Source organism: Gordionus sp. m RMFG-2023, chromosome 2, assembly GCF_954871325.1.
Source record: "Gordionus sp. m RMFG-2023 chromosome 2, tfGorSpeb1-WG-v2, whole genome shotgun sequence".
NCBI classification, from domain to species: Eukaryota; Metazoa; Nematomorpha; class Gordioida; order Chordodea; family Parachordodidae; genus Gordionus; species Gordionus sp. m RMFG-2023.
The window spans coordinates 49,332,407-49,473,870 of NC_088776.1; the positions used below are offsets into that span (position 1 = coordinate 49,332,407).

General features: G+C 26.5%; 6 protein-coding genes and 2 long non-coding RNA genes across 8 annotated transcripts in view; 4 read left to right on the forward strand and 4 right to left on the reverse strand.

Annotated features, from left to right (window-relative positions):
• Positions 1-1,340, forward strand: part of LOC135924413 (serpin B10-like) — a 2,372-nt gene extending 1,032 nt beyond the window's left edge. The window contains exons 2-3 of the mRNA XM_065459470.1: positions 1-152; positions 1,103-1,340. The exon at positions 1-152 is cut by the window's left edge and continues 196 nt beyond it. Of these exons, the coding sequence (XP_065315542.1) occupies positions 1-152; positions 1,103-1,340 (390 nt within the window). The remainder of the gene's footprint in view (positions 153-1,102) is intronic.
• A 1,808-nt stretch (positions 1,341-3,148) lies between these two features.
• LOC135924414 (uncharacterized) lies at positions 3,149-7,175 on the forward strand. Its single transcript, XM_065459471.1, has 2 exons — positions 3,149-3,715; positions 5,286-7,175. The coding sequence occupies exons 1-2, from the start codon at positions 3,149-3,151 to the stop codon at positions 7,173-7,175; spliced, it is 2,457 nt and encodes an 818-aa protein (XP_065315543.1).
• A 14,006-nt stretch (positions 7,176-21,181) lies between these two features.
• LOC135924415 (uncharacterized) lies at positions 21,182-25,282 on the forward strand. Its single transcript, XM_065459472.1, has 4 exons — positions 21,182-21,368; positions 21,452-21,658; positions 21,800-23,257; positions 25,080-25,282. The coding sequence occupies exons 1-4, from the start codon at positions 21,182-21,184 to the stop codon at positions 25,280-25,282; spliced, it is 2,055 nt and encodes a 684-aa protein (XP_065315544.1).
• Positions 25,283-38,513: 13,231 nt separating this feature from the next.
• LOC135925474 (ATPase MORC2-like) lies at positions 38,514-78,854 on the reverse strand. The gene is made up of 23 exons (XM_065460807.1): positions 78,748-78,854; positions 78,646-78,699; positions 78,572-78,606; positions 78,455-78,523; positions 78,311-78,413; positions 77,811-77,922; positions 77,047-77,121; positions 73,754-74,237; positions 69,879-69,915; positions 69,279-69,327; positions 61,976-62,061; positions 61,741-61,880; positions 56,268-56,426; positions 55,528-55,558; positions 55,110-55,207; positions 54,354-54,471; positions 50,362-50,545; positions 43,881-44,093; positions 43,679-43,813; positions 43,330-43,451; positions 39,798-39,930; positions 39,192-39,329; positions 38,514-39,047 (listed from the first exon to the last, which is right to left on the reverse strand). The coding sequence occupies exons 1-23, from the start codon at positions 78,810-78,812 to the stop codon at positions 38,964-38,966; spliced, it is 2,724 nt and encodes a 907-aa protein (XP_065316879.1). The 5' UTR covers positions 78,813-78,854; the 3' UTR covers positions 38,514-38,963.
• Positions 78,855-80,231: 1,377 nt separating this feature from the next.
• On the forward strand, positions 80,232-81,147 carry LOC135924655 (proteasome subunit beta type-2-like). Its single transcript, XM_065459744.1, has 6 exons — positions 80,232-80,368; positions 80,411-80,533; positions 80,578-80,645; positions 80,689-80,857; positions 80,901-80,950; positions 80,994-81,147. The coding sequence occupies exons 1-6, from the start codon at positions 80,278-80,280 to the stop codon at positions 81,117-81,119; spliced, it is 627 nt and encodes a 208-aa protein (XP_065315816.1). The 5' UTR covers positions 80,232-80,277; the 3' UTR covers positions 81,120-81,147.
• Positions 81,148-94,695: 13,548 nt separating this feature from the next.
• Positions 94,696-97,973, reverse strand: LOC135925035 (bifunctional heparan sulfate N-deacetylase/N-sulfotransferase 2-like). Its single transcript, XM_065460173.1, has 5 exons — positions 97,812-97,973; positions 97,368-97,559; positions 95,105-95,214; positions 94,890-95,018; positions 94,696-94,847 (listed from the first exon to the last, which is right to left on the reverse strand). The coding sequence occupies exons 1-5, from the start codon at positions 97,935-97,937 to the stop codon at positions 94,772-94,774; spliced, it is 633 nt and encodes a 210-aa protein (XP_065316245.1). The 5' UTR covers positions 97,938-97,973; the 3' UTR covers positions 94,696-94,771.
• Positions 97,974-108,388: 10,415 nt separating this feature from the next.
• On the reverse strand, positions 108,389-110,350 carry LOC135925523 (uncharacterized). Its single transcript, XR_010571661.1, has 3 exons — positions 110,267-110,350; positions 108,594-108,690; positions 108,389-108,499 (listed from the first exon to the last, which is right to left on the reverse strand). It is a non-coding gene; the product is annotated as an uncharacterized LOC135925523 (long non-coding RNA).
• Positions 110,351-110,688: 338 nt separating this feature from the next.
• Positions 110,689-113,428, reverse strand: LOC135925167 (uncharacterized). The gene is made up of 3 exons (XR_010571560.1): positions 113,382-113,428; positions 112,959-113,071; positions 110,689-110,853 (listed from the first exon to the last, which is right to left on the reverse strand). It is a non-coding gene; the product is annotated as an uncharacterized LOC135925167 (long non-coding RNA).
• Positions 113,429-141,464: the final 28,036 nt, after the last annotated feature.

The window sequence follows — 141,464 nt, forward strand, 5'->3', positions numbered from 1 at the left end:
GAAGAGACTATTAGATCTAAACAATATAATTTTCTCGGTCAATTGGATAATGGATATAAAGTTTCCTCAACATTTTACATGCCATATGTCAGTGAAGAGTTTGCTGTCGATCTGTTGGATATTTTAGAAGACAAACTTAGTTGTTGGATAGAGTAACACTTATATATTTATAACATATTTTTGTAAAATTAATACTCACGTAAACCTAAAAAATTAAGTTATATGTATACTATAAGGGTGGGTATCTTTAGCTATGCGTAAAGAGCTCTAATTTTTTTTTTTAAAGTCAGCCAGAATTTCGCAATGCCATAGAACCATATATTTTATTTAAATCACCACCCATTTTGAAAAATAAACTAGCCGTGGTTCTTTTAATACATGTAGGGAGACAGGGGATGGTGTTATCCAGGGGCAGGTAATTTCTTCTCAAATAATTTTAAACATAATAAATTTTGATATTTGAAATTTAAACCACGAATGTATTTTAATAAGATACTTCAAGGTTCTAAAAAAATTTCGCGGAAATATCCTCATAAAAAGTTTTAAATGCAAATTTGAATTTTAACACTTCAAAAGTAACTTTTTCATTTTTCACATTTTTATATAAATATTTTTATTAATGCTACTCAGACTAAATATCAATTCTATATGATAAAGTAAACTCAATTTTTCTTATGTAAAAACATATTGACAATATTTTTGGTAATATCTTGAAATTAAATTTTAATTAATTGTGAAGACCTGTGGAGGTTTTGGCGGGGCACGTATTAGTCATGGGCATTAGAAGCCACTAGTTAGAAAAAACTAATATAATTCTTTCTTTAATCAATCTTATATAATTTTTATATTATGCAAATGCAATATTTATTTAGGTTTTGTTTAACAATTAACATTAAATTATTTTCTATTTTTAATCATAAAAAATATTTTTTAAATTTTAAAGGTTTAGCCCTCCCTTTATAAAAAAAGGCTAGAACACCCCCCCCCCCCCCCCCCCCCCCCTTCTCCATATTGTCTCTAAGATAAACACATAACCAACCTATTAAGAAGGATCGATAACCATTAAATATATTTACTTATATATATATATATGATTAATTAGTAAAGGGATCGACAATATAGTTCAGGGTGTACATCTTCCCGTTGCTAAAATAAGACATAAAGTTAAGTTAGAGATCGCGGCTAAAGGAATAGAGGGAGCTGCCGTAACTGGATCTGAATTAGGAATTAGGATGGCACCTAACAAGAATGAAATTGTTGTAAACAGGCCTTTCCTATATTTTATTATTCACGCAGATGGTCCTATATTATTTAAGGGTCGATACGTTGGTCCTTCTTGAATAGTAAATTAAAAATAGCATCTTTTTAAAAATATTTATAATATATATATATATATATATATATATATACAATGATTGTTATACTAAATACAACGGTATAGATAATAGGCTATAATATAAGATCTATGACTACAATTACATGGATTTATTATAGGTTATATGTAATCATAAATTGAGATTTAATTATTTATATCTATGTTTTAACTCAGTTAATTAGAAATGGGTGATATGTATATTTTAATAAAATTATGGTTAATAAAATTATTTATTTCATTTTTATTATTTTATATAATATCTATTCCTAATATTTGGGGGGAAATTTCGGGGGGAGGGCTTCGCTGGCTATTTGGGTGCGAAAACCCTATTTTCAGAATTCTAATTTGCTCTTAAATAATCGCATGTCCTAGAAACTATAAGAAAAGCTCTTTCCTTTAAGTGGATTGGCATTAATTAGGTTAATATGCTTTTTCATTTCTTTATTAATTTGATCACATGTTCGTTCATTTATTGTCATCATATTTTGATAATATATACTGTTTAAAATTAGATATGCAATAAAAAAATTTTTTTTAAATCAATATATTTTCGTACGATTTATGTTATAATGTTTTTTTAAAGTACAAATTACTCGAATTGAATTCAAATTGTAAATTCACTTTTGATTTGTTTTCGTTTTTTAATATGCCCAATATAGAATTGTTTTAAAAAGCACAATTCGGGTCGATTTTTAAAAACGACCCTATTAAGATTTTAGCCAAAATAATATTATGCAAGCCTGGAGGTTTTGTTAATAGATAGCAGAAAGGTTGAACCTTTCATTTTATATAATTTGGTATTCTTTTTTTATGTGAAAAACAATGAGCGGACTGTAAAAGCATTAATTGTTTTGTAAAGAACTAAGAAAAATTTAGAGTTACTTTTTTAAAAGTTTACAAAAGTGTATAATATGTATTAATATAATGATATAAATTTAAATATAGTTACTAATTAGCAATCGATAATTTTATGGATTGGATTTACATTCCTAATTATTAATTTAATACTTGACTGATAAAAAATTGAAAAAAGAGGTTATAAAAAGGTAAAAAAAATAAGGAAAAGAAGATATAAATTTTGTCGAAGAGAGTTCGATGTGAAAACATTTCAACTTATAAAGTAACGTATACCAATTTATTTGTCACAAAAAAAATAATAAAACGGTTACTAATGGCGTTCACTTTTCTACATTATTTTATTATATATAGCAATCGCAGTGCAGTATATCAGTAGTATAATATAGTACATACCTATAAAATATAAATATAGGTTGAAAGGTGAAATTTGTTTAACTTTTTTTTTTGGTTCCAAGAATTAATCATTATTATTAATGGGGGTTTTAAAAAGAGGAGTTACCGTTTATTTTATTATAAAAATAGTTTTATTTTAAAAAATAAGAAACAATAATTATTATGATACTTTCGCTTCGTTATTCTTATAGAGTTTATTATTTTATATAAGAAGATGAGAAAAATTTTAACATAAATTTTGTAAATCAATATTAGTTGATCTAGAAAATAAATTTTATTATTATATTGTATTTATATTCATTTAAAAATAGATACTTTCTGAGATTTTATCAGAAAAAGAAATTAATTTACTTAGTTTTTCAGGTAAATTAAATAAATTATATAATCAAATGTTGGAGGAAACATTTCGAATGTCTCAATAAAGTAAAATTATTAAATATAAAAACAGTAAAAAAATACAATTATAAACGGTAAAAAAAATTTATAAAACTTTCTCAAAAATCTTGAATATTGAAATTGGAAATGAAACCGGGAAAACATTACCAATACAATAAGCAAATCATTCCTCTTATAGTGGTATGCACAGTGATCAGCGTAATATCGAAAGAAATTTGGCTCTATTTTATGATGGACATTCAGAGTGACTATAGACTTTCGGTGACCACCAAATCAAGATTGAGAAAAAATGGCGAAAATTTGCAAACTCTAAATTGGTCAAATGCTCTTGAAAAAAACAAATCCGATGACAAGGTAAAAGATATTTTTAATAAATACCTTTACGACAGAATTTCAAGGAATGGATCAACAGAGAAAGACGTTGAGAAAGAATTCATATCATTTGACGAATTCGAAAGCCGAGAAAAGGATTTAGATCTTTTCAAAAAATACGTTAAAAGTATTAGCGAAGACGAGTTCCATTCATCTATGAAATTCAAGAAATGGGGGCATTGTATACTACCCATTCTGGAACCGTTCCATCCTAGTATAAACTCCAAAATAAGGAAATACCGGGGAAATTTCCAATACCCATGTAAAACGATCAAAACTCAATTAGTTCGGTTGGATGATGGAATATTAAGGGTAAAGAAAGTTTAATATTATGCGAATTTCTTTTAAATGTTCCATAAATTGTATAGTGTTAATTTGCTTTTTTTTAGATTTTTTCTAAATGGTTATAAATCTAATTCTATCTCATGTTATATATTTTAAAACTCATTCTAATTTTTAAAATTTCTTTATCCACCTTAATTTTTATAGTGCTGTATGTGGCTTTAAAGGAACGCGTTACTTATTACCTTGTGAAAAAAAGAAACGCGTTTCTCGTTATTCAAAGAATTGACGCGTTACTTGATACTCAAAAATACTAAATATTATATAAAAATTTCCTTTTTTATTAATTGTTTTCCCCATGGATAATAATTGTAAAATTATACAAAAATGATTTCATATAAGATAAGATGATTGTAATAATTTTTTATTTACTTATACTGGTTTTCAAAATTTTTATGAGTTAAACAAGAGCGCTTAGTGCTCAACACACGCTCAACTGGCCCAGAGGATGGGGGTTGTATTATATTTAATAAATAAAAATTATTGAGGTATTTAAAATATTTGCATAATGATCTTTATTTTCAAAAAAACTTATTAGATCATCATCACAAATATCTTCAATCCGATCCTAATTAATTTTTTAAAATCTTTATCAAAATTTAATATGGTATGTGTTGAAATATTTGAATCAGAACACAATCTACACTTACAAAGTGTAGATCAGACGTATATCAGGGGTGGGGGTGCAAATTTGCCTGTTCTTGTGCATTTTAAGCTAATAAAATTTCTCCTGCACATTCCCCAAACCCTCTCTTCCAAAAATGCAATATATCACTATAGTGAAGAATTCGAAGGAAAAATTAGTAAAAGTTAATAACTTTTTAAAATAACGATTATAATTCAAAATTTTTAGAAAATATAAGTGATAACCCAAAGTTTTATTAAAATATAATATTGCCAAAGGTCTACAATTAGTGGATCCTAAAGACCTCCAATAAAATTTATAGGAGGAAAACCCTGCCTATGATTGTTTACCCCCTTCCCCCATAGGAAAATCTTAGATAGCCTATGGTGCAAACCTAGTGCCCTTAACTTTTTTTAATGGAGTAAAAATAATTCATACTGGGGCCAGTGCAGAGTTAAATCATATTCAATTTAAAAAACTAATGAGTATTATTATATTTTTTATAAAATAAATTATTTAGAGAATATAATTCAAGATACCGTTTGTTCAATATGTTAGATTGACATTCTTAACCAATTCAATAACAAATATAGAATAATGAAAATAAATTAAAGAACTTTGGCGTTTTATCTGAATAAAAAACTGAGCTTAAATTATTTATAAAAAATATAAAATAAAATATTTTTTAAGAAAAAAATTTAGAATAATGAGTGCCGCTTTGCGTTAAACTTAAAAAAGAAACGCGTGATTACCTTTTTAAATAAGTAACAAATAGCATTCCTATTCCTCTACGTTAACGCACTAATTTTTTATGATTACCAAATTTTCCTCCTATTTTTTTCTGCTTAAAATAATCACATTTGACTGGAACATTATGTATATATTTATCAGGTGATCTAATATTTATTATCATTCATAAAATAGGTAGATTACCAAGCCATAATCAGCAACTCATTATCTTCCGAAGATTTCATTCGATGCTTTTACAGGCCCATTTTACGAGATGAACATAATAAAGACCCTGATAATCATGTATATCTAGGTAGACCTGTTTTAATAGGCAACAAGGTCATGATAGGGGAGGAAGAAGAATTTCTGTATGTCTATTGTAATGATCTTAACGGAGAAATGTTGCACGAAGATATATTATCCCAAATAGTTTACAAACCTATGCCCATAGGAAATATATTGTCCAAGAATACTCAATATTTTCCAAAAATTTCTTTTAGGAAAAATTTGCATGGTGCTAAGAATGTAAGTATGAAATTAATGGATGAACCAATTAAACTTGAAACGAAAGAGCCAACTCCAACTTTGCTTTTGCCCGAGATGAACGTATTGATGTTAGGAATAGATTCTGTTTCCCGGATAAATTATCATCGGCAAATGATAATGACAGAAGAATTCATCGGGAAAAATTTTGCCTCTGTAGAATTTGAAGTCCACCACAAAGTTGGAGAGAACACTTTACCCAATTTGATAGTCCTATTGATGGGTCAGTATTTCGAAAAAATAGCCTGTGGGATTAATCAAGCTAATGAATGCATACCTTCAGAAATTAATATAACATTTGATGAGAGACGAGAGCTTGTGTGGAAATATTTCCAACAGAAGGGTTATTATACCCTTTTTGGAGAGGACACAGCCCAACAAGCCCTTTTCAGGAGGTTCAACAGGATGGGTTTTACAAGTGTACCCGTTGATTACTATTACAGGCCTATGTCTTTGCATATAAGAAGATGGCAATTAATTAATGACGATAGTTTCTGTGCTTATGGAGATATGGAACCTGTCAACTTGATTTTATGGGTTAAAGAGTTCTGCAACAAAATGTACCAGTGGGGAAAACCTTACTTTGCATTCACGTTTACTAATAAGATCACTCACATGGAGACTCCCAATCTAGGTTTCTTGGATAGGCCTTATTTGGACTTATTAACTAACTTGTCCAATGGCCAGGTATTAAATAATACAGCTGTTTTCTTGTTCTCAGACCATGGGAGCAGATTCGATCCCTTCAGGAAGACTTTTCATGGCTCTTTTGAGGAAAGGCTACCAATCCTCAAAATTTTGATGCCACGATGGTTCCCACTAAAATACTCTCACCTATGGGATATCCTGAAAACAAACGCTCAAATTTTGACATCCCATTTTGATCTCTATAGAACACTGATACATTTATCAAATCCAAGTTTGTATGACCAAAAGAATCAAATAACAGAAGGTGGAGGAGGAAAAAAAGAAGAATTTATAGGACAAAGCTTATTCATTCCTTTGAGTGTAGGAAGACGCTGTCAAGATGCTGGTATATCTATCCATCATTGTGCTTGTAACATTAACAAGATCTTATCTCCTAAGAATCCTAGGATCAAAAAACTTGGAAGGGCTATTGCCCATTATGTGAATAAAAAGTTAGTTGGCTACAGTGATTTGTGCATTAAATGGACCTTTAAAAAAGTGCAAGCGGCTAAAATGTCGCTGAAATCTAGTTCCGATCTAGACATTACCATAGAAGAAAACCTTATGGGAAATGAAGGAAACATAACGCAGCGGATGTATCCCGTGGAGGTGGAAGCTTTAGATATAGATGAGTTATCATCGACGGAAGGTTCGAACTCCGGTACTTATATACTCTCAGTGATATTAAACCCTAACGGGGCCTTGTTTGAAGGTACTCTCTCTATCGATGATGGAGTTATAAAATTAATTGATGACGTGACTCGAATTAACGTGTATGGTACTCAATCTTGGTGCATAAAAAATTATGATATTCAACCTTATTGCTTCTGCAAATATCCAAAACCTAACAAATAATATCCTCTATCTCCCTTTCTCGCTCACAGGTTCTGATCATTAATAGGTTTTTATGAGTATTTATCATTTTTTATATATTATGCATCGTTTGGCATAAAATTGCTCAAAAACAAAATAAAAGAATCGCGATTAAAAAAGAAAAACTAATATATATTCCAAAACTTGGTAAATAAAAATTGCAATAATTCGTTGATACAATTCAATTCATCTATATGTTCTACTACCCTTTCAAATTTATTACAAATTTTTAAAATGTGTTATAATTTTATTAAGGCTACATCTTCTCAATCATATCAAAATTTTTATTCGCAGAAAAATAATGAAAACTGTTGTAGTTTTGTTTTATATTTATATATAATGATATATATGAAATGTCAATCAAAAGTGATCTTTTGAGGGAGTTGGGTTGTTGTTAAGATCAGATGGTCTTTTGTTCAAGAGTTTATACGTAATATATGTTTATATTATGAGTATGATTGTAAGATTAATATAATTAATGGGAATAGAGTTAATTTTTATGATACATATATTTGTTTGTATATTTTAGAGTATGTGTTAGTGTTAGATGTTTAAAAAAAACAATCTTTTTTTCGAAAAATTGAGAACTCAATAATCATAAATTTTGCCAAAATGCATTTTTTTGGGGATGAATGTTATTTGTAATTTTAGACGACAAAAGAAAAACTCGTTTAAAAATTATTCGTAATTTGGTGAATTATAAATATAAAAACAAAATTATCGTTTTTTAATAAAACAATAACTTATGCGTTGAGAGTGAAGGGTCGATTGACTGTTCTCTTCCCTTCGGATCACCTTTTTCTGAATCTTTAAGGGTAGAGAATGGTAGTTTGCCAACACGGATCAGGGGTAAGTTAATGTACCATGTTTAAAAAAAGGGTTTGATAAAATTTGATCGTTAACCAAACTGTAAATATAATCAACAAGCTTCTATAGGATTGAAGCGAGAAAACAATTCAGGAGGTATATACCCATATGCTATTCTTTAGCCATTATTTTAAAGGTATTATTGAGATTGGATAAAAACTATTAGGCTGTGTTATAGTCAGGCGCGTACGCAGGAATTTGGTCTGGGGGGGGATAATAAATTTTTTTGAGAAATATTATTGTTTTTTAAAAATATCAAGCATAAATTTATTAGGACTAATAACTATTCCTAATAAACAATTTTAAATTAATGTGAATTCCCAAAATAGAAATTTGAATTTTTTGAGCCTTTACACAAAAAGTGTCTTAGGAATAATTGTATTTTGTATGTTATATATTTACAATGTAAAATCCAATCTTCGTTGGAATTGAGCTAATTTTTCAATTATCTTATCGTTGCTTGTCGTCAAATGCCTATGAATAAAAAATCTAAACCTTTCAATCTACTTTCACATGTTGTACTTCTTGGTATGTTTTTCAGAGACCTGCAGGCCCGGCCCCTGGGCCGGACAGTATTTTAATTTTTTTAAATATACCCGGGCCGGGCCCGAAATTTTTGTAAAAAAACACCTAAGCCGGGCTGTATTTTTAAAACAGCCTATATTTGAAATCGTTATTATTAGCTATAAAAATCAAAAATAAATATAATTTATTTTTAAAAATCGGCCGGGCCTGAAAATTTTATTTTAAAAAAAGCCGGGCCGAGCGTGTAAATTAAAAAAAAAAGCCGAGCGGCCTAAAAAATTTTTTTAAAAAAAGCGTAAAAAATCTTTAAAAAAAATCCGGGCCGTGCCCTGCAAATGGTACTTCTGCAGGCCTCTGTTATTCTTCTTAAAAAAGAGAGTGTTCTCTCATTGGTTTACTAATGGGAAGAGTTTATAAACCCTTTTAATACATTGGGAATTTAATCTAAAATGTGTTTGAAATAATGCAGAGCATTCATAGCATTTTTGGGACTATATCAACTATAGTTAATCTTATAAACATAGTTATTCAGCTAGTAAGGCATCATAAGATACTTTAACATCTTCATAATAAAAATCTAACAAATATTTTTTTTTCTATCACCATCTGAAAAAGGTTGGGAAGGCTTTTGTGGAAGTAATATTTGCAGATGTAAGTGCTGCATGATATATTAAAAATTCATTTATTTGGGTTATAAATGTATCTGCATCTAAGATATACTCTTCTACTGATCCTATATTAATGTTTTAACGATGAGCCTGCCTTGCTACAAGTCGAGGGAGACAAATATTAAACACGTATAGCTCTGCTTTTGACTCAACAATAAAATATGAAATTCTTCATCAACATTAACCCTAATTTCCTTGAGTTCTGATAAAATGCTCTCCGCTATTCTCATCTTCTTAATCAAATCAATGTCATGTTTTTGAAAAGTAATACTTAAAATAGTTGTATAATTAAATAATACATTCTAATGAGAAATAAAATTTGGAATAAGCATTGAATCCAATAATTTTCTTGCTTCTGAGGATATATTTCTTTCAGGCCATTGTAATATTTCAGTAATAGTAAATAATTTGCTCTTCTAACTCCTTAATAGCTGTTAGTGCTTGATGGAAGAGGCTCTATCTCGTTGGACTAGGTTGCAATTTCTTTTTCCCTGTTGGACCAGAAGTTTCAGAAATAATTATTATTTGACTAGAAATTTGAAAATGGTAGATAAATATTACGCCACTAAAAATTTAAAATAATAAATAAATATTACGCCGGAAAACTTGAAATCGAAATTAATTGATAAAATAACTTATGAATGTGATAACAAATGTAATAATATATATTTAATATGAGATACGAATAAATATTAACAAATGTAATAATATATATTTAATATGAGATACGAATAAATATTAACAAATATAAATTAATATAAACAATAATATTTTTGAAAAATATATCCGGCATCTACATTTTTTGAAATCCCCCCCCCCCCTGCTGCGTACGCCAATGGTTATAGTTCATAATATTTTTAAAACGTACTTCAGTTTAAACCAGTTTATTTAGAATATGAACTAGGGCACTTGATTTGGTCTGTTTTAAAAGTGTGTATTAGCTGGTCTTTTTTAAAGAAGACATAACAATCGAATAGTCAACTTTTTTTCAGAGTTTAAAAAAAATTATCTTTGCCTTTTGTGAGTGTGTCCTAATTGTTATTAATATATGTTTTCTAAATAGAATGTCAGTAAATAGCATATTTATAAAAAATCAAAATTTTAATTGATCTGTTTACAAATAAAAAAGTACAGATATAATATATTTTTTGTAATAAAGTTAATTGTTTTTTTTATGTAAAAGTGTCCACCCACACTGATAGTGTAATGGTATAGCAAAAACTATCAATTAATCTCAATTGATTAACTTATAAGTATCAACCCTGAGGCTATCAACCTATTAAACTTTACCAATACAACTGGGATTTGGTATCAAAGGTGGCTATGAAATAGCTTGATAGCTTGATATACCCTAAGGATATATCACTTTACCACAAGCTATCGTCTGCAAACTATAGATTTTAAAAACGCCTTTGATAATTTAAATTGACATGATTTTTTACTATTTTTTCTGATTACTTTAAATTTATCGAATCTTCTTACGAGTTCATAACTCCACTTACTTTCGGTCCAAATCCCATTAAATGAGAATATCCATTAAGGTGACTCTTTAGGTTCTCTTTTTTTTATCTAGGCATCCATAATCCAGTTTCTCAAAAAGCACAAATTTAAATTAAACTTAGAACTTTATGTGGGTCATCATCATTTATTCTTAAAGCCCTCAAATACTTCGAGGACAACTCTCTCTCTCTCTCTTGGGGCTTTCCCTCATTAATTTCAAAACTGAGATTTGTTTCTTAAACAGTAGCTGGCTTAGTTGGCTACAAAATTATGCCACACAATAAATAATATAAGGTTCTCTGTTAACTAATACCTCAGTGTCAAAGGAACCTTTTTATAAAATATGTAAAAACTTTTTCAACAATGTTTAAACACCTACCCCCATATCAAAGTTTTTTTTTAATTCTTAAATGTCTCTATACATACCAAAATTATAACATATTTTTAGGCATTCTCTTTTTCTAAAATACATTTTTATTTTACTGATAAATTGCAGTTAAATTTTAAATTTTTTAGAAAAAATATTAAATATTAATTAACGGATTTAACTGGGCTCTTTCTCAAGTGCTTATAAAATAGTGTTCTGTTTAAACGACTCAATATGAGTCGTTAATCGGCTCAAAACGAGCCGTTAAATACTACTTCAAAATCTGGTTAGCCAAATCTTTTCACACATATCATTATCTTCTTTTATCGTCTCTAGATTGATGTAATTCAATAAAATCCTGCTTCATATCACCCACTCATCTTTTATTAGATTAAGCAATTAATACATAGCAAGAAAGTAAATACTCCGTATTCATCAGTAATTAGTCATAAAAAATTCGAACCCTTTATAGATAACGTTCATGCTGACATATAATCAAATCCCTCTTTAGATTCGATACAACACCTCTAATTTGACGACAGACTAGAGGATCATGAATTGGAGGCCCTTCCCAGTCAAAATCTTGGTAATCTCTTACCAGATGAACAATTGAGAGTGGCCATTTGTTTACTACTAAGATATGACATTTTTCAACCACATAATGGTATTGATTGCAGCACTTTGGTCACCTCTAAGGGGAGATTGAACTTAAATGTTTATATAATCAAGGCTGACACCAACATACCTTAATATATCGAATAATGAGTTGGATCCTAAAAGCAGCTCACATCCCAAATATTCAACCTACCAAGCAGACGGATTGCCGCCTGCAATCTCTTTAGAGTCTGGCAAATCTTATATTGTGACTTCACTTGTGTCTCCTCTTTCCCGTCGTACAAAATACGAATCCTTTACTAACAGCCAAAACAAGGAAAATAAAAAATATTTAAAATTATCAAACTACATGTGTGCTCGTATTATCAAACGGACATTAATCTTTTTAAAATACAAATTTTTAAAACTTTTATGCTCCAAAATCAAGACATTTACTAATAAGTTAAGAGAATTCTGTTTCTAAGGTAAAAAATGCAAATTGATATGCTCAAATATAACTATGACTTTTTTTAGGAATGCAACTAAAAATTAGTCTTCCATGATATTTTATCCGCTTATAATAAGATTTTTATATTATTATATTTTTAATTTTTTAAACTTATATATTTTTTTAAGGTAGATATTCCTTTTTATAATCCAATACAAATTAAGACCCGTTTATAAATAGCACATCTACATCTAGCTCAATTCTATGGATGTCATGTTAATAATCCGAAGGTCTGGGGTTCAAATCTATATTTACTAAAACAAATTCATGTTTTAAAAATCTAATATAAAATTAATGATATTCATGTAACAAGTTAGAGTTACCGGAAATATAATTTTGCAAAATACAACTAGTTACTTTTGATAAAATGCAAATATTAACTAATAGTTGCATTTTTTTAAATATAAAATACAAAAAAAACTCGTTACTTTCCAAGTTACTTTTTAAAATTTGTTAAATATATTTCATTTATTATCTTTTTATGCTGATATTCTCCAAATTAAATAATTTCTCTCTATTATATAGAGCTTCACTTACATCAATCGCTTCAATTTATTTTTAAAGAAAAATAAGTCCACATTTTTGAGTCAAATAAAAATTTATTTCACTTAAATTTAGATATATATAATTTGTTATATATCATTTTTTAGGTGTAGATGCTCTATTGCTCTGGAAAGAGACAAAGACGCTCTACCCTGAATTCCATCCTTAACCTAACTAATATAGGGGAAATTTGCCATAAATAACCTGTGTGAAGACTGGCCACCACCTTTTAACTTTTTATCTATTTGACCAATTTCTCTCATAATTAGTCAAAATGTGTATATATGATATGTACCTTACCTAAGTTCATTTATTGAATAGAGCAATTCAATAAAAAAATATTTCAAATAAACTGTTTTAGTACCTCTTTCTGGAAAAATCACGTTTCACATTTTTTTGTTTGGTGAAAAAATCACTATTTTAGATTACTGATATTTTATATAAATATTATTCTTAGGCATTTAGCATTATTCACACAAAAAATCAGACTTTAAAAGCTTTATTTAATAGACATATAAAGGCGCTTAGTAATAATAAAAAGGTGAGTATTGACTGGACATATATTGATTGGCCACAATTCTCACATTCACATATTCATATTAAAATGAAAAGCTCTTGCAAAAAAACATTTGGTGCAATAAAATGACGTACAAGCTTAAGAATGTCTAGTAAAATGATAATTAAGATATTAATTTATAATATTATTATTAAATAAATGTGGTTATAAATTGAGATTTTAATACTAATTAAATTAGTGTATAATTAATTTTTTATATAACTAAAAAATGTAGAAATATTAATATAGGTCTTTTACAAGTATTTCATATGTATTATTTCATATTTATAATAAAATTCTTAAATAATTTATTATGGCCAGTTATTGACTGGCCAGAAAAACAACTTTCACATAATCTAATTTAGCTCATAAATTATTATACATAGAGCTTTGACATATTTTATTTTAAAGATTAATATTTAGACTACACATTGATATAAAATTTGTTTGGCTAAACAAATTTTTTTAATTTTTTATTTATAATATTCATTCAGATTTAAGAAAAAATATTTTATTTAAATTGAAAGGATAAAAAAGGGGATTATTAATTAATCACAATATTAGGTTTCTGCAGAGTTGTTAAAAGATCGAATCAAAAGATCGACGATCCTGGATTCGATCGCAAATTTGTCAATTTTACGAGATTTATGATTCTGACTTAAATTGAGGATCGAGATCGAGATCATTTTGTTTAAAATTCGATCCCGATCTTTTTAAAAATTAATTTTTTACTTAAAAAGCAATAAATAAAATAAAAATTTTGAAAATTAAATTAAAATATTATTTTAAAAAAAATATCTATCTTCATATTTTATCAACTTCCATTCCACCATTTATTTTATAGATATATTTATTCATTTCCTAAATTTTACGAGATTTAGAGCTCTTACAAATTATTTAATATAAATTTATAATAATATATTAATATTTATTTTAATAGGTAAATGTAAATGTCCATTATAGATTTAGAAGATTCGATTGCTTCTACTATTGATGTAACAGCAGATATAAGTGAGAATGAGAATCTTTTACCATTTTTGAAATTACGTAAGTATTTTACTTTATGTGAAATGGATGAAAGCAACTCTTATAATATGATCAGCACCAAATGCCGTCTCTGTAAGAAGATAATATCATCTTCCAAAATATCATCCTCGAACTTAAAGAGACATTTACAAATAATTCTTTTAAATTTTTTTTATTTGATAATCTTAATGTCAACATGTTTAAATTTAATTTATTACATTCCTGAGTTGAGCAGGTCCTACAGAAATAGAATCTAGATACAGATTCTTTATAAAAAAATATTTTTTTATGCAATTATTTTATATTATCAGATATCTGCAAAATATATTAAAAAATTGCAAAGATCTGGCAAATTTAGTAAAATATTTTTAACAGGCCAGTTCTACTAAACCTCTGATATCTAGTTAAATATTAATGGGCCTTTGAAGACATTAAAAATTTATTAGATTATTTGAATTTTAAGCTAATATTTTGATTAATATTCGTAAATAAATTACAATGTTAATTTCTTTGTATATTAAGTATTAAGTTTACATTTAATCAATATTTATGATATGACCCAAATATAAATAAATACCATACAGATGATGTGCCAGACTTGACTGTAAAATTTAAAAGGGTTAAGTTTTGCAGATACTTGATTTGATTTATATGAATAAAATGAATACTTATTTAATAATAAATTAATTATCATTTCATAATATAGATTTCCTTCACTGTATGAAGACAGTAACATTTTGGCAGCCATGATTCACCCTAAATTTAAACTTAATTGGCCTTATATTAATCTGCCACAAAATATGATGGTAAAAGAAAGATTAGTTGCCCATTTGGAAAATATGCAGGAACAACCATATGCGGATACCTCAAATGAATGTATAGATGACATTGATGCTTTTTTGGGGAAAAATACTGTACAAAATGCTTGTTCCGTTAAAAAATTTTTTTTATTCAAATGATGATTCCATGAATATTTTTAATACTTATATTAATTTTAAAAAAATATTTATTGAATATAATACACCTTTGCCATCAAGCGCTCCTGTGGAGCGCTTGTTTAGTAAAGCTAAACATGTTCTAAGTGAAAGACGCGGATGTTTAAATGATGATAATTTAGAAAAAATTTTATTATTAAAAGCTAATTTTAATTATAAATAAATATATTATAATTGTTATATTTATTATTCAATTACAATAAATTTATACCATATTTAATTTATTTTTATATTAGTTAATTTTGCATCGGTTATATTATATTATTATTCAATTACAATAAATTTATAACATATATTAGTTAATTTTGCATCGGTCAGAAATTTCCTTCAGAAATTTAAATAGAAAAAAAGGTCGATTCTGGATTTCGATCGTTTTAAAAAGATCGGTTAACAAGCCTGGGTTTCTGACAAAACATCGACTTATGATGGTATTCCATCTAGGGGTGGGATCAATACCAATATATTATTGGTTTACAATACTAATACTAATATATATTGGTTTGATATATTGCTTAAATACAATATTAACCAATACTAATATTAAAAATAGATAAATACATATAATTATTTGGTTTATCGTGGATTTTTTTACTTTCTTTAAATTGCATAAACTTATAACATCCGATATTTTTTAGCGCAAATACTAACTTTTCTGTACTGTGATATCAATATTGGTGTTATTTATAATTGTAGTTTATTTTTACTATGGAATCTAATTTAAGACGAAATACAACAAAAATCTGGGAATTTTATACAAGCTGTGAGAAAACAAATAGAAAGCTATTTGTAATAATGCAAAAATATCTCTTCCCAAATTTGGAACTCCAGGGTTATATGAACACATCTTAAATCCATCCACCCAACATTATATAGGAAATGTGAACAAACAAATAATACAATAAAATCATTTTTAGTTAATAATATAAATAATAAAATTAATTTAAATCATTTAATTATAGATTTTTTTATTCAAAATAACTTAGCCTTTTCAAAGGTTAAGGATATCACTTTTAAAAATTTAATAGCATATTGTAACCCTTTACTAACATTAGTTTCTAGAAAAACACTAAAAATAGAAATTATGAATATTATCATGGCTCTTTTAACAATCTAAAATCTGTACTTTCTAACATTACATCTTTTCCTTAACAATGGACATATGGTCCTCTCCAAATAAAACCCTTTAGGGCATAACTATCCATTACATTGATAATGATTTTAAATTAAATAATCATTTATTATATTTAATTCCTTTTCAATCAGCAAAAATTCTATTAATATTTATAATATTTTTAATTCTGTTAAAAGTAAAATTTGAAATTGATTTATTTTGTATGACATTAGACAATGCAAGTAATAATTTCACATTTCTAAAAATTTTAAATCAAAAAAAATAATTTCAATTTAAATAATGTGTGCAAATGCTCTTGCCATATTATACATCAGGCTGTTATGGCCGCCTTGGAACCATTAAATAAAGCTTTAAAAAAATAAGAAAATTTATTAAAATTTCTATATTTAAATTTAGTAAACAAAATATTTCTTGAAAAAATCCAACCTTAAAATTTCCTCATCAAATTTTGAATATACCAACACGTTGGAATTCAACATACCAAATGCTTGAAAGGGCAATATTGCTCAAACCTCATTTGACAACATATACCAATCATTTACAAAATATCAATGAAGAAAAATATATTAGTTCCTTAGCCTGGAATAATATAGAATATACGAGAATTTCTGGAACCATTTAGTTTCGCTACGGGGATGGCCACATGTACAAACACTCCATCAGTATCAACTATCATTCCTTTATAATTTTTGAGAATGTTGAGAGTTACAATAATATTCCTAATACTATTTTAAAGAGGGCTTCTTTAGCTACCTTAGCAAGATAAAACTATAATTTTAATAAACATCTGCATATATTATATCAACAATGATTGACCTACGGTTTAAAATATCAAGTTACCTATTAAAGGATAATAGTATAAACACTCTCATTGGATACCTAACCGAAGAATATAATATTTATAAAATAAATAATTCAATTAAGCTGAACATATAAATGAAACAGAAAATAAACCCAAAAAATTGTACCCTTATTATAAAATATATCAAGTCATACATAGTCATAACAATAATAGCTTAGAAACAAACAAATATATGAATGAAGTCACATTTTCTAATAATAAAAATCCAATAAACTGGTAGAAATTAAATCAAAATTGATATCCAATATTATCGAAAATTGCCAGAGATTATCTTGCAATTTCAGCTAGCTCTGAAAGGGCGTTTTCAGAAGGATGGTATGTTATAACGGACCAACGTTGTTCATTAGATTAACATACTATCCAAGTTTGCCTAAAAAGTTGGATGCGTCTGCAGGATCCTTCTAAAAGACATAAAATTATTTTCCCTTATATTAAATTTATATCAATCTTTTGCACTGTATTTTATATAAATAGAGTTATTTTATATTTTGGTGTACTCATTTTGCTAAAAATTTTTTGCTATATTTTTGCTGCAAAATAAAAGGTTTCAAAATCAATATGTTTATTATTTGATTAGTTGTAGGTTTGTTGATACAAAAAATTTATGATTAAATCAAAATTTTTTATATTCACATCACCGAATAAATTCCTAGTAAAAATTTGGATTCAATAAATTTTTAAGAGTTGGTTCTCAGCCCTGTTTTTATGGTAATGCTTCATAATTTTTTTTCCATGTTTATTTAAAACTAGAAATTACGGGTTTTTTTTTAAAATCACTATCTCTATTCTTTTAATTAGTAATTTGTATTTAAACCAATACCAATAGCATTACCAACACAAGAAATAGAAAATATTATTTAAACCAATACCATTTTAGACCCAATAGCACTATCAATAGAATATTTCGTTTATCTTAGGTTTTTAATATTGGTTCACAGCCCTAATCCCAACTTTACAGAGAAACCTTTATAGTGAATGCAATTATAGAGAAAACAATGAGAGAAAAGTTGTTTGTAGAGAATCTCGTTTGTAGGAGAATTTATTTTATAGAGAAAACAATTATAGAGATCTAATTTACAGAGAATGACTTTACAGTAAATATCGCTAATAGAGTATAGAATTTATTTTATAAGGAAAACAATTATAGAATGCCTTATAGAGAATCTCGATTATAGAAAAATTATTTATATCGAATTAATTTACAGAGAATTATTTTATAGAGAATAATTTAATGTTGAAGGATATTTTAAAGAATGATTTTATAGAAAATGAATTGTGATTAAATATTATTTTAGAAATAAATTATCTGTAATAAATTTTAAGTCTCAAATATGATCATTTACTGTCTAATTCAAATATGAGATTTAAAAACTTCTTATATCCAATTTTTGCCTAGACTAATTTTTTAGATATAAAGAAAATTACTTGCTCATAAACAATGGCATATCCATTATTTTATTTTAGGACCCGTTTGAAAACCAGATTAAATTAAATATAATTAAATATAACTAAAAATATATTAAATAATATATAAAAGCTTAGAAACTAAACTTAATTATGTTTGGTAAAAACATTCCCTTTTATCAGCATATAAATATTTTTATGAATCCTAACCCAGTTCTATCAGGGTTAAATTGACATCCCTGTCATCCAAATAGGACAATCAAGGAACCTTTCTTTTATAATGGATGGTGGCATGTATTGCTAAATTGTTTCTTTTTTTTCCCATTCTTGATCATGGATTACCTTAAAATATATGAGTTATCGATCGCGAAAATTTAGTTGATTGGAATGAAGCTAATTTTTCTTAAATAATAGGTAAAACAACTAAAACAAGATGATCCTAATGTGGTTGGCTAAGCTTAATATTATTTTTTTTTAAATAGAATGGATAAGAAAATAAAATCATGATGTTATATTTTAAAAATAAAATATATTATATGTAATTTTTTCTCAGGAATATATAAATAATTTTATACTTAGGTATTTTTATGAAAGTTTATTGTATTAAATTCAATTTCCTTGATTTTTCTTTAAATTTAAATGGATTTGATTGCAAAATAATATTTTTTATTTTAACAAAATAACGTTTATAGATTAAAACTAAGAAAATCATGTCAGAACCTCGCAAACTCGATTATTTTCAGTGAAGTTTATAATGTAACCACACTAACTATTTTAATAACACGAGGTCGAGACCTTTAATGATGATATAATATTTTTCACTATTAATTTTTATTTAAATAAAGGGTTTCATATTTCACTTAAAAGGCTGTCATTTTAAGACATTGTTTAGCGCATTTAGTATAATATAATAACTAACCCATTATAACTATAATTGAATATGACATATTAGTTTGAAAATTGAGAATTTGCTATCTTTTATTTTGTTATAAATAAGATGATATAAATCTATATAATTGAGTTATCATTTTAAAATGTGGTAATATAAATCAAATCGATAGAACATTTTTAAAATTTTATTTTTTTGCAAATTGAAGGGAATGCCATGACGGGTTTATATTAAATCCACCATTTTAATGTAAATATAAAAAATAAATAAAGGATATAAAACAGCCAAACTTCCTTATTTAATAATTTGTCATTTAATATAGTAAATTAGGTTGTTATCCTTTTTAAGTTTTTTTAAAAATATTTTACAATTTTTTTATGCAATTATATAAATTTATAATTAAAAATACTTAACAACCAATTTATTAATCTAAATTAATTTAGTATCACTAATATGATTATAAAATAATATTATATGCCGAATATTCTCTAATTTGTCATATTCTTATAGGCTAAAGTTTATAAAGTTTAAAAAAAAATTTGAGGTAGGTGGTTTTATTGAGTAGCCATTAAAATAGTCGGTTGGAACCGATTTAAAAAAAAGGCGAACTCAATATTTATCCAGAAAAATATTACGTAAGATTTTGGTCATAGATGAACATAAATCTCGAGGCTTAGTCAATATTTTTCTGGCTATTAGTTAGACGTTTTTAAAAATCGGCTCAAATTGAGCTGTTTAATAACACCACATTTAACTATAAATTAAAAAAAAAATTATTTTAACTTTAAGTTTTTTTAAGAGAAAAAGAGTGGGGAAAATATTTATAATTAAAAATTTTACCGAATAAAATTTTTTAAATCAGGGTCCGAGCCGAGCCTACTGAGGGCTTCAGTCGAATTCAAAAGTTTAAAAAAGAAACAATTTTCAAGACTCGCCAATGATTTCTACTAACTGTCTTAGTTATAATTTAGACTAGACGTCATTTGAGTTGAAATAAATGCTAAAATTATTTTTAAAAATTTGTGCCATTTATGGTTTTCAAAATATAATAATTTTGTTATTTCTTTATTCAATGTATTCTACCAAATTCCCCAGTCTAAAGTCTATGTATATCGACAATTGCTTTCTGCAAAGTTTAAAAAAAAGAAATATAAGTAACATTATTTAGTTTGTAATTTTCCGGTTACTCTATTTCATAAAAATGATATGAAATTAAAATTAAAAAATTAGTCGAATATTAAATATGTATTTTTCTAAAACAATTTTTAATTAGATTTCGCGAGCAGCAAAATTTATGGATATATAAAACGAGTATAAAGTGTTTCATAATTCCTATAAGTTTGTCAAGCACCCTATTACTATTATATAAATTTTAACTTCCGTGATGTAATTTGTATGTTAATTTTACACAAAGCTTTCATATTTTGTAACAAAAAAATAATAGAGAAATTAATTATGATTGACGTCTTCATTTATTTCATTTTATTTTATTTATTTTTATTTCTTTATATTGATTTTGATATGTTAAATATTAGTATTATGTTTTCTTAAAATGGAAGGATATAGCCTAAGCTCCATCGAGAATTACTATAAGGTGTCTACAGAAAATAATAATGAAATTTATTCTTTTAATCAACTCTCTTCGCCTAAAGCCGAAAGATCCGCATTTCTGAACTTGGTCGAAAATTATCATAAAGTTGCACAACAATCATTATCTACTGACCCACCATCATTCACTGGTATAAATTTGATCCGAAATTATTTTTTTTTAATACCGACTTGTTTTTTTATTTTTATATTAATATTTTTTTTATAAAAAAAGGTAACGTTGATTGTATCTCGAAGCAAATACTTAAATTTTGCTCTAGCAGAGTGGCCGACCGGAAAAGGGCGATAGAGAAAGCCATATCTGAGATTAACCCCGTCATTCAAGATATCCTAAAAGAAATAGAGATCCAAGAACCCAGGTTCATATCCTCGCTTAACGCCAATTCTCAAACCGGAAGGTTTGATGGTCTAACAGTAGTGGGTGGTGTGTTACTTAATCAAAATTATTCACACGACATTAATAATAATTTAAATTTCCAAGGATCTAATCATCATAATAATTTAAAAGACCAGACTTTAGCTACTGCAACAAGCGATCTAATTGACAGTTACGAAGGTTCAGGCGGCCTTAGATTTGAGGTGAACCTTTTTCTCAATCAAATGGGGGTATTTAATTTCGTTGACGATGGCAGCAGTCCAGGATGTTCAGTTTTGAAGCTTTCTGATGGGCGAAAACGTTCGATGTCTCTCTGGGTCGAATTTATAACAGCCTCTGGTTATTTATCAGCCCGCAAAATAAGGGCCCGATTTCATTCTCTTTTAGTTGAAGCTTGCGATAAGGTAGAGAGTAAATACAAGAACAAATCCTACCATGATTTTAGCAAGGCCTACGATGGTATGATGGATGAGGGTCAGTTATACTATAATAGCACCTCCAAAGAGAGTCTCAAGTTCTATCAAAGATATATCTCTGATGATAATGGAACTTGGAAGTCAAAGGATAACATCTACGAAGGGTACCGAGGAAATTGGGAAGGTTATCACGATAATAATTATGGTTTTGAATCTTCTAAAAATTATTATCGGGCTAGCAATCATTTTAAGACGTCAGGTGACTCTAAAATGATAAAGATTTTGACAAAATTTGAAGACGATGGCATTAATTTCGTTCAGGAAAAAAATCGTGCCTCTGATACCTATACCGGTTATCCTCTGAATGCTAACAATAAAGCAAAAACACCCAAAGGTTTAGAAGACATACTTGGCAAAAACAAACAGGAGAACAATAATAGGGCTAATGCCGATGTCACGATATCTCTATGGAACAAATATTTAATCACGATCGTGCCGGCTTTCAAATGCCAAGGTATGTGGCCTCGTAGCGCCAATTCATGGCCTGCCACCTCTTCATGCGGAACTAAAAATTGCAACAACTTTTCACATCAAATCCCTCCAAATAGAAATACTAATAATTTTTCACACAATTATAATAAAAATCCGGCCATGGTTTCAAATTTTCGCATGGACGAACAATTGATATGCAAAGAAATTAACAACAGCCGTTGTGTAAATTGTCCATCCCAGACCTGGCCCCATCATAATTTGATAACTCGCGCTAAATCTCAAGGGTTTACACTCGTGTCAAGGGAGCCTTATTTTCCATCACACTTTCAAGTTTCACATACTGAGGATATCGACGAAACTCTTAATGACGACGACATTGATCAAAATATTCAATTTAGTAAAATCCTAAAAAATTCAGACAATTTAAACAATAATGACACATCTGTTTACCTTTCAAAGACTAAACCAGGCACTGGTAAAGTAGCACCATCACCCACTAATCAAGCTAGCGCTTTCAACAATCCTTCGGCCATAGAAGGCGACACTTGGCTCATGGTTTTCACTGAGGCAGAGGACGTTTTATTGAACGGGGGCTGCAGAAGGATTTGTTATCGAATTTTGAAAACCTTGAGGGATAGGCACTTGGATAAGATTCCTGGCAGACCCATCACGGCCTATTTATTGAAAACGCTATTGTTATTCGAATGCGAAAAACATCCTTACGAAGAGGCCTGGACATGGAATGAGGGCCTTTATTTGTCGAATCCAGCTAGCGATGAAATCAAAGCCCCAAATAGTTTAGATTCGAAGGATTATCAGTATTATAATGTAACACCGATACACTGTTGCAGTGATGATAAAAACCGCGCCTTACAATATTCAATTAAATCCAGGCATCCCATAATTATTGATAGGTTTGTAATTCTACATATCATAATAAATAATAATTTTGTGATAGAATAATAGAAAGACATGCGCTTTTATAGGTAGGTTTATTTTTTAAAAAATGTCGATATCTTAAAATTTCCCCTATTTAGCTATTTTTTCCCCTCTTTGGAAATTTCTATAAAAAAAACTATTGGGCAAATTTGAATATTATTATAATTAATATTAAAGTCTATAAATTAGAGATCTTCAAAAGTAGGCCCGGCCCAAAGCCCGTAGTTGGGCTGTGAAAATTTTTTAAAATATATTTAAATTTATCAATTTTATATTGAATCTTTTTAAAATATTTGATTTTATTTATAGAACGACGCAATATAACATATGCCATTTATTTTGAGAAATTATAAATTTCTATAATTAAATAAGTTCGGGCCGGGCTGGTAAATTTTCTTAAAAAAAATTTAGAGTGGGGCCGGGCCGGCAAAATTTTTAAAAATATTCGGGCCGGGAAAAATTACGCCCGATGCAGATCACTACTATAAATTAAAAGTTTTGGAACGAACCAAACACATTGTGTTTTATATATTTAAAAAAAAATGTTGATATTCTAATTCCCCTCTTTGAAAATTTCTTTAAAAAATTTTTTTGTGCATACAATAATTAATATTAAAGTTTATAAATTACAAGTTTTGGAACGAACCAAACACATTGTGTTTTATATATTTTCAAAAAAAATTTAGATAATGATTATTTAGAGAAAGATTATATAATTATCGTGTGACTAACTGCGTGATTACAGAAAATCGTAAATTTTATATAAGGAAGACACGGATAGATTGGGAACTCAGACCAAATTATGTCATACATCATTATCTAGAAAAGATTTGAAAAAATGCATTTAAATATTTACAAGAAAAAAAAAATTATAAGCCTTGCCTGGATTTTTGGAAGTCATATCATTTTTTGGTCCGCCAGTCTGTATGTCTTCAAATATATTTCTCCTATTTTCTTAAATCTGACTACTTTTCAGGATTAAAAAGAAATGTATTTGAATTGCATTTATAAAATTAGAGAGCATGCTCGCGAGGTCCAAGGTAAATTAAGCCACCCCCCCCCCCTCTCTCCACATTTTTTTTAATTTCAAATTTATGCGTCCCTTAGAGAGAGGGATAGAAATCTCCTTATTTCCGATATATTTTATGATAGTAGTAAATAGCAAATATATTTAAGATATATTGGGTAAAAATATAATAATTTAAAAGTAACGTTTTTAAAAAATTTTTTAAAAATAAGTTACATTTCTAAAAAAATATCCATTAACTATTTTAACTATAGCATTCAGATTTTTTATTATTTCTTCATATTTATTTAAAATGATAAAATTTATAGATTTGAACGAAAAGCGGCCTAAGTTCCCCGGTCCTCCCTACAAGTCACTTTACCCAGGGGGAGAGGGGTTTAAATGATCGTTATTAAAATTTAAGAAGGGGTTGTAACGACACTATTTTCACCTGAATAAAATATTAAAGGGGTAGCGCTTTGATTCTCTTTATTTTGCTAATTTTTCCATTTGGAAGGAGGGAGGGATGATAATACAGTCATTTGGGGTTGCAGAATTGTCGGTTACCAACGCGAATCTTATTTGTTACCCAATTTCCATTTAAAATAATATTATAACAAAAATATTAGATTAACAGGTATACTATTGCAATTAATATCCTGCTTACAATGCAAAAAATGTCCTCATTATTTTCTCCCTGCCGTTGACCTGTTAAAAGATCATCATCCATTCAACCTAAATTATGCAGCCAGAGAAACTTGGAAATTGGTAAGAGCTATCATCCTAAACCCCTCAAAATGTTGGGAGGAACTATGAATATATATATATTTAATTCTCTCTCAACGTTTTTTTTATTGATTATAAAATGGAAAATTACTAAAATTTAATTTTTCACTTATTTTGGCAATTTTACATCTATACGTATAGGAGACCAATGAATGCAAAAATGTTAATTATCATCATGTCAATAAAAAAATCATAAATATAGGCATATTTTATACATTATAATTAATTCTCTAAAATTTCATTAAAATAAAAATATAGTTCGCCTAATTTATAAAATTAATTTTCCTGAATTTGGGGAGAGGGAATGAAATTAATATTTAAAAAAAAATAACATACAATTTTAATGCATGATAATAACGACTAAAAGAGTAGCTTTTATCATAAATTTATTTGCAAATTAAATTAATTGATGGCAACTGTATTTGATTGGAAAAATATATATAGATCAATAAATTTTTAATCGTAAAATCACTTTAAAATAAAATAAGAATTAAATGTATAATAATTGAAATGAAAAGTTATAACTTCTTCCTGAAAAGATAAAAAAATAGTTATGGTGAATGCCATCATTAATTTTTATATAACAAAATATATCAGTTCATTCACAATTAACGCGTAACATAATGTGCGCTAAATTCATTATTCGCCGACTATATTATTTTTTTAACTTCAAAACAAGGAAATTTATTTATTTTACATTATTTAATTAAATTTTATATACAAGGGCTAGTTGTTAAGGTTGATTTATCAGTATTGTATTTAGATATCTTAAGGAATGGAACACTCCAGTCCAGACCCGTTTCAAACGGAACTTGGGGATTAATTTTAGGAACGTTCATAAACAAAAATTACTATTACTGGGGCTCCTTATTTATACCAAATTATATTATTTCATTGAATGGAATAATACTTCGTAAATGCCGGGTCTTCATAAATATAATAAATATAATATATGTTATATTATAGACATTAATTAAAATGGTATAATTAGACGGATCAGTTATCCATCTTATCTATTTCAAGTTTCTTTTATCTTTAGTCTGCAAAAACACTAAAAGGGTTAAAAGAAATCAATATATAAAAGAATTTATATATCGGGAAAAAATTTGAAACCTTCGCAGGCGCGCTATTACTCATATGTTAATTTTTTTATCCTTTTAAAACTTGTATTTCTAAAGAAGAATGTCTATTTAAAAAATGTCTTTTTAAAGTAGTTTTTTTAGCTTATAAATTATATTATAATTTGTATCTATTTTAAATAAATAATGTGACATTTAAAGCAAAAATATAGATTTATTATTGAAATTAAACAGAACCGGTCATTTAATTAATTCAAGTTTTAGTTTTAACATTTATACTTATTTTTAATAGTAAAAAAATACAAAGGTAAAAAAAAAATATGAAAAATGTAAAAAAAAATTTTAAACTCCAAATGCGAAAACTCAAAATTTATAGCCATCCGTCCCTATTTTTTTTCCTAGAAAACACTCAACTAGATTGACACTAAACTAAACTAAATTAATATTTATTATGCGATTTATATTATAAATAAGTCCCTCTCTCATGGGCAAGGTGGTGGGGGGGGGTTAAATCTATTATAATCTTAAGCCTCATTATTTATATAAAAAATGCAATTCGCTAAACGATATTACAGAAAACTGTATCATTTCTTTAGTACAGCATTGCGATTCCTATTTCTCGCTATAATGCCGCTTAAATTGCAAACGAGTCCTTACCTTTTATTTGTATTGGGGTAATATTGTGAGAATTTTTAGCCCTTCCCTCACCACCCCCATTTCCCCTGTCAAAAATAACGTTCCTCAAAAATTATTCTTTTTTATTTTATCTTACCGTTTATACCTTTTAATTTACAGCTTTTAAATCTATTAATTTTTTACTAAAAATGGAAGATCTTAGAAGTTGAAATTTTAGCCTCGGCTTGGATTCGAACTTTATTTTAACTTCAAATCCGGCCCGGGATTTTTCAAAATTTTTTTTTCGTCCAGTATTTTTATTTTTACAAATTGCAAAGGGAAATTGACTTATGAACAGTAAATGAATAATAAACATTATATTATTTTCAGAAATTAAAAGATACTTTTTAAAATCTTTATACTGCCACATCGCCTAAATATATTATGGGATATATTTTTATTATAATTATGTAAGGTTTTGCATAATACCCCAAGTTAGGATTCTTTTATTAATATTCAAAAATTGAAGAAGCGAGCTAGAAAAATTGAGTTGATATTTATTATATACAAAATATATAATTCAGAGTTGTTAACGCTCTTGTATCTAGCTCCCGCTACCAAATTTTTTAAAAGGAGCTAGCTCCCGCTTCAAGTAATGGAGTGTCACTCCACAGCTGCTCCTTTGATTTTCATTTTTTTTTAGAAAGTACACGAAACAAAATCATTTTTATTTATCAAAAAAGTTTTATTTAATTAAAAATGATATATTAAAATGTTTATAATCTTTTATTAGCTTGTAAAAATAATAAATTTTCTAAATTTGAATCTAACAATCCACGCCTCTCCACTAAAACCTGTTTAGCAATACTAAATAGGAGCAATAGGAGTAGAGGGAAGCGGGGTATTGCATTTTATAAAAATATTTTTTTAATTCAGTAAATTTATCAAAAATAGTGATTTTGATATCTATTTAAAAAATATTTGTCCAATTATCTTCTTGATGATCAATTTCATGGAATCTAAAAAAATCTTCCAAATCATTACAAGGTTCCCATGAACTAGTCGATATTTTTGCATCAAGAATTTGTTTTCTTGGAAAATTAATTAATTTGTATTTTAGTTCCATATTTTGCATTTTTTTTATCCATTCCCAATTTAATTTGAATGCAGGATGGATAATAGCCGCAATGATATTTTCATCATTATAAATATTTGAAAATCTGCAATAAAGTTATTTAAATAGATAATTTATTTTTTATTATAAACCCTTTATCATACCGCTTATAAGAGGCTCTGGCAAAACTCTAAATCTGCCAAGTCATTTATTTTTGAAGTAAGTTTAGAATCCCCTTCAAGGATTTTATCTCTTTTAAAAGATAAAAATATTTTTTGCATGATGGAATGGGAATTCGATTTCTTCGTCAGGATCCATGATATCAAAAACTATTTTTTATCATATATCTATAAAATGAACATTTATTAATATGATTTCAAGATTTTCCAAGAAATTTTCAATATAAAAAAAAAGAAAAACTTAATGTTTAATATTTGATTAGATGAAAAACCAATACAAAACTCGGCTCAACATTTAATATTGCATAAATTTAAATAAAATAAAATTTCATTTTATCGAATTTAAATTAACAAATAAATAGATTTATTAATATTTAAAAAATAATTTAATACATTAAATTTAAAAGTGGGGTGGAGCAGAGCTCCTCCCCTCCAGCCCTAAAAGGAATAGCTCCCGCTCCTGATTTTTTTTTTAAAAAGCGTAGCAGCTCCTTAGTAACTCTGATATAATTAAATACTAAACAATAAATATCAATAACATATATACAAAATATATTATTAAATTAAATTTTAAATGATAAAATATATATAAACAAAATATTAATAAATAATAATTGTTAGATTTGAATAATAGATTTAACGACACTAAAAAGTCTTTTTACTAGGGCACTTGACCTCAGAGTAGTGTATGAATAACAACTTTATATTGAGATAATATTTTAGTTAAATTCCGAAACTAAGAAAAAAATCATTATTTATCTTTTATGGGGTGTTTAAAAAATATATTAAATTATTTTTTATTTTTTTTTCAGAGGTTCTATGTTTACAATCAGTTGGAAACTTTAATAGTTCATTAACTAAAATTTACCATGTTGTCGAGTTGCGTATAATAAGATTAGTCTGGTTTGTTTTGTAATAAAATAAACTCGAATTTATTATTTAATGATTTGAATTAAAATATTATTTTTTTATAAAACCAAATAAATTCTTATCAAAATGATACCTTTAAAATGTATAGAGATATGATATTTTATTAGATGCAGATGCCACATTTTTGTATCTATATACAAACAACTATTATTTTCTAGCATTTCCTAACCGATTAATAGATAAAAATATTTTAAATCGGACCAACCCGGATTTTTAATTTTTCTAAAATTTTTAAGTCCGCTCCTTTTAAATGAGGATTTTGCTTGGTTTACTGGTCTGGATCTGGGCCGAGGTCTCTGATATAAATACTTATTACTATTTATTCAACTCAGGGTTGTCATATTGTTTTTCATTTTCGAAGGTCAAGTTTCTTTTATAATAGTTTATAGGCCCCCTTATACACCTTTTGGTATACCTTTAGTAGATTTTGCCGTGGCCTTATACTAGGGTATCATATTTAGTGTTTTTAAACATTCCTCTATTGGCAAATAGATGATAAAAAGGTTTGGCCATGAGCTCCCCTCAAAAATACGAAAATTGGTTTATGAATCTTATATGAAAGAAAAATTTATTTTATCGATGAAGGCGGTTATATGGATATTCGTAAGTAAAATAAAAAGGCTATTAAACACGTCCAAGGGATAAAAACAATGAATTATACTATCATTGCTACTCTCAACCGATTGCATATTCAGATTTGAGGTTCTTGATCACCCCTGCAAGGTACACTTTAGCTACTTTGTAAATGAAATACCAAATCTTTGAAGAAATTAATACATGAATATGATTTTTATGATGGATAATGTTTGATTTCATCATAACCATACAATTTAGAATGGATAAAATACAATAAAATATTTACAACTATATAGCCCTTATCATCACATTGAAAATAGAAGATTTTGTCAGAAATCAAATCTTAATAACGAGGAGGAATTAATTTGTTTTATAGAGCATGGAGAAAGAGGAATATCTGGAGAATGCAAAGAAGTATTTTGGAAATATAGATGCTTATGTTTTAAAATGTAGAAATGGGAAAATTATTAAAGAATAATATAAATTTTTGTTTCATACGATATATACATCGTAATTGTAATGAAATAATTTGACATGCCAATAAATATTAATGAGAAAAAATTTGATTGCCAAGGAGAAGTAAAAATTAAATTAAATTATAAAAATAAAAATATATGGAGAAAAAAGTCATAAAAAATCAAAAAATTGTAGGATCAAAAAAAGGAAAAATGTTAAAAATGGCATACAAATAGAGAAGTGAATAAAAATAATAGGGAAAATAAATAAATTATTTTTAAAAAGACAAAAAAGAGTCATCAAAAATGAGAAAAAATAAATAAATTGAGATAAGATAAGATAAGAAGAATAAAGATTAAAAATGAAAGGATCGCAAAAAGTTAGAAATAAAATAAGATAGAAAAATAAAAAAAACTAAAAATGTAAGAATTAAAAAAAATATTTAAAAAAATAATGATTTTCCTTTTTGAATGGGAATTTTCCTCTTTTTAACACTTTCCTTTTTTTTTATTGGACCTTTTGTTTGACACTTTTACATTTTTGATTGAACCTATTCCTATTATGATTGATACTTTTCCTTTTTTGAATGCGAAATTCTGTATTTTTTTAAAATTGATATTTTTGACAAAGCCTTAAATATTTTTGATGATATATAAAAAATCACATATTTAGTAAGCGGTCGGTTTTGAGTTGGAAATCTTTCAAATGATAATATTTTCAAAATATTTCTTTCTAATAATGCTTAACACGTAGATATATGCATATAAAAAAAATGAAGATGTTTCCATTTCCATAGGTAACGCCAGCAATGAAATATTTAGTTATCGTTTCGATTTGAGTCGGCAATCGGTCAAATCACAATATTTTATAAATATTAGGGAATAATGTTTTACATGTAAATATAAGCATTGAAAACAAAAATGAAGAGATTTCGATCAATAACCCCAGAAGTGTATCATTTTTTAAAACTTTTAAGTTTTACTATCTATCTACACCGAAATGTTAAAAAAGCGCTAACCAAATAAACATTCGGATTTCCTAACATTATATTTCAATATTTATGCATTTAACGCCATCTTTTCCAGATATATTTATTAAATTTTCAAATTGGAAAATTATATTTGAGTTATAAGCTAGTAAATATACTTTTTTTACATTAATATTAAACAAAATTAAGATTTATATATTAATAGATATTTAATCTCTAGTTTTTATTTGATAACAAATTGATTAAAATATATTTAAAAAATGTTTCTTAAATTATCAATATAATAAAAAGATTTTTACTGAATTTGTTGAAACCAACGCCAAATAAAGATATATATTCAATAATAAAGGAATATGAATTAATAATTATATTTCCTTAATTTTTAATAATAAATTCTTTCTAAATGTGTTTTTTCAATAATTCTTTAAGGAAAATTACTTTATATATTGGGAAACAATTTAAACGTCAATCTGTTTCATAAAATCACCACAATATTGCTAAGTATTTTTATAATAGAAAAATAATAGTTGGATTTTAAAAAAATTTCCTTTGTTCCCATGATGTATTGTCCTTTTTTTCATATTTTATTATCCCTAATTTGAAATTACATCATATTTAATCTTCAACAGTTAGACAAAAATTTTCATTTAAAATATTTTACGGCACATAGAAACGTAACGCAAAAGCATACTGGTGAACATATTATCTGAGATTGATAGAATGAGGAATTTCATTTAAAAAATTATATTTCCGCTAGAGTTTAAATTATAAAAAGAACAAATATCCCCATCCAATTTTTGATACGGTCTTGCCATATAAAATCCCAATAAAAAATTTGTTTAAATCACTTCACTAAACGTTCTGCTAATTTAATAGCCATAAAATATTTCCATTTTGTAGTTTATATAAAGTTAAAATCATGATAAATATTACTACAAGTTGTTACCATTACAAATATTTCCTTTGGCAATATTGTTGGACTGTATCTTTTTACACCATTCAAATATACGTGCGTAGTATCAAAATTTATAATGCTCGTTTTTTTTACAGATTTTTTGTCACCATGATCGGTGTGGAAGGAACAAACAAAAAATTTGGTTTTTTTAACTTTTAAAATAAAATTTTATTAAATTAATTTAAAAATCAGTTAAAAATTAAAAAATTTTTAAAATTTTATACGTCGTTGTCGCCATAAAAAAATTGGCTACGAGCCCGCAGTGTTATTCATTTTAATCGCAACTTTTCTAGTTTGAGGGCAACCATGGCGTGAGCTGGCGGTGGACAGGTCAAAGTATAAATAACTTAGTTCGATATTAAAATCAAGACATTTCATAAAATCAGTGTTTACTCATCAAAATAAAATAGCTATTATTTTTTTTTAAATACTATTCATATATTGAAGTTTGAAATACCCAAGTTCTTCACAAATGGCTTATATTTTAAGAACTAGCTAACCAAAAATTTATAAAATTTGGACATATAGTTCTAAGGTTTTCCCGAAGATTCAAGATCATAACAAATAACCTTTTTAAAGTAATATTAATTTTAACATGCATAGAAACTATAAAACCTTACAAAAGTACTTAAGGTTAATTAATATTTTAATACTAGACCAGTACCAGTTATCATGGACCAAATATAAATGTCAAAATAAACATATTGCCGTCACCAGTGTGAAAAATATAGGTTCTGATTTCACAAAACCGTTGCGGTTAAATCTTTAGATTCAGGATCCCTTGTCATGTTCCCATATAGTAAGGACCTTTAGATTTTAGATATTTTTGCTTATGAATATTTTTAACTAAATGCGTGATATTTACCTATAATAAGAAATATACAATCATTAATTATTTTTACTTATAAAATTAAATTAATGTTAATATTATAATAGAGTAAACTAGTTAATAAAGTTACCTCACAATAATAACCCATAAGATAGTAATTCATTATAGCGAACAAATTTAAATATCCCGACACCTTTTGATATGATGTAGGTAAACAATTTCTGGAACAGTGATTATTCATTATAATCAGTGTTGTTAAAAAGTTCGCCTACATCTTTCAAAACTCGGGAACGGGAGCTAGTTTCTTTTTGGGATAAGCGGAAAAGTTGATCCTCTACCACTTTTATTGTATAAATTTTTCAAAAAATAATCTTAATTAATATATTTTTTGATAATATACATATATCCTATATATAATCTCCATAATCAAAATATGATCATTTTCGTATCATCTTAACGTTATTAAAATTTAAGGAGACTATATAGTGTAATGTTAATTTTTTACCATCTACCAGTATCGAACCACAAACCTTCCGTTTCAAAAGTACACGCTTGCATGCACCAACTTGAATTATAATTGCATTTAAAATATTAATTATATATATATATTAATACAACTCAATTGCCGTTAGCATAACTGATATTTTTACAATTTTGCCATTTATTTCTCTTGTAATTTAATAATGTCTTAAATTTAATTTTATATTTAGAATAAAATTAAATTTGTGATAGAAATCATTTTGGGAAAAGTTTAAATAGAGATGCTTGAAAATTTTTTAATTTTAAATATGGGCTAGACATTGGCCTTTTTTTTTGGCTGACATGGCCTTGCCTGATCAAAAAACCAAGGCCCATGCAACTTTCAAATTATGACTTTTATGTATATTTTATTTCAGTTTTCAATACCAAAATTATTATGGTCTTTGGTGGGCTTGAGAAAATTTTTCTAATATTATGTGCATGAACATGGCTTGGGAATTTTTTAAATATTAGATATTAGGCATAATATTTAAAACAGAATATTTATATAAGTCTCAGGTAAAAACTAATTTAAATATATTTTTACTCAAAAAATATTCACTCTTAGTCCTAATGGGTTGGCCTTTGTCTGAAGTATAGGATTAAAAAGTATAAAAAATAGATATGGTGTTTAGAGATTTACCTATCTCCAGGCTTGGGTAAAAAATTTCAAAATTATTATGGATTGGCCAGGTTAGAGAAAATTTTTTTAAAATTATTATGGGTCGAGCTGGGCTTGGAAAATATTTTTATAAATTATATTTGCTGGGCTTGAGGAAAATATTTTAAAATTATTATCAGCTTGGACGCTTGGAAATTTTTTTATTATTAACTATGGATCAGATATTGACCCAAAACAAATTTTTTTGCAGTTCTGGGCTCGGCCTGATCAAAAAACCAAGGACGATGAAAATCTGATTTTGATTGTATTTTTAAATTCATTATGATTTTTTAAAAATATTTTATTCCAGTTCTCAATCACCAAAATTATTGATCTTTGGTTGGGCTTGGGAAAATTTTTTCAAAGCCATTATGACCTTGGACCTTGCTTGGGATTTTTTTTAGTATTAAATATTAGGCATAGATGATCAGTAATATTTTAACAAATAATACTGATATGGATATCAAGTACAAGCTTTAAATATATTTTGACTCAAAACATAGCATTTACTTAGTTTTAATGGACTGGAACTGGCCTGAAGGGAGGAGGGATTATAAAGAATAAAATGAATATTATTTTCAAATAACAGGTAACAACTATCATAAAAGTGAGGAGAAAATTCTCATTCCCCGTCATTTTTGACGGGCTCAGCAAGGCTGACTAACAGAAGCTCTGGGACTCTTAGTTATTATATTTTTCATTTTCCCATCTAGGAAGACAGGTCATCCATCATACTCTTCTCCCTTATTCGATGATAGATAAATCAGAAATTTAGAATATCTCATGAAGTGTAATTCACAAATTTACCTCTTCTTCTCCTAAATTTTAATATTTTTATAAAATAATATTAGCTAGTTTATTTATATTTATGAAACTATTTAATTATATAAAATGTGCTCAGTCGTGTTGTCATATGTAATATTTTTATTATACTCGCCATTTTTTAAACTTCGAATTATAAAGCATAGAAAATACCATGGAAAATGATATCGCATTATTAACAAATTCAGAAGTAATTGAATGAATCGAATAAAATCCCTCCTACAATAAATATTTTTTTCTTCTAAAAAAAGGTGGGGTGTTTGAGGATTAAAGTTCTGAAATGTAATAAGATTTCAATGAATATCTATGATATAATTAAGAGAAAAAAATTATGATTATCTACCACAACATTCATGCTGTACCTGCTTCAATATATATCTGATTAGTGGTCACAGTTGATGCGAAGAAATTTTTGGAAAATAGAATATTTAAAAATATATTTGAGCTCATATCAAAGATGTAAGCTTATGGAAAAAATATGTTCTATAATATAATCAAAAAATTGGGGAGATAATTGATATGTGCAAATATCACAATTCAGCGAACCATTAAGATCTTGATAATATATATGATAGCATACTTATTCGCGTTAACCTTCGAACATATACTTTATTAAAGAATATAGTTCAGTAAATACTAATATTATCGTCATTTTTATGTTGATAAAAGGTTAATATATTTATAAAAATTAATTATATATTTTTAAATAATTCATATTTTAAACTATAGGACATAAGGAGAAAAAAGTTATGAACAGGATTCGAATGATGGCCGGAATATCTAGAGGTGGACCAATAACGTGCGAAAAAAAGGCTACATTAAAAGATCGCAGTTTATGCGAATTAAAGCGTGAATATGGGTCGAAAGGCAAGGCGGGAGGAGAAAATTTAAATATATAGAGAACGAGTTGACGATTGTAGACAAAAGGGGATGCGATGGTGGTGTTAATTATGCGGAGCATCAAGACGAATGAAGCAATTGGGGCGAAAATGTGTGGTGGCCTGGGTGAAAAAGAGATTGAAAACATAAGATGAGCTGTTTGATGTGTAATACTTAGGCGGTGGAAGCGTATACACATAGAATATTTTGACTTTTAAAATAAAATATGTATACTTACGGTGGACGCCTATTCAAAGTGGGAGTAGTATGAAGAGGTGGAAGGGTTAACCATCCAAGTGGTTGTATAAATCTTAAAAATCTCCTTAATTAGTGTAAATATAAAATATTTTGAGCTGAATCGGGTTGAGATACATTGGTCAGCCAGAGAGAATTGTGACTGTAGTCGAAAACAGGTCAAAAATTGAAATGGAGAGATTTGGGTGGAAGTCGCGTGCTAATATGTAAAAAAGTTAGGTATCGGTAAAATGAATTATATTATTTTATTTTCCAAAATTTATTATATCTACTTTAGCTGTAAAAAATCTATAGTATATATATAAAATTTAATATATCAAATATGAATACACAAAAAATATAAAATTAGTTTTACCAAAATAAGAAGAAGAGTATAGAGATAAAATAAGAATAAAAAGTTAAACTCAATTATTCAAATACGCAAAAATAAGAAAAGATCAATAAAATAAGAAATGAATAATTATCATTATTCAACATCGCGCGTATTGCAGTAGAAGTCGAAAGGGAGGAGAATAATTAACCTCAAAAAAGTTTTTAGGGTGATGAACACGGTTTTTATTAGGCTTATTCAGTCGCCAAATATAGATATATTCAATAATAAAGGAATATAAATTAATAATCATATTACCATAATTTAATGACTCACCAAAACATTATAGGTTCATTGTAATCTTTTAAATTGCAATATTATTCTATAATTTAAAATATTGTGTTACCTTAAATGGTTTATTATAAAAAATGGTTTATTTAAATTTATATTCTTATTATAATTATATCATTCAAAATCGAAACGATTAAATAAAGTATAAAATAAAGCCATTCGCTGGTAAAGTAAACTACCAAGTTAACATTTAAATACGATTTTATTATTATTTTATCCTGATATATCTAACAATATTATAATAAATTCTTTATATGATTAGAATAGATCTGCAAATTACGGCCCAGCCTGAACGGGCAGAACCGGATCTATTTTATTCGGGTTTAATATTTTATATAAAATTTGGACCAGATCAGATTTAAATGATATCATTACATTTTGTCACATAAATTGATATATTTTTAAATTTTATCAACAAGGTGCTAATATTTTTTATATGTAGAATATAAAAAAAATTAAAATTTTCTATATCTCAATAAACTCGGGTTGAGCGGACAATTAATTTTTATTTTGGGGCGCTTTTCGGGACAAATAAAAATTTCGTTCGGGATAGTGCCAGGCTTGACAATTTTAATAAAAAATTTCAGGCGGAGCCATGCTTAAAAAATTAGGAATTTTAGCATTGTTTAAGTGAAAGTTTTATATTTATAAACTATCCAAACTTATACTCCAGATTTTATAGATTATATGTTCTAGATTTGAGGCTTAAAATAATTTTTCTTAAGATAATTTAATTTAAATAGCATTCATCTTTTAATTAAATTAAAAAAGCAATCATGGAAGAGATAGATGTGATCATAATCTTATTTAATTTAGTATGTATGAGACAAATTAAGGAAAAGGTATTACATCAGCCCTCACACCAAAATTGTGCTAGTTTAAAATTGCTAAACAGGGTTCAGGCGAGAGACATGGTGCTTGCCAGATACATATTTGCTACATTTAAAAGCTGATTATTTTATGCAATATTATAAAAATTAAAGGAGTAAACTTATAGCAAAACTAGCTTTTTTTGAAATTATAGGAGAGAAACTAGCTCCTTTTAACAAAGAACGTTAACTACTCTTGTTATAATTAATGAAAAAAAATCGTCCCCTAGAGAAGTTTTACTGCATATAAAGTAGTATATAATCTAAATTCTTTTTTTTATAAATTCATATTCGTTATTTAAAAAAAATAAGTAAAGGTAAAGTATAAATGTAGACTAAGTATACTAGACATATATAGTTTTAATATATTCAATGAATAAATAAGAATTTAATGGGGTTTAAATATCGAAAAATAAACTGATATTATATTGATAGGGGTTAAATTTATTTATACAAATATATAGTATAAACTATCAACATAATATGATTACAAAATATGATAGACATTTTCATAAGATAGAAAAATTATTTTTAGTGTATATTAAGGAGACGGTATGATATAATCAAAAAAATTTATTTAAAACCATTTAGAATTAATATACATTAAACGCGCCAATATATTTGTACTTTCAATCTAAAAAAGGCAAAAGATGCCAAAAGTAATATATAAAAATACACGAACAAATATACAATTGGATTAGATCGGAATCGTTACTTATAATAAATTATATATGATTCTGCCTAATAGCTCACTCTTACAATAAGCATTTAAATTAAAATGCAGAAAATATTAACTTATTATTTTTGTTTTTAAAAAAAGGCAACTTCAATAGGTGAATCTTTGAAATACTCTTCAAAAAAGTAAAAACAAATTTTTTTTTAAATACAACACTCAATTTAATTGAGCTGTATAAAAAAAATTGTGATAGATAAATATCTGATGCGCAATTATATTTTTTAAGAAATGATATAAAATTAGCTTTGAGTCATTGTGACTCAAAGCAATAATACGTTATTTAAACATATGAGAGGAAAGTTTAAGATGGTAAAACAAAATTATGCTAAGAATAATTATATAAATTCTTTAAATGTCTGTAAAATATTTAATGATAAAAGCTCTATATCTTTCATTTATATGATACAATATTGTTTTATAAAATAATTTATAAAAAAATGTTCTTTATACAAGAATTTGACAAGTTCGACATCATATAAATAATATATTTATAAAGTTGTAAGAGTATGTGTTAATATGTACAATAATATTATATCGGCGTTTTATATTTAGCGTTGTGGTTTTTACAATTTTTTGAGTAATGTATAATTATTTTTGTTCCATCATCGATAAACAATAAATAACGAAAGAGTCAACATCTTCGCTTTGACAATTGGCTTCCAGATTGATTCCCTTAAATAAATAAAATAATATAAATCTTTAAAAGATAAGTTTTGATATAAGTGGAGAATGGGTATTTGGGTGGGGCAAATAGCAATTCCGGACAAACATGGATTACTGTCATTATTATATATATATATTTTTTTTAAGTATTACCGGACTAGTAAGCCGTAGTAATGTAGAAACATTCCTTCTCAATTGAATAAGGGTTGCTTTGGTATGCTCCAATTCCTTATTATCGTTTTCTAAGGGGTTAAAATTATCGGAGACCTTTTTGGATTCTTTTGATATTAACTAAAAAGATTAATAGAAAAATACATATAATCCCTATAAAATATGACATCAAAAAAAAATTATTGGTTCACATTGGTAATTTTTGACAATTTTTAAAATCAAAGTATATCATCCTTAATAATTTAGAGTAACTAGTTAGATTTTTTTGAATGTAAATATAAAAGTATTTAGTTACTTTTAAAATATGTTCAATAACCATAAATGAACAATTCGCAAATTTAAAATATACCAAGCGCTCGGTAGAAACTTTGTTTAGTCTAAAGAAACTAATTTATGGAGAGAAAAACTAGCAAAACTTTTAGACATCAACCTTGAAATAGTTTATTGTTAATACAATCATATAAAAATTTATTAAGCCCCGGTTTTTACACTTAGTTATATTAATAAGCTACAATCTCATATACATAAAAAAAGAAATTACAACAGATCCATAAATTTTATGTCGTGTAATATTATTTATAAATTAACTTTTTTTAATTCGTCCTCGTAATGAGCTTTTAATTTGGGTATATCGAGCGATAGCAGTTTATCACAGTCGAATTGGGCCACATCTTGGGCATTGAATGTGTAGTTCGGCGGAACAAAAAACTTTAAAACTGTCCTATATTTTACATAAAAAATTTTGTAATCGAGGTTATTGCCTTAATTTATGGGAGTTTGAGCGACTTTAAATCATTGGAAATAGTGTGCAATGGATGGGTAGTCAACCTGCCCCCTAGTTGTCTTAAATTTTCAATTCGCCCGCCTGCCCACCCATGATCTATTAGAAATTCCCTCTCCCACCCATTTACCTAAAAAAAATTTGTGTGCTATTCCGCCTGGTGTTTAAAAATTGTTTTAATGGTTGGTTTAACTTTATTTATTTTAATTAAACTTATAAAATATGCAATATTATGAAATAAAAATGATTTTTTATAATAGTCTTGTTCTGGTCATTTCACCTAACAAAATATTTCAAATTACCCCGCCCATGTTTTAAAAATATTTTTTAACCCACCCAACACCCGCACAATGTTCAAAATATTTTACGAAAACCCACCCAGGCCTGCCCAGACCTCTAATGGGAAATGTGTGAATAAGGAAAAACACGAATTCGAATTTTGTTAGAAGTCATTTATGATGATTAAATTTATAATAAATATATTTGTAAATTAACCATTTTCTGGAGCACAAAAAATATTTCCACTTAATTAATTTGCAAAATGAGTGAATTATACATATATATTTTTTTATAAATTACATAATTTTGGGTTTTTACATTTAAAACTCAGTGTCTAATAAAGCATTGATATAGCATAATATTTAAAAAAAAATTTTAATTTAATTCTAAGATCTTTCATCACTAAACTTTTTTTATAGATTCATATAAAAAAGTATTACTAACCAGTCTTGAAATATCTCATGTTAGGTGGAAATTTTTTATATTACGATTATACCTTTAAGTAATAAAGTGGGAAAAAAATAACGCGAATTATTGAGTGAGGTATAGCTCACCCCCATTAAAACGGTTACATCTCACTCAAATTTCTAAGCGTTGATATTTTTAGATATTAGTTAACCTTAAATAAATTAAAATATAAAAATTTTGAAGATTTAATAATAAATAAAAATATCAGGAGAATTTTGTAAAGCATCGAAAAATATAGCAAAATTGCCTTAAATATTATATTTCATATTTACACTACAAAAATCTATTTATAAAATGCAATCATTAAATTTTTAGCGGATTTTTAAGCTCGGTCCGTAATTGTTTTACCAGACACCAGCGGATTGGACTGCGCCAACTTCTAATTAAAATATTAGTATAAACTTGTTTTCAAATTGCAATATATTTTTGCTTAAAAAGTTAATATGCACGTATTTTCCTCAAAAAATATTTATATCTTAAAATTTTTAAATAAAAATGCATAATACTTTGCAGAAATATAGTAACATAGTACGATAACTTAAAATCAGTTTGTGTGTAACGTTGAAAGATTACTGGGGGCGCAGCTTTGCTCTAGTATACCATTCAGGAGTTAAAGGCCATTGAAAATCATAATTAAATATTTCAAATTAAACCATATTAAATTTTTATATTCATTCCTTTAAAATGCTGTTAGGAGTTTGAACAAAATAATTAAAATTTTTTCCTCTAAATCTATTGTAAGCTTACCTAAAAAAGGTAAAGATCTTCACAGTGTTTGTGTTGGTTTTGGAAAAGGGGGCATTATGACATATTAAAATGATAGTTATTATTCAAGAGATATCATCTCCCCTTGGTGGGGTTCGCTAAATCTTTTGAGGATTGTTCTTTTTAGGTTCTCTTCCCGCATCCAGGCATTAGGTAATGGAAACATATTATCACATAATGCCCTCCTTTACAAAACCAATAAAAAAAGATGTGGAGATGAGCATGGCTATATAATGGCTTTGAGGGAGATGAGCTTTATAAGTTCTATAGTTGTGCTGTGCCTTAATTTTTAAAATATTTACAATATATTAAAAATATGCCAGGGTACCTTGATATAAGTATAACTGATATATACATAAAAGTAAGTTTCTGGACCCGACAAAATATTTGCTAGATAATATTGAAAGAGTCCCGAATAAAATAAATCGGTACAATTAATTGTGACATAAAAGAATTTTTGTAATGGCTATTTTTCCCAGTAGGATGCAGAACTTCGCCCAGAATTTAGATGTTTACAGCACTAATTAACATTTTGGAGTATTTGACTAGTCAAAAAATATTCTTTCAGTCAATTGCCTTATTTTACCAGCTTGTCAACCCTGATATTATATATTTGCTTATGTCCTTTAGCTAATCGCTGGGTTGATAAATATTTAATTTTATTATTATTAAATTAATATCAATCGTTCGGTCAACTTCACTAGGAGTTTATCGTAAAATCATTATTAACAAAATAAATTATATCTTAAAAAAATAAAAATCTAACTAATTATTTTCAGAAAATATGACTATAAAATATAGCAAAAAAGTGATTAATAAAATGATTTATTGTCAAATTGTGCATAGGGATTAGAAGTCTGCACCGGGTTGCTTTGGCCCGTTAAGAATTATGAAAATTCAAGCCTGGCTGGTTAAAGTTCTATGAAAGGTCCACTCCAATCCATTAGATTTTTTGTACGAATTTTACCGCCATCGCATTTTTATTATCTATATCTAATTTTTCCCAATGTTAATTTAGGCTTTTATATATTTCCTCTATAGCTGTCTATTTCTACATCAACCGATTTATAACTCAATCAATCGTGTTTGTATCTCTATTTTACGCCATATCGTAAATTTGTTTAATTTTGTAGATTTACTATATTATTTATAGAGAGCTCTTATAAAATAAATAAGCAAATTTGTTATAATTTTTATATACCAAAATATTAGCTTGAAATTTAAAAAATATATTACAATTTTAATGCCGGGCTGACCTATTAAAATTTTAAGAAAAATCAGATTGGCGAGACCCTGCCTAATGTTTTATGTTTAAATGCCCAGCTCAGGCCGGAAACTTTTGTGCATGAACGGGTCGGGCTTTGTAGATTTCTAAGATATAAGACCAGTAAAAAAATAATAAAGTTCCTGACTTCTCTTGGGGCAAACATCTTCTGCACCCTTTAATTTTGTTAATTAAAAGATAATTAATAAGGATGTTAAATCAATTTTATAATATAAACAATATGAATATAACATGATAAAATTTCAGAGAATCTGAGATTTATATTGTCATCAAATTATATAGCTACCTTCTGCTTGATTAAAAAAAACACAAGCCATGTATTTATTGATAATGACATTTAAAAAGAATTATGATCTTAAAAACCTTTCAATTGAAAAAGAAACCCCAGAGATTAGATATCAGCGAAACCCTGCTCAATGGCAAAAAGATTTTCAAGCTTGCTGGACAACTTGAGCAAAATATTTTTATGGACATTTAGTAAATTTTTTTCAAGTTAAACAAGGCTAAACCAGATGTGTATATATAAAACATAGATTACAAACCTAAGCTGTTCAGCTAATTTGTCAACTTTGTCTTCCATTCGTTTGGTCGAGGGTGCAGATATGACCGATTTGGAAGCCGTAAAGGCTGGGTCATCATCGCGTTTGCGTTTTGGTTTCGATGACTTCAATTTTAATATGCATATAAAAATTCGTTATATTTGATAACGTATTTATAAGAAATATTTGGTTATTTTCTTATAAAGTTTGTTTAATTTGATATGTTGTGGCTCTTCAAAAAACCTTTACTCTGTTATATTTATTATAACGTTATAAAAAATACCTACCGCTACACAATTCATTGATTTAATTAGCATGTATATATATAAAAGTAAATGTATTTGTGTTTTACATTATATGAGGGTGGTTTAGAAGATTTTTTGAGATTATTATTCTGACTTTGAATGCCAACATCGCCATTATTTAAGATGGAAGATGGTGAGTGGTGGCTAGCGTTATTGTTAATGACTTGGGGACCATATTCGACCTGCGATATATAATATATTTTAATCGCGTGTCGTTGTGACTTTGAAAAGTAATAAAATAGTAAAAACTTTGACGGAATGAACGCTGGGTGATAAATCGGGAGGCCTCCTGAGTGAGGCTATAGATTGATTTAACGCGTGAGCCAGGGTCGAGTTGGAGTCATTGAATCCCGATTCTAAGGGAGTTTTAGTGCTCGATTCGAAACCAGTTTTAGTGCTACTATTCTGATGAGATCTTGTGCTGATGGTTTGGGAAGTAGATGTGGAGTAGGAGTTGGAAATCTTGGTGATATTTTGTTTTAAGAGATAAAGAAAATATATATTTATCTATATAAATCATTAATATGCTTAATGAATATATATTTCTTAAGTAGACTTTGATATCCACTTTGTAGGGATTACGGATCAGAATTCGATTATATCATAAGAAATTTATTTGGCTAAACGATAAATAGGTTGAAAGAAAATAAATGTCTTTATAATAATTTACTATTTTTTATATAACAAGAAAATATTATCTATATGTATATAAAACCGCAAGCCATCATTAAATCATCATATTATATAAAATAATATAATAAAACACATATTAACAAATTAAAGATAATATACTATAATAAATAAAAGTAATCTAAATATAAACACGTAGATGATAAATAATTTTATTTTATTCCAAATAATGAATCAACATTGATAATTACAATTATGAATCTCGAAATCACTTCAATTTCCCCCATGTAACATACATTTTTTTGCGTTTTTTATATATTTTAAACGATGCATGTAGCATAGTTGTTTTCTAAAATTTTTTATTTAAATTACTTTTATTTATAATAGTATATTAAGTTTAAATGTTTAAATTGTTAATATGAGTTTTTATATATTATTTAAAATGGTTTACAGCTTTTTATATATAGATAATTGATTTTCTTGTTATATAAAACAAACAATAAATTATTATATGAAATATATTATTTTCATTCCATTTATCGAATACCCAAATAAAAATCGTGGTCTAATCGAATTCTGATCTTAAATCCCTTCATGGTAGAGGAAAGGAGCACCAGTTTAGTGCAAGCTGGTGTGAAAGGAGCCTGCCCTGCATATTCCTGCATTTGCATAGTGTGCTACTAAAAACGATGATCTATTGATTGTAAACATTTGTATTACACATTATTTTACATTCAAAAATTCGTGCTTTGTTTTTTTGTCAAACAGTAAAATTAATAAAATACAGTGATGACCAGATTTGATGGAAAGTATTTCTATATTTGTTAATTTATCTGAAAATATAATTATTTGACTTGTAAAAAATTGTTAAAATAACATATTTATATATTCTTATCAATTTTTACAAATTAAATAATTCTATTTACAAAGGAATTAAAAAATATGAAAATGTTTTAAATAAAATCTGCACAACACTGTATTATAGTTATGATTTATTCAGAAAAAGATTATCTTTTCTTTTATTAATTCCTACATTAAATATAATAATTTTTAGTATATAATCATATTATGATTTAAAATATATTTATTATTTTTTTTAAAGAATTATTTGTGTATAATCCATCAAATCAAATATCCCTACCATTTTTACGCCAATAAAGTCAATTTGTAAATTCTCCTCCTTTAGAGGGAGACTCGTCGTATCAAAACTTTCATTATCAAATCGAAGAAGCGCTGACCATCATTCGTGCCACTAATAGTGCTAAGATAACCTTAAGATTTCCCTATTTGGCAGCCGTAGAAAAATTTCAGGAAGTTTGAATTCTTTTTATATCACCACACCCTAAAGATCCCGACGAAATTTTTTTTTTGTTCCCCCTTTTTTTTCTATTATTCTTTTATTCGCCAAACCTCCACACGTCTCCACACCCTTATAATTTTCCCGACGAAGTTCAATCCGATTATTAATTAATTTTTCATTTTATTTACCAAACCTCCTCTTATCCCTACACCCTAAAAAAAAATTTCCTGGCGAAGTTAAATTATATTGATGTTCTAATGATCCATTTTATTGGCTAAACCTTCTCACTCCACACCCTAAAAATTTTCCTGACGAATTTAAATTCTATTTATGATCTAATAATCCATTTGGCTAAACCCTATCACTCCACAACTTAAAAATTTTCCCGACGAATTTAAATTCTATTTATAATCTAATAATCCATTTTATTGGCTACTCACTCCACACCTAAAAAAAATTAATTTTCCAGACGAAGTTAAATTCTATTGATGATCTAATGATCCATTTTATTGACTAAACCTTCTCACTCCACACCCTAAAAATTCTCCCGGCGATGTTAATTCTTCATTACGATTATTCCTTATATTCCAAACTCCCCTCCTATAACACCACACCCTGAAAATTTTCCCGATGAAAAACTTTTCTACGATCATTTTTGAATGCCTCATTTTATTTGCCAAATCTCCCAACTACATCTTAATATTTCCCGAAGAATTTTTTTTTGTTTAAGTCCATTGATTATTTCTCTTGTCTGCTTGTTCTTAATAATACTCCTTATACTTTATGTATCTAATTTTATTTTATTGTTTTTTTTAATTTTCCAACCCCTTAAATTTCGATTGTTCTTTTTTTTTCTTTCTTCCCTCATTTCTCTTGTCAATACCCTTTTTTCTTCTTAATATAATACTTCTTATCCTTTATGTATCTAATTCTATTTTATTTTTCTTTAAATTTACCAACCCCCCCCCCCCCCCCAATTTCGATTGTTTATAATAATATGTCTGATAGCTCAAATATATTTCTTCTCTTTTTTTTTTAATTTTGATTTTTTCCCCATTTCCCTTGTTAATATCTTTTGGTTTTTTCTTTCTCCTGTTTAAATTTATATCTGTTAATATTTTTTTTTGTGTTCTCCCTTTCAAAGCCATCCCATAATAAACTCTTGTTGCCAAGTATGCTTAAAAATAATTTCGCTGAATTTAAATGGTGTATTTAGGAAACATGGTTCGCCCGCTTGCCCCAATTCTGGAAAATTCCCCCTCTCCCGCCCAGATCTTTTTATTAGAGCTCCTCACTCGTATGACCCCATTCCGGTTTGTTGTTTCTCAAGCTCTGTTGATTTATTTCTTAATTCGCATAAGCCCCCAGTTCTTTCTAGGATCCCCATAGCTGCCCGAGAGTCGATCTCAAGGTTCCTCACGTCCCTTATAAATAATTTGAATTCAGATTTCTCTTCAATACCCTTATGGTTTGACCTAATCAGTTTTTGTTTTCGAGTCCTAGTTAAACCCAAAAATAAAATAAATAACTTATCTGTCTCAATTAAGGAAAAGGTGTCCAATTTTGGTAGTACTTTTATTGATGAATTTATCCCATCTAACTCTTTAAATCCTAACTCTTTCCGCTGTAAATTGATATCTGAAAAATTAGATCTTGGAGATATAAACGGAGCTGCCCGATATTGACTTCTGATGATACGATTTCTCCTATCAACGTTACTATCTTTCAACAACTTTTCGAGAAACATCCATTGGCCACCCCTTTTAACATTCACCCGCATGCCTCTTACCCTATTCACTTAAGTGCTTGAAGTCCTTCAAAAAGGGACGACAGGTGGGTTGGACGGTTTCAGACCCGGTTTTTTTGTTGATTTAATTCAGTGCCCTGATAATGGTTTTATTGACCCTTTGCTGAAATCATTAACTGAACTTTGCAAAAATATCCTCTTATGCTAAGTTCCTCTTTGTATTCGTCCTATCCTTTTTGGCGCACGTTTCTTTAACCAAGCCGGATGGTGGCATTAGACCTATAGCAATAGGGTCATTTTTTCGTCGATTAGTCGCCAAGGCTATTGTAAATAGGATCCGGCCTAAGGCAAGTTCCCTCCTATTTCCCTCACAGTTAGGATTTGGAGTGAGGGATGGGTGTGAAGTGGCCTCACATGTTGCACGTATTTTTAGGCGGATCAGGTTTTCTGCAAGCTAGACTTCAGAAATGCCTTCAATAGCATCCATAGGAGAGCGTTCTTACCCTCATTTCTTCATCATTTCCTAAAATACTAGAATTTCCTTAATTCCTGTTATGGATTCCCTTCATTACTCAAATTCGGGGAATTTGCCATATCCTCTGAAGAGGGGATTCAGCGAGGTGATCCACTAGGTCCTTTGCTCTTTACCATAGAAATTCAGGATGTGATTAAAAATTTAAAGTCTGATTTCAAATTAGATCTAAATTTATGGTATCTCGACGATGGCTCTTTTGGCGGCTCTTTATCTAATGTTTTGTCGGCCATAGAGTACGTTGTGATGGAAGCTTCCAAGATTGGTCTTTCCCTAAATAGAAAGAAGTGCGAAATATCCGCCCTTAACAACAAGGATTTCATCCCTCCCCCAGATTTTATAATTGTTCCACACGAGGAACATTGTCTTTTAGGTTCCCCTATAGACTTTTCAACTTCTTTTTGTTAAAATTTTTTTGACGATTTGATTCAGTCCCTCTTCAATTCACTCAAGAATCTTCCTCAACTTCCCAAGCATCAGTTCTTTTTCCTCACTAAAAAATGTCTTTTCCTACCTAAATTCTTACACATTTTTAAATCTTCCCCGGTTTTCCAGTATAACACCTTCCTTAAGGCCTTCGAATTAAAATTTATACATTTTATCGAATCCCTTTTAGTCTTGAATTTTTCTGATTTTAATTGGTCTTTCGCCTCTATGCCCACTTACCGGGATGGTCTTGGATTTTCACCCCCCCCTTCCTAATGGCAATTGCGTGCTTTCTTTCATCTCGAATATCCTTTAACGATTCTATTTCCTCGTTTACCGAGTTAGACGATCCTCTCTTATCTTCAGCTAAACAAGAGTGGCTTACCCTAGCTATCCAATGATCCAAGCAGCCAGTTTCCGCGATTAGAAAAAGTTACTCACAGACGATGAGTTTCAAACTGCCATTGGTCATGGGCTTGGTTGCCTTATCCCTTCTGTGGACACCTGTGCTGCCTGTCGCAAACAGGTTGATTTTTTCTCGAGACATTGTTTTTTTTGTCTCAAAGTCAGTGGCCGTTTTCTGAGGCACGACAACCTAAATAGGTTAATCGGCTTTGATTTCGGCCGGATTCCCCAATAGTTTGGAGCCATTAGGTCTCCTAAATGCGGATGGTAAGTGTCCCGACGGCATGTCTTTGACGTCTTGGCACGGCGGCAAAAGACTTGTCTGGAATGTCTCGTGTGTTACCTCCTTTCCGGCTAACGGAAATACCGACCCCTTGGAACTTCAAGAAGTCAATAAGCTTAATAAATATAGATTCCTCCCTAATTCTTTTATATATATTCCCCTAATTTTTAGCGTTCTGGGAAACCCTGGTCCCCAATCCCTAAAGTTTTTAAATCAATTGGGTAGAAGAATTGCATTAAGGACAGGGGTCAAAAACGAGTCCCTATCTCTTAAACAAAAAATCCAATTCGAAATCCTAAAGGGGAACTACAAATGTTTCTTCGAAACACTCCCTTTTCCCTCCTAGTTCAGCACCACTAATTTGCAAAATATTTTTTTTAGCTGTTTAAATATTGATATTATTTTGTAAATCACATATATTTACTTTAAAAAAAAAGAAGTTTTTCATTCGTATATACCATAATATTTATTAATCTATATTGTATATTTTTAAAAAAAAATCTTAAGGTTACATAATTTAACAATGGAGAGCTATATTTACCCCGCCCCTTTTTTATGAATTGTTAGTATATAAATTATTGTTATAACATAATGTCATCTTTATATCTTAATATTTCACCCCTGTTTTCTCACCATCAAATTTTCCCCATGTAGCATACATACATTTTTTAAAATTTTTTAACCGATGCATGCAGCATATTATTCCTTTTATTTATAGTTAATATGAGTTTTATATATAATTTTATATTAATATGATCTATTTATTTAATAATGGTTTAAAACTTTATATACATATAGATAATTGATTTTCTTGTTATATAAAAACAAAAGGTAAATTATTATATAGACATATTATTTTTCATTCTATTTACTTATCATTTAACCAAATAAAATTCTTGTAATATAATCGAATTCTGATCTTAATTTCCCTCACCTTTTTATTCACATTATGCTTATTATCTTTAGCTCTTTTATACTTACTCGTTTCTGGATAAGAGATTTAAATAGTCCAGTGGTCCTAACAGAGTCAGTAATCAAAAAATACTATTTTTATAAAAAATGAATATAAAATCTATTATTGTATAACATTCAAAAAAGGAAGATTCCTATAATAGTTTTTCCTATCAGAAACAAGTTCAGTTTTCATGACAAATAAGATTTGCTCCCAAAAGGTGGTTTTAATAATTTAAAAATGATCAAAGTATTAGAAGTGTTTAATTTCAATCTTTTAAAAACTTTTAGCATTATGAAATTTACTATTTTATCGGACTTTAGGAACAGGAAGTTGTGCCTGAATTTACAAATTAGGGGGTTAAAAAAGAGAAGATGATGTCCCATATTTTTTTGTTAAAAGAGAAACCATATACTGACATTAATGATCATGTAATTATATAGGCAAATGCTCACTTTATCCGTAATACGATTTCTCGACTCCCTAACGTACTCTTGTTCATCTTCGCTATCCTCCCTATCCGACACAATGAAAGTGTCCACGCGAGAGTTATTCATATGGGAGCTGTGATTTTGTTTGGGAAGCACCTTTCGCAAACGTGCAAGAGGTATATCTAACTTGAGTTCTGGTGCATCACACCTTGCAATAAAGTTAAATGTAAGGAAGAAATTTGAATGAAATTTCATAATTATAAAACATAAAAATAAACAAATTGTTATAGGGGGAATATGGAGTCTATTTATTTTTTGAGCTCCATGAATAAATTTAATGAATTTATTCAAAATAGGTAGGAAATATTTGATAACATTCTTTAAATTGTATTTTACTAAAATCAATTTTTAAAACTAATTTAATTATGATGTGAACATGAACAGGTATTGTGAGTAGCACGCTAAAAAATATTGTTGTGCCGTTATTAAAATGACCAGTTTATAAATGTGCATATCTTAGAATTGGTATTAAATTGGCAGCTAATTTATTATGCATAAACATCTTGGAATATAGGTATAACATTAAAACATTTTATAAGGAGGCGATTTAATTGTCCAATTAAGTATTCTGGATTGGATTGACAAAAATTTGTTAAAACCGATCCACAATATAAGCTCATTTTTGTCGATGCTGATTTTTCCTTGTTTGATAAATTATTATAAAGTTTTAACACTCCAAGATGTTAGGCATTAAAAATTCTTGTGGAAATTCAGAGATATGCACATTTATATGTAACCATATAATTTTAATATTGGCATAGCCCTACTAAATATTAGTCACTAGTCCTTGTATTACACTTAGTGTTGTTAATTGATTGGTTACGTAAAACCCAGACCCGGGGGTTCATATGAATAATGTTATTCCAAATAAATAATATTTACCAAAAATATATAAAAAGCAAAATGCAATGGCATTTTCTGAGATTAGATAGTAAAGCCCTGCAGGCAACTCAGCTTAGGGTTAAAAAATTTTTTTAATCGGGACCACCTAGGGCTTAGAAATACCAAAAAATAGGATTAAAATAAGTTATTATGTTGGTTAGCCGAAGCTTTCCAGCTATACCATCCTAGTTCAGAATTAGATACGAACTTTCTGGCCGGATTTGTTTAATCATCGCTATTTTTTAACGTATTTTTTTTTCTAATTTTAGAAATGTATTTTAGACGATAACAAGCCAGAGTGATACTTTCAGCTAAAACACTTGGTTTAGCTGATTTTTTAGCAGGCTAAAAATATATTTAGTTTGAAGTAGTTTAAAAATTAAAAAATTTTTTTTAAAAAATATTATTTTTCTTAACATTTTCTTTAAGTTTTTTTTAAAGTAAAGTAAGTGTTATTTGAATTATTCTTGTAAACAGAATATTTTTATCTGAGGGGGTTTTATTTTTAATTTAATCGTCATTATGATTTAAATCATCACAGAAAAATATAATTAATAAACTTAACTTCAAAAATATAAAAAAAACGGAAATTTTATTTTTAATAATATAGTGAAAGTTAAATTTAATAAAAAAAATTTTTTTTTAAAATTTTCAGCAAAAATATGATTTGTTGTAACACATTTCCATAATGTGAAAAAACATTCTTAAATAGTCAAATAACTCCATAATTATTGTAAAAACTTGTTGAGATTTTTTAAAGAAAAAAATTAATATTTTTAAAAACTTTCGGTAATTTAACTTAAATTAAAACTTTTGCGACAATTTTAATTTTAAACTTCTAATAAATTTTCATAAGTTATAATTTTTTTTCCGAAAAACTATATTTCTATTTTTTTTAATTGTCAAATTTTACTATTGCTAGTATTTTGAATCTATCAGTTTCAGGTTTGTTAATATAATATTCGATTATTTACTAACTTTATATATATGATTTTAGATACACCTTATCTGAAATAGAGCAAGGATAATTAGTGAAAATTATCCAAATATCATATTTTTACCACCCCATTTCGCCAAAATTAAATTTGATCGAAAATTTTTTCGGAATTATTAAAAATTAATACATATCAAATTCTCCTAAACCCATTAACCGAATAGAAGTTATTGCAATTGTTAAGAGTATTTTAAGCAGTTATTTAACATACAATTTTTCGAATTTATATTCTCACACCACAAAGTTCAATGAAGATGGAATTCGATGCATTCAAATAAAAGATTGAATTTATAATTGATTTATGTGTAATATTTTATAATGTTTTTTTTTATTTTCGTGTCTCGAATTGATCATAAAAAAATCTAAACAAATAAGAATTATCTGAAAACCCTAAATTCCAATTTTCACTCATGTTTATTAAAAAATTATTCAAATTTCTTATCCTGATTTCCATTCTTTAGATAACTAAATAAAAGTAAAATTAATATATTGTAATAATATTTTAAATTTTAAAAAATTTATGTATTTTTAAAAATAAGTTATTGTAAAAATCTAAGAATTTTTTTTTAAAATTCTCATTTTCCCACTTAAACTTGTGTCCAAAACATAAAAAAACTATATTAGATTCATAACTTTGACGTTAGCCTTCATTAAAGTTTAAAAAATTTTATTATTAAAAAATATTTTTTAAAATTTATATCAAAAATATTTTTTAAAAAATTTATATCAAAAATATATTTTTTAAAATTTATATTAATAATATTTTTTTAAAAATTTATATCAAAAATATTTTTTAAAAAATTTTATCAAAATGTTTTTTGCAATAATTATGGAAAGTTATTTAACTATATAAGAAAGTTTTTTTCACATTATGGGAAAAAGTATTACAACAAATCATATTATTACTGATAAATATAACTAAAAAAATAATAAAAAATGCATGTTGATTGTTGAGGATTATTATGGCAAAAAGTAACATGCGTTTTTTTATATTTTTAATGTTTATTAATTATTAATTTTTTAGTTATTTATATAGAAATTTTTTTTAAAATAACTATTTTTTCATTAAATTTAACTTTCACAATATTATTAAAAATAAAATTTCCATTTTTTTTTATATTTTTGAAGTTAAGTTTATTATTTTTCAGTGTTGTGAATGTGATGATTTAAATCATGTTGACAATTAAATTAAAAATAAAACGACAAAAATAATTAAAATAAATATTTAATTTTAAAAACTTGAAAGAAAATGTTGAGAAAAACATTATTTTTTACAAAATTTATTTTAATTTTAAACTACTTCGAATCAAATATAATTTTAGCCAAAAAAAGGGCTAGGCCAAGTGTTTTAGCCTAAAACTATCACTCTGGATTTTGGAGTTATTCTTCAAAAGATAGTGGCTCAAATTTGGAAGAATTTAATATAAATTAAAACGCCTCAATATTAAGGGATTTTCTTTGGCAAGCGCCTGAAGATTGAGCCAAGTTAGCTTGTATTTAGTCATTAGCCAAAATTTATAAAAAGTGTATATTGAAGATTTTATATATTTTGACTTCAGGCAGGACAAAAATATGCTGGTTTGTAACCCCCTAAATAAAAACGATCCAAAAGTATTCTAAATATCCCATTCAAACTCAATCTTTCCGAATTTAGGAACTAATGTTATCAAATGTACTTATCTAAGATACATTTCTAAAATTAGAAAAAAAAATCAATATGTGTTTAAAAAATAACAATGAAATTAAACAAATCCGACCAGAGAAGTTCAAATCTAAAACCAACATAATAACTCATATTAATCCTATTTTTTTAATCTCTAAGCCCTAGGTGGTTCCGATTGAAAATTTTTTAACCCTAAGCTGAGTTGCTTGCAAGGGCTTTATTATCTAACCTCAGAAAACCCCATTGTTTGCTATTTCTATATTTTTTATTTGAACTATTTGGAATAACATTATTGATCTGAACCCCGGGTTCGTGCTCAGAGCAGGCCTGAGCACAAAATTGGGTTGTTTATTTTACGACCAAGTAAATTAATAACACTAATTAAACTCTATAAAAATAGAATATATGAGGAAAAACCTATTGCATTTTTTGTCTTGATTTTGTGAACATTCCCATAATTCTTCTATTTTTTCGTCGTCACGTTGAGTATAATCGCTAAGTTGGAAAGGTGTTTTTCTGTATTTCGAACATCGAACTTTTTTTTCAGTTAATTAAGCGAATTATTAATTGTTTTTCTTTAGGAAAGTAAAAAATTTCACGAATTTGTCATACTGCAGATAAAACGTTGTGAGGGTGCATGAGTAAAAGTCATTGAATAAAATATTTTCAATTAATCTATTAAAAGTTTTCCTGAATATGCCTTAGTAAAAAAAGAAGAGACTTTCCAGAACCCATAAATGAAAAGAACTAAGAAGTCACTAAATATCGCGTTCAGGAATCGTGCATTCCTAATAACATATAGGAATAACCATAACCTGCAAAATTCATCGTCTAACTTGTAAAAAAGAAACTAAGATTTAATCAAAAATACCTCAAAACTCTGTAGAGAACAACATGAAAAATGACACTATCTGTCTTTTAAAAAAGAATTTAAGACTTAATCAAAGATAGTCCCAAAGCCCTTTGCATAAAAATAAAATTAATATTTAAGAAGTAATAAAACTAAAATAGTGTATATAAAAATGTACCTATATTAACCTCTAACTTTATTTTTCGATTCTATTTCGTTCCTAAAAATCTAGTATGAATAATTTTATAAATTTTTTACTCTTCAAAAAAACTAATCCAGAGATATCTATATTTTGAATTTTTCCCTCTTATTTATTTATTTACCACATTGTTTGTATTTCGGAATAACCATAGCCCTTCTCGTCAAGTACAATGTTTCATTTGAAGGTTTACTTTCCTCTGCTTCATAACCATAATACTTCCTTAATGGATTTAAAAAAATATATTTATACCTCTTGTTATTTTTGTATTCAGAGTTAAAAATGTTCCGACTTTCCCCAAACATTTCAGATTAAAATGTATATAAAGATAATATTTTAAGCAAGGAAATGCTATATTTGAACTAATATACTGTATAATATCTATTTACAGTTAATTCTATAAAAATGTTAAATATATTTTAAGAAAGCCTGCCTTCAGGACCTCCCCAACAGACTGAAGGTAAGATTTATTAAAATATATCTAATATAATCAAGAGTTAAAAGACATATTTGGTTAATATAATATATAATATTGTTGTTACCAAAATTCTTTCCAATTTTTGAATTCCGTATCTATTTTTTAATTTTGAAATATTAAAAAAATATATAATAAACAATTTAAAAGTAAAATTGTTCACAACAAAATTCAAAGATTTAATGAAGGGAATAATCTTTTGTATAAAATATACTTGGTACTGCATAATATTAATCTTAGGGTAAGAAATCTTATAATTCAACATTTTAGGCCTTATTGCAACTTGTATATACTATGCAACAAAAATATTAGTATAATCAAATGTCAATTGAAATCTATTATTGTCGCGATATTTCTATTTATATCATACTATCATTTGTCTTTATGTAGCCAACTCATTTGCATAAATTGACTTATTCAAAAAACAATAACTCATCATTAATAATTCGAATACAATTGATTTTATCAAAATATTGTTATAAAACTATTTTTTTTTAGCTAATTATAAATTATAGTGTATGGCATCATCTTATATTTTACATGGGAGATTTGAGATAAAAGCCCGTAAAAACTTAGAAGTCTGACAAACGAGAAAAAAATTCTGGCGTTTACATAGTTATAAAAATTAAGTAAAATTAACGATAAATTATTCAAATTGCGTGCAGTAAAAGGTGAGATTTATCACGGATATTTCCTTTTATTTTTCGTACTTTCTGCCTTTTCTTTCTTTATTTATTCGTTCCCTTTTCTTCCTCTTTAGAGAACATAAAAATTTGCGGTAATAAAAAGCATGCCAAAAAATATAACTTTTATCCAAAACATCAAAAACGTAATCATTGTAATGGCTGTTGATGACGGTTTTAAGAAATTTCCATTCCTTTTCATCGGCGAAATCTTGTTTGTTGTGGGTTGGTTCCAGTATTTCGTAAGGGATATCTATCAGGCAAACTACGCCATTGTTTTTGACTAAATATTTTTTAAAAGTGCTTTCTAAATATTATATTTACATTAAATCTATTAGCTGAAACAGAAAAAAATTGGATTCACGATAGAAGGGAGGAACTTATAGTTATACATTTAAATGAATAAGATTCTATTAGAAGGTCTAGTTCAAAGGATATATTATATTTAAGCAGGCCAAAAATTGTCGCAAGTATCTAGAGTCAATTATCCCGAACTATTATAAGACTTAAGAATATACAAATATTTCATGAAACCTAGTCGCGATGACATAGCCATCAAATTAAAATGAAAGTTTTCGTTCTGTTACTTGGATATTTTTTTGTCATACCTTTCAAACAAGTCCATATAGAAACACATTATAAGCAGGAAAGAAATTTTAAAAGGCGCTTACTAATTTTATTTTTAAAGAAAGAACAAATTAAAGTGATAGCAGAGTCCGGAAGGCGTATACTCGAAATTCCTGCACAAACCTGTTCGAATCGGATAATTAAATCAAAGTTGATCAGACGTCGATAAAATTTAACTACCGGACTTTAGGAGCAGGGCTTATACCTTTAAAGAATCGCAAAAGATCTGATTGCAGGCCTCTAATATCATTAAATAATAGGGAAATTGTTATATCTGTTGATTTGACATATATAGACGTTTTTAAAATTATTTCGAATAAGAGTTAGATAACAATTATTATTCATTGTTATTGATCTATGATTCTTTTTATATTGATTTTGGAAATAAAGGAATTTGGGAAATTATCATTATATTTAGAAAAGTATTAGCAATATATAATCATATATTTATTTTAGATTTTATGATGCTTATTTAATTTAATGTTGCGATTATACATATTTATAATTATGGTGCCTGTGTTTTTTAAGATAAGATACCCGGGATGTATAACAACACATTGGAAAACCACTATACGTAGCCACAATAATGAAGTAAAAATTTTATTTTTATGAAAAGTATAAAATTAAAAATAAGATAGAGAAAAATTGGAATAGATGAAAGGGAAAAAGAGAAGAGAGGAAAAAAGAGAAATTTAAATGTAATATGTTTTAAAAAGAATTTGGATATAAATAATTTATTTTAATTTAAATAAAAAATATCAATAGAATTAAATTATATGAAATAAAAATTAGATATTTAGTAATCAGAGTTGGGCAGTACCGCGAATACTTGTATCTAAGATACAAGATCCTTTTGTATCTTGTAATCAGTATCTTATTGACATTTTAATAAGATACTAGTATCTGTATCTAAGATACTTTATTTTGAAAAGAATCTTGTATCTTTTTCATTTTCTTTAAAAAGATACAGATACAGATTCTTTTTAATATTCATATTAAAAACATTTACATATCATATCACTCAATCTAACTTTATTTTCTTCGTGAAATCTTGTATTATTTTCTTTATTTTTTCCTGCTATATTTTAAATATATTAATAACCAAAATTAGTTGGAAATTTTAAAGATCACAAAGATAGATAGATTAAAAATAACAACACCAAAACTAAATAAGTAAAGGTTATATTTTATATGTAATATTTTTTAATTTGTAGAATGTTTAACATTTATAGTAGTGAAGATGAAATTATGGAGATAGGTTCTCCTGAATCAAATCCGAATCTTAAAATTCTAGATGGAAAATTTTATAAAGTAATTCATGCGAAAAAGGACAAGGTACAAGCCGAATGTCAAAATTGCACAAGTAAAAAAGTTATTAAAGGTTGAACAAACTCCTCTACAAACTTTGTTAAACATATTAAAGTATATTATAAATTTTTATTATTATAATTATTAACATAATAATACCTATACTTAAGTCCCTCTTAGATAATTGTTATTAAAATTTTTTATAGAAGATGGTTGATTAATTAAAATCATTTTGGATATATAATTTTTAGAGGTGTCCCGATACCACTTTTTGGAGGTCGATCCGATCCGATATTCAATTGATATCGGCCGTACCGATCCGATAATTCTGTAAAGATACCAATGGTTTTAATTTTTAATATACTTTTTATTAGTATAACATCTATAATTTAACTATACCATACTTATGTCATTTAAATATATTATAATGATCAGTTATAGTTTATATTCAATTCAATTGCAATTCTAAAAGTATATAAAATATTTTTATTGTTAAATCACTTTTATATAGCAAGTAATAACATTAATCTATATACATATTAATTAATGAATAATTATATTATGAAATTTGAAATAAATATTTAAAATAATATTTAACATTAATATAGCGAAGATTTCTTTTTAGAAATACCAATATTTCCGATTTATCAGAGGTCAGCTTGCGGCGATAGTAACTGTCAATATCACCAGCTTCACTAAAAACAGATTCTGAAGATATTATCGAACACTTTTATAAATAGAATGCGCAAAAAAATAACAATAAGGTAGAATGTTTATTAAATATTATTTATAACATTTTATTTTTGTTAAAGAAGCCATTTTTATATCGGATCAAATTTAATAATATTGACCGATAATTGATATTTTAAAATGGGTGAAATATCGGTTCGATAAAAAATATCGGCACATCCCTAATATATTTTATATTTAATTATTTTAGCAAGTTCTTATTAGAGGAAAGATTTAAGCTACAATTGATATATAATATTAGATAATTTTAAAAGGCTCAATAAAATAATTATAATAAGGTAGAATTTAACTTTATTAGTTACTTTTATTTATTTATGATATTAGTAAAATTATATTACAGTATTTATCTACAAAATTTAATCAATTTAAAATGCATTAAAGAAAATTGTTATATATTTAATAATTAAATAATATAATGTTGTACATTATTTTCATATTTTTTATATATAATTAATGATTTTGCAAGAAATATATTAAAATTTGAAAAGAGATTTAAATGATATTTATATATATATGATATCACAAATGCAAGAATTAATAAGTCATACTAGAAAATAAAACTAATTTAAAAAATACATAAATATCACAAACTAGTAATGATAAATACTTATTAAAGATAATGAATAAAATAAAAATTATTATTTTTTTTAGAGATGCCATTTAGCCATAAACTCCGAATATAAGCTATATTTAAAACAACACAAAAAATAACCTGCAAATTCTAATAAATCATTTGATTTAATTTTTTTTTCTTATTTGCACATTTTCAACTCCCATTAAATATACTACTCTCCCTTCCCTGTTTAAGCTATTAATGGACAAAAATTAATATTAAAATCCCTGGTATAATAATTAATTCATCAATAAATATTTTATTAATTATTGCAAATATGCATTATTATATGTGTAATACTATGTTCTTCACAAATAAATAATAAAAATTGTATTTTATAAACTATTCTGATTTAATTGGTAATGATAATTTAAAAGTATCTTGTATTTAAGATACTCTAATTTAGTAAAAGATACAAGTATCTTTTATCTTTTTGATATTTTGAACAAGATACTAGTATATAAAGAATCTATATCTGTATCTAGATTCTATTTCCGGAGGACCTGCCCAACTCTGAGTAATTGATATGGTATATATATGTATGTGTATTTTGGAATAATTCTTGTACCATTGGATATGGTAAGAGTAAATAATTTTTGTTTTATATATTTTGATTTTAGTTTTTTTAAGCCTAATGTTTTGATAATAAGTCTTATTTGACATTATTTGGTAAACCTGATTCATTGAATGGTGTTATAGGTATTCCGATATAGGAAATTAAGACCTCACGATATGCAGGACATAAAAAATTGCTAAATATTTAAATTTTGGGATTACATTTAAGCATGAATAAATTTTTAATGAAATATAATGTGAAGAAAAAAAGGATTGTGTTAATATGGATATTTTTTTTAAAAAAAATGAAAAGAAAATTATGGATATGAAATGTTTGAGTAATGTTGTATATAAAAAAAGAATAATAAATTAAATAGAAGCAAAAATATGCAAATTTCAGATATAAAAGTTTTATATTAAACATGTGTTAAAGATGAATTGATAATCAAGAATGGGTCATAAATAGTTCATTATTTTAAGTTGAAAAATAATGTGTAAAAGTATACTGATAAAAATATTTTTGATTTTATATGTATAAATGTGGATTTATATATATATAAAGCAAAGACCTGCAGAGGTACCATTTGTACAGCCCAGCCCGGATTTATAAAAAAAAAAATTTTACGGATTGGCCCGGATTTTTTTAAAATATATTTTATTTATTTTTGATTTTTATAGCTAATAATGGTTATTTCAAATATTTGGTTTTAAAATATACGGCCCGGCATAGCCCCGATATATTTTTAAAAAAATTTCAGGCCCAGCCCACGGGTTAAAAAAATTAAAATAGGGCCAGGCCTCTGATGTAAAGGATAATAATGGAGGGAGCCATTAAATAATATTAGAACATTTTTATGTGTAAAATTTTGAAAGTTATATAAAATAAGGAAAATTGGCTATTTGATATTTTAGATCCAAGGAAAGGAGGAAAGTAGTGTAGTTCATCATATAATAAAATTTTGTTAATTGGGATCACAAATTTTGTGTTTAATATTTTAATTTAGGATTATGATTGATAAGGAAGAAGTGTATATGAATAATGTGTAAAGAAAAACATTAAAGATTTAATGATAATCAACAGCGCAATGATAACTATTACATATGGTCAAGAAAAAATGGGTAGCAACAGCTTAATGAAAATTATGTATGGTCAAGAAAATATATGCAACTTCCTGAAACAAAGAAGAAAATTTAATGAAAGTAAATAATAATAAATTATATATTTTTTTTGATCATTTACTAGAATTTATGTAGACATTTACTTTGATTATATGTATATGCGTAAATTTTTTTTTTTACCTCAGTTTGATTTCTAAAGAAAGGGAGGCGTGTTATATTTATTGATATGTAATTGACATATATAGACGTTTTTAAAATGATTTCGAATAAGAGATCGATAACAATTATTATTCTATGTTATTGATCATATGATTTTTTTTATATTTTATTTTAAAAATAAAGGAATTTGGGAAATTATCATTATATTTAGAAAAGTATTAGCAATATAGAATCATATATTTATTTTTAGGTTTATGATGCTTATTTAATTAATGTTGCGATTATACACTTTTATAGTAGAATTAGATTTTTTGTTAGTTAGTAGTGTTTGGGTTAGCCGTTTTTGAAAAATCGAGCCGTTTAACAACACTAGTTATCAGCAGTATGGAAAGAAGAAAGGCTACTTCCTTTTTTTCTTTTAATTTTATATATCATGATTTATTTATAGCAAATTTTAAAAAATAACTAGATGAAACGGAGTTATTGTTGAACGGTTGGTACATTTTGATGAGCCGACTTTGGTTGTAAACAAAGGCACCTGTCTGTGTTCGATCTTCCAGATTTATTCCGAATATCAGATCTATGGATTTAGGATCTTTCATGGTTCTTTTTTTTTAAAAAAGGTATATATATTTTAAAATCATGAAATCACTAGTATTAGACCAAAAAAATCATTATTCATAAAAAAATATTTTTAAAACTTCATTTTTTTCTCTGAGTTCTGTTTCAAAAGGTTGGCCTTTTGTCTCAGGGAATGAGCTTGTTCGTGACACTTCCTAATTTCCATCTGTAATTATATTAATATGATAACTAATTTATTAGCGAAGTAATAATTATAATGCTAAGGTTTTTAAGCAATAAAAAATGCTTATAAAGAGGAATTCGATTTTTATTTTTTTTAGTTAAGCAAATTTTATAATTTTTGTCAATAAAATCCTAAAAATTAAATGTAAAGGGGTAATAACTTAGCAAAAACATTTAAAACAGCGTTCTAAAATTAAAGCCTAAAGTATAAATAAGATCATAATTATATAGCAGTTTGGGAACATAAGGATATGCTTTATTTGTTTAAAGGAAACTTATGAAAATTTGGTTTGGGCCTTGCTGAGTCTGCCTGTCTTAGAAAACAGCTAAAAATATGTGTTTAAAGTTGCTCGAAATTTATATATTATTATATATGGTAAATGACAAATCAACATATTCAACCTGACCCTTTCATATTTTTCTAAAATTTTTACGAGAGTTTGCAGAAATTATAATTAAGGAAAAAAAAATTACCCTCCAACTCCTAACAGATTCTGAGATATGAGCCTCTAAAGGTCAAAAAAATAGAGAATTTTGGGCAAAATGTTCTCCTTTAATTATAAATATCTTTAGATATAATTGAGGTAGTAGAGTCATTTAAATTTATTCATATATCTTAATGGTAGATCTTTAAAATAAAATGTTAAATATTGTTTAAAAAATTTTAATGTCAAAAACCGGAAATGGTCTCAAATAAGTTTTTTTCCACTTAAATTTTTTTATATATAGATAGATGATTAATGAATAAATATGCAAATTTTTAAGTTGGGCCGAGTTTAGGTTTAGGATATATGGCATTTTAATTATTAGTCAATTGTAAAAATTTGTATTAAATATTTGACAAGTGATATATTTAAGCTAAATTTTTTACATATTTCATGTATTTAAATGAGAGACCTGCAGAGGTACCATTTGCAGTCCGGCCTCGATTTTTTAATATACAAAATATTTATTTCTAATTTTTTAGATAATAATAACGATTTAAAATATTCGGCCTGGTACGGGTATTTCTAAAAAAAATTTAAAGGCCTGGCCCGACCTGGGTTAAAAATATTTTTACTCCTGGCCTGGGTTTATTTAAAAAAAATTAAAGTCCGGCACGGTTAACAAGCTTAGGGCCGGGTCTGCAGGTCTGATTAAAATAAAAGATTTTAAAGGTGGCGGGGGGGGCTATTGTATTTTTATGTACCTCTTTTATAAAATTCGCACAATTTGGCCTAAGAAATGTACTTCCTTGGATGAACTAGAGTAAATCATTAACGATAACATTTGCATTATCTGACACAAATTAAGAAATATGTTTTGAAAATTTTTTCAGAAAATAATTTTAATATTAACGATGAATGTGAAATAATTTTACAATTGAGAAATAAATTTGAAACAACCAAGAAGAATTTTCTACAACTTATCATGACAAGGATAGCAAAAAAATTGATCAAGGGAAAGGGAGTTTTATCCAATACAAATATTATAATGGCTGGAAGTGTTTTTCCACTATATAATTATTATTTGAAAAATTTCATATTTCCGATTAAAAGAGTAGTATGATTCCTTTTAATAACCATTTTATATCAATAAAGGTTATAAGGAGAACCAATTGAAGAATAAACCAATTTTATGTTATCATAAGAAATTATATTCTAATTTTAAATAAACTTATATTTAAAAATAAAAGTGAGTTAAATAAATTTGCAGATTTAAGACCAATTCTTTTTTTTTCTAGACTAGAATAATTGGTTTTTTAAAATCAAAATTTATCAAAAAATGTTATTTTTCTGATGAATTCATAATCTAATCCACCTTGAACTTGAATTTGGAATCAAAGCAGAATGAAATTTTTCATAATAGCCCATGGTAAACATTAACAAAAGGTAAGCAGAAAGAGCTACAAGCGTACGGTAAGCGGAAAATAATTCCCCGGAAAAAAAATCCCCGGAAATTAATTCCCTGGAAAAAAAATCCCCGGAAATTAATTCCCCGGAAAAAAATACCCGGAAAATAATTCCCCGGAAAAAAATTCCCAGAAAATAATTCCCAGGTAAATAATTTTCCGGAAAAAAAATCCCCGGAATAAAATTCCCCTGGAAAATAATTCCCCGGAAAAAATTTCCCCACTATACATTGAATTGCTAAACTGCATTGCTAAAAGGCAATCAATCATTATCAATTATAAATCAATCAAAAATTTATTACGTATATTTTTTTAATGATAATTTTTTAAACTTTTTTTAAAATATATTTAAATCATTTTTTTATTATAAATGAAGAATACTGATTAAATGATATAGTATATAATTTTATTTTTATTTAATATTATTAATAAGAAATTTATTTTTCTAGCTTATTAAAACAAATATACATTTTATTTAATTTTAAAAATTAACAAATATATATCCGTAAGAGGGCGTTATATGTTTGAATATGTATCATTTTAGGAAACCGGAATGATGATTGGATAGCACTTTTTTTATATTTGGGTATATATATATACATATGAAAAACCTAAAAATTAAAAATTTTTTTTAGGTTTCTTTGATGTTTAATGAGTAGGTTTAGAATAGTAAAACAATGGAAATTTTTTAAAGTAAATATTGCTGGCGTTATTTATCATAATCTCTTCATTTTTGTTTTATACGTGTATATTTACGTGCTAAGCATTATTCTAAAAAATATTTTGAAAATAATTTGATTTGACCGATTGCCGAGTTCAAAACCGACCACTTATTAAATATTTGATTGATCAAATTTGCTATTAAGATAAATTGAAAAATGTTGATTTTTGTTTTATGTATCTATAAATACGTATAAAACATAATTCCAAAAAATATTTTAAAAATATCGTGATTTGACCCGAAAACCGACCGAATGACCAAATACTGCATTGCTGGCGTTATCCATGGAAAAATCTTCATTTTTGTATTATACGCGTATATATATACGTGCTAAGCATTATCCTAAAAAATATTTTGAAAATAATTTGATTTGACTGATTGCCGAGCTCAAAACCCCACTTACTAAATATTCGATTGATAAAATTTACTAGTAATATGATTCGAAAAATGTTCATTTTTTGTTTTATATATCTATAATTACGAGTAAAACATATACGAGTCGGTTATCCGCCAAACCACGATATTTTTAAAATATTTTTTGGGATTATGTTTTATATGTATTTATAGATATATAAAACAAAAATGAACAATTTTCAAATTATATTACTAGTAAATTTGAATCTAGGAAAATAATTCCCCGGAAAAAAAATCCCGTGACCCGGATCTGCTCTGCAGTATTTAATTAAATAGAAATGTTTTTTAAAGTCAAATTTCTTCGAGGATTTGAGATTTTAAATAATAAAACGAAAGTTAAATAAATCTAGTTCACCTTTACACACTTTCATCAACTTTTAGGTATTTATTGAAAAATTATTTTTACACAAATTTTAATCATTTTTTTAGAAATATGATAAAAGGCTTTTCACAGTTTACTGACTCTTAAATAGCGTCCCTTTTTGTTTTTACAAGGATAAGCTATTAAATAATATAATTTTATAAATTTTGTGGCTAAATAGGAAATTAGCAATTCAATCTGATACCCTCTATTTGATAAATATTATTTTACTGAAGTATTTACCTACTTTAAGAATTTAACTGACTGAATACAAAATCACTATAAAACTTGCAAAATTATATTTTTTACTGCCCAATTTTAATTAAATACTGCCAAAAGTAATGAAAAATGCTGACCACTTTAATCAAAATACATCCAGAGGTGATTATCAGCAGTGAGTATTATATTTTTCTAATCTAACAATTATTATTTTGCTTATGAATTTTTTTCAAAAGTTACAGAAAAGAAATAATTATAATTTTATTAAATGATATATAGAATAATAAATTATATTATTCAAAAGAAACAATTCTAGAACGTATATGTTCTCCAATTGAAGAGAGAAAATTGGGCAAGTCCCTTCTCTCTTCTAAATAATCAATGCATAAATTTTTTAAAATAGTTTGTTTCGTTGCATAAATACGATTTTTTTTGGGAGTGTATGTCCCAATATTCTATTGGCCGATTTTTCCCATATCAACCGCTATTTCCATCCTTATTTTTTCGAGTAGTTCCCATATCTTCGGTTTTTTGTTGCCTACAATATGCTTAAATCGGTTATTCCATCCTTCACATACATTGTTTGTTCGATTTTTCCCAGCAATCGTAACATTGAACACATTCCATGTTTCTGGTGGGAACAATGGCTCTACTTGCCTTTGAGAGTTTTTCCCATGTCTCAATTCTCCATTCACATAATTTTTATCAAAATAAAACAATAATTCTTTGTTTTCATCCGATACAATGGTTTTTAAATACTCCATACCTCGTTTGACATCGTGTATAGGTAAGAATGCTAATCCATCGATCATAGCTGCAAATAAGCATAACATTGGATCATTCCGATATGATGATTCTAACCCCAATTCCTGAATCTTTCTATGAGTTGATTGAGTTAGATGATAAAAACATCCTTGGATGTTGATATCTCTACCTAAAAGTTGAAAAAATATAGATTAAAATTATTGTATAGGTTTTATTTAATATTTATGTCTTTATCAATTTTTATTAATTGTACTGTGTGGCAAGAAAAATGGGAGAAAAAATAAATAAAAACAAGTTTTGGTGCAGAATTTGACATTGAGTTCGAATTCGTTTTCTAAGTTTTCCCTTCACGTCAAGTTTTAAAAATATTATCGTATAAAGGCAACTTTTCGAAATCTCAAAAATGGTAATACGGATATATTTTAAAAAGTATCAAATGAAAATCCCTGAAAATTGGTGATAGTGTTAGATTTATATTTCCTTATAAATTTATTAATTTTTTATCGATTGCTTTTTGAGAAAAATGGTAAAGAATTTCGTTTTGGGGGGTCTTAAGTTTTCAATTTAAATTCCCGGCAAGAATCGTATAAATATGTTGGCGGACTACTGCTGGAGTATCTTTTTTGAAAATAAATCATCAACTTCATATTCGCGGAAATATATTTAGATTTACCATTAAATGTTTTTAAATTCGATAAATTTTATGTTATTGTTTAATTTGTTTTAAATTCAATAAATTTATTGTATATTACAAGTTAAATCCTATATAATAATGAAGGAGGGGGTGAGACAACGGACCGATAAAAGGTTTATTAAAAGTAAAATATGAGATAGGTTAGCTTAGCATAATATATTTATTTAAATATGAGAAATGTAACTATTTCATTTAAAATAAATTGTTTGGGAATCGTACCTTGTGCAGTGTAGCGAAGAGAACGAAAGCTACAATAAATATATTAAATGTAAGCTATATTAAAAAAGAATCTAGAAAAATAATTCCCCGGAAAAAAAATCTCCGTTTTTAAGATAATTAAAATTACAAAATTAGGAGAAAAAATTCCCTATAAATAAATCAACGAAATAATAATTCTCAAATAAAATATTTAAAAATTTTGATAAAATTAATTCTGAAGAATTATTAGGATTATGTTTTATACGTATTTATAGATATATAAAACGAAAATCAACATTTTTCAAATTATATTCCTAATAAATTTGGTCAATCGAATATTTAGTGAGTGATCGGTTTTGAGCTCGGCAATCGGTCAAATCAAATTATTTCAAAATATTTTTTAGAATAATGCTTAGCACGTAAATATACACGTATAAAACAAAAATGAAGAGATTTTGATAAATAACGCCAGCAATATTTACTTTAAAAAATTTCCATTGTTTTACTTTCTAAACCTACTCATTAAACATCAAAGAAACCTAAAAAAAATTTTTAATTTTTAGGTTTTTCATATGTATATATATACCCAAATATAAAAAAAATGCTATCCAATCATCATTCCGGTTTCCTAAAATGATACATATTCAAACATATAACGCCCTCTTACGGATATATATTTGTTAATTTTTAAAATTAAATAAAATGTATATTTGTTTTAATAAGCTAGAAAAATAAATTTCTTATTAATAATATTAAATAAAAATAAAATTATATACTATATCATTTAATCAGTATTCTTCATTTATAATAAAAAAATGATTTAAATATATTTTAAAAAAAGTTTAAAAAATTATCATTAAAAAAATATACGTAATAAATTTTTGATTGATTTATAATTGATAATGATTGATTGCCTTTTAGCAATGCAGTTTAGCAATGCATTAGCAATTCAATGTATAGTGGGGAAATTTTTTCCGGGGAATTATTTTCCAGGGGAATTTTATTCCGGGGATTTTTTTTCCGGAGAATTATTTTCTGGGAATTTTTTTCCGGGGAATTATTTTCCTGGGGATTTTTTTCCGGGGATTTATTTTCCTGGGGATTTTTTTCCGGGGATTTATTTTCCGGGAATTTTTTTCCGAGGAATTATTTTCCGGGATTCCAAGCGTACATATGAGAATCAAATAATTTTTATAAAGCAAATATCACGGAATAAATTATGCATTTGTAAAAGATAAATATGAAAACTTGTTCAAACCTATTCCCTTCCCGGCATAAAAAGTTTCATGCTTTTATGCCACTTAAGGTAAATTAAGGTTAAATTATTTTCATATTATATAAAAAAATGGATTTGTATTTTTTAGTTATTTTGATGAGGATAATTCATTTCATCAAATAAATTAATCAAAGTACCCCCCCCCCCCAATAAAAAATTACCCAGATCATAAATAACAATTCTTTTAAATATTTAACGCAAAAATATTTGATAGCTTTTGAATTATTTTAGAATAAATAATTAATATCAAATATTAAGAATATTCGCAATAGACTAATGACTAAAACGCTATTTCTCCAAACTTAAGCTCGGCCCAACTTGAAAATTTGCATATTTATTCATTAATCCTATATCTAAAATATTTAACATTATAATAACTTAAAGGCCTACTATTAGGCTCCCAAAATGCCCATTTTTTCGACCTTTAAAGGCCCATATCTCAGCCGCTGTTTGGAGTTGGGGGCTAAAATTTTATTTTTTCTTAGTTAAAAAATATATAAATTCTTGTAAAAATTTTAAAAAAATCTGAAGGGGTCATGTTGAAAATAGTGTATTTTTTTATTGATCTGTCATGGAATTCACCATATATATAATAATCGTAGGTTATTATGTGTTCAAGAACAGCAAATTGTTTTTTAATCATGATATGTAAAAAATTTACCCGTTTATGTTTTTCCAATGGAGTATGACCGTATCGATTACTTAAATCTCTGCAGAAAGAATATTAAAAATAGTTTTGTTATAAAAATTTAATCAGAAGAATTAATAAAACATATGAATCTTTATATGGAAATTAATTTATATATTTTCAAATTTATCATTTAAACTTTTTATACATTTATAATGAAACTTTAGGGCGATTAATTTGTATATTTTCAAATAATTTAAAAAAAAGAGAGGTCATATTTTTAGGTCAGCTTATATATTTTTTTAAAAAAAAATAATGATTAAATAATAAAAAATTTATCTAAATCTTTCAAGATCAATATTGTATAAATAATAAAGCAAAATATTAATGCTAAAAAAAATACTGAATTTTAATTATAGTAAGCTAACTAATATAAAATTTTAAAATATCTTTTTAAAAAATTTCATAATATTGTGTGATTTCAAACTGGCGACTTTGTGCTCAGGCTATTTGATTACTTATAATAATAATAAACGAACACCTTGATTTGCAAAAAAGGCTTAAAGTTAGACAACTTTTATTATCATATTTACAGATTTCAAAACGTATATATATATATAAATTAATCCATACCTAGCTTTGCTTTCTGCTTCTCTAGCAATTTCTTCGGCTAAAAAATATTTTATTTTTAAATTTCATTTTAAATAATTTTCTAATAACATCAATTGATATATGCTTGATTATTTAGTTAAGGGTTCCTATTCTTAGCTACCTTTGTTCCCTATTTATTTGGCGTCATATTTTATAATTCGGAAATCTTTTCTACGTACCGATATTTTTAATCGGATCGGGTCGATATTTTAACTTTTTTAAAATATTGATTATCGACTAATATTATAAAATTTCTTGATAATGGCGTCTTAATTTAAAAAATTTTATTTCAAATTCATAATATATTTGTTTTTACTTATGCAAATAGATTAATTTTATTACATATACAAAATCGGATATGATATCGGATCGGTAATCGGCCGTTAATATAATATCGAATAGGCCTCCAAAAAGCAGTACCGGCCCCTACTCTCTATCTTTATATATAGCATTTTTATCCTTTTAAACCTTATTTTACATATTCTAGGCCGGCACATCCCATCCAAATTGGTTAGTGGTTAAGTCCGAGCCCAGCACAAAGTTTTTAAAATTTTAGGCCTTAACACGGCTTTGTCAAGCCGACCAGGGTTTTAGAACTTTGCTAACCTTCTGGGATTTCAGGCCGGGCCTACTTCTATTTTACATATATAAAACGACATTTGGTAAGTTATAATACTCTACAGGTTTGAAATGACACTTTGAGATGATAATTTAGGAGGTAAAAAATGTATGTTGAAATTTTCTTTGAGCTACTTTCTAATAGCGCTAACTATTTTTCCAAATAGTTTTAGCCGTGGTGTAGGCTAGAGATCTGCAAATCACGGCCTGGGACAGGCAGGGTCTATTTTTTTTTCAAAAAATAATTTCGGTTGTGATATGGGTCGGGTTTATTATTTTTTTTAAAAATTTCGGACCAGGTCCGGCTTAGATTTTTAAATATGATATTACATTTTATCCAATAAAATGGCATATTTTTAAATTCCTCCAAGAAACAAGGCGCTAATATTTTTTATTTGTAGAATATTTACTTTACAATCAAAAAAATTACTAAATTTTTATAATAAATTTGGGCCAGGCTGGGCGGGCGGCCCGATGCAGATTACTAGCATACGCTACTTTTAAAAGCAACACTGAAAAATATTTTTTTATTACAGGATTCTGTATAGTTTAACTAATCAAAAACTATTTTACTCAAGTGATAATTAAAGATATTCAATTTAAAAAATCTTCTGTTTTTTTAAAAAAAATTACAAATGAAGCCCGGCTCGGCCCGAAAAGATTTATAAAAATATTTTGCCGGCCCGGCTCAAGCCCGAATTTTTTTAAAAAAAATTTTGCCGGCCTGGCCTGACCCGAATTTATTTAAATATAGAAATTAATTTTTATATTTACTCAGAATAAATGATATATGTTATAGGGTGTCTCTAGTTATAAATAAAATCAAATATATTTATTTTGCGAATTTCCTAGGCCCAACCCGACCCGATCTGAATTTTTTTTAAAATTATTAGGCCCGAACCCGATTTTTTCTATAAAAAAAAGTAGACCCGGACATTCAAGCTATAATAATGAAGTGTAAAAAGATAGTTTTCGAGGCTTGCCAATTGTACTTAAGATGAGAACTAAATTTATATTAAGTGAAGAAAGTTGATAAAAAAAATGACCATTACCATTTTTTTTAAAATAAATTAATTGATAAAATAATATCATATTTGCTCTATATGGGCTGATAAAGCAAAAAAAATCAAGTTTTGTTTTTATATTTTGAAATATTTTTTGTTTATCTCTAGCTACAATAGGCATTTTTAGAACAATGATGCCAAATATATTTAGTTGGTGATGTTTTTTCAGGATAAAATTTCATATATATATGGTATTACATTTGTTACAATCAACATTTTGTTGAAATTTTGAAATTGAAGATTTTAATTTTAAAAAATTTATAATTATTTATAGTTTAAACTATGGAGATAAAACTTAAAACAGCCTTTTTCTTACTCTTAATGGCATAAAATGGACTATAACTTTTTTAAAATTATTCTTGCATTTTTAATAAATTAATTTGTCATTCATAGTGTATGTTTAAAATTTTTTTATAGTTTTGGCCAGAGAGCATTCTGTTTTAAAAATTGATCTGAATGGAGTTAGAACCCTATAATAATGAAGCAGATAAATAAAATACTGCGCAATCTTATCTTATTGACATGATAAAAATAGAACTATAATAAAATGACATTATTTGGGGGTATAAAAAATTTTAAATCTAATCTATCCATAAAATAAACATTTCAAATTCAAACAAATCATCACTATATTTATGATCTCCAAGTCTAAATCGGGAATCAGAAAGTACAAATTTTGTTTTATTAAATAATTGTAGCACTTGAGGGCAAAGTGGTATTTAATTTATATAAGAAGATTTATCAAAAATGTTCATTTGATTATTTTAGTTAAAAATGAGCAATTAATGTATCTTCGTTGGATATTAAATTAATCAAGGTTACCAATAACCTTAGCTGCTCTTTCCAATTAAGTCAATAAATATCAGAACATAAATTAAATACTTTCCCTAATGAATCTGGTGTTGTGAAATCTAATATTAAAGACTATTTTATTTCTTAAAAATTATCAACAATTCTTACCATTCATGTATGTGAGCAGTATCTTAGTACAAAATGAATGTAATCAGATTGATTATAAAGGATTATCGAATAAGAAAAATGGCTAAATGTATCAATTATATAATTATTTTGATTTAATCAGCTAATTTTTAAAACCTGGTTCTGATGTTGTAGGATTAATCAATTCAGTTTGGATCAAATTTGATTTATTGGATGTAGCTGTACACCAATATTATAGAGGTATTTTTCAATTACTGAAATTTTAGATGTGTAAATTCTAAATTTAAAACAGTAGATAATAATTTTACTAAAATTATGAATAATTATCTTTATTTTTCTTTAAAAAAGAAGACTAAGCTACGCTACCAAAAAAACTAGCGTAGTTACTTTAATATCTTAGATATTTTTACAAGGAAAAACACTTAATATTATTTAATGAGGTGTAAAGGGGCGATATAACTATAGTTGGGTAATGGCTAAATGTCGTCATATCGGCTTAGTCTTCAGGTACTGGAAATCTGAAGTTAATGCGTTTTAATTTATATAAGTTTCTTTCAAATTTGATCTGCTATATTTTTAAGAAAAACTTTGGGGACAAATGATAGCTTTCAGCTAAAACTAGGTTTACCATGTTTTTCATCTGGCTAAAAATTGGCTTAAATGATTAAAAATATAGTAAATACCCAACTATAGATACAACTACTAGGATATTTCGGCTCTAACTCAACTTTGGCCGAAAGTGGAGATATGATTCTATAACAATCCAGCAGAGAAACATAAAAGTAGGATAAGAAAGTTAAATTTAATAGTTTCATTTAAATTATACCTTATATTTGATAAAATTAAGCAGGAAATGATGAAAAGAAATAAAATGTAAAATCATGTCTAAACATTTATTAAAATCAATATGGGCAATCAAAGGTGATTAGCAAAACAAAAATCGGGATTAAAGAGTAAATAAGCTCTTTTCTTAGAAATTTTTTAAAATTTACTGTTATTTTATTCTTTATACAATTTAGAGAAGAATGAATAAAGGTAACGCGTTATTTTAGGCAAAATAATGAAAAACAGCCTTTTTTTAAAAAAAATTTCCTGGACCGGTAGTTGTTACCTCATAAAAAAATGCAAGATTATATAAATTTTAATAGAAAATAACGAAGCGCCTAATAAATTCGGGCAAAAGTTATATTAAGCTTTCTATCAAAATCATCATGGACAAATTTTTTTTAAAAATACCGATTTTGGCAGTTGCCGCAGCCCGATCCGCGTCGGTCATTGCTCTGGCTCTAAATTTGGCGCTGGAATAAACGTAGCGGGATACGGCGAATAGCCTCCTAGTCCACACGACGCGTTCGACTCTTTTGTTCCTCAGCCAGATCTCGCTATTCGGCGATGAGCGAGAGACGGAATGTGTATTTTCGTGGGAGCCAGGATGATTGGAGGAAGCATTAAGGTTGTACAAAAGAGAGAGGTATGCCGAAAAAGAGGTCCTCTCCTTCAAACTATCATCTGAATTGGGTAAGGAAACAGAGATGGGCAAAGTGAAATCCAAGGGATTCATAGTGAAATCTATTTCGGGTTTTCCATTGGCGTCCAGCTTGAGCGAATATACGCATACAAGCGTGCCGGATGGGGAAGATATACGGTCGAAAATTTTATGAAGCGATGAGAGTGATTTGAAAGGCGAGTAGCGAGAGATTATACCTAGTTCAATTTCAGCCTTTGCATATTAATATTAAATTTATTTAGTGATTTATCCTCTAATTAGTTTAGTTTCATATATTATATAATTTAAATCATTTTAACTATGTCTGGTTTCTTATATAAAAAGTGTTTTAATCTTTACCCTATTAAGATTTCAAAGGAAACAAAAAAAAATTCAAATGAAAAATATTAATAATTAAGTTCTTTATTAGCATAATAGTTATATTTTTGGTGCTATGAGAAGGCGGTAACAAGCAAATATTAGTCAATTTAGTTTCAATGATTATATATTTAGTATATTTTTTTTAAAAAATGATACTAAATGATATAAATAGGATGGTGATGGAAGAAAGGTTAATTTGGCTAAAAACTCGGCGGAGAAGCTATATACAGCACTGTAGAGAACCTATTAATCCACGCCATATAAGATTATATAAAATTCAGTTTTTTTTCTATTATTTTTAGACAATAAAGAATATTGAGAAGGAAAAGTGATTGATAAGTTTTATATAGGTGAAAAATAGGGGGTCCTGTTTGATTTTGGTTTTATATAAAAGTGTCGAACCCGGTTTTGGAAGTTCGAACCAAACAAATATTTTTAATTTTTACGAACCAAATAGGAACCTTGAACCGTTATTTCTATAAAGCAATAAATTATATTGAATCTTTAAAATATCGACCCTATCCAATATTCCTTAAAAAGGGAAAATATTGGCAACGATTTGATTCTACATTCAATATAGATATAGCCCTAAAAATAATCATTGCCGATGAATCTCCCACCTCGGAGAGCTATTTTTCATAAAACAACATATCCAAAATTCGCTATGCCTTAAGATCCATTTCTAACTTCAGATTTACCAATGAACACTTAAAATATACGAGTTAAAAACAAAAGAAATGAGAGAAAAAATTATAAATCTTCGCCTCCTTGGTTTTGCGCGACACTACCGACTTAAAGGAATAGGAAATTGGTCTTAGATCACATTATTTATTTGCGAGATTCATCTTATCTAGGATGGTGATCACTGCTATTCTCACTGCTTATTCCACTTTATTTTAAAAAAGTTTTTTAGGGTTTCTTTTTACAGTGATTTCTGTTTAGACTTTAGGGTTTTCGGTTTTATAGTTTTTCCCGCTTTATGAAATTTATTTATTCTGAATTTTCACCTTCTCTATTTTTTTGGAAATTAATTTACTAAAGAAATAATTTAGTCCTTCTTTAAAAAGAAATTCGGCTAATGACCTTATTTGTTTTTCTTCAATATATATGATATCTCAATAAATAAAAAAATAGAAAATTCTACGTTGTTATCTTTTTATTTTAAAAGTTTTTAATTATAATTTTTATAAAAAAAATTTTTGACAAAAAAATGTTGACTTGTCATAAATAATTCAAAAAATATTACAAAAATATAAATAACAATGAATGCACAAAATTTATTTCTTAAAAAAAGATATATATATATATTACACACTTCTCCAGATTATTTGCTAGATTAGACTATCTCTTTACAATGCAACATTGCATCCAATACTCATCTTCCACTTCAACCAATTAAAAATATTGAAGTGCATCCATGTTTGAATAATTAATTATCTTTTTATATGTCGATCATTCTGCCTTGCCATCTTGAACGAGAGTTCAGAATATTAATTTTTTGATACAATCTATGATGAGAAATTTAGTTTTATTGTGGCTATAGGCTAGAGTGACAAAAATTAGCATACAAACAGGCCGATTTTGGTAAACATTACCTACAATGCATCAGATCCAGTGGGAGTTATCTTTATAAAACTCGTTGATAAAGTTACTTTAAGCTCCTCCGGGATCAACTAAAAAAAATTGGAATTTTTCACCCTATTTATAAAATATAAGTAGGATTTTCTTCCATACTTTAGATTTTCCATTTGTATTCTAAGTGGTCTCAAATTCTTAAGTTCTAAACTTTTCAGAAATTATTTTTAAATTTGGATACTTATATAAACAAATTTATAAATATAAAAATCGAAGGCTATTTAATTGGATAGATCTTAGATAAAACAAAAATTATCAAATGAAAATAAGATAGAATAAAATATATATTTAATTCAACCTGATAGAATTATGATGTATATAATCAATTGTTAAGCTGAAATGGAAATTAGGCAAATAATTAAGTGAAATGTGTTATGAAGAATGGCATGTGATTCTGATTGTTATATAAATAATTATTAATGTCATTTCTAATATTTAATTTTCTGACTTAGGGTCAGTGTGCCTCTTTTAGCCCAACTAGAGCCCAAAAAAAGTCTTCAAAGTCCAAGCCCAACAGGAGCAAGTTGAGCTTCAGACAGATCATGCAGAGCTCGTTTACATTGAGCAAGAATTAATAAAAACAAAATGAATAAGAAGTGCTTATTTTCCTTAATTTTTTTAATATTTCATTATATTAATTTTGTTGTAAAATTAACGTATGAAAAATAAAATAAAAATAAGTAATTAAATAAATTACAAATTGGAAGATATTTTTATGGAAGTTACAAATATGTTGATAAATTATATATCTTTGTTTTTTCCCCAATAATATAATTTATTTGGTACTAAACGATACTTTTTTGGTATCAGCTTTAAAAAAGTGGCATCTGTAACGATAAATTAAATAAACCTTAAAAAGATACTCTGGTAGCTTTATTGTCAAGATATATTATTAAATTTTTTATTTAGTAAATTAAATCTAAAATAAGAAACAATTGTATCTTTTGAATTCTATATTTAAATAACTCGTGTTAAGGCCTTTCATCCACTCCCCCCAATTTATTTTAAATAAAAGTATTAATAAAACCTTTTCTTTGGTATCCTCATCTTCATAATACAATTCTTTGGTGTCAGGGTGAAAGGAAGGTGAAGGAACAATAACCTAAATAGTGTGAAAAAAAAATCATATGAATATCTAATATTGTTGATTAATTTAATTGATTGAAATGCTATATTTAATACAAGTGCACCTCAAATCTAATCCCAACATTAGAATAGGAAGGATTCAGACCAAAAAAGAATTTTCCTGGCTGTATAATTTTAACTTTAAGGTATCAGTTTTTAAATGGTTTGTTTATATTCAAGAAATAATTCTAATACTCCATATTCATTTTATAAAAAAAATATGACATATGTAGACATTATTAATATGTGACTGTTATATTTTAGGTTATGAGAGATAGTGATCTGCATCGGGCCTAATTTTTCAAACTTGGCCCAAAATTTTTTTAAAATTTTGCCAGCGAGGGCCCAAACAGAAATATTTTTAAAAAAAATTTACCAGCCTGGCCCAAATTTATTTAAATATAGAAATTAATTTTTTTAATTACTCAAAATGCATCTAGTTTCAATAAATAAAATCAAATATTTTTATTTAACAAATTCAACATAAAATTAATAAATTTACATATATTAAAAAAAATTCCAAAGGTTGACCCAAAAATTTGTTTAAAAAAATATTAGGCACAACCCAGTCCAAACCCAATTTCTTTATAAAAATAGGCCTGGCCCACTACTTTTGCAGATCTTTAATGAGAATTCTATAAGAGCAAAATAAAAATATTTTCCAACCTCGTCAATCTTTTCTTCTTCGTGAAATGTTCTAGAAAGGAGCAAACAAGTCATGGGTTGATTGTGACATTTGGTAAATAGGATAAAATCATTACCAATTCTCATAGAGCCACTTTAGTTAATTAAATATAAAAATTATAAAGTAATAAAAAAATGATATATTTGATAAAGGCTTTATAACAGCAAGTAAAGGTTGACTAGGCCATAGGGGCCTTTCAAAATTGTTGACAATATTTTTGGGGTTGCCAGCCTAGCCCATAAATAAAATTTTATACATGTCTATCACTTTAAAAAAATTTCCAGCCCAACCCATAAAAATATTTTAGACTGTTGTCTATCCCAGCCTAAAAAATTTTTTCCAGCATGTCAAGATTTGATTAACCTTAAATATCCATGACATATATTATTTTGATAAGCTTTAAAAAATATATTTTGATAAACTTAAAATAAAATATTATGGGAAAATTTTATGTGAAATAAGATATTTAATAATAACTTACGATTTCAATCCATTCCCATATTGGCCAATCATTTTTCTTTCATCTCCTATCGTATCATCCTTTTTAAAAGATCTACCAAATGTCATTATATCCCTCGCCTCACCTAAAAAAATTTTATATTTTATATCTAGGTTTAATTTTAACTGGGGCTCATCCCACATCCATCATCCAAAAAGCAAATCATATAACCTCCTCTTAGCTCTGAGTTGGCTTCTAAAAAATAATAGAAATATTCAAAATTAAATTAGGAATTTTATTTACCCTCATATATATGAATATTTTTGGCATTTGCATCTCTAAAAATATATTATAAAAATTGGTAAAATTTAATATACCTAGAATTATCAATCATTTCCGCTAATGCTCCAAATAAAAATTCATGAGTTGTACTATTTTATATAATATATAAGTATATATCATCGATTAATAGAAAAAACCTGTTTGAATGTAAATAATTTATAGAGAGTTGAGCACGATTTAAATATTTATAATTTACAGCCATCTTTCACTAGATGAATAGGTGTAAAGTTCACATATGGTTAGAAGTTAGTGGTTAGATGAAATAAGAAAAAATTATAATAAAGATATAAACTTTAATTAATTAAAAAATATTTGGTAATAAGTAGATGAGTCATTTTTTATATATTGAGAGGAAAAACGGACAAGGACGTGTTTAAAATGTAGTATTATTTATTCTGAGAGGCAAATAATATTCCATACAGTAGGCAAATTCTGTTTTAAATCTTCAAACATAGGCATAGCCAGGGGGAGGGGGCAAGGGGAAATTTCCTCCCGCTCTTCAGAATTTATCACTTTTTTGAATATCATTTTAAGCTAATAAAAAATATTCCTCCTAGCCCTCCCCCCACTCCCTGACTCCGAAAAAATGTAATCATATATCTTAAACAATAATTTGAAAGAAAGAATGTAAAAGTTAATAATTTTTTATAAAAATATTCATCATAATTTATACATTATTAGAAAAAGCATTTATATATAAAAAAAGTGAACCAAAAATGTTTTTTAAGAAATGGAATATAAGCCAAAGATAAGTCTTAAGAAAAAAGTGAAATGTATTATAATTATTAATAATTGATCCATAAATTAATAAATAATATAATATACCAAAATATAATTTTTTATAAAATGAGTAATTTTAATAAATATAATTATAAAACTATTGATAAAATGAAATCATAAATTAAAGAAAAAAAATTAAAGCACAATAAATACAGTGGAATATTATGTCGTAGATTTACAGTATATCCAATTTTATCAATTATCATATAACAATCAGTTATTTTTACCAATATTGCGAATTATATATATTACAGAAAACTATAAAATATTGATAAGGACATCAGAAAATATCTTTTAAAAACATTGTGGGATAAATAATATGAAGAGAAATTTTTAATATCATTTTCTTAAATAAATAGATGGCGTTTAATAATTGAATGCAAATTGTTGCTATATTTATTATCAAGAACCTTTATTTGTAAAATTTGTTAAAATAATAACTTTTATATATTATTTACTGTCAAATATTATGCCTGTAAAAGTAGAATTTTACCTAGTATTATGCAACCAATCTTATATAATAGAGGAATATCAACTATATGTTTAATTACTTTTTATAAATAAATAAATTAATATCATGCTTAATATTGATGTATATACAATTAATTTTTTATATTTTATATAAACTAATATAAATATATTTCATATTTGTTCCAGGCTTAATCCTCTCTACGCCTATGTCCTAAAATGATAATATAAAAAATTATCAACTTAATTTGAATATATAGCTAAACAAAGGCAACCACCTTTATCAAAATACGGAACTTAATTTGGCTTTATAGAAGAAATATTTGTTACAAATTAATATTTAGGTTTCATGGATAGATGTAAAAAGATTTATTAACCTGTCATTCATTTATTTCAAATAATTTTTTGGTCTATATATAATGGAGTGCGTATTGGGCATGTGTTTTAAAGACTTTGTTCTCTTGGCATCAGATGCTACTGAAACTCATAGCATTATGGTTATAAAGCATGGTAATTATTTATTTAATATATGAAATATATATTTTTTTATAGATAGCCTTAAAATGTACAGTGTTAATCAAAATGTAATGATAGGTGTTGTAGGTGAAAAGGGCGATAGCCACGAATTTGCTGAGTATGTATCAAAAAATATGCAACTATATAAGTTTAGAAACGGTATTTTTTTTAAATATTTATTAACTTTGTAAATTCATATTTAGGATATGATGTAGATCCATTCAAAGTTGCACATTTTGCAAGGAGAACCTTAGCTGATGCCCTTAGATCAGTATTAATTTTATATTATAATTTAATATTTAACAATACTCTAGTCAAGCCCTTATTATGTAAATTCAATAATTGCTGGGTTTGATCCACAGACAAATCAGAGTTGCTTATTCTTTTTGGATTATTTAGCATCATTGATCCCTATTCCATTTGGAGCTCAAGGATATGGAGCATTTTTTGCTAACTCTATACTGGATAGGCATTTTAATAAAGGTAATTTTAATTTATTTAATTTTGAAATTTCAATTATATTTAGATCTAAATGAAGATGATGCATATTTACTTTTAACAAAAGCTATTGATGAGGTTAGACATAGCACAGTTTATTAATCCTTTATATTTAATCTAGATACAAAAAAGACTTTTAGTAAATTTACCAGCTTTTAAAGTAAAAATTATAGATAAAAATGGACAGCGAAATTTAAAAGACATATATTTGAAGACATCTTTTGTTATTGATAAACAATCAACTTAATTTATTTTTAATATATTTACTAACATTATAATTTTAATAAACATGCATTGAGAATATAATAATATTTCAATAAAATTATTTTTATTCTTATTTAAGGACCTGTGCAAATTAAATATTAGATTAGATAAATAACCACACAGTTATATATTCAAAATTAATATAATCTTTGATATGAACTTAATTTGTAAATCTATATTAAGTTTTATATTACTTTGAAACTTAATTGTTAAAAATTGTCATCTGAGCCAAATCCTTGTGAATCTTATATTAGAGATGTACAAAATCTAGGCTGGATCTATTTTTTAAAAGATAAATTGGGTTGGGCTAGGTCATGCCTAATATTTTTTAAAAAAAAATCAGTCTGACAGGGCTTTAATATTTACATTGAATATCATGCAATTTTGTGAAATAATTTGATATATATTAATTTTTGTAGGAAATAAGGCACCAATATTTTTTTATGTATATTATTTTTAAATATAAAACTATTTTGAAAAAATTTGGGCCAAGCAAGCAAATAATATAGGAGGGGTCAGGTTAAATAAATAAAAATTGTTCAAGATTGGGCTTGACGTTTTTTTTTGAAATAATTTTTGGCATGGAATAGTTGAAAAATTAGGCCCAATGCAGATCACCAACTTATATAATATCCTTATTGTTTAAAAGATGATTATATTTAATATATTATTAATTATGCCATCTATACAAGTTAGAATATAGGAATGATGTAAACTATAAAATTTATCATTTATAGATTTGACTAAAGAGAATCTTAAAATATATTAATTATATAGAGGCATTAAATAGTGCTATAAACATTACTTCAAAAAAGAAATGTGTTACTATTATGCATTAAAAAGGAACACATTATCATTACTCATTTGACTTAAAATGAACATATTACTCCTATTGAAAAAAAAGTAATGTGTTACTACTTAAAAATTTCTAAATATATATTTTAAAAAATCAATTTTCAAAATTTTGATCAGATAAACAAGAGCACTTATGCTCAATAGATCTGCTAATGTTCAACTGGCACAGAATGGGGGTTATATTATATTTAATAATTAAAAATTTTAATTGGGGGAATTTATTAAAAATATTTAAAGAATGAACTTTATTTACAAGAAAATTTATTAGATCATCTTCACAAAAATCTATATTAAGATCTTCATCAAATCTTTTATTTTTGTCAGAATTTAATCTGAATTTACCTTCATATTTTTTTAGATTTGAGTTGCTGGGCATCCGGTTGAAATATTTTAATGAGGGCAAAATCTACACTTACAAAATGTAGACTTTGTCCATAATTTTCTTTATTTCTATAAAAAAATATTTCATATAGGGGCCAGGGCAGAGTTAAATCATCTGAAGAAATAAGTATATCAACATATATTCTTTATAAAATAAATTATAATAGAGAATATAAATTGACGTTAGTTTTATTGGAGTGAGCCACTTCTAAAATTGTTAAAACTGAGAAAGATTATTAGATTAATATAAGTAAAAAATTGAAGTATAATTTATTACTATTTCCAAATAATAGCCTAAAAAATTTTGGTTGTGAGAATTTTATTTGATAAAACAAAATGCAAATATGAATGATTTTTTCTTCAATATGCTCCGTTTCAATTTTATTTATGAGAATTTATTGAAAGCATAATAAACATAAATAACCAGTACAAATCATCAAATTATATGACATAGAAACAATCTTTTTAATTTAGTTATAGAAATAATTAGCTGAATAAAAAATTATGCCAATATTTAACTTATAACTATTTCCATACATATTTTATAGTAAATTTTTTACAAAATTTAAAAAAGGTTCACCACGGATGTTTATAAAATCAGATGATATCATATACAGTGTGCATTTAGTATAATTATGAAAATACTACAAAATTGACAATGCTCTATTGTAGCCATTAATATTTTATTTTTAAGTTTTTATTTATTTTAGTGAAAATTAATAAATTAAAATTCACTCCCTAAATGGTGGGTCTATTTATTGCTTAGTTAACCACATAAAAAATTATATATTATTTACGCAAATTATTTATTACTAAATATCGTTTGGCTGTAAGTACTTGAATATTCTTGTTTTATATTTCCTATCATATTTCAGTGGGTTTTAACCTTATATTAATTAAGAAAAAATTAGTTTTTATAATTTAAATAAATATTTGGACAAGTATAAAAAATTATTTTTTAGATATTTTAGTTACAATACCTTTATAAAATAAAATTTATTCATCTTTTTATTTTTAAAAGTAAAAAAAATAATATTCTATCAGCTAGATAGTATCTTTTTCAATACACTCAATCAGAGTTGTTAAAAGATACTTTATAAATGGATCTATATACATATATATCGTCTAAAAAGTTATCTAGATACATATACAATTTGAAAAATGTATCTAGATTAGAGGTCTGAATTGGGCGGTTTTAACTGCCCGCCCACCCGATGTTTTAAAAAATTTAACCCGCTCACCCATTAGTCTAAATTTTTTACCCCCCCCCCTCTAAAATTTTTTACCAGCTCACCCTTTATAAAAAATCTTAACCCAAGCCCGCTATTATAAAAAATTTTTATGGCAATTTTTTCAAATTGATCAAATAAAATAGAAAAAAAGATAAATATAAAATTGATATTATATGTAATTATAATGACAAAATAATTATTTACAATCAATTAATTCTGGATTCAAACACCAACTTCTTTGTTCTAAAAATATATCCAGCAATACTAATAATCCTCTTTCAGAATTGCAGGAATTGTGAATATTTTTCTTGCTAATCTTGATAGCTTTGACAAATCTTTTGCTAAATAGTTTTAAATATAAAAAAAAGTTTATATATTTTAAGAAAAAATTTGTTATGATACTAAAAAAGGACATTGATATCCAAAAAAGTTCATAGAGCAATTTTTTTTATTAATATTTTTTAAAATGATTTTAAATTTTTTTAACCCGCTCGCCCATTGTTTAAATTTCATAACCCACCCATAGTTTAAAATTTTTTTAACACGCCTGCCCGTTCTTAAAAATTTTTTGCTTGCCCCCCCCCTCGCTTACTTAGATGAAAACCCCGCCCAATGCAGACCTTTAATCTAGACACAGATACAATTTTTATTATGCTCTTATAAGAGTTTTGCATTAATCTAAATTTGGATTCTATTCTTAAAATTAATGAATTGAGTTAAATTAATGAATTGAGTTAAAAAATTTATTGACTTGATAATCAAATTATAATTAAAATAATGATTTTAGATTTTAATATAATATATGAAAATATATGATTAAATAATTATAAATAATTATTAGATTTTAGTAATAAAATATTTTCAAAATTTTGGTCAAGAGATCCTCGTTTACCTGAAAAGACATTTTTAGCTACACTAAAAAGTCTTTGTACTGGAACGCTTGATGGGATTGTGGTGTTATATTTTATGAATAACAATTTTATACAGGATATTCTTTAAAAATACTCTATCTCTACATTCATTTTTGAAAAATTATTTAAAACTTGTTGAGTATCAAAATTGAAATCATTATTAACAATCATATCTGCTGCTGGGGGATACTGAAAAAAATCGGATATTAAATTATTTTTATTTTTTTTCACAGGTTATTTGTATTCAACTAATCTATGTATTAATTGTTTTTTTCATGAACAGTGTTTGATGTTTTCTCTTAAAATTTAAAATTATAATTGTAAACATTTATTTAGTAGTATTTTTTGAAAAACATAACAAACATTTTACTATTATAAGAGATTTGTTTTCTTTAATTTGAGATATAATTTTAAAATGTGCTCTATAAATTGGCCATGGAAAAACAATGTCTGAACTTATTGATGCTTCATTGATTATTATTTCTCCTCTTCATCACAATTAATATTAATCTATAATAAATCTTTAAAATTAGTATAATAAAATTAAATTAACCAATTCCATTGAAAATAAAAATGGCAGATTCCTTGATATCAGCGTCTACATGACAGAATTTTCACTGGATGCAAACTCCTTTACTTATTGATCTATATACTACTAGATTGACGATTCATTAATTAAAAATGTCCATACATGGGAGTCAGCTGTAGAGCCATTTTATGGGTTGCACTTCGATTTATTGTTTTTATTTAATTATTATATGAATGCCATTTAATGTCATTTAATTGACGTGCAAACCACAAAATGGCGCCATAGCTGACTTTTTATGGCCACTTTATATTATTTGGGGCACTAAAATATTTAGGTGTTTTTTTCAGGGACTAGAACCTTTATTTTTAATGGTTCAGTTTTGTTACGGTTTAGTATATAAAAAATCATAATTTTTATGGTTCTTAAGTAAAAATTTATAAAAGTTTGGTTCGGTTCAGCTAATTTAAAGGTATAAAGGTTCATTGTATTGTAGTTATAAAACAAATTAAATTATTTTTATTGAAGCAATTCCATCGCATATAATTTTAATTATGAATATTATTTATTAAAATTTTTGCCATCATAGATGAAACTAATATATTATAATTATAAGTATTTAAGAATAATATAAAAAAATAAAAAATTTATAAGAATTATTTTTTTTTTTTTTTTTTCTCTTTAGCTTTCACCTTTTCTGGTGGTAAGCTCCTTCAACATCTCTCTCCACTTTATGTTATTCGTACAATCTCTTTTATCTATTTTATACTTCTTTATATTGGCTCTAACTTTATGGCCCCATTGAAGTTTTGGCCTTCCTCTTTTACGTTTGCCCATCACTTCCAATCTTTCAACTTTATTTCCTATGTAGTTCATAGGCCTTCTCATTGTGTGCCCATACCACCTAAGTCTGTTTACCATTAACTTAGTCTTAATGGGCACTACCTTTAAACTATTTAGTATTCTTGTACTGCGCACCTTATCCTTTCTTGTTACCCCAGCAATCATCCTCAGCATTCTCATCTCCATAGTTTGTAGACTTCTCTCGTCTGATTCTTTGGTTGGCCATGTTTCCGAACTATATAGAATAGTTGGTTGTACTATGGAACTGTAAATTTTTCCCTTTAATTTGTGTGGGATTCTTTTGTCAAATAGCACTCCAGATAAAGATCTCCACTTTAACCACCCTTGATTAATCTTATTCTTTATCTCTTTTTCTATTGTGCCGTTTGTTTGTATAGTGGAGCCCAAATATTTGCAGCTTTCAATTGCGGATATCTGCCAATCATTTATATTAATACTCTCCGTTTCATCTCCTCCTATCACCATATACTCCGTCTTTTCTCTATTTACTTTTAATCCGTGCGTTTCTAGGATATTTATCCAATTCACTAACCTTTCTTTCATTTCATCCTTGGATTCGGCAAGTATCACAATATCATCTGCAAATATCATATTCCACGGGACTGTTTGAGGTATAGACTGTGCTAATACATCTATTACTGTAATGAAGAGAAGTGGGCTGAGAGCCGACCCTTGATGAACTCCTTCGGCTATTGTAAAGCCTGCTGAAGTACCTGTTGTGCAACGGACCATTGTTGTATGTCCCATATACATATCCTCTATTATTCTTATATATTTTTCTGGAACTTTTTTGTGGCGTAGCGCCCACCAGATAAGTTTTCTTGGGATTCTATCAAAGGCCTTTTCTAGATCGAGAAAGACCATGTGTAGCTTTTTGTTCTTTTCCCTGTATTTTTCACTCATTTGCCTAATTGCATGGATAGCATCGGTTGTTGATCTTCCAGGCATAAAGCCAAACTGTGTCTCTCCTATTTCGATTATATCTCTTAATCTTTTTTCTATTATTTTTTCGTATAGTTTTAGACAGTGTGACATTAGTTTTATGCCCCTGTAATTTTGACAATTGTGTGGATCCCCTTTATTTTTGAAGATAGGAACTAGATAGCTCTGCCTCCATTTTTGGGGGACCTCTTCATTTCCAAGTATTTTATTGTACAGATTTGTGAGGAGATGTATTCCATCATCTCCTAGTGCTTTAAGGCTTTCTATTGGAATATCGTCTGGACCCCTAGCTTTGTTGTTTTTCATATGCTTGAGGCATGTGATTATTTCTTGTTCTGTTATAGGTTGTACAAGGTTCTGACAAGGGGAGTGTTCGTCGAGATGCAATATGTGGGAATTAAAGTTGAGAAGCTCCTGAAAATATTCTTTCCATCTATTCATTATTTCTTTTTCCTTTATTATCAATTTCCCATCTTTATTTTTGATTACTTTCGGAGCTCCGTTTATATCCCTAGAGTTCTTTTCTCGCTGTTTGGCTAATCTGTATATTTTATTTTGCCCTTCTTTGGTATGTAGATCTTCGTACATGTCATCGTATGCCATAGATTTGGCCCTAGCCACCGCCTTTGTAGCTAATCTCTTGGATTTTTTGTATCTTGACTTGTCATCTGCATTTTTGGATTTGTACCATATTTTATAAAGGGCTTTTTTCTCCTGTATAGTGGTTTGTACCTCTTGATTCCACCACCATAGTTCTTTGTGTGATTTGTTGCCTCCTCTTGTCAAGCCTAGCGTCAATTTTGCAGTGTCTATTAATCTGGATGAAAGGTCTGTCCATATTTTTTCACTGACTTGTGAGCAATTTATTGTTTCAATGTTTGCATTGATTGCAAAGGCATCTGTCATTGTTTTTAATTTGCCCCATTTGATGCATGGTTCCAGTTTTATCTTATTTTGAGTGGATTTATTTGAGATTTGTAAATCCATGATTAGTAGCTTGTGTTGCGCGGCGATATCTTCTCCTGGGATGACTTTGCAGTCTATTACATCTTTTAATCTTCTGCGAGAGATTAGCATGTAATCTATCTGTGTTTTCCTAGTACCACTTTCATATGTTATTAAATGACTATCTTTTTTCCTATAGTAGGTGTTGGTTAAGGCAAGGTCGAAGGCTTGCGCAAATTTCAGTACGTGCTCTCCTTCATCATTTCTTTCTCCGTATCCAAAACCACCATGATGCCTTTTGTAGCTATCTCTTGCTTTCCCCACATGCGCATTTAAGTCACCACCAATTATGACTAGGTCATCCTTAGGGATTTCCATTACGGCTTCATCAAGGATAGCTCTAAAGTCATCTTTCTCTTCTTCCTTGCAACCCGTTTGAGGAGCATATACTGATAGGATGTGTAGTATTGATTGACCAATGCAGAGTTTTATCTTCATTAGTCTATCAGAGATCCTGTTGACTTCTACAACTGAGGAGGTTAGATCTTGACTGAGGATGATGCCGACACCGTTCCTATTGCTAACAAGTCCATTATAGTACAATTTATACCCATCTCCAATCATCAAAGTCTTCTGTCCTTTCCATTTCGTCTCTTGTATGCACGCTATATCAACTTTTCTCCTGTTCAACATTGATGCCAATTCTCTCGTCTTACCTTTAAGCGTCCCAATATTCAAACTTGCCAGTCTTGTCTTCTTTGCTTTGACCTTTACTTTATTTTTCACAGGATGGAGGTCTACACTCTGCGCGTCGCATGGAGGGAACGCCCTAGCTTTCATATTCATATTTTCATTTGTGTCCTTCATTTTGTTTATTGGACAGGTATCCTTAGCACCCGGCTGTCCAGGCCTGTCGGTGACCGGGGTGTCATCTCTAAGCTCCGAAATTCATCATACCATATGTCTTTACACATCAGTCATCGAAGAAAAACTTGAAAGTTTTTATGGTTCTTACCAGGATTGAACCCGCGTCCTTGTTCATGCTCGTGTTTCCAAGCCTACATCTTACCCATTAGGCCACCCCGGCGATAAAAAATTTATAAGAATTATAACTCTTAACAATTATTATTGGTTATTATCCTTCTCAACACTGATCATAAAATTTAATGACTGTTCAATATAAATATGGCTAGATATCGATTTGATGGCAAAATAGATTTGGAAAGCTTTAATTTTTTTATAGTTAGGGATTCATGTTCTTTAGAATGATGCCTTTCCAAATTAGCTCCAAGGTTACCTTTTAGTATTATTTTGGACTTATTTATATTATAGGCTGATATATTAAAGAAGATATTATTAGTAAATAAGGACGGATTGAGTTAACTAGTGCCAACCAATTAAATTTTTTCTAAAGGAAAATAAAATAAATTTTTATCAACATAAATACAAAAAAAATATGAGGTCAGAGCAAACTAATATTGTAAAATTATGATATTGATATGTTAGAATTCAACATAAATTAGTAAAGCCACATCATATGGATATTAGGTTTAGGATCGGTAGGAATCCCTGGTTTTTAGCCTTTAAAAAATACTTTAAATTATTTTACATTTTATTAAATCGCCATTCTGAAAACCAGATTAAGTCAAAAGTTCTTATTAGGTGCAGTCTGGTTACAGAATAATGTACAAAAATACCAAAAGGCGTAACAAAAAATTATTTGTATATTGTGAAATAACATTATATATCTTTATAGTGATTGTATGACGCGAGATAAGCGACTAAAAGAAAATTTAATTTTTAATGCAAATTAAATATGAAATTATCTATGTAAATATATGTAAATTTATAAAAAAACATTATAAAGTATTTAAAATTTTCTATATTTCCTTTTATGATTTAAACTAAAAAGACGTGTATTCTTCATACGATACTTATGCGAAAATTATGTATATATTTCTCCTAATATCTACCATTAAATTTTTACTATAAAAATATTTTCTTTTAGAATTGAGCAAGCTATTTGCCACTTTTACTTTGAATAATTATACTTCTATAATATAACATTAACAAATATATTTGTATATATGTTTGCGTCAATGTGCCACTTTTTTAACTTTATATAATTTTTTTCCCGATTTTTTAAAATGTTGAGAATATAATTTTGCTGGAAATATATTTCAGCATGTGTAGAAAACCTACTCTATAAACTTTTTATAAGTATATTAGCTTCTGCATAAATTTTTTATATAAGTTTAAAATCACTTAAAAGCTAACGGCAAAATTGCCTGAGGCAGATATTTAAACATGAAGGCAATTAGGGTAAATTAAAATTTTAAAAACCCCATTCAAAAAAGAATCTAAAGTTGATAAAATAATACCTTCAGGACCTATCCAATATCCAAGCTCTTCATATATTAACTATCCTATAGAGTTATTGCATTCAACTCCTTTACGCATATCTCATCACATTACTCTTGATGGTAATGCTAACACGAAATATCTAAAGGCTTATTTAATGGAACATGCTTGATTTGTCAAAGAATTACATGAATGTTTTAGATGCTGAGATTATCACAGGGTCTAACAAAGGCTATTGAGTTTTCATACCTATTTTTTTCTTTTTTACCATACAATTCTTTATTTAAATGATAGTATAATAAAGGACGGACATATACTAATTTGTTTTAAATATAAAATTAATAGAGGTGATAAATGTAAAACTATGATTGAGGAGAAAATAAATAAATGCAAGAAAAGAAGATATAAAGAAATTAGCAAATAAATTTAGGGAAGAGAAGAAAGTAATGAGAGGAATTGGAGATCATTCGATGGAAGGGATAAAGTTTAAGTAATTAGAACGAATAATAAATATAGCAAGTCTTTTCCAAAAAAAGGAAGATTCCTTGGGTTGATCGGTCTTTTCTCGGATCCTTCTCCCTAATTTAAATTTTTTTTAACTTTGCTGCCGAAAGAGATTAGAATAGAGCCGACAATGGGTGTGAATGCTTAAAAAGGATTGATGAAGCTATATTCAGCCATTTTCCGAGAGAGTGCAAAGGCTACGGCATTTTAGTTGTATGGGGCATTTGGATCAATGCAGAGGAAGTTCCAAACCAAGAGCGGCCTTTTTATCATGGAGCTGAGGACACTAAGGTTGTGCGTTTCCTATCGCTAAATATGACGGTTGGTTCGAATCTAAACGCCCACCAAATTAACTGCTCGCACGTGGCTGATTTCACAGTTTTTGCATTGGTAAGGTAGAATGTCTGCGGAAAGGAGCAAATTAACATTATTTGTTTCATCATATGTTACCCCTTTGTTTTTATCAAAGCAACACTTTTACATATTATTATTTTATTTTATAATAACGCAATTTTTTTCATATAGAAAATGACTTATAAAAGAATCACGTTACTTTTTTTGTTATCTTGTAAATAAAGTAAATCACTACAGTTTGCGAAAAGGGGAACGCGTTACTCATTATTCAATAAGAAATGGCACTTTACTTGTTTTTAAAAATCACAAATTTATAATTTATTTTTTCCCCGAAAAATAAAATTATATAACATTGCCTTTATTTTTTTTAGAATAAAACAAATAATTAAGCATTCATAAAAATTTTTTGCTATTTTTATTAAAAATTTATTAAAGTAATATGAATACAAAATAATATATACAAAATAATACTATAATATAATACGACGATTTTTATTTTTAAATTTTAACGTAAATGAATTAAAGGATAAATTTTGTGTTATTTTTTTCATAAGCCATCAATACTAAATTTTGCTTATACAATTCTTTAAATGATTGATGATATTTTTTTTAATATATAATATTTAAGATATTATATATTATGTATTTCTTTAACCTCTGCAGCTAATAATTCTTTAACTATTTTCATTTCATGATGTAACCTTTCCATATTTAAGTTTAATAATGATTATAATCGGCCATTTTATCTTAAATAATCGGGGTCAAAGGGGGGCAATGTATTAAAACATGATAGAAGATTATAGTCATCTTGTGTAAATCTATCTAAAAAACGATTAACACAAAGTAATCAATAATTTGTTTTTAAAGAACTCCAATTGGAGTTTTTTTCACATAAATCGTAATTTGGTCTCGACTAAAAAATCTTGAAAATTTATAGGCGTTTTACGCACCCTTGATGAATTGTGGGGAGTGAGATTAAATTTTGCTAAAGGTTTTTCAGCCTTAATTCTAATCAAATCAAAAGAATTATCGCTTCTTTTATTTTTTAATATATTGATAGTGGAATCAATACAATTTTTAGCATCTACTAGTACCTACTGACTGTAGATACTTTTAATGGATCTGTTTATCTCATAAATTATAATGATTAATATAACGTAATTTATATAACGCATTGAGATAAAAGATCAGAGGCTTCGACTGAAGCATAGGTGGAAATCTCTGAATTATGAGTTCTATTAGAAAAGTAAAATAATACTTCACTAATAGTCTCAAAATTCTAATGAATGATGCGAGGCTTCTAAATGACCAGTCCACCTCAGGTCTAAAAGTCTCTTAAGAGTATGGTCTTCATATTTACAGGATACGTTAAAGCGCCTAAAAAAATATACAACGCATTGGATAAATAAAAATTTGAAATGATAACAATATTATTATGCCAATTTTGAACCACAAGATGCAACATGTGGTTGTAGCAATGTATAAAAGGAACATTTTTATTAATTTTTTTTGAAGTAGGGTTTGCACTCCTTCATTTCGGACAGAAATAGTGTTTGCCCCATCATATGCCTGGCTTATTATATTCGTTGAATTAATATTTAACTCATTAAGTTGCTATAAAATGCAATTAGTAATGCTTTTGAGCAGAAAGACACTGTAAATTAATAATTCTTATTAAATTTTCTGGACTTATTCAGAAAAAATATAGCAAATAATTATGCCAGGTTCTCACAACCTTATGCATCTTTTGCCTCATCAGCCTCAAGACAAATAAAAGGCATCTCACTTTTGTTATATTTATCTGAAATATATTTAAGCACTATGTCTGCCATAATAGATACTACTTCGTTTTGAATATAGGGTGATGTATATTGAACATTTTTGGGTATAAATTTCATAATTTTGTTTAATTCAGGATCTTTTTGGGTGGTGTATGAAAACATTGCTATAAATAGTCCAGAAGAATAAATTATGTTTTCATCAGTTGCAGCATTCATAATTTTTGATGAACCAATCTCACGAAAAGATATCTCCTGTATGCTATGAAATAGTATTAAATAGATTTAAGGTAGTAAAGATTATAATATCACTTTTATTTTTAAAAAACTTCAGTGCACAGTTATAGAAATAAAACAAAACAATGATGAAAATACTATTTAGAAGAATATTAAAATTATAATTGACATGCTATATCTATATTCTATATAAAAATATATAATTAAAAAAAGAGAAATTAAAAAAATAATTTAAAATAATATATTTAGATATGGTCAGCGAAGCTTAATGACCCACGTGGATATGCAGTTGGATCCACAAATTTCAAATGATATTCTTTGCCGAAGGTAAAAGCCTACTTTTGGATCACCTGTGTGATTAAACATTACCTTATTACGGTTATTTTGGCTTACCAAAATTGTTGCTATCTCAGTATTTTCTTCATAATTCGAAAATATTCACCTCTGTTTTAAATAACTGGTTATATTATAATAATAATATTGTGATTGACCATAATAAATAAAATAATTATCATGAAATAAGTACAAATTAAACGTGATTAAGCGCCTATATAATGTCATACACAAACACTCATGAAAATGATAAAATATGAATGAATGATGATTTATTATTGGATAAAAATAAAACAGTAAAAAGAAATTTACAAACTAGACAATAAAAATAATAAATTTTTTTTAAATTTGGAGGCCGGAAAAATATATGGGGGCCATTTTTAGAGGCCAAAGATTTTTTCTGGGAGCTAAAATTTTTTTGGGAGGACCACCCCCCCCCCTCCCTTGGTTACAGCCCTGATTAAGATCCTCATCGAATTTTTTTATATTTATCAGAGTTTAATCTCAAGCAATAAGTAACGTTTTGCGTTTCAAGTAACACTGTTTCTTTCATCGATGTTACTTTGCATAACTACTTATAAATATGAAATTTATTTTATTGTTTTATATTTAATATAAAATAAATACTTTGTTTTTAATAATTAAAAATAAAATTTAACATTATTTTTTTAACTACCATTGTGATTTTGATTTGTGATTATTTTTACTCATTGTCAATTACGATTCATCATCTGTCCATGTCCACAACCATTTGTGATTCATTGTCATTTATGATTCACTGCCATTTATGATTCACTATTGTGCTTTATAGTCATTTGTGATTAACGGCCATTATTTATTATCCATTATTTGGGATTCACCGCCATTTGTGATTCACAACTATTTGTGATTTCGGCAATTTTACGACGGCTAGTAAAAGTAATTTGTAATCCACATTGCTCGAAAAAATGCATTTACTTCTAATTGGTATTTAAACAAAATTTTTAGTAATTTCAAAAATGTAATTATAATAAAATACAATTTTTTCTGAGGAATTGTAATTGGTAAATTAATTCCTTTTAAATTGTAATTATGATCAACCATGTTTACCTATTATTGAAATTTTTTTATTGTTTATATTTACTCATTTTATTTATTTCCAGATGAGCAGAGGGGAATGTATGGGTCTCCATTGTTATTTTCTTACATAAAATTAATAAAATTGCTAATTTCATTAATGGCAAAATTATAATAAATTTATTGGTTGATCAACATGAATTTTTAATATTAGATATTCCATTCATAGATTATAATTATTAACTATCATTTCATTTTATAATGATATTCCCTATGATCTTAAACATGATTGTATATAAATTAAATCCATATATCATTAGACACTTTAAATGTTAAAATTTAAATTTATTAGTCGATCATATCCATGCAGGTTTAACTTTTCCTTTAAATTTCCTATCATTCAACCATCTCTTTAATTCAGTATTGTAAGGCCTTTATTTGAAATGGTTATATAATATTTTTAAATGTATAAACTTGTAATATTGGTTCAAAAAATCCCTAGTAGAATGGTCTAATGGTGGATAATTTCTTCCTTTACTCTTTGGCATGCATTTAACCTTTGTACCAAGTTTTAGACAATAAAACATTTTGGTAGTATCAAACCTAAAGTATCAATTTTAATAATTTGAAATGATTATAAAATATATTATAATATGAGACTTGTATTATATATTTTAACGAGCGCAGACCTTAAATTTTTTTTGTAATTTATTTTCGTATCTAAATTCAAATTATTCTGAAGCGATGTCATTTCGGCCGGAGCGTCTATCTTCAATTTTTCGCCATCTACCAAAACAATCTTTATAAAATTAATAATATATTATATTTACGTAAATTATGTTTAAGAAGATTAGTGAACATTACAAATCAATATATAAGATTATAGGGCTAAGTCACCAATTAACTTTCGAGTCATTTAGTAGCATAGAGAGCAAAGAAATTAAAGGGCCGGGCAAAAGAAATTATTGGATTGGATTATTAGATATTTAATAGAAGTGATAATCCATGAAGTTTAGTATTTTTAATTTAACCACTCCTCATTATTATAAATATTTGTTTATTTTGCAACAACATATATTATTTTGGGTAGGCCTTGCATTTGAAAAATTAGACCGGCTCGGACAAAAGCTAAATCCCAGAAAGTCCACGTCTGAAATTTTTACCATTTGCAGACCCTTACTGACTAGGTGTATATGCCTGAAAAAAATAAATATATTCAATATTCAGTTTTGTAAATCAAATTAGTGTATTATTTCGTTTTCGTACAAATCGAATAATTATATTAAAGGAAGATTCTGCCCAAAATAATGAAAATTTTTTTTTTATGTAGGGCAAATTGTGCAAAATATTTTTACAGTCGTTTTCTCATAAAAAATCATTTACAGGCTGGGTAAAAATACAGATAGAATCGTGCCGACTCCGACCACTGGATAGTATTATTCGTAAAAATAAATAATATATTATTCGTAATGCGAATAATAAATAATCAGATTTTTTTTTAAACTAAATTTTTGGGCAGATATTTTTAAGCAGAATTAAATTAGATCATAATTTACGAAATATATCATCAAAAATATATTTCAAATCCTTATAAAACACCTTCTATTTTTTTTAATAATTTTAACACATTTCTGCTTGTCTGAAAATATAGTTGAAAAGATTTTTTATTGTGCATTGTAAAGGCAATTTTTAATAGAAGATATATAATTCGATATCAAAAAATAAACAAATATGTTCAAAATAATTTGTCCATAGTCGAAAGTATATATGGGTTCGGCCTGTAAAATATTAAGTCCGGCCTAGAAAAAATATGTATAAATTTCTCGGAAAACATGAAATATCTAAAATATTTTATCAAGATCAAGACAAGTTTTTGAATTTCTCATCAAGTTGGGTATCGATAACACTCGTCATCGGACTAAATTTAGAACCTTAAATTATTCTATTAAAAATATACACCCATCAGACCCCATCTGCCATGTAAATAGATTTTTTTTTTGTATAATAATATTTCATAGAAATGTTTTTTATTTATAAAAAATCTAAAAACATTGTTTGTCAGAGGTGCATTATTATTACTCGATTAAACTAAGAGCATATTTTTAATTATATTAATTTATAGATAAATCATAGTACAATTTTCTTATTTAAATTTTACGAAAATCAAAGTAAAAAGTTATTCAATATTAATTCATATAACAATAAATCTACAACCTAATATTTAAAAAAATACTAGCTTTTTACCTTAGTCTAATCTTCAACCTGGGGTTAGGGAGGGGGCCTTCAGAGTAGGGAGGGACTCGGACTACTGTATCGCGAAATTTTGATAGCTCTATCATAATTCGCGATGAATCACATAAAATAACCATTTTCGAAACTATGTTTTGTTTTAAATAGTATATATTTTAAAAAAATAATAATTAAAATAACGCTAATATTTCATAATTGTATTACTTTAAAAAAATAACGCCCTTTACCTTAAACAGTTTCGCTTATTGAATCTGTTTCCAATTCATTTTTGTAAAAAAAATGAAATTAATAAATGAAAATATGACGGGTTTCTTAACTTCGATTAAAATCTACCCTTTCACCGTCGTCCCACACAGAGAATTAGGAGTGCAGACGAATCCTTTTTATATGGAGATAAAATTGTCTTTTCGTGTTAACATTATAAGAATTCAATTAGTTTAATTTAAAAAAATTTAAACTATTGTTTACAATTTGATCTACATGAAGCATCGTTTTAAGAAAATTTTGGACATTCATTTTTAAATGTAAGTTTTTAATTCAGGGTTTAAATCCCAAAGGTGTAAAGGTAATGTTATTAAGCTCTGGTTTATCATTTATCAAATATATAATATCAAAATATTCTATCAATGTCTATATATATTTGTTTGTGTATCAGTGTAACAGTTAAATAATGTATTAGACTAATTAAAATGATAAATCTACCTGCTCAGGGGGAAAATATTGCAGCCAACGATATAGATGAATAACGTATTTTCCTGGATTGAGGCACCTATTTTGTAATTTTAGAATCTTGATACTTAAATTGGAAACGAGTCCAGAACTATTAACACTGAAATTTACGATCGAATTAAAACTAAAATCCTTTGCTATTGAGTCGTTATTGGCTTTCATATGCTAATTTATAAAATCAAATTTACAATTTTGACTTAATATAAATTTTTTTATTGTGGTATATATAAATCATTTGATGTGTAATATAAAATCATGTTTATTAGATTGTTAATATTTTAATAATATTAATTTATATACTTTTTATAAAAATAATTTGGGGTTTAAAAAATTCTTATCCTATGCAATTTTTTATTAGCTCAAAATATAAAATTAAAATTTTGATTAAAAAATGGTTTTTGATAATTTGAACTTTACTTGATACCAGGAATATGCGCGCTCTACAGGATTGGTTAAAATAACGATGATTGTGGAGTTGGGCAATAAGTTAGAAACTCTTTCAGGAGCATATGAATGATCAAAATAAGTTGCAGATTTTTCCATATGTTGAATATTCGATTTTGTACAATTAGAAGAACAGTTGGTATCATCCATAAAGAGGTCTAAATACCTATGAATTTTATTAAAAATAAGTTAAGCAATGGACCAATTCTATTTTATGCTGAAATAAACTAGTATATATAGGACCAAAAAACACATGAGTAGGAAACTATTTAAATTTAAGGTTTAAAATGTTATCCCATAATCAATAAGTCAACTCATTAAAATTTTATGTTTATAAATATGTTTTATGAATTTATAAAAAATTGATGTTCCGTTTATTTCGTCTGGAATTTTTTATATAAGATCAAACACCATAAATAATATATGAATCTTCTTTCATCTGTATGAGTTATATTAAGAATTAATTTATTTAATGACAAAGAAGTAGGATGTTGGCATTTCAGACCGAGGTAGATAGAACAGTTATGCCAATTAAATTGACATTTGTAATTTGACATTTAATTGAATTAATATTGTCTATTAAATATAACTATGTTTCAAAAATATATTCAATAAAAAATTATTTAAAATTTTATTTATAAAGTATGTAACATTAATTGTATGAAGAAAATATTTGCTGGAGTTACATTCATTATAAAGTTCTCTAAATTGGACCAGGAATATATAAGTTATTTACATTAATTTATAAGATAAAAATTGTTTTAATAATATAAAACTGAGGCGGACTTGCCAATAAGACTAGTGGAGAAAAGTCCAAGGGGCCTTGTTGTGATGTCCTAATTGATCGCTATCTATTAACTAAAAGATTGATTTTTTTATTCTTTATATTAAATTTATTTTTTAAAATTTTTTACGGCCCGGCCCGGATTTAAAAATTTCAGGCCCGGCTCGGAATTTTTTAAAATTATATTCGACCTGGTAAATACAAAAATTCACCTATGAGGTATTTTACCATTTTTTTTAGCGAGTATTATCGCTTATTATTTAAAAAATACATGTAAAAAGCTAATATTTTGAGAATATTATATTGAATTTATAAAAATTATAAAACTGTTATTTATAAAAATTGATATTTTGAGCATATACTATATTTTATATTGCATTTATAAAAATAAAACTAACATTCATAAAAATGATAATAATATTTTGAGCATATACTATATTTTATATTGCATTTAAAAAAAATAAAACTAATATTTAATTTATAAAAATGGAAAATATTTTGAGAATATAATATATTGTATTTAATTTAATATTTAATTTATAAAATAAAAATAAATCGCTATTTAAAAAAATGCATGTATAATAAATAGTATTTTGAAAATATAATCTAATTGCACAATATTAATATAATTTATTTTATAATATAAATTTTTAACAAAAGAAGATAATTGTATTATATAATATTGTAAAAAAAAATAATGAAAAATGTTGGATTAAAAACTTTCATGACTCAAGGTAAATATAATAAATGCAATAAATATTTGACAGTTTGCAAAGTAAAAAAACCATTAGAAATTCACAAATTATCATGAAGAAAGAGAAGCATATCTACCTTTTCAGGTTGAAGATTACTTCTTCTTTCTTCTAGAATTCTCCCAGTAGTAAAAAAATTCCGCTCACAGCTTGCACTTGAAGCAGGAATTGCCAATTTTGCTAAAATTGGAAATTCGCTTTGATGAGCCGCCCACCACTCTAACAAATTATCCACCTTAAATGTTTCATCTATTTTTTTATTTATGTAATTATAATATTCATCATCGGGTATTGACATATTACCAGAATTACCATCACCCCATTTGTCATAAAACGATTCAGTTTGTTTAACAACAGTCGTAATTTGACTGGTCGATGATATTTCATTTACTTCCTGAGCCTCTTGTAATTTAATATAATCTTTTATATAGTTTTCCGTCATCTTGCGATCTGTCCCTGACTACATACGTAATTGCTTAAATTTGGGACAGAGAAAAAGAGAAATAAAATGATACTTGTGTAAAACAAATTTTTCAATTAAAAAATGCTTTATATTAGGTAAAATCAATTTTATTTCTCCTTTTTCGCTTTGAAAGGTATTACAAACTTCAAGAAGTGATATTCCTTTATTTGATTGTTTTGGTAAAATATATTCTAAAAATTTAGATATGAATTATAAAAAAATATATTAATAATACTTGAATATTGGGGCTTATTTAAAATATTCCTTTATTTGGTTGTTTTGGTAAAATATGTTGTAAAAATTTAGATATGAATTATAAAAAAATATATTAATACTTTAAATAAATTTGCATGAAATTAATAATTAGATCGATCTGTGGGTGGTAGTGTTAACCATCACCCAATATTATATTAATCATAACTATAATATAATATAATCTTATAACCATTAACTCATAATGTAAAAATTTTTATAAAAAATATTAAGGCCCGGCCCGGGTTTAACAATCTTAGGCCCGGCCCGGATATATTCAAAAAAAATTTTTTTAGGCCCGGCCCGGATATGTTTAAAAAAAAATTTTTTAGGGCCGGGCTTGCAGGTCTCTGATATTTATAATATAATAAAATTAAAATAAAACACGACCAATTATTTATTTCATTCCAAATATTTAATATTCTGCTTCAATTATTCTTATCAAATTCGTTATTCGTTAAATTAATTCTATTTCGATTATACGACGATTCTTATTTTATTACGACGTTATTCAATAATACCTGCATTCTAAAATCATTCAAAATCTTCGCATATATATTTAATAACAAACAATGATAATAATTAACAGAGGGATGACAAAGTTAAATCATATGACAACTAAACCGTTTATCAAAGATTTGGAGGGAGTAAGACAAGATGAGAAAGTTTACGAACGAAAACCAACTAATACTAGATATGACAATACCCAGATGATGCCATTTGATAACAACAGACTTTATGATAATAATTACAAACATCAGTTTAGACAACCATGGCAGATTTGACCATATTATGGCAACCAAAGATTTAACAACCAAAATAACTATCATTTTCCAAGACGAAACTATGACAGATTTCAGGAAAACTCCTTGAACACGAAAGATTTACCTCTGAAGAGAACCTAGGCGGGGTCCCTTTAGAGGGCGGAATGTTGTGATGTCCTAATTGATCGCTATCTATTAACTAAAAGATTGATTTTTTTTATTCTTTATATTAAATTTACTTTAACCTCGCGGACTCGTTTTATAAAATTAACTCAATAATTCGATATAAATTACTTGATAGATTTTGTAAACTATATAAGCGTAGAAATTTATTGTACTTCACAGTTAAATATTTTTAAAATATATTTATTAAATAAAAGTTATAAAAACACTTTCTTAATTTTGTTCTTCTCCCTGCTATCCTTAACAGGCCTCGAAGTTTTAAAAATTTGGGGGCCCTTAAGAAAGAATTTGGGACCTTAGGGAAAAATAGATACTATTTTTTAAAAATGGTGTAAAGTCTAAATATGTATTTATACAAAATAAATTTTAAAAATTATAAATTAAAATATTTATTAAATATTAATTTAATTTTCTGGTGGAATTATAAGCACTATAAGCGCTATAAAAAAATCTTTAAAAAATTAGATTTAAATGTTTAGCTTAGCATTTAATAGTCGAAAAATAAAACCATTTTCCTATTTTTATTAGTTCCTAAAATGGAATCCAATAGAAATTAAATAGAGAAAGTATTAATATTAAAATAAATAGCTGCAAGTAAATATTTAATTAATTTGTATAAATATATATACAATATTTATAGTTTATATATAGAAAATAGAATATTAATATATGTATATAGATAATTAACAGGAAATTTGATGTATATAAGAAGATCTTTTAATATAAAAAAAATGAAATTTCTTTCATATTCATTTTAATTTTGCCATAAAATATTTTTTTAAATTTTGTAAAGCATCTATCTTAAGTTCAAATAAAAATTACATGGTCTATCCCATAACCCTCCTGATTTAATATACTGACTGGTTTGATTATTTTTGCATGTGCACTAAGTATTAAAAATTTTTTATAAGCATCTCCCCTGAACTATAGTTGTTTCATATAACATAACCCAGTGTAAATGTTTAAGGATTTTCCTGGGCTAGAGTAGATTGGTAACTCAAATATATTGATTGATTATTAATGATTTTTCATTCAAATGTTACATCTATATTTTATCAGGGAAAAATATATAGACATCCTTAATGGCTAACGTCACAAATTTTTTTGGAAATTTTTGAAATAATTGGGCCTCTATATATTTACAAATAAGAAACGTAGACATTTTAACTGCCTGGAAAAGATTCTAAATTTTCTTTAAATTTTATAAATTTTCAATCTATATGAAAGCTAAAATATGTCATTATATTTCAAGAAAAAGTTGGCCAATTTGATGATACCAGATGATATATGCATGGAGGCTGAATGCAGCGTAAAATTAGTCGTAAAAAGAAGATCTGCTTTGAGGAATGTACAGATGAGCATCTAAATAACCCTTCAAATTTACAGAGTTGAAGTATTTTGGGATATCATTGATCAGATAGTAACTTATTTTGTAGAGAAATTTTCGAAAAATCAACATCTGATAACTGATGCACAGTATTTCCATCCTAGAAGTTTTGGTGAAATTAATAGTGAATGTATAACTAAAGAAGCCTTGAAAAGAATCTCTTCGTTAGCTAAGGTAGATAGTGATAAGCTGCGGGCGGAACTTATTTCATTTTCTAGAATTACATATTGACTTGAGTCAGTGACCCCTACAACGGGGGGGGGATCCGAAGCAACTGCTTCTATAAATTTCTATGGGGGTACTTTTTTTTTTTAAATTTTTTTTTTTTTATTTTAAAATTTTAAAAAAAATTTTTTAATTTTTTATTTTAAAAATTTTTATGGTCGATGTTTAGCAAATTAGTTTGTTATCCGATATTTCTTATCATAAAATTATTTTTCCACTTTCAAGATTTGGCGCAAAATTAAAATTTTATCAAAGGGAATAGTAAAAATTTAAATATTAAATCTTATATATAATCATTTATAATTTTTAGATCATTGTCAAAATATGCCCAAAAATATTAACCAAAAAAAATATAAATGCTTGATTAAAAATTGTACATATCATAATATAAGAGATGATAAATGGACAGATCATATTAGAAAAAGACATGGTGGGCTTAATTTTCACGATATAAAGAAAAGCTTTGAAATAGTGGCTTTTAAGAATGTTTCTCAAAATTGGACAAATAGCAAAATAATTTTTTTTATTAAATAAGAAGTGAGAAAAAAATTAAGGGATTAAAATCTAAATTATAATCAAATCTGTTATCATATAATAACATAAATATTCTTATTGAAACCATGAAAAATATGGTTATAAAAAAATTCAAAAGGAGATTGAATTCAACAGGTGCTATTCAATTATAGTTGATGGCACATATGATGTATCGAAATCAGAAGCAATAGCTTTGATAGTGAGATATGTTGAAAATAGCGAGACACCTAAGCCCGTTGAAAGGCTGATAGACATTTATTGTACGGGAAATACAACGGGCCTCGATATTAAAGAGAATATAATATCCAAGCCTGGCTCCATGAATCTACCCCTCGAATTCCTAGTGGGGCAAAGCTATGATGGCGCCTCAAACATGAGTGGAAGAATTAATGGAGTGCAGGCTTTGATTAGAGCGGAGGCGCCAAAGGCAGCTTTTATTTGGTGCTATTGTCATCGATTAAATTTAATAGTTGTTCAATTATGCCAATCAGTAAAAGAGCTGCCAAATGTCTTGGGAATATTAGACGAAATTTACGTATATTTTAATGGTGTTAAAAGATATGAAGTGCTCAAAACAGGTCAGAGTGATTTACTGACAAAATCACATAGATTTTTACGCATCAAGAATACCACTCGGTAATATTATCTTAATTGTTTCGATATATAATGTTTATTTTATATTTATAGAAGCTGGCTAACATCATATAAGGCGATTGTAAATTTTTTCCTACTTTATGATGCTTTGAGGGCAGCTTTGGCAAATTTAAAAGATTCTGAAGATCCTGCCACTTCCACTATGGCTAGTGCTATAGTCTATAGAATAGAAAAATTTTATTTTATTTTATCACTATGTGTTTTGGATAAAATATTGTTGATAACTAGCTTGGCTTGTACAAAATTGCAAACCATTTCGAAGGATATAGGGTTTGCAATAAATCAAATTCAATTGGCAAATGATTGCCTGATTAATATGAGAAGTATAATTTAAATTATTATCTTTTATTATTTTATAATCCTAAAATAGATAATAACACTGAATTTTTGGATGTCTTTTCAAAGGCCCAAGATTTTATGAAGAAGAGAAATTTATTTTTTGATTTTGAAAGTTCAAGACTTCAAACATTACAATCCAAAAAGGAGAGGTATATATATACTTTCATCATTAAATATAATATTTTATTTTAGCTTTAAAATCAGTGTGTTTTATGCTGCACTTGATTTAATTATTATGCAGTTTAGTTAAAGATTTAACGATGAATCGATAAAATTTTTGAGTCAAACATCATTTTTTACCCCAAAGGGAATGGCGGAAAGGCAATTGTTAAAGATGATATCAAGGATATCTGTGAATTTTATCAATTAAATACAAGTCAAGTTTTTGAGGAAATGTTGATGTTTAGAAATATTTATAAAATGGCTAAAACGGGGGACGTAATTATTACTCGTGACCTAGAGGTTAAAGAAGATTTGTCAGATTCTGAGAATTGTAAATTTATTTAATTAAAATATTTTTACTAATACATTATTTAGCTTCTTCTGATGATGATAATAATTTTGAGATGAATGATTAAGACTAGAGAAACTATTCATTTATTTTACCTTATCGTCTGCTTATAAATTTTTCTGCTTTCCCAAATTTAACAATTTTATATAAATATTTATTAACTATTCTTACTACATCATGTACTGCCGAAAGGGTCATGAGTAAAATTAAACTAATTAAAACAAGACTTCGTAGTGTCATGAAAGATCCATTTCTTAATAATTTAACCATTTTATCAATGGAAAATAATTTATTTAAACAATTAAATATTGATGAAATTATAAATTCTTTTGCTTTCTCTTCCCCTAATTTATCTAAATTATTAATTTAAAAATAATATTTTTAAAGCATATATTTTTTACATTATATTTATATTATAATAAATATTGATGCAATAAAAATTATTTTTGAAATTTATTGGTGTCAAAAAATAATTTACAATGGGGGGGGGGTACTTTAGGGGGTATTCTGCTTCTATCCCTCAAAAAGTGTAGGGGTCACTGACTTGAGTGAGAGTACAGATGATTGAATTCATCATAGTGATTACTATTAGAACGAATTCATTCAAGATTCTATGAAAGAAAGAATGGTGGGGAACCTTTAGCTAAATGCAATACAAAATAAAATGTATGATATGTGTATATAATACGTTATGCCGATATAATATGCATATATCTGCATACCAATGTATATAGTAAGAATATCTTCTCTCGTTATCTTTTCACAAATAGGGGAGACTGGGGTTAGGTAAATCCCGGGGCTTGGTAAACCACTTAATCCATTTTAAAATTAAATACACCAGAAGGTTAAAATTTTATCCTAATATAGTTTTCATTACTATACAACTATGACAAAATATATTTTAAAATAATTAATTACTAAAAATTTTATTTAAGAAATAAAATTTTAATGAAATTTTCATAAGATTTTTACATGGCAGAATTTTAATTTTTATTAAAATATATAATCATTTATATGTAAATTTAATTTTATTACAAAGTTTAAACATTCTTCTATAATTTGGGTAAGTTTTATGAGTATCAAATTTAGATATTATTTCAATCATGATTTGTCAATTTAGAGCTAGCGGGGTTTGCTAAACCATACACGCCAATTATGGTAATTAATAATGAAAAAAATTTCAAAATCTTGAAAAGGCAATTTCATGGCTGTTTATGATTGGTATAATCTCTCCTTAAAATTCATATTTTTTTATGTCCAAAATGTTTATTAAATTAGCCAAAATTAAGTTTCAATTTTTATATATAATTAGCTTCAATTTATAAGTATTATGATATTTTGAATAATAAAACAATAAAATTATTCTATACATATCATTATTAATAAATAAAAATACATTTCAATTTATTATGGCCTAAAAAACCAATGGTTTAGGAAGCCCCTTGAAGTGTTTTGCATAACCCCGCTATTGGGGCTTGTTGAACAAAATTTTCACTTTTACAAAAAATAAAATTTTTAAAAAATTATTATATTCTTAAGATTTTTTATAAGGAATCTTTATAGAGTTATAGTTTTAGGTATCCAATCATATATTATTTTTTATATTATCTATAAAACAAGAGCTATAGCCAATTTTGTAAAAATTGGTTCGACTAACGCCAGTCTCCCCTAAGTTGCTAATGAACTTTTAGCAAATTAAAAATTGATTGCGAAATTGGGTAGGATTATCTAGAAGCCTTAATGATATCAGTAGAAAGAAAATTAATGGAAGAAATTAAATTAACTGAGATTCTTGATTATTTTTGCAAATTTTCACCATCAATACGAAAATTGTTAAGCCAACTTTGGAGGAAATTAAACTGTAGGCAACGCAGAACTACATAAAATTCCTTTCTTTCCAAGTGTTTAAAACAAATTTAGAAATAAACTTTTAAGTTTCTTATAGTATTAATTTTTTATCATTTAGTAATTTTAAAATATTAAGATCTATGACTGACTGATATATGAAATAGGGCATACATACAGTTATAAAGCATATTCATTCTAACTCTGCTTCTTTTATTTTATATGTTGGGCTACAAAATGCTAGGATGTTAAAACCCGTAACAGAAGTAAATTTTTAATACATACCAATATTCACATTTTTCAATATTAAAGCAATATAAAAAGAAAAATTAATTCTCACTCCTATGCTCCAATTTTATGAGGCCAAACCTTTTGTGGAAGATATGTAATCAAATGGTATCGGTTTCGAGTCCTGCTCAACTATATATTATTAATGGATCAAGCTCACTATTAGCACACCATTGAATAAAAATCTATTTATAATTATTTTACTTTTTAAAAAAAATATTATATTATATTTTAATATTATCATATTTCGCTTTTTATTTTAATATTATAAAAAATATAGCAGAGCTTTTATTTTCTTTTTTTATTAAATCTTGTTAATTTTTTTCTCTTCTGATCATCTTTAGAGATATTCAAATTCAATCTCTGATCTGATTCCCTGCCATATATTTTACAGTTATTTGTGACAAGCTTTCATTAACATATAAATATAAAATAAATAAAATATATTCAAAACAGAAAAGATTAAATAAATATATTACATGAAGAAACAAGAATTATAATATAAAATTATTCCTCCTAATATATGTAAAAAATATGGATAATTTATTAAAGGCGAATTGGCTTAACCATTAAATAAATGAGTGAAATAATATGTATAATAATTATGAACATAAAAGTTTATAAATTAACTTGTAGAATAATATATTCATACTCAAAGAATGAGTAATTTTTTTAAATAGATCATAGATAAAAATTAAAAAGAGAAGAATTTTCTATTTTAATATAGTGGAGAAGGTTTCAAATAAAATTATATCTTTCGCAGGCTAGGTAAAAGCGAGCCATAGGCCCGCATAGAAGGGTTGGGGGGGGGAGAAGCCACCAACTATGGGGCCTCTTTTAGAAAAACAGGGCCTTTAGCCGTCCAGTCCGCTCCTGATATAAAATATTCAATTAGAAACGATTATGATTATGAAATAGATAAATTAATTTTATATATTAAAAAATGGCATATAATTATGGATTAGCATATTTAGATTATGTTATATTGCATTATTCAGATCTGTAAGATAGCTCTTATACAGGGCTATACATTGCAGAGTTGGGCACTTTTCAAATATATCATCTTGTATGTTTTTCAAAGTGCCCATGCATTTTTTCACTTAAAAAATCGAAATAAATTAAAAAATTTATTAAAATAATTTTTTATTATATGAATTTGGATGTATGATTTAGTTATCTATCGGTTGATGAAGCTGGCAGTTTTATTCTTTGATATTACAGATTTTATGAGAGCTCGCTGTACCAAGGTCTCTCGTAATTTATAATTGATTTTGTAATATCATGTCAACAACAAATTATGACAATAAAATAGTAAAATTTGGTTATAAATCATATATAGTATATATACTTTACAAATTTACCCTGTGTAAAATGGCCAGCTTAAATTAAGCTGGGCCTGCAAATGAATTGTTTTAGAAACTATATGTGCAAGCAGCTTGTGTTATATATTTTAACTTCAAGATCATATAGCTTTAAATCCTATGTATCTTTCGGTTAAACATTTTCTATGTCCACATATTAAAAGTATAAATTATTAAAGGATAAAGAATAAAATATACCAATCAATTCCCTTTTTATAGTTTTCGCTTGAAAAAAATTGAGTCTCTTCAAAAAATTCCGTCATCTTATTCTCTTTTAAATAAGGGTTCATTGATAAAAACCAGAGTAATGCCGTTGTTCCTAATATTAAGCAATATTATTTTTTAAATAACAAATTAATATTATGCTAATCATTTTTTTGGTTTATAATTAAGAAATTATTTCTTAATTTAACCTGTTTTTTGAGGGCCAACGATTATAAATTTAGGAAATCTGTCGCAATTACCAGGACGACTCCATAATTTAAGAGCATTTGGATCCTTACATGGATTCTGATGTAAATTTAATATGAATCATATTTAAAAAATATTATTCTTTTTAAATTTTATATCCAAATAATTCAATAATATTTCAATATATCTTAATAGGAAAAGTTTTTCAATTATTTGATTAACAATAAATCCAAATGCTTACCTCAAATTTTGGTAGGTAACATCGATTATATATGTTCCTTTAAATCACATAACTCCTTTTCAAAATCATATTAACTTTTTTCATATATTTTGTACCCCATTTTACAATCTAAAGAAGTAGGGGAAAAGGCAGTTTATTTTTGAAAAAAGTAAATATAATTTTGAAGGATACTATGAATAAAAAGGCTATAATTGATCATAGGAAAAGTTAAAGGTAAGTTTTATTGTAATAAAGAGATCAAATATTAATAAATTCATTTCCAGATCACTAAGTTTTATTTGATTATATAAAATAAAAGTGACATTCTTAGATACGCATATCGTGATATTTTATAAAGTAAGATTGGAAAAATTAGAAAATATAGATATGATAAAGAAAAAATTAGGTAGAGAAATGGAAATTAAGGTTGGTGGGCTATAATAGTGTTGATAAATAATCTATTGTTAAGCTAAGCCCATTTGGGGATAACTAAAGTTAGGAGTCACATAAATAGAACAGGGATATAAGGGAAGAGTCAAGGAAAGCTGTAGAAATTGAGATAGAATTATGGTAATTAATTAGACTAGATACTATATAATGTTATAAATTGTTTTCTTATGATCTCCATCATAGTATATCATAGCCATTCATTAGAAAATTTTTTTGAATTAGTTGGTAAAAAAAATGTAAATTGATTTGATTAAATTTATTGAAAGCTATGGACAAAATGTGAGTCAGGAGAATATTGTTTATACAAAAACTATGTTAGATGATAATTATTGCAATGTTTTACATATTTATAGCGAAATTTAAATAATATTGATACAATAACATATATCAAATTTACGATACAACCTTAAAGTGAGTTAAGAGAAATTTCCAATAATTCTGGGTATGGTAAATAAAACAAAACTTAATTTCGAAATCTTACTGAAATATTTAAGTAAAGTATTAATTTCTTATTAAGTAATTAGGTAGTAAGGACCTGAAACGGTATCTATAAAAATTCTGTTCAAAATTAAAAAAGTTTCAATTCCGTAAAGGTTCAGCTGGTTAAAATTACAAAAAGTACATTTTTATAAAAACTATGAAAAAAATTTAGGTATTCTACATAATGTTTTTTTGTAAAAATCGCAGTGAAACAAATATCATATTTTATAGGATGCTTATGTTTTTAGGCATTTTTCAAAATTTGAAAAAAATAAGACAAAATTCGAGAACTATCATAAATGTAATTAAAATTTTTAATAAACTCCTAGAGTTTTTAAGAAAATTTTATTATAGATAAAAAAAAATATTTTGGACACATTTTAATTTTTGATTGAAAAAAAGATGTATTTATTTATTTTCATAAAAGTTGTGTCAATTTTTTTCAAGTTTTAAACAGAAACTAAATAAGAAAATAAATATAGTAATTTTCTATAATACTCAATTAAGGAATGTAAATATGTTTACCTTCCAAATAGGATTTTTTTCTTGCGGATATTCGGTAAAATAAATTTTGGCCAAATTTTTTGGATTGCTAGTTTTAAAGACTAAGTTTGTATGTCGTCTCATGGAATCTAAGATTTTTTCAAATACATTTATAGCTAAATGGTCATTCACAAAATTCGGTATATGTGTCATATATACATTTACCTGTTATTATTGCATAAATGTATGTAAAACATAGTAATATATTTACCTTATTATGGAAAAAATTGGAAAATATATAACCATGATTTAAATCATGAGTAATTGATCTAGATTTTAAATCCTTATTCATAGATTGTAGTGAGTATAAACCAAGGTCTTGCCTTGGGAGAACCTGTGAATGTTAAAATATAAAATTGAATTTATATATAATATATAATTACCGATATTCCGTTGAAAATGAAACCTTTTCTTTGAGATTTAGGATACATATTAGGGTAATTAATAGTGCTGGTGACTGTTATATTAAATATTTTATTCCAATATTTAAACAAATTATTATAAATTGGGTAAATGCCGGAATGTTTCGGAGATACTGCGTAACCGGTGTTGATATTCAAGTTATGTTTCTATTTGGAAAAAAAATATAGAATTTTAATGAATAAATTCGTTACAACTTTAATTTTATAAATTCTATAAAATATGCAGTTCTAGTAAAGAATATTATTTATAGATATTTATAAGGAGATCATAGGGGAAGATACTTTTTGAAACTTGTTTTTGATTTATATATTCCAACAAAAAATTGGACTTAAGTATAAATTTTAAAAAATATTAAAGATATAGATACTTTAGAAAATACCGTATCTTAGTTAGATATAGATATAAATATCTTATTAGAAATATCGAAAATTTGTACCTTTTGCTTGATTAGAATATTTTAAATGTATGATACTTTTTACATAAAGAATTTATCTAGAATCATAAGTTATTAAATCAAAATATAAAATTATTTGACCAAAATAGTGTCCTCCCAAATATTAATAAAGTTTTAACTAAATAAAAGAATTAATATATTTGAGTTTGACAAAATTTTATTTTGTGCATTTGCTGCAGAGATGATATGTTAGTTGCATTATCCGGACATACCCGAGCGTTCGAGTACATAGTTATAAGATAGCAAGCCAAAATTATAATTTCGATATTTCGTATCATTTCAAAAAATTTATCGTCTGTGTACTTAATTGAATTAATTCCAAATAATTTCTGTATTTTAAGGTATATATTAGGAATTATTTTTGTTAGGCACTTTGTCCTATTTATTTTGGGACATTAGCCTTACATCTATCTTAAAGGAAAGAGTTTTGTGTATTAATCTTTTAACAAGTTTATAATTTTGTGTATTAAAATGGTTGATTTCTTTCGCGTAAATGGATTTAATTAGACATATAGGCACTTTAGTTATGGTAGAGGAGACCGAGGCAAAGCAAATTGGATTTCGTAAATATAAAATTTGTAATTTTAACATAAAATATTTCAATATTTCAGGCTAGCGCTAGCTGACTAAATGACACATTTATTTTGATTATTATACATATATAATTAATAATTTTAAAATTTCATTTCGTTATAAGTTAAAGAGGGCACACTACGGGGTACATAGGACCATATATAAGATAATATAAAAATAATTCTTTTATTAATAAAGATTATGGGAGACACTAAAATAAGCTTTATTTTATATATTTTCTATAATGTTGTAAACGAACGCGATCAAAGTAAACGTGTTGGTGAATAAGATTAGTTACTTTATTGAAAAAATATGATGAACGGTGCTTCCTTTTATTAAAACGAATTGTGAACCTAAGCATTTACATTTTTTTGACGAACTTGTTTGTTTTTTAGGTTCATTAAAAAAGTATACTTTAAAAAAAATATTAAAATGAATTTAAATTTTATTTTTAAGCCCGCTGACCTCTCACTAGTATCCATAGGCGTAGCCAAAATTTTGCTAGGGGGGGAGGCACTATTAGGTTTATTTTTCTCCTTAAAAGTTTATTGGAGATTTTTTCGATCACCTCTTAAAGGTCTTTGGCTTACATATTTTAAATAATGATTTTTTCACTTTTTTTATATAAAAATGATATTTTCTAAAAATTTTGAATTCGTCATTTTCAAATAAATTATTAACTTTGGCTTAATCGCTTATGGCCTCATATTGTATCCATTTTTATGGGAGATGAACGTGAAAAGTGGGGGGGGGGGGGGTTTAGAAGCCTAAAATAATATTTACGAGAATAAGCAAATATCCAAAATGGGGGGGGGGGATTTTCGCTTAAAATTGTTTAATGTTGTTAAACTTTATTATAAATTTTAATTTAATATAAGTTCATAAAAAGGTTTTTTTTTTTTAAATTTTAAGAAAAAATTAATCAGGGCAAAAATATAAAATCTTAGGAAGGGTAAGAATGAACCCCCTTCACAAAGTCTGCAAGTGGCATCCTTTCCAGATACATAATCTTAAAAGCGCTTCACCTGGACTAATTGATGTTTGAAACCATCTTTCATCTATTATATATATATATAATTGTGGTTTATTTTTTAATTTATCTTAATATTTTATATATTATTGTAAAGGCAACAGTGTAATTATATATAATTTTTTTTAAATTAAAATTTGCCAAAATCAGCAGGTCATATTTGCAAAAAATGTATATAATGATGGTTATAATACTTTTGCAAATAGTAAATTATTTTCCATAGACCAATTAAGATATGTCGAATTTGCTATATGGAACTGTTGATGACTAAACGAATGTGGAAACCAATTGAAAAGTTTGCTACTATCTATCATGAAAATAATAATTTGCATTTAGATATTTTATTTATTACCAACCATTTTTTTCTACCTTTTTCATCATTCATTCTTAAAATATTATATAATTATAAAGTATATACATCCAAACTTATAATTATTTTATATGTAAAATCTATTAAAGACTTTTATTCCACATAAAAGAGTATTTTAGTTATTGAAAAATTCACGGATATATATACCCTAATTTTTTCAAATTCTCCTTTTTTATTATTATAAATATACTAAAACTAAAGTTATATTAAAGTGTTTTTATTTATCATTATATAATATTAGTCTCACTTAATAGATAGTCGTATCCCAATTGCGAAGATCTTTTTGTGTTTTTATATAGATCCCCCGAATATCCAAGATTGATTGTAAAATTTTTAATACCCCTTTTCCTTATTCTGGTTTGAAAATTTATTAATTCCTAATTTTTTTAATAAATATAAATCAAATTTTAATGTATTTTAAAAAAGGAAAATTAATGGCGATTAGTAATAGTGATGCAAAATCGCTCCATTTGAGCCGCTTTTTAAAAACAGCCAATTCAGTAATTTATTCAGAAAAATATTACGCACTCAACTGAAGATTTTGTTCATAAATGGCACAAAGGTTTAGACATCTATTAGCGAAATCTTGAAGCTTAGGCAATGTTTTTTTGTCTAAATTATTGAGTTAGCCATTTTTAAAATCGGCTCAAATGGAGCTATTTTGCATCACTAAGTAGCCACTTATTTTAGGTAAATCAGTATTATATAAATATTTGCATTTATGTGTAAGTATACCAATCAAGCGGATATGTTATGATCTAACGTAGGTGTAGTCACGAATTTGCCAAGGGAGGGGATCCTTATTAAGTGGGGTGTTCCCCATAAATTTTATTGGTGGTATTTAGGTTCATCCACCTTATTGTAGGCCTTTGCCTATTAGATTTTTATAAAAATAATTCTGGGAGATTCAAATATTTTTTAAATAAATGTTTTTTTATAAAAATTGTGAATTAGAGCCGTTAATTCAAAAGGTTATTGTCTTTTACTAATTATTCTGTTAAATTCTTATTTATAGTGATATATTGTATATGGTGGAGATGGCGGTGCTGGGTGTGTAGGGTGAATTTTTTATTAGCTAAAATGATATTTAAGAAAACAGACAAATTTGTGGTGGGGAAGGGGATTCCTCCCCTTCTGGTTACGCGCCTGTGATCTACATATAGATTTCAGTTAGCAGGAATTAGAAAGAGGTAGCAATAAGAAAATCACCTTTGATGATTTTCATATTTTAAGAGACCGTTGTTAAACGCAAAAAAATGTCTTTTAATTTTAATAAAGAAGCTTTTGTAATTATGACTTTCACAAATAAATAAGAAGCAATTATAATAACGGATTAGCTATTAAAAATTTTATCTCTTACAAGGAACACGCCCAGAGGAAAAATTTTCAGTTTAAAATCAATTCACCTCTTTTTCGAATTCAAAAGTAAAAGTGGTATGGTATGTAATCAATTCATACAATAAAATTTTATTTTTATATCATATACTACGGTATAACATAGCCTACTTAAAAAATTTATTATTATTATGTGTTCCTTAGTTTTGGATTTTCAAACTTAGAAATCTTATAACTCACAATGTTCCTCAATTTAGTGCTTTAAATTTAAGGCGCCTTTGAATCCGATTATATAAATGGATTATAGACTAAGTTATTTGAATAAATTATTAATAAACTCGTACTGAATAGCAAGGATGAAAAATTTTTTTAAAGGAGGGATTAAAGTAATATAATTGATAAAACATTATACAAAAATGTAAATTTACTTTGATATCAGATACGGACGGGTTCGTATCATCACCCACAAAAATATCATCAATATCTATCATGAAATATCGATTTTTATTTTTCAATTTATCTAGTTGTAGTCTTTTTGCGTCGTTTAATTTAGAATGATTTAGGAGTGTCAACAAACAATCATAAAAGAGAATCTGGAAAGGCCAATATTGAAGTCTAGCGCCGAAAACTATTATCTCTTGATTTAAGATTCGATTCGATAATTTTGTTGAAGATTGCAAATTTTTTAGGTAATATATAAGGGGTAACTTATTCAATTCTTGGGTTTTAGCCCCTAAATCTTCAGTATATGCTAAAATTTCATTCTCCCAATCATAGGTTACATGTGGAGAAAATGTAAAACTTCTGATAGCATCTGACTCAGAAAAAACTTCATCATAAATTTTACCAAGCTTTGGCCAGTGTTCATCAACCAGTGGTAACTTTAATATGTAAGGGACTTGTGATTCCCTGTTTACATATATGCCTTTAATTTTGGTCGAAGGAAAATTTACTATATTTTGAACCTATATATTATAATTTATATATAAAAAATTATAATTAAGTCTTAGGCCTCTAGTTCACTTTTTAACATCTAAAATGCCACTTAGTGTATGAATAAATCATTTAATTCTGTATATTATTTAAAATTTATATCTTCCGGACTCAAAAGCGGAGAAGATAGGAGGGTATTAGAATATATTAGCTTTTCACAACATCATATAAACACTATATACTTATGCTAAGTTTAATGATTTTTAATTTATAACTGGATTTCCTAAATATAAAGAAATCCTTTTTAATTTATAATAAAGATTAACTAAAGTTACCCAATGAAAATGACTGAAATTTTTTATGGTAATGAAATGATTCTAAACATATCCTAATATTATAAAAAAACTACATATAAGATAACTAAAAATCCCTATTTTATTAAATGCAAAATATATTCCTTTGTTTGTGAAGAAATTTCCTAGGCTATCTTCTTTTCCGCATTTAAAGGACCCAGGGAGAATTCAGTCTTGGATATATCCGTTGTTTAATTTCTTTAATCAATTTATTACCAAAATCCGGAAATAGCTTTAGAAAAAAACGGTATCTTATATATACTATGCTTATATATATTTCGCATTGTGATATAGAATTTATCGGGATTCGGAATCTCTTGATTTTGAATCATTTACTAAGGGCAATTTAAAAATTTTAAAAATCTGATTTGAAAGGAATTGTATTTCAGCATGTGTAGAGTACCCAAACTGTAAACTTCAAACAATTTTGCCATGAACTTTACAACTACTCCTAATTTATATTAATTTTTTTATGGATTTTCATATAAATCAAAAAATACTAAAATGTCTCTAATTCTATTTAAAATAATCGGGTTCGGGCAGGGCCGGACCTAATATTTTAAAAAAAAATTTCGGGCCGGGTCGGGTCGGACCTTGGAAATTTTTTTAAATATATTTTATATTGAATTTTTTTTGTAAAATAAAAATATTTGATTTTATTTATTGAAACTAAAAGACATAACATATGTCTTTTATTTTGAGTAATTATAGAGATTAATTTATATATTTAAATAAATTCGGGCCGGGCCGGGTTGATAAAATTTTTTTAAAAAAATTTATGAGGCCGGCAAAACTTTTTTAAAAAATTTCGGGTTCGGGCCGGGCCTGGCTTGAAAAATTAGGCCCGATGCAGATCACTAGTAAATACCATGCTAGAATACATAATTTTTTAAATCGCCCTTGGTAAAGAATTTAAAATTGAGAATCCCCACAGATTCCATATCCCAATACGACATTTATATTATAACTATAGGTACTACACTTTACATCTGTATATATAAAATTGAGTACAGATGTAGAAGTTATGCTTTTTAAAAATAGTGTCTTAGATAATTTCAAAATTATAACTTTGTATAAATAAATATAAAGCAGTCTCCTAACTAATTTTTAAAAAAAAATTGAAAGAAAATTTTATATGACCATTTCTTGTTTTCTATTCCCGGTTTTCGGTGGTATACTAATTTTTACATTAAATACCAAATTTAAATAAAATAGGTATTATTATCTAAGTTATTGCTTTCTCTTTAGTATTTCCCTAGGTATATTTGGAATAAAATGAAATACAATTTTGTTAATTTCACGTTTCTAAATCTTTCCTCTGGAAGTAAGAGGATTTGAGTAATAATTTCTTTTTCTTTCTAGATTAATATATATATAATATATTGCATTTTACCTTATAACTTATCATTTCAAATCTTCAAAGGGCTCATAATGATACTTTATAGATTTAAAATGCACATTTTATCGATTGCAAATGATATTTATTAGGTAAAATATCAAATAATATAATTATATCAAATTATAAAAAAAAATGAAAGAGCCCGGCTAGATTTTTGATTAGTTTAAAAATGTAATTTAACATTATATATACATATCTTTTTAAGTTTAAGAAAAATATAAAAAATGTTTTACCTCTTGAATAGTAGTAGTGATGAAGAGGAAAAGTTTGGGTTTAATAAGATTAATATAGTATTTTAAGTACTCCACATCTAGATAAGTTTGTTTTGTGATATACTCGTTACCAACCATCGTGTCAAACACACCTTCATGCGGAATTTCGGAGTAATCTATACCATCTATCAAGTCAACATAGTCCATTAAATTTTCGAAGATGATGATGTCAAAGCATTCCTTGTTTATGATGACATTCGTTTTTAAGTAATTAGTAAAATAATTGACAAAAAAGGCTTTATCGAGTGTTTTATTTTTGTCAGGAGTCTGTTGAACTGCAGTGTCAGGATTAAAATTATCTATGGCCAAAACACGATAAGATAATTTGGCGTAATTTAAAGATCTTTTTAGATCCTTTGTTAATGACTCCAATTTTGGGTCCGACACTATTAGCACATTAAACCCGTTAAGTTTGATGCAATAATCATTTATATGTTTTGCGTTAGCAAAGTCAAAATCATTTAGAAACTTGTTGCTGAAATTGAAGTGCCTATCATAACTTTGGAATGATAATGTATCAAGGATTCTTTCTTTAGAAATTCCATTATAATTTTTTAAATCTATAGGTTTTATACAATATTATATTAGAATGAGAAGAATATAATTACTATCAATCAAGTGAATATAACAATGCTATTGATGGTATTTTAAAAAGTAGCACTCTATAGCTACTACTACTTTCCAAAAAAAGTAGATCGCAATTATATAACTACTTCTCAAAGAAATAGCCCTCCTTAGTTTTTATAGTTTAAAAATGTAGGATAGCTATTTTAATTACTTTAAAAATTATGTCTAAATTTTTTTTCATTAAGTCTGGGCGAATAAATTAAATATTGCAGCCCCAATTATATATTTTTTATAATCGTAAATAATATTTTATACAAAATTGAAATATAATAATTGTAACATTTTGAGAGTTTTGAAAGGATTGAGAGATTATAATCGTTGTCAAATAAGAAAGGTTAGAAAAAAATGATACTAACTCTTTATTAAATAATAAGTTAAAAATATAATCAACTAAATTAAAAAAAATTAAAATAATCAAAAATTAACATTAAAAATTATAATCAAGTTCGTAAAATCATGATCTCCCTTTATACAAATATCCTCGAATATATATATACTTTTCTATAATTCATTTACATAATGTTTTACAAACAAACTGAAAAAAATCTTGAACTTTCTTTAATTTGAATAATCATTCTTTTTTATTCCTCTTTCTTTAAATCATTTGCATTCGAAATTTAATTCTTTTTTCTTGAGTAGATTTGAATATCCTTCGGCTTTGTAATTTGGTTTAACAATTACAACACCCTTCCACTTAGATTAGTCCCACCATTCTGCGAGTAAGGCATGGCTCCCGATACATTCTTCTAGCTCCTTTAATTATATCTCGTTTTACTCCCACATTATCCTAGTCTTTGCTTGTTTCTAACGGTTTCTAGTAACTAATGACGGTAAACCACTGACGATAATTTGTCTGCGAGTAACGATGGTTTCCACGACTTCTTGTTCGATTTTTTATCTTATACTAAATTTTTGATAAGCAATTGGCTATAATTTGTCAACGATTAACGATAGCATCCTGGTCTTCTTGTCAATATATCCACTTTGCCTTAAGATCTCTTATACGATAATGATTTCTTGTATCTTTTGATCCAAAATAAAAATCCGATCTCTAATTGAGCTCGAATGCGGCATAAATTTTCTAATGACAAAAAGCCGTTTCTCTTTATGAAGATTTTTAGGTTAATCAACAACCTGATATTTTGCTAAATATTATCAACTTAAATAACAGTCAACCATATATCTTTAATAAAAATTTATAACGAATTTCTTTTAGCTACATCGATCACTTGTACGTATAACGATCTCTTGTGACGCATTCTTTTTAGCTAAACGACTAATTCTCCGAAATACGACCATTAATATTGATACCATTGTTTTATTGCTCTCATTCTTTGTCTTAGTGTCGATAGTCATCTCATACATCCCCTTCCCCCTTTATTTAGAATCTCTTTTCAGAGTTAATTAGACTGACTTTTGATCTTCTAAAGCCTGGATCAATCGCTGTAAGGCACCTCTGTACCAATATGGTATTGATATTTATATTGCTGAGGCTAGTGGGAGAGTTAATTAGACTGAATTGTTGACATTGCCCTGTCGCCTCCACTCTCCAACATCATTGTAACATTTTGAGAGTTTTGAAAGGATTGAGAAATTATAATCGTTGTCAAATAAGAAAGGTTAGAAAAAAATGATACTAACTCTTTATTAAATAATAAGTTAAAAATATAATCAACTAAATTAAAAAAAATTAAAATAATCAAAAATTAACATTAAAAATTATAATTAAGTTCGTAAAATCATGATCTATCATTATACAAATATCCTCGAATATATATACTTTTCTATAATATTCATTTACATAATGTTTTACAAACAAACTGAAAAAAATCTTGAACTTTCTTTAATTTGAATAATCATTCTTTTTTATTCATCTTTCTTTAAATCATTTGAATATCACAACACTTTTCCACTTATATTAGATTAGACCCCACATTCTGCGAAAGACCAATAGTCGTGCATGTATTCAATTACTTCTTCCGGTAGATTTTGTTTCTTGCCTTCGTCTGGAATTGATTGCATGCTTTTAAACGATTCACGATTACTAGTCAATGATTATTTTAATCCTTTGCTTGTTTCTAACGTCCTTCTCTTGTAACTAATGATAAGTGCTTTATCTTGATCCACGATAGGCTATGCTTGATCTGCGCTTAACGATTGTTTCCACGACTTCTTGTTTCTAAGATCATCGATTGTTTATCCTATACTAAAGTTTTGATAAGCAAAGTTTTGATAAGCAATTGGCTATAATTTATCAACGATTAACGATAGCATCCTGGTCTTGACCCTTTGTTCTCCCTAGTCGCTTGTCAATATATCCACTTTGCTTTAAGATCTCTTATACGATAATGATTTCTTGTATCTTTTGATCCAAGATAAAAATCCGATCTCTAATTGAGCTCGATTGCGGCATAAATTTTCTAATGACGAAAAGCCGTTTCTCTTTATGAAGATTTTTTGGTTAATCAACAACCTGATATTTTGCTAAATATTATCAACTTAAATAACAGTCAACCGTATATCTTTAATAAAAATTTATAACGAATTTCTTTTAGCTACATCGATCACTTGTACGTATAACGATCTCTTGTGACGAATTCCTTTTAATTAAACGACTAATTATATTCTTTTACGAAATACGACCATTAATATTGATACCATTGTTTTATTGCTCTCATTCTTTGTCTTAGTCAATCGTCATTTCATACATCCCCTTCCCCCTTTATTTAGAATTTCTTTTCAGAGTTAATTAGACTGAATTGTTGAAATTGCCCTGTCGCCTCCACTCTCCAACATCATTGTAACATTTTGAAAAATTAGAATAAGAATTGGAAGATTATAATCGTTGTTAAATAAGAAAGGTTAGAATAAAATGATACTAAATCAGACTAATATCCTCGTTAGAACTAAAATGATACTAAATCAGACTAATATCCTCGATTATATATATTTTTCTATAATATTCGTCAAATCAGAAAAGTTAGAACTAAAATGATACTAACTCTTTATTAAATAATAAGTTAAAAATATAATCAAACTAAATTAATTAAAAAAAATTAAAATAATCAAAAATTAACATTAAAAATTATAATCAAGTTCGTAAAATCATGATCTCCCTTTATACAAATATCCTCGAATATATATATACTTTTCTATAATTCATTTACATAATGTTTTACAAACAAACTGAAAAAAATCTTGAACTTTCTTTAATTTGAATAATCATTCTTTTTTATTCCTCTTTCTTTAAATCATTTGCATTCGAAATTTAATTCTTTTTTCTTGAGTAGATTTGAATATCCTTCGGCTTTGTAATTTGGTTTAACAATTACAACAATAATATAAAAAATTTATTTTTCTAAATATTCCTTTTATTACTACTATCAAATAAAATTATATTAAAATTAACATATTATATATAAAATAAAATAAAACATTATTTTATAAAAACGGAGGTGGGACTACAAATTCCCCAAAAACATGAATAGTTTTATTTTAAAATAGTTATTTGTAGATTTTGTTTTAAAAAATAGTATTCTTTTGGTTCTGATGTAAAATCTCTTATCTTATAGCCTATATTTTTTAAGAATTTTAAAGTTCCGCTTAGCATATGTCCAAGGGAAGAGATAACGATCGGTATAAAAATATAATTTGTGAATTTGGAATATTTCATTGTTTTTTCTCGGCTATATCAACCGGATTAGAATTTAAATTTTTTGGAAAAAAAGAATATTAGTTACTTATATATAATTTTAATTAACTTATATATGCTTTTAAGTGACGATATCTCTCAGAGCTTTTATCTAGCAAAGAACATCTTTTTCACCAAAAACATCCTTTGCTAAACTAAGCAATCTCCCAATAGGAAAACTGTATGGGATAGAGGTAATTTTATGAAGAGTGGTTCAAAAGAGGGAACTCTTTGCATATTGTGAAATCTGATATGTATAATCTCAAAATATTTATTATGTAATCAATTATTTATATCATTATTTTTATCTTCATAAATATTATGAGATGTTCTCGCTTTGTTAAGTGATTTTTAATTAAATGTTGAGTTTACAGATGATAAAATATAGTTCCTGAGTTAATCTACGGATTAGTCTATCCTTAATTATTGTGTTTCTTTCTAGCTTCAATTACGTACTATTTTCTCTAAAAAATAAACGTAAAATACTCTTGATATAAGCTAAAATCAAACAAATATTTCCGGAGCTTGTTCTACAATATATATTTCAAGTTCTCCATCTTTGTTTTGCCTTTCCCATAATAATATCTAATTAAAATCTCAAAATTTAAATAAATAGCGAAAGGATTTGAATAATTTTTTTAAAAAAAATATATTCATTTTATTTATTCAAATTAAAAAGTTTTATATTTGTCTATATTAGTTAAAAAAATTTAAAGTAGCCAAATAAGTAGCTATAAATTAGATAGTTATTTTTTATAGCGCGCTACTTTTAATAGCTATTTTAACAGCCTTGGTGTATAAGTTTACTAATTAATAATTAAATTACAAATTCGAATATATTATCTTTCGAATCGAGTTAAATTTATAAAATCTATCTAATATAAAAGCTAATTTAAAAAATAATTGTATTCATAATCATATTATCTAGTAGGACTCATTTTAGAAAAATAAATGATTGCAATATAATATTTTATTTTCTCAAATTTTTAAATGAAATATTACCTATTTGAAATATTTGTTGTTTGAATTTCATGGTTTCTATAATGCAATTACTCGGGTAAAAATAATGGAAATAAAACATAATCGACAGAACAAACAAGATGAGCCCACAGAATAAAATCTTGGAATTGCAAATGCGTTTAAACTTAATCATCATAATTTGAAATAAATGTTGTTTGATAGTCTAAATATAAACAAAGTAAATGTTAGATATATAGTAAAATATATAACTTTTGCTTGCCATAAATATGTTTTATATTTAAATATAAAAAATGTTAAATTAATTAAATATTTCTTTACATCAAAATTAATATAAAATTCCAGTGGAAGTTTCGGAGCACTGTGAACGAATCTAAGGAGTTTTATTTTGTTAGATAGTTCTATTCAGAGGTCTGCATTAGGCGGGTTTTTGGACCAAAAGCCCTCCCACCAAATGTTTAAAAAATTTAATCCGCCTGCCCATTATTATTTACCCGCCCGCCCGCCAATTAGTCTAAAATTTTTTACCCGCCCACCCATTATTTATAAAAATTAACCAAAGCCCGCTATTATAAAATCTTATGGCCATCTTATAAAAAAAAATTCAGCATTACACCTCTACAAAAAGTTTTTAGGAAATTACTAAATTTAGCATAAAAAAATATTCAATTTAAATTATGGATAATTTATTTGATCAAATAAAATATTTATGAAAATAATATAAATATACAATGTTGTGATGATTTAATGAAACATATTGACGATTAAATTCAAACCCATTCATATAAAATTATAATATTTGCAAAAATACAGAGTTGTTAAGGATCGCCCTCTTTTTAAAATTGGGGAGCGGGAGCTAGCTCCTTTTAGGGTGGGAGTGGAGGAGCGCCGCTCCACCGCTCCTTTAAATTTAATGTATAAATTAAATTATTTTTTAAATATTAATAATATTTATTAATTAAATTTAATAAAAATGAAATTTTATTTAATTTAAATTTATCCATTATTAAATGTTTAGCCGAGTTTTATATTGGTTTTTCATCTAATCATTTTAAATATTAAACATCAAGTTTTCCTTTTTATATTGAAAATTTTTTGGAAAATTTTGTAAGTCATATTAATATTCGTTTTATAGATATATAATAAAAAATAGTTTTAGATATTATGGATTTAGATATCATAGATGAAGAAATCGAATTTCCATTTCCATCATTCAAAAAATATTTTAAACTTCTAAAAGATGTTGATCCAAATGATCAAACAAATTACGGGCAAAATGTCTTTTGTGTTTAAATAAAACTATTTAATTTTCAAAAGTGAGCAGCTTCAATCTAAAAAAGCATCTAAAAGTAAAAAATCTTTCTTTTAAATACAAATTATTTTGGAAGATTTTTTTAGATTCCATGAAATTGATCATCAGGAAGATAATATATTGGACAAATATTTTTTAATAATGATACCAAAATGACTATTCTTGATCAATTCCCTGAACTAAAAAATATCTTTATAAAATACAATATCCTGCTTCCCTTTAGTGCTCCTGTGGAATGCCTATTTAGTATTGCAAAACAGGTCTTAGGGGAGAGGCGTGGATGTTTGATAGATTCTAATTTAAAATTTATTACATTTAAAAGCTAATAAAAGGTTATAAATATTTTGATAGATAATTTAATATAAATAAAGCTTTTTGATAAAAAAAAATAAGATTTTATTTCATATACCCTCTAAAAAAATGAAAATCAAAGGAGCGGTTATGGAGTGGCACTCCATTATTTGGAGCGGGAGCTAGCTCCTTTTTAAAATTTAGTAGTGGGAGCGGGAGCTAGCTCCTTTTGAGAAGGTAAGAGCGGGAGCGGGAGCTAGATACTTTTAAAAAGGAGCGTTAACAACTCTGCAAAAATAATTAAAATAACAAAAAGAATAATAAAAGAAATTTCAATAATGCTTTGTCTATATTTTAATTATTTTTCCAATATTATAATTTTATATGAATGGGTTTGAATTTAATCGTCAATATGTTTCATTAAATCATCACAACACTGTAAAATTGATATTATATGTAATTAATAATGCAAAAATAATAATGAATCGACATTTTCTGGATTCAAACACGTTCGTTCTTCTTTGTTCTAAAAACCTTACAGCAATGCTAAATCCTTTCAGCAGAAGCACTAGTTGCAGGAATTGCCAATATTTTTCTTGCTAATCATGATAGCTTTGGTCTCTTGCCTTTTGTTTCCATCAAAGTAGTTTTAAATATATAAAAAGTTAATTTATTTAAGAAAAAAGTTTTTATGATACCAAAAATGGACATTTTATTTTTTAATATCCGAAAGAGTTCATAGGAAGAAATTTTTATTAATATTTATTTAAATGATTTTAATTTTTTTTAACCCGCTCGCCTACTGTTTAAATTTCTTAACCCGCCCACTTAAATGGGTAGGCGAGCCGAAACCCCTCCTAATGCAGACTTGTAGTTCTATTCTTATAAGTGAGTCAAAGGTCTCTAAAAATGGGAAAAAATTTGAAAAATAAATTAAAATTTTATATTTTTAGTTAAATTATGCGAAAAATACTAAGTAAATAAGCCATAGAATTTTATCATTACCATTTTAAAGTAAAATATCTATAAAAATTTTTGGAAAATATTTTAAATAAATCTTTTTACTTGTAAATTTATTAATTCTTGTGCTGTGCAAATAGTAAATTCCTTTTTCTCAAGCCTTGGAGTGGGCATGTTCTTTCTTTTTTTATTTATATATTATTTATTTATAATTTTTTCGTTTTTTTAAAAAAAAGCGTTATTAATTTTCTTTTATAGAAATGAAAAGGATTAGAGGCGGCCGGGGAGCATGCAAGCCCTAAAAGACAAACGTCAATAAATAAAAACTACTTGATGCTATTAAATAAATAATATCTCATTTTATTCCACTTTATTTTAATATTACACATATAAATAATTTTTTTTAAATTTAACTTTTTTGTAACAGTATTAATTATTAAGAAAAAATAATCTGAGAAAGGATGAGCTACACCCGGAGAAGTATGAGTTTTCCCATGTAGCGCTTTTGAATTGCAAAATATTAATTATTTTAAAATATATAAATTATTGCAACTTCTTTATTGATAAAAATAAGCAATCATGGAAAATAATTTTAAAAATTAGTGAAATTTATTAACAATTTAAACAAATAAAGAATTTAAAATTGCAACAGGATCCTTGTGCCCAAAAAAGCAATTACGTGGATCAAAGACCCATAACCATTTTAGATTTTATTAGAAAATTGTATAATATAGTTTCTTGCACTTTCTTGAATATTTGTCTTGATGTAAACAATTTAAAATCTTGTTCATTTCCTGATTTATATCATTTTACTGTTGCATAACCTAAGATTATTTTCAAAGGTTAGCATGGACGGATCTTCATTTCTTCATGATTTCATCATTTGTTAGTTGTTTCACTTTTTAATATAATTAATTTCTTACCATATTTAAATATCAATAAGGAAAATTAAATTAAAAAATGGAAACTCTAAAGGCTAATTAATATGAACTTCTGAAAAGCAGGTCTACAAAAAACGAATCAAATAATTGCGCTATTCGTATTCCTACGAATCGAATAATATATTATTCGTATTCATACAATAAAATCATTATTCGATTCGAAAATTTTAATATTATAAAAAATAAATTATTTTTTTGCTTAAAAAATTATAAACAGATGTAGATGTTTTAAAATGACACTTCTAAAGATTCTCTAAACTAATTGTCATTAGCATATCAAAATTTACAGAAAATAAACGAAATAAAACCCAATGATGATTTCATATAACGTTATCCAAACAAATAGACCAAAGAAACCCTATTTTTAGAATTATAAATGCTTATAAAAATATCTAAATTATTACTTCAATCTAATACTCAAAAAAAAATAATTATGCTAGATCCGAATTTGACAGTAACCAATTTTTTAAGCATAAAGTTTTTCTAATAGTTTCTTCCTTCAAAGACATTTTTGTCCCTATTGAGAATAACCGGTCACATGAAGCCGAAGATCCCTGAATGGACAATATATCTTTCAACAACACGGGAAAAAGGTTACCAAATGGAAAAGGATTTTTCTAATCAAAGAATAAGAACTCGTTTCATGCAAGGAGTAAAAGATTAGAAAGTAGCAGGTACTCCAGATTTGACTTGTTCATAACACTAAAAATGATTGAAGAAATTATTTATCATACAATGAAAAAATTAAAATTAATAGTATATTGACCAATAAGAAAGTTCTACTAATGAAGTCGATGTAACAGAATTCAAGGACACTAGGAAAGTTTAATTATTTCTTTTTTATTATTTGCTTACGATTTACTAATATTAACGAAAAAATACGAAAAATTACAAATATTTGTAAATAATATAATTCCGAATAATACGAATAATTTGGAATAATACAAATAATTCGAATCAATTAGTAAAAAGTTTACTATTCGACAAATATTTTTCCTCATATTCATAAAAAATTATTCGTTTTAGGCCTACAGAAAAGTACCCCAGACTCTAAATTAAAATTTAATTTTATAATAGTTTAAACCAAGGTTTTACATTTGCTAAAAATTTATCTTTTTTTTTATCTTCAAAGATTTTTTGCTCAAATTTTGGGTGAAAAAAATCTTCAAATGAAGACTTTTGCTAAACTTTGGTTTATGCATGTTTTTTGTTCAAATAAAGAATGATTTTATATAGAATAGGATATAATCTTTTATATAAGATAATTATTAAATAAATAAAACCTGTATTATTTTTTATTTTTGATGAATTGCAGCAATTAAAAAGTTACTTTTGAAGGTAAAATCATACATGTGTTACAAAATTTATGTGATTCGATATTAAAAAAAAAAATTATAGTCAACTATTAGAGTTGAGTGCTCTATAAACCACAAGGCCGGTCTCCCCTATTAATAATAATATACACTCATTCCTGATTCTGATCACTTATTTTATACAAATAATAAAATTTTTAAAATAAAATCATATCCTTAAAAGGAGTAAACACGATATGGGCCTGATTTTAATATTAATTATTCCAATCAAAATACATGATAACAGTCACTCGCTTCTTATATTTTCAAGGTTAATGTTAAATACTGCTAAGTCGACATATAGAAATTTTATGCACTACCTAATGTGCTAAACAACAATCAATTATTTTTTGAGAGATAGAATCACGAGATCGCCCCCGATATTTCATATATTTCAAACATATTTTCAATTTTTTTCTAGAAGATAAAAAAGATGAAAGAAAATGATAATATTGAATATGAATCAGGAAATGCCTGCCACGGAGAACGAAATATTAGTAATTGAATGACAATGAATTTAAAAAATATTATAAAATTAATAGTTTAGATTTATTTTACTATTATATACAAAATAAAGTTAATATTGTCTTAAAAAACATTTATTTGGATTTTACAATATTTGACCGGTCAAATATAGGTCAATTGACTAAATCGTATTTAAACGGCAAAATACACAACTCTTTTTATCTAAAAATTAATTGATAACCTCAAAAAATTTACCTTACCCGTTGCCTACCCCATTTAATAAATTTATAGGCAAGATGCTCCTTCCACCTGTCATATTGGGATATGGAATCATGTGGGATTCGGAATCCCAACGTGGGGATTCGTTTTATTCTAGAACTTTTTTTTAAAATATTTTTTTAAAAAATAAGAAAATATTCCGAATCCCTATAAAAATAAAATAATATAATTACTTTTTCTTCTCTTTTTTTGCGGCTGGCACCTTATAATTAAAAGGCCAAAATAAGGGATTTAAAAAGAGAATTTAAAAAAAAGTAAAAAGTATAAAATTAAGGCATATAATATATAATAAGGGATGAGGTTAAAACTTTTTTGTTTTAAAAAATATATATATTTATAAAAAATCCGAATTATTGCAAAAATTATTCAATGCAATATGGCATTTCGTTGAACATTTAAGCAGGGACCCGAACCGTTATTTATAACGATTCAGTTTGGTTACGGTTCAGTATTTAAAAAATTATAATGGTTACGTTTTGGTTACGGTTCTTGAGAAGAAATTTATAAAGGTTCGGTTCGGTTCAGCTAATTATAAAGGTTTATAAAGGTTCATTACGGTTAGGAATTTTTTTTTATTGAAGCAACACCATCTTCTAATTTATTTTTATTATAAGCATCTATGAATTATATATAAAAAAAAATATATAAGATTCAAAATAACTCATTTTTAAATATATTATTTGAACTTATAATATTTTCAAATATAAATAAATTCCTTTTTGTTCGTTGTGACGATAACACAAATTTTAGTCCCGAAAAAGCCCTTTCTACAGAAACTTGTGTTGCGGGAACCTCCAGTACTATAAGAGCACGTTTATATAATTTTGGATATTCAAATTATTTCCATTTCTAAAATATAAAAACTGAACCGGTTTAACCGTTTTTTATAAAGGTTCTTTTTACTCCTTCAAAAAATAATTATATCGGTTACGGTTATGGTTCAGATATTTATAACAAAAATAAATTTTTAAAAAAATTTTTTTTAAGGGGATTCGAATCATTTTTTAAAAAACAATTAAATTATATTTTCTTTTGCCGCATGGCTGGCACCAGAAAATTTTATTTTTTAGAGATATTTAATATGTATTACTTTTATGCTTTTTAAATCATTAAATATTCGAAAAAATGGTTTTAATATAAAATTTCTTCTCAAGAACAGTAACCAAAACGCAACCATTATAAATTTTTACATACAGAACCGTAACCAAACTGAACCCTTATAAATAACGGTTCGGGTCCAGGGTTGCCAGGTCAAAATTTTCAAATTGTGGGAGAAATTAGGTATTTTGTGGGAGAAATATAAAAATTGTGGGAGAAATTGCTAAAAAAATTTTTTTTGCGGGCCTTGGGCCCGCAAAGGCGCGGCCTGCGGCCGGGATTTAGAATTGACTTAGTTATCCGCTTATTATTTTTTATAAATATAAAATCTAATCTAAAATAAAATAGGTAATTATTTTTCAAAATAAAATAGCCAACTATTTAAAATAAAATAGCTAACTTTTTCCAAAATAAAATAGCCAACTATTTTTCAAAATAAAATAGCCAACTATTTTTCAAAATAAAAGAGCCAACTATTTTTCAAAATAAAAGAGCCAACTATTTTTCAAAATAAAATAGCCAACTATTTTTCAAAATAAAATTTCCAACTCTTTTTCAAAATAAAATAGGTAACTCTTTAAAATAAAATAGCCAACTATTTTTCAAAATAAAATAGCCAACTATTTTTCAAAATAAAATTTCCAACTCTTTTTCAAAATAAAATAGGTAACTCTTTAAAATAAAATAGCCAACTATTTTTCAAAATAAAATAGCCAACTATTTTTCAAAATAAAATATCCAACTCTTTTTCAAAATAAAATAGGTAACTCTTTAAAATAAAATAGCCAACTTTTTCCAAAATAAAATACGCAACTATTTTTCAAAATAGGTAATTACTGTACGACACAAAATTTCTTAGAGTACTATCTTTATTATTAAAATAACATATTGATTTATTATAATATATTAATTTTGTTTACAAATAATAACCAACGATCTTTTTTAATTACAAAAGAATGTAAACAAGATAAAATTTTATAAAAAAATTGTAATTTTACAATGTAAAAAAATAAATGTATAAATAAGATTTTATAAAAAAACAAACAATTTTAAATTTACAATGTAAAAAATATTTATAATCAGTGCGGGGAAGTTGTTCTACAGTATTTAGTTAATACAATGGGGGAAGGGAATATGATATTTTGAGGTATCAATCTTCAAAGCATAAATCAGTACAGGGCATTCTATCAACATCTATTGCAAAACAAAAATATTCTTCAAAAATTAGAATTAATATAGATGCAACTACAGTTGCGGAAATGGTAAATACCTATCATGCAGTACAACATTCAGAGAGTTACTCAACATCTCAATGTTGGTAGAATCTTTCCCCATAATATTTAACGACTAATATAAATGAAAAGTATACTTTGTAGAACACAAAATGAGCAAGGCTATCAACAATGTTTTAGGATATAAATCCAGAAGGTCAATTCTTGACGATTTGAAAGATGTGCAAACATATGCAATTATAACAGATGCATCTAATGATCCTCCCCTATTTCAACAAAATTAATGTCATTTCAATAAAACTATTAAAAAAATTTTCTCCAGATATGAAATATCCAAAGACATAGCTAACCATATATAATGGTAAATATGGCAGATTTGGCATTACCAATGAATTGCATGGCAGCTTTCTGATCTGATAATTCCTCAGTGAATTTGGCAAAAACCATAGTGTATTTACAGAATTGAGTCAGCATAATGTTGGTTGACAGGTTCCTCCTAATACGCGCCATCGTAGAATTTTAAAATTTTACAAACCTTTAAAAAATAAATAGATTATAAAAGCTGTCCTATTTGAAAAAAAATTTCAAAAATAAATGGCAGAAGTATATTTAGGAATTTTACATATAGGAAATCTACTATATGCTGTTAATATGCAGTTGCAATCAGAAGAATATAATTTAATAAAGGCTCACTAAATTATGCTGCAGAAATACCAAAGTAATCCACTTCTAAAAGTTCTATTCTTCTATGAAAATGTTGAGTGGAGCACTGCAATTATAGAATCTAGATTTTTAAAATATATTTATAATAATTATACATACTATTCTAACTTCAAATTTTGAAAATGTCGAATGGATTGGATTGGATGGAGAATTTAAAATTAGCGGAAAAATAAAATAAAAGAACTAGACATATTTTTCGAATAAATATTTAAAATTTATTTTAAAAATATAAAAATAATCAAATACTGTTTCTCAAAATTATTATTTATATATTAAAAACATTAAAATGCTAAAAAAAAATTTGTGGGAGAAATTAAAAAATTGTGGGAGATTTTTGTGGGAGATTGTGGGAGTTTTGTGGGAGTGAGATGTATGTGGGTAAACTAAAAAATTGTGGGAGACTCCCACTGATGGGGGGAGGCATGGCAACCCTGTTCGGGTCGCTGCTTAAATGTTCAACGAAATGCTATATTGCATTGAATAATTGTTGCAATAATTCGGATTTTTTATAAATATATTATTTAATATTTTTTAAAACAAAAATGTCTTAACCTCATCCCTTTTCATATAATATATGCCTTAATTTTATACTATTTACTTTTTTTTAAATTATCTTTTTAAATCCCTCATTTTAGCCTTTTAATTATATGGTGCCAGCCGCAAAAAAAGAGAAGAAAAAGTAATAATTTTTAAAACAAAAATACCTTAACCTCATCCCTTTTCATATATTATATGCCTTAATTTTAAACTATTTACTTTTTTTTAAATTATCTTTTTTAATCCCTTATTTTAGCCTTTAATTATATGGTGCCAGCCGCAAAAAAAGTGAAGAAAAAGTAATATTTTTTAATATTTTTTAAAACAAAAAAGTCTTAACCTCATCCCTTTTCATATATTATATGCCTTAATTTTATACTATTTACTTTTTTTTTAAATTATCTTTTTAAATCCCTTATTTTGGCCTTTTAATTATATGGTGCCATTCGCAAAAAAAGAAAAGAAAAAGTAATTATATTATTTATTTATTTTTATGGGGATTCGGAATATTAAAAAAGATCCAGAATAAAACGTGGGGATTCAAGACATGATTCCATATCCCAATACGACATATACATACATATGTCGTATTGGGATATGGAATAATGTGGGATTCGGAATCCCAACGTGGAGATTCAAGATCTTAAATCCCCACGTTTTATTCGGGATCTTTTTTTTTAAATATTCCGAATCCCCATGAAAAAAATAATAAATATAATTACTTTTTCTTCTCTTTTTTTTGCGGCTGTCACCATATAATTAAGGCCAAAATAAAGGATTTAAAAAGAGAATTTTTAAAAAAAAGTAAATAGTATAAAATTAAGGCATATAATAAATGAAAAGGGATGAGATTAAGACATTTTTGTTTAAAAAATATTAAAATATATTACTTTTTCTTTTCTTTTTTTTGCGGCTGGCACCATATAATTAAAAGGCCAAAATAAGGGATTTAAAAAGAGAATTTAAAAAAAATAAATAGTATTAAATTAAGGCATATAATGAATGAATAGGGATGAGGTTAAGACTTTTTTGTTTTAAAAAATATATTTAAAAAATATATTTATAAAATATCCGAATTATTGCAACAATTATTCAATGCAATTAGCATTTCGTTGAACATTTAAGCAAGGACCCGAACCGTTATTTATAACGGTTCAGTTTGGTTCAGCTAATTATAAAGGTTCATTACGGTTAGAAATTTTTTATTATTGAAGCAACATCATCTTCTAATTTATTTTTATTATAAGCATCTATGAATTATATATAAAAAAAATATATAAGATTCAAAATAACTCATTTTTAAATATATTATTTGATTTTATATGTTCGTTGTGACGATAACACAAATTTTAGTCCCGAAAAAGCCCTTTCTACAGAAACCTTTGTTGCGGGAACCTCCAGTACTATAAGAGCACGTTTATATAATTCTGGATATTCAAATTATTTCCATTTCTAAAATACCGGTTTAACCGTATAAAGGTTCTTTTTACTCCTTCAAAAAATAATTATATTGGTTCGGTTACGGTTATGGTTCAGATATTTAACAAAAATAAATTTTTTTTAAAAAAATATTTAAGGGGGATTCGGAATCTTTTTTTAAAAATACAATTAAATTATATTTTTTTGCCGCCTGGCTGGCACCAGAAAATTATATTTTTTAGAGATATTTAATATGTATTACTTTTATGCTTTAAATCATTAAATACTCGAAAAAATGGTTTTAATATAAATTAAATGTAAAAAATAAATATTATTTTAAAATTAATAATTTAGACAGATTAGAGGAAAAGAAAGCGAAAAGAGGTGCGGGCCTAATTTTTTATTCACGGCCCGCCCGCTCACGGTGGCAATAATCACGCCCATTCACGCTTACCACTTAAAAATTTCGACCCGACCCGCCCGCTCACGAAAGGCAATATTTTGATTCACGTCCGAAAATTCAACGGTGTTTTTAAATTTTTCTAAATTTTAATACTATAATTTTTTACATTTTGAATTTACTCTATTTATTTCTTTAATTCCATAATCCATAATAACAAAAAATAAATACATATTATAAATCCAAATTTTTACTTAGAAAAAGAAGAATGACTATTTTTAAAATTTCAATTATGTACGCCTTTCCTCTAATAGGCGATTGACTACAGAAAATAACCTTTCACTAGAAGCCGAATTTGCCAGGGCTGACAAAATTTTACTCTCTAATTTTTTCAAAAAAAGAAATAAATTTTCCTGCTTCCAAAACTTCTAAATATTGCCATTGTTATTTGTTTTATTTTTTAAAATTTTATTTTGATAATATTGATATTGGTATAATTATAAAAAAAAATCAGACCCGATGGCTTAACTTGCACCCTCTGGTCCAATATGAAATCCCTTATTTGAGATGCAATCTGCGTATCATCCTTTTCAATTAATACAAACCCTCTTACTTGTTGGGAAAATAAAAAAATTAATAAATATTCAAAATTAAATTTTATATTTCGCCAATAGTCATTTCAACTAACGGCAATTTTTCACAGTCTACATATATTTTTTAAAAAACTTTATCACGAAATTTTTTTAGCATAACAAACGAAAATCGCGAATCCTTATTTCTTAAACAAAAACTTCAATTGGAAATTTTTAAACACAATTATACTTGCTTTTTAGGTATATTTTCATTATTAAATTAAGCTCTTTTTAGAGCCTTCGATATATTTTTATTTAGTAATTTTATATATTTTTACATATTTTTCTATAGTTGTTTTAATATTTTAGTGTTTTATCATTTTTTTTATAAACGTGTTTTTATAGTACTGGCTGTTCCCGCAACACATGTTTCTGTAGAAAGGGCTTTTTCGGGGCAAAAATTTGTGTTATCGTCACAACGAACAAAAAGGAATCATTTATACTTGAAAATATATAACTTAAAAGTTCAAATAATATATTTAAAAATGAGTTATTTTGAATCTTATATATTTTTTTTATATATAATTCATAGATGCTTATAATAAAAATAAATTAGAAGATGATGTTGCTTCAATAAAAAAAAAATTTATAACCGTAATGAACCTTTATAATTAGCTGAACCGAACCTTTACAAATTTCTTCTCAAGAACCGTAACCATTTAAATTTTTTACATAATGAACCGTAACCAAACTGAACCGTTATAAATAACGGTTCGGGTCCCTGCTTAAATGTTCAACGAAATGCTTATTGCATTGAATAATTGTTGCAATAATTCGGATATTTTATATATTTTTTAAAACAAAAAAGTCTTAACCTCATCCCTTTTCATTCAATATATGCCTTAATTTAATACTATTTACTTTTTTTTAAATTCTCTTTTTAAATCCCTTATTTTGGCCTTTTAATTATATGGTGCCAGCCGCAAAAAAAGAAAAGAAAAAGTAATTATATTTATTTATTTTTCATGGGGATTCGGAATATTTTTTAAATATTTTAAAAAAAAGATCCCGAATAAAACGGGGATTTAAGATCTTGAATCCCACGTTGGGATTCCGAATCCCACATGATTCCATATCCCAATACGACACATATATTAGAAAAAATTATTTTAAAATATTTTAATAAATAAAAAGAGGTATATTTTTTTAAAAATGAAATAAAAAATTAACCACTCAGAAAAAGAACGAATTCAATGTTAATATAAAAAAATTACATAAAAATAAATAAATAAAGAATAATAAGCCCCCCGAAAGAAGAAGCAACCAAAATAAAATGCTAAGGTAAAATATTATATCACCCTTTACTAAAAAGGCACTGAATATAATAAATAGAGTTAATATTTTTTAATGTCATTATGCAATGATTGTAAAAATAAAACAACTAATTTAATAGAAATTTTAACAGAAGATTTTGTTATCTGTTTTTTTAGTAATAAAATATCAGGAAGATATTGATATATTAGGCAATCTGAATTTTAAATTTGCCAGCCAAAATTTTTATATTTATGGCTGCCAAATGTCGAAGCACGGTTCTTTGTAGAAGTTTAAACTTGAGAGAAAATAATATAGTTTCTGTCAGTTGTGCTAAAGGTAATTATTTAATATAATAAATTTAAATATTATATTGTTTAAACTATTTAAAAAATTGAAGGAGTATTATAAAAAATAAATCCATTTTAGACCCGGATTTGTTTAAAATAATTTTTTTTTACACGACTTGGGTATTTTTAATATTAAACCCAATCTAGGTATTTCTTATATTTAAAAATTTGTTATTTTGAACTTACATTTATAAATTATTTAAAGAGAAGATGATTTAATTTTTCAGTTGGTTAATTGATTTAGATTAATTAATCTGACCCGGGTTTATATATTTTTTTGTATAGTTAAACCAGGTCAAAATTTTAAAAGCTCTCTCCCGGGTCGGGTTCTGGACCAGACCTATAAGTCTAAGAATAGATACAATAATTAATTTAATAATATATATAATATTTTAACCGGAACTCAAACAAAGCCATGAGGAAAAAAATAATTATATGTTCCAGATTCCATTTAAAAATATAATGAATAAAATATTTTCTTACTTTTTCTATCAGAATTTTGAATTAAATATTGATAAATTTAGTACACATATAATAATAAATAATATAGACTCAAATTATAATAAATGTAAATTTTCTAAAATAAAAAAAATTTAGAAGAAAAAAATTGTTAAAAAGTCAGCAAAAAATGTAATAATAAAATTAAAAGCAACAAGTACACATCATATACATAATATTATGAAGTAAAAATTACAAATAAGAAATATTTAGACTTGAGTATATTATAATCATTTTTGGGCCATATTTCTGAAAAATTAAGCTAGCCAAGGAGGGAAGGAAAATCCCTAGTTTTCGTGAATATCATTTTAAAGTTCATAAAGATTATACCCATGCACCCCCCCCCCACCTTCCCTAAAGGTAAATATTTTTTCAAATGGTTGTAACGATCATAATATTTAAGAAAATAATTATTTTACCTTATTCCTTTATGAATACTCTTCTTTAGTGACTACTCTACACTATTTTATTGTTTTATTTTCTAAGACAAGGTTTTCTTTTATATGACGAAATTTTATTTTATAGGACAAATAAAAGTAATGACAATTTTTGGCAATTATTACCATATTTTTAAACGTATTTTTATTCATTTGTATTTGTAATTTAATATATAAAAGATATGCAAAACTCTCATCTAGCAAATCCTTCATCAAAATAAAGATAAATTTTTGAATCATACCTTATAAAATAGGAAAATTTCTGCATACTTCATCATATAAAGGTGACCATCATCGAATAAAGGAGAAAATTCTTATTCCCCGTCATTCTTGACGGGCTATCAGCTAGTATTGATATATAATACTAAAAAATAATATAACAAGACTCACCATGAATTTTATAACCAATATAACAAATTCGCGCCATTGTTGCAAAACAAAATTATTGCGCGTAAACAAAAATTTAAAAAAGAGCCAACTCATGTTAAATAAAATATCAGAGATTCACTACGCTTGTCGAATACCAATACTATGATATGCTGAGTCTGGCAGGTTATTATTCGGGTAGTTGATAGTATTTTAGCATTAATGGTATTATTTATCATGAAATAAACATAATAAAATATTTAAATATTTTATAAGCTAAATGGTAGCATATAAATATATAAATACAATTGTAAATTTTACTTCCAAACCGGGAATTCGAGCCGACACAAATGGTTCGGTTCAGGTTCGAATAGAATAACAGTTCAAGCAGGTTCGTAAAAATAAAATATCAGAAACTTAAAACCGGTTTGAACACTTCTATATACCAACCTTCACTCAAATTATGTATATAGGGAATCATATATTTTTTTATTTCATTATTAAATTAAAAACATTTACATAAAACAAACTTTCATTTTTATTAATTGCACATTATAAAATAATAGTTAATTTAAAATAATAACAAGTAAATATCAGTTATTATTTTTAATATTGAACAATATTTATTTACTTAAAATTTTTTATTCATCTCACTCAAATTATATTCTATAAGCAGGGGCCTCTACAACGGGGGGGGGGGGTCCGAAGCAACTGCTTCAGTAAATTTGAGTGGGGGTTTTGTTTTTTTTAATTTTTTTATTTTAATTTTTTTTAAATTAAAAAATTTTTTTTTTTACATCCATCATGATCATATGATTTCTGGTTTATAAATGTAATAATAAGACCCCCCCCCCCACCACTTAATATTTAATTTAATATATTGACGGAAATTTTGGTGGATGTTTAGTAAATTTTATTTAATATCTCGTAACCAAGCCTTCTGGGGGAACAGGCAACACGAAGGCAATATGATGGCCCTTATTAAGCTTATTGCAGATTCTGAACCTATACTAAAAATATATATACAGCAAAATGAAGAAAGAAAAAAGGATAAAAAAATTAAGGGATTAAAAACGAAATTATATTCAAACCTATTATCATATAATAATAACATAAACATTCTCATTGAAACCATGAAAAATATGGTTATAATGAGATTACATTTAACAGGTGCTTTTCAATCATAGTTGATGGTGCATACGATGTTTCGAAATCAGAAGCAATAGCTTTGATAGTAAGATATGTTGAAAATAGTGAGACGCCGAAGTCTGTTGAAAGACTGATTGACATATATTATACGGGAAATACCACAGGTCTCGATATAAAACATAATATAATATCCAAACTTGGCTCGATGAATTTACCCCTTGAATATCTAGTTGGGCAAAGTTATGATGGCGCCTCAAACATGAGTGGAAGAATCAATGGTGTGCAAGCCTTGATAAGAGCAGAGGCGCCAAAGGCAGCTTTTATTTGGTGTTATTGTCATCGATTAAATTTAATCGTTGTTCAATTATGCCAATCAATTAAAAAACTTCGAAATGTTCTAGGAATACTAGATGAGATTTATGTCTATTTTAATGGTGTAAAAAGATATGAGGCACTCAAAAAATTTCAGTGTAATGATCTGAAAAAATCGCAACGATTTCTACGCGTTAAGAATACCACTCGGTAATAGTTCCTTTTTTATTTAAATTTTAAATGTTTTTTTTATTTAGAAGCTGGCTATCGTCATATAAAGCTATTGTAAATTTTTTTCAACTTTATAATGCCTTGAGGGCAGCTTTAACAAATTTAAAGGATTCTGAAGATCCTGCCACTTCTAGAATAGAAAAATTTGATTTTATCTTATCACTTTGTGTTTTGGATAAAATATTGTTGATAACAAGTTTGGCTTGTACAAAATTGCAAACCAGTTCGAAGTATATAGGGTATGCAATAAATCAAATTCAATTGGCAAAAGATTGCTTGATTAATTTGAGAAGCATAGGCGTAGCCAGGGGGGGGGGGGACAAGGGAAAATTTCCCCCCCCCCTTCAGAAATTTATCACTTTTTGTAAATATCATTTATAGCTAATAAAAAATATCCCCCTTAGTCCTCTCCCCACTCCCTGACCCTCATATATGTATGCATATATCTTAAATAATAATTTAAAAGAAAGAATGTAAAAGTTGATATTTTTTTATAAAACTATTCATCATAATTTATAGATTTTTGAGTAAATAAATTTATAAATATATAAAATGAACCAAAAATATTTTTTAATAAATGGAATATAGGCCAAGGATAAATCTTAAGACAGAAGTGAAATGTATTATAATTATTAATAATAGATCTATAAAATTACTAAATAATATAATATATCAAATATAATTTTTTATAAAGTGAGTAATTTTAATTTATTTATCTCAATAAAAGTAAAATATAATTATAAAACTATTGATAAAATTAAATCATAAATTAAAAAAATATTAAAGCACAATATAAACAGTGGAATATTATATATCGTCGATTTACTATATATCTAATTATCAAATGACAATCAATTTTACCAATATAGCGAATTATATATTTTACAGAAAACTATAAAATATTGATAAGGACATCAGAAAATATATTTTAAAGACATTGTGGGATGAATAATATGAAGATTAAATTTATATATACTTAAATAAAATAGATGGCGTTAAATAATTGTATGCATATTGTTGCTATATTTAATATTAAGAGCATTGATTAGTAAATTTTGTCAGATTATTAACTGTAATATATTCTCTAACTGTCAAATATGTCTGTAAAATTGGAATTTTACCTAGTATTTTATAACTAATTCTATAAAATAGGGTAAAATCAACTATATGTCTACTTACTTATTATAAATAAATTTCTTATAATTGTTTGGAATAAATTATTACCATGCTTTTATATTAAGGTATATACAATACAAGTAATTTATTATATTTTTATTTTATATAAACTAATAAAAATATATTTCATATTTGTTCCAGGCTTATTTTTTTTATTAAAATTTGTAAAAATATTTTATGACTATATATAGGTTAAAGTAACCCGGCCGAAGGCCGAGGAAAAGCGGGCCGAAGGCCCGCCCAAAAGGGGGTCTGGGGGCAAAGCCCCCAGTATTTTTTTGATTTCCCCCCCCTTATGAAAATCCTGGCTACGCCTAGAAGTATAATATAAATTATTGTCTTAATTATTTTTTAATCTAATAGATAATAACACTGAATTTTTGGATGTTTTTTCAAAGGCGCAAGATTTTATGAAGGAGAGAAATCTACCTTTTGATTTTGAAAGTTCTAGACTTCAAACATTACAATCCAAAAAGGAGAGGTATATATACTTTCATCATTAAATATAGAAATTTTTTTTAGCTTTAAAATAGATGTGTTTTATGCTGCACTCGATTTAATTATTATTAACACAAATAGGTTATATGAAGCCACAGGAGCTTCACTAGCTTTTACAATCTCAGGTGGCTCAATTAAAAAAATTTATGGGGGAGGGGGCAAAGTCTCTCTTAGAAATATATTATACTTTTTCAATTGGAATTTGCAACTCTCAATATTTTCTTAGCAATCTATTTTATGATTTTAGACAATGTTTTATAGAATGCACTAATAAGGACTTTTAGGCCTAACCAAAAAAATAACTTTGAAGAAGAGAATATAAACGACTAATCCAAATCATTAAACTATATATGGTGATTGGAACTTCCTCTTAGATGACATTATGGAAGTTAGATAAGTAATCGAGAAAATTATTGTGAGAAATTAAATTTCTAAAATATTATCTTCAATTTTAATGACATATAAACGACTTGGTCATTATTGCTCATTTGCTCATCCAAATTATATAATCACATGCTATCACCGGCAGAATTAATAATCTTAAATTACATAGCCACACAAATAATAGATTCTGGTTAATTTGTAGTCATAGCCATGACACTCACGATGTAAACTCATATCAGAATTTATTATGTTAGATAAATTGATAAAATAAAAACACTAAAAATCTATGGAAGAAATAATTATGCAAAAATATTGAAAACTTGAGTTATTTACACGGTAAGGATGCCATATAAGAAGTGAATCATTAGTAACTAGAAAATTAGGACCATAGGGATATAATGTAACATAAGAACTTATATATTATTGTCGCACCACCTTACTTGGTATAT

Coding starts and splice junctions, on each gene's coding strand:
- LOC135924414 (XM_065459471.1), top strand. CDS start 3,149: ATGAAACCGGGAAAACATTACCAATACAATAAGCAAATCATTCCTCTT. Junction 3,716..5,285: donor GAATATTAAGGGTAAAGAAA/GTTTAATATTAT, acceptor TTCATAAAATAG/GTAGATTACCAAGCCATAAT.
- LOC135924415 (XM_065459472.1), top strand. CDS start 21,182: ATGGAAGGATATAGCCTAAGCTCCATCGAGAATTACTATAAGGTGTCT. Junction 21,369..21,451: donor TGACCCACCATCATTCACTG/GTATAAATTTGA, acceptor TTATAAAAAAAG/GTAACGTTGATTGTATCTCG. Junction 23,258..25,079: donor TCCTTACGAAGAGGCCTGGA/CATGGAATGAGG, acceptor TAAAATAATATT/ATAACAAAAATATTAGATTA.
- LOC135925474 (XM_065460807.1), bottom strand. CDS start 78,812: ATGGCTGTAAATTATAAATATTTAAATCGTGCTCAACTCTCTATAAAT. Junction 69,916..73,753: donor TGCGGCAACTGCCAAAATCG/GTATTTTTAAAA, acceptor AATATTTTTTAG/CCGAAGAAATTGCTAGAGAA. Junction 55,208..55,527: donor AAAAATTGGAAAGAATTTTG/GTAACAACAATA, acceptor AAATCCATTAAG/GAAGTATTATGGTTATGAAG.
- LOC135924655 (XM_065459744.1), top strand. CDS start 80,278: ATGGAGTGCGTATTGGGCATGTGTTTTAAAGACTTTGTTCTCTTGGCA. Junction 80,369..80,410: donor CATTATGGTTATAAAGCATG/GTAATTATTTAT, acceptor ATTTTTTTATAG/ATAGCCTTAAAATGTACAGT. Junction 80,858..80,900: donor GGATAGGCATTTTAATAAAG/GTAATTTTAATT, acceptor AATTATATTTAG/ATCTAAATGAAGATGATGCA.
- LOC135925035 (XM_065460173.1), bottom strand. CDS start 97,937: ATGGAAAAATCTGCAACTTATTTTGATCATTCATATGCTCCTGAAAGA. Junction 95,215..97,367: donor AATATTTTCCCCCTGAGCAG/GTAGATTTATCA, acceptor AATTTTATAAAG/ATTGTTTTGGTAGATGGCGA. Junction 95,019..95,104: donor AATTACAAAAAAAATTTAAG/GTCTGCGCTCGT, acceptor TTGATACTTTAG/GTTTGATACTACCAAAATGT.